Genomic DNA, 142,373 nt, shown 5'->3' on the forward strand with positions numbered 1-142,373 from the left:
CAACCACAGCGTGCATGACAACAAGACAGCGAGCAGGCATCAAGTTGTTGCAGCTGTGTGCGCTGTCTTCTGTGCTGAAACTGAAAAAAAAAGAAAAGGATTTGGGTACGTGAATGGCTGAGGAGACGTGGTCGTTATGGGATGTCCATCCTTCATCAGGAGCTTGAGGTAACGTTAATGTAAACTATATATTGTTTTACTGTAGCTATGATAGTTTTACGCAGAGGTGGGACCAAGTCCTTGTTTTGCAAGTCAAAGTCGAGTCTCAAGTCTTTGCACTCGAGTCCCGAGTCGAGTCCCAAGTCAAGACAGTCGAGTCCCGAGTCGAGTCCAAGTCCTAAACTTTTTCCTCGAGTCCTAAACAAGTCATTAAAAAAAAACAAAAAAACTGGGGAGGCACTGTTAAGGAAACTTTTGACTGAGATATCGATACTCTTTTTGAGAAGCGAGCTTGTAGTTTGGGTATTTTCACCATATCTGTCAAACACAGCATAAAGGTGCTGTGCTCCACCTGCCCCCAATGACCAGTCACCACTGCTTTTGAGAAGTGCTTGAGATGATGACTATAACTGATTTTACTTTTGGTGTGGCTGCCTTCAGATGCTTAGAATTATTTCACATTGTAGGTGATTGTCATGTTTTTAATAAAATCCTCTGGCCTCAAACTTTTATATGAGTTACAAACCCAACAATGCTGAACTTCATGTTGAAATCAGCTACATGTCAGATACATAAGCTACTTGTCAACAGGATTTACAGCTCAGGGACAGCACAGAAACAAACCACTTAACTCTATTCATCACAAATAGGAATAAGGTCAAAGCATTTCCAGAATAAAAGAATAAACCTCGGGAGGACAGTTGGAGTTACATTAGAACACAGGCTGTTACCAGAACATTATATCTGTGACTGGACGAATCTTGGCTTCAAGCCTAACTATCCATTTCCACTCAAATCGAACATTTTACACAAAGCAACTCCAGGAGTAAATGGAAAAATTACAAAAACACAGTTAGGCAGCCCACAACAGAAACACCAATGATCAGTCTGTTTGATGACTCTGTCAACTTTGTCACAAAAACCTGGTGAATCAGCAGAGGAACAACAACATGAAGCCTTATTGTCTTACCTCTGTTGCTGGGAGGCTGGAACCATTTATCATGATCATTATTATTATTATTATTATTATTATTATTATTAGCTTTAATTACTGGAGCAAAACTCTGCCATGAGTGGATATTCCAGGTTATGTTACGACGTCTTCCTCTTCTGCTCTCTGGTGTTTCATGGAAGTTTTAATTTTGCTGTGCTGTGTTTACTGCCTACTGTACAACCTGCGTACGGCCAGTCATTCCGTTTCCTTCTTTCATTTGTAAAATCTGAGGAAAGACCTAATAACAAATCAATATTTCAAAAAGAAAAGCAACCGACATCAGAGGAGGCGGTCTGTTAAACCAAAGAATCACCATTAGATGTCCTCAAATAACTTTAGGCTGATCAAGCTAATGTACCAAACCTACACATACTGACATGTCTCTGCTCTGGTACAGATGATCTGCCACCATTAAAGAAATATGTTAAAATAGTAACTGAACCATCGACACAAGAACAGACATTACTGAACATCCAAGGTGTGTTAGACACAGAGAACCATCAGTCTCAGGAGTGTTTTCCATTATTTTATATGTCCAGGAGCAGAGTTCAACAGAAATAAAAAAGAGCTGCAGAACAGGTGACTGAGAATGAAGAGGTGACGTCTGCACAAAGAAAGAAAGAAACAATAAAATAATAGTCCGGTTATCTCCCAGGTTACAGATTACTAGTTACAATGGAAGTGCAAAGTGTATTTATCTGATCAGGAGACCCTGGTTCTTGCTGGAGGTCCCAGTGGAGACCCTGGTCCGGCTCCTGCTGGTGGTTCAGTGTTCTCTTGTGAAGTGGAGAGCAGCCTCAGTTCTCTGCGTCGTCTGAAAACGAGGCTCTGCTCCACGATGTCCCAGGAGAGGTTCAGCAGTGTGACTGTCTGCAACATCCACAGAGACGAGCTGGGAGGAGGACAAGAAGGACAAATGTAATGTGTTCATGAGCAATTCAGAATGGCAGGACAATGTTTTTGGGCAGTTTTAAACATGATTATGTTACCTTGTAGCCTACATATCTGGACCTGTAGGACTTCCAGTCCTCACAATAGCAGTTCTGTTGGGGACAAAAGACAGTGTCTGAGTATGTTTAGCTGTTTTCTATGTTCAGTGTTAAATGTCCAGTGAGATTTGAACCAAGGGGCAGATTAAAAAAAAAAAGTCTGCACTAAAGTGCGCACATTTAAACCTATCTTAAAATAAATTGTGTTTCCTTAAAGCTCGTGTCCAGAGTTTTGAAAGAGAGAGGTTTTTTTTTTTATCCAATGTCTTGAGGTCCCCCCCTCTGCTTTCATGAGTGAACAAGTCACGCCCCTTTAATTGGCCACGCTATTATCTGTCGGGTGAAAATGAGAGCCTCCGAGTCCTACAGCATCCGAAACGTTTAGCTGTTTACGGTGGATGTTCAGCAGACAGTGGATATATCCGAGGTAAGCGCGGCGGCTGTTGCGGAGCTAACGGCCCGAACGCACTGGACGCGGAAGCGCCGTGCACGGCGCTTCTGATCGCCTCCCATGTTAACCTATCTAACCGACCGCACCGAACGCGCAGTGGAGCGCCGCGCACGCCGCGGCTCGCGCTCTGCAGCGCGCCCACTCCGTTCTATTTTTCGCGCGAGCCGCGAGCACCGGGAGCGCCATATGTCAAGCTGGATCAAGCAGATCGGACCCAACAGGAAGTCGGAAACAGAAAAGGCAAGAAAATCTGGTCAATTTTCAAAATAACATAAATTAAATGACGATTAGTTACGGACGGTGTTGCTCGCCCGTCTATAATTTGTCACTTGGGTCTAATCACAAGACAGATGGACACACAGACATACGCATGTACGCACCCACACACACACACACAGTCTTGTATTTCTATCCTTGTGGGGACCGTCCTTTGACTCCCATTCATGTCTAGCCCCTAACCCTGACCCTTACCCTAACCCTAACCCACACCACAACAAAGCCTAACCCTAAAGAAATGTTTTTGCACTTTTACTTTTTTCAGTAACAACAACATGGTCAAGAAAACACTGTTTCTCCTACTTAGGACCGGAAAAAGGTCCCCACAAGGCACGTCGTTCCACGTTTTGCTAACCTTGTGGGGACATTTGGCCCCGACAAGGATAGAAATACGAGAACACACACACACACACACACACACACACACACACACACACACACACACACACACACACACACACACACACACACACACAGCGACAGACATTCACGTGATGCAGAAAAAAAGAGGACAGGAGGAGAAAAAGTCTCTCCACAGGTCGCCAAAACACACACATCCATACTGGCAGAGCGAGACAGAGGGAACAAACGTGAAAACCGAGAGCTGACAGAGCCACCCGAGTGCAGCCGATGTGTGACCAGCGCAGAGAGCGCAGGCAGCAGATACGCCTCCAGTGCGAACAGCCAAGCGCCGGCGCAAAGACGCGCCTCCGCTACGCTTCCGCGTCCAGTGCGTTCCCGGCTGGGCGAGCGGTGCTCTCTGGCTGCTCCACACTTTGACTGACAACACGAGAATGCGGAAGCTCGAAATCTATTGGCTGAAGCTGACCGGCGCTTTTTCGGATAACACGGGGGTCTATGAGACGAAGGCGGAGCTCATAAATACATTTTTATATTACTTTATGCTAATATTATATTGTAGTATCAAACCAGACTGACACATTTAAGCTCTGTTGAAAAATGATACATACATTGGAAACGAACGGAAACTCCGGACACGAGCTTTAATGAAATAAAGCATCTTTGATGCATTATTCTTCATTACAGTTCAAATATAAAAATATGAAATTCATCCCTATTCACATCTTTCAATAAAACTCGCTTTCTTTTTTAATCAAAAGCAACAGGTCCCCCTGGGACAATAAGTGTATTGATGATGAACATTAGCTGAGACTACAATGAGGCCAAACAGCCTCAAAATGTTGCTGTTAGCATGTTGACAGTAAAGTTCTTCAGGGCATATCCATATTTCAAAAGAGACTACCGCCTCTTGCATAAAGTTAATAATATGGGATAATCACAGGGTTAAACTAGCAACCAAGTTTTCAAACTCACCACAGGTGCTGCAGAAGAAAGAGCTGCTCTGTGTGGAGCTTCCACTGGAACAGACGCACATTTAGAACAGCCGCACTGTTTTGTTTTGTTTTTTTAATCCTCGTGGGTCTGTTTGTGTTACGGGTCCCAGGTTTGGTGACCGCGAGAACAAAAAGAATTGTTGTGTCTGTGAAATGAAGAAAGAAGCATGAGAGAAAGAACCACAGCTCCACTCGTGTCGTTCCCAAAACACGTCTTATTAAATCAATAAACATATATACAATTCACATTAAGTGCCATGTCTTCTGTCCAGATCCAGATAACTATAAAAGTCTCCATAAAATAATCTCACATGAATATACATTCACATTTATCACAAACTCCGATTATTGGTTCAGTTGCTGTGTAAACAAATACAAATTTGGACTTAGCACATAGAAATAGAAATATATAAATTAAATAAACATGTCTTTCTGCAGCAAAATCTTCAAAAAAACAACACAAAACATATCTTAAATCTCAATAAACATATAAATCATTCTTAGTTCTACACAAACAAAGCAATAAGGGTTGATTAAACAAATAAATTCGAGTCAAAGAGTCCTCTTCTGTCAATTTGGAGCTTTAAAGAGCAAGAAAATGCATTTCTGTAGAATAAAACAAACATCTGTTTGAAGCACACAAACTCTCGCGGTAATACAGCCAAATATCGCGAGACTACCGCCAACTCTCGCGAGACTTCCGGCGCAGCGCGGCTCCATAAACTTACACAAAAAGTAACATCAAACTTTCATATAACAACACGAAATTGCTTTTCATTACATGAAGAAGTCATACGAAGCTTAAGGCTTCCATTTACAGTAAGTTTAATTGGTGACTGACCTGTGAAATGAAGAAAGAAGCATGAGAGAAAGAACCACAGCTCCACTCGTGTCGTTCCCAAAACACGTCTGAGGCTGAGACCGGAAGTCCGTCCCCAGAGCGCATCGGGGCGGGCACAGCGGCAAAGGTTCCGCATTCCATCTCTCAATTACTAACCCACAACTTCACGGGAACATCTTTTATAAACATAAAACACTTGTGTTTCATCACACTAGATTTTTAAACTATAAATAATAATACTTTGACACCATAACATTTGGTTATAACATTCATAATAAAACATTATCAAAATGTGGTTGCACATTTGGGTGCACCACATTTGCGTCTCTGATGCTTGCGGATGGTGCGCTCAGGAGCATTGGAATGTTATATACTACTGAAAATAACCGGGGTAAAATGGCTACACGTGCAGTGGAGAAAAAAAACACCCCTGGCATAAAGTCTCCCCTAAACTGACGCCTATGCGCGCATTCCAGGCGGGCAGTGTTGAAACCAGTTTCTTAAAAACAGTCGTGGCCGACCTGTTGTGTTGTTTGGAATGCGCCTGGAATGCGCGGGTGTTGAAAACGAGCGCTCCCGTCCACGCGGAAGTGAACGAACCCCGCCCGTTGCACGCGGTCTAGGTGACGCAAAACAAGTGCTCCCACCGCAGGCGCACCTCGCCACTGCGATCCCATGAAATGAAGCGATAAAAAATAAAAATGATTCATACATCGCACTTTTAAAATGACTATTATGACTTGACGTGACTCGTCGAGTCAAAGGGTTCGAGTCAAGTCCAAGTCTAGAGTCACTGAGCTTAGAGTCCAAGCAAGTCCAAGTCTTTTTCTGATTTCATCAAGTCGAGTCAAAAAGTCATAAAATAGTGACTCGAGTCCGAGTCGAGTCCGAGTCTCGAGTCCAAGTCTCCCATCTCTGGTTTTACGTTAGCATTAGCAATTAGCATTAGCATGGAGCCGCACTGAGCCAGCCAATGTTGCTTTAAAAACTATACTGCCCCGGTGAATTCCTCATCTGTAGCTGATAACGTTATGATGAATATAGTGAGCTCCACCGGCATCTTCTGCGCAGGTGCGAACGTAGAATCGTGACGTAACACCACTCACACTGTACGGGCTCTGGCGAGAATTTCTGACATGCCAGAAGTTTGATCGGGAGGTCGCAGCATTATCGTTAGAACGTAGCAGCAATTAATCTTTCCTCGTGAGTGTTCTCACACTGTACGGCTCACGACCTCCCGACCGGACATCCCGACTCTACGATGTTTCCACGATGATGGTCCGCGACGGCAAAATCGTGGTGAAATCCCCTCGAAATCGCACAGTGTCCGCCCAGCATAAGCTAATCCCGATTGGTTGTTGCTATAGGCCACCCAATGCACCTATAGTCTGTTTAGATCAGATCTGTGGCATGTTGGACAAAGTATGTGATATAAATAATGAGATCTATTTTTTAGGTGACCTAAATATTGATTGGAGCTTGAACAACTGCTCTTTAAAAAATAAGTTGTGGGCTATGACAGATACTTGCAATTTGTCACAAGTCATTACAAAACCAACAAGAGTCACTTATAAGTCTGAGACAAAAACCGCTACATGTATTGATTTGCTTTTCACCAATGCAATAGATTCATGGGTAACACTTTATAATAAGTGCACACTATAAAGCATTAGTAAATCCTTAATAAAGTATTTGTAAGTGATCAACTCACTATTAATTAAACATTTACAAAGCATTCTTTGACATTAGTAAAGCATTTATAAATATGTATAGGCACATATCTAGTCTCTTTATAAACATGAGTTAAGGGTTTTTTAATCCTTAATAATTTATTTAAAATGCATTCATAATTGATGATAAACTATTTATAAGCACAGAATAACATATGTTGTTCATTATTTAGAACACTTTTGCAAACTTACTTTTGGCTCAATAGGATTTGCAAAAGTGTTCTAAATAATGAACACTCCTTGTTGTTTTTTTTTGTTTTGTTTTTTTGTTTGTTTTTTCTTTTTTCTTTGATTTGCATTAACTTTCCTTTTTATCTTTTTTCTTTGACTTTATACATGTTCGAAAAATAAATAAATTCTTTCATTCATCTAATTAATTACTTTTCCCATCGTTGCAACGCCGTTACCGTTACTGAGAATATGAAGTGGCAAGTTACTACAATTAGGTTGAATGAAGCGCGAGTGTCAGCTTCTATACCCACAGATCACCTGCCCAAAGAGAGACAATGGCGTCGAGCTCCAGGCCAGGACATTCAATTCAATTAATTGTTCTGAAACTGAAAGTCTCACTGGAAGACTTTATCCACGTCTGCCTCGAGCAACTCGAACCCTATGAAGCACCTCACAACAACACATGCTAGCATGACTCTTGCTGCTGCTGCTGCTGCTGCTGCTAACCCAACCCTGAAACCAAATGCAGCCAGCGAGGGAGACGGAGTCGCTCTGTTAAGCAACACTTGATGTTTCGAGGCAGCAGGCGACCAGAGCCGAGCTGAACACACTGACTGCAGGTCCACTGGTATACAGTAGGCCTAATGTACAGTTACAGAGATTTGCACTACTCAATGGCCAGAAGTTTACATTTGTGTTTTCGTAAAGTTAGGGTAGGCGATGTTGTCCGAAAGCACTTTTTGTCATACTTAGTGAAATGCTCCTTGCCCTGTGGGAGAAGTCAATACATTATGTGGACGGAAAAAGGTGCGAAAAAAATCTGACAACTGCAGCGGCCAAAGGACAGTAAAAACTCCGACCAATCGTAAGGCGCCGACCACTCTTAAGAAACCAATCAAATCCCTTCGCCGTTCTACCAGCCCCCTGCGCATACATTTCAATGGCGTGCACTGACCCTGGTTCATTGCGCGCGCGCGTTGCCAAGGAGCTCTCGGCTCGCGTGAAAAATAGAACGAAGCAGAGCGGGCGTGCTGCGCTCCTATGTGCGTTGTGTGCGGGCAGTCAGAAAGGTTAATAACATTGGAGGAGATCACAAACTCCGTACGCGTGGCGCTTCAGCGCGTGTCCAGTGTGTTCTGGCCCAACGGGAGCTCCTCCAATGGGTTGGGAGCTGGCGGAGCCTTGGGGAGATGCTACAGTCGTGCTACATGCTAGTTTTCCAAGATCGGTGACCTATAACATGCTGCAATTTAGTTCAAATAAATACCAAATGTTCTAAAATACTTTATAACGTGCTTTTATTCTTCAACCAGTTGATAAAAACATCTTTGATGTTATAGATCTTATAGAAAGCAGTAACGTATAGAGCATGAAAAATAACGAAAGTTACATTGCTGGATAACTAATTAGTCTTACAATGAGGTAACTAAGTTACTAATTCAATTACTTTTTGGGAGAAGTAATTTGTAACTAACTAAATATTTTGGAAAAATTAACTTGCCCAACACTGTTTGCACATCACTATACAGCTATCAAACTTTTTTGATACTTACTGAGCATCTTTTTTCATTTCTCCATTACTATTTTTGTCTCCACATCAGAGGGTTTACTGTACAAAAGGAAATATTGCAATGTACATAAACTGCGGCGAATAAACAGGTACATTAAATGCTTTACATATCTACATAATTATCCATGTTTAATCAGGGATGATTCATTACAAAAAAAGGGTCCATGATTAGCCAATCAATCAATCAATCAATTTATTTTTGTATAGCCCAGTATCACAACAACAGTTGCCTCAGAGGGCTTCAAGATGTTACATTGATTGGTAAAAATTTCAAAGATAGATAATGACTTTGATAATAACAATGAATCACAGTGTAGTGTCCATATAAACAGTCCACAGACAGAACAGAGTGAGAACGTTGACATCAGACCAATAAACATAGTGGCATGAACAGTCCACAATAGCTCGTCAATGACTGATCTAAGTAATGTTATAATGTTAAAACAATAAAAACAGTGAATTCGTGATGGTGCATTTCATATTGAAAAATACAGACAGATCATCACTTTCAGATAACTGCTCCAGTCTATCTGAGGAACACTGCTGGAGGGTTCCAGCAATCATAATGCAAAAAACATAAAACTGTCATTTACATGGTGAAAATCAGATGACCACTGAAGGTGCTGTGGTGATATTGATTATCAAGAATTCTGGCATTCTGCCAAAGACGAACAAACACAATGTCTCCAACCTCTAATAAAAATGTGACACCATTAGAAGATTTCCCAAAACCAGAAACCTGATGGTGCCATGCAATGTATACATTCTGTCCATTCTTGACCAAAGCAGCACCAGAAGCATATGATGAATGTCCAAATGCACCAACATGTATCTCAAAGTGGTAGACTCCTCTCACTGGAGCTGTGAAAAAACCTGCAACACACACATTGAGATATTGACGTCAGCTGGGGTCCGTTGGTGAAAATAATCATCAATAAATCAAGTGGGAGAGATTTTGTGGTTATGTATTTCACATTTACAATATAACATGAAAAATAAATTAACAAACTCCCCTCGCATCCATCTAACTGACTACAGATAAGCTGATTCTGGTTTCCATTCACAGGTAAGGTACTTTATTGGTCATTATACAGTGAATGTACAACGAAATTTTGTTCTCTGCATTTAACCCATCCATCGATGCCACTGCCATTCCGTATGGAGCAGTGGGCAGCTACGGGCAGCTACGGGGAGCGCCCGGGGACCCATCTCCAGATGTGGAGTCAGGTTAATGGTCAGAATCACCTGACTGGAGGATTGACCTATGGTGCATGTTATCGGTTGACGGGGGAAACCGGAGATCCCGGAGGAAACCATCCAGACACGGGGAGGAACATGCAAACTCCACACAGAAAGGCCCGCACGGTCCGGGGATTGAACCTGGGACCTTCTTGCTGTGAGGCAAGAGCGCTAACCACTCAGCCACCGTGCTGCCATCACAGCCACAGTGTAATCCTTCTGGCCTTTCTGGAAAGATGAGGACTGACACTGAGGAACATGGAGCATTTTCTACTAGATCTGTTCCAACAATGACTCAAAAATTAGTTACTCATGTTTTCCATTTCAGTGTGTATACTTGATTACCTGTATTAGGGTTATAGGCATTTCCAATATTTGAAACAACATATCTGAAGACCAGAGGTGTTTGAGTGTTAAATGGTCCCAGAGTCGTTCCAACTGAAGCCACCAGGGAGGCTGAAAACGCCACTTTCTTTACTGTGACAGAGAAAAAAATCCTTCCATTAAAGTATGTAACTTAATAATAGAGACATTGCAGTGAAGATGAGCTTGTTTCTACAAACCTTCCCTCTCTCTCCTCAGAGCCTCCACATGGTTTTCTGTGATGATTGCTCTGGATTTAATGGTCACCAGTTCTCCAGCTTGAGCTAAAAATCAACAGTTAAAAAATGTAGAAAATTTCTTCATTGTAATTTTTACACTTCACAGCAATCTCCCTCAGGCCAGTTTTGGGCCATGAGCTGCATGTTGGACACTGCAGCTATAAAGTCGTATTTGGAAGAAGTAACATACATTGTTTAAATGTACATATATTTATCATTCAAAGTCAAATTCTCTAATTAATAATAAATGTACCTTGCTGATGTGTTTTCAGTTTGTCCAGCTCAGTCAATTTCAACTCCATTTCTCTATCCTTTGCTGCAAGTGCTGTATAAAATAAAAAGAAAACCCATACAGAGAGAAAACAGTCTATTTTGTTAAACGGTACATCAGTGGTTTGAGGTAGTGTCATTACTTCTCTCACTGTTTTACCTTCGTTCTCTCTTTGCAGATCTCTTATTTCATACTTCAGTCCAGCCAGTGTTGCGCTCATCTCCCTCAGCACAGCATGGATGTCAGGTGTGCGGCTTTGTTGGTTGTTGACAGTTTTTACTGGTTCCTCTCCTTTTGATTCAGTTTGCAGCATAATTTCACTGTCAGACTCTGTACTGAGCTGAGCTGCAGAGACGGAGCAAATCAGGAGCAAAAAAGAAAGAAAGGTCTCCATCTCTTCTCTCAGAAGTTGGTCTGTGTCGGTCAGACTGATGGTCCTCGATTTCAGTGCAGCCTTAAATAGTGTCCTGGATGTCAGAAGCTGATCATTAACTGGTTGGTGGTTGTATTTATCACAACATCCGGGAGATAAAACTTCTACTTTGGACTTGACATGAAATTGAAAAAAGTGTGTCACAGGAAACTTTGCATGAAAACATTTACTGTATTTTCTGTACTATAAGGTGCACTGGATTATCAGGCACACCGTCAATCAGTGGCTTATTTAAAAAAAATTTCATATATAGGGCGCACCGCATTATAAGGCGCATAGAATAGACAGTCTCATGGTAAGTCGTGCTATGAGTCACGTAAATTAATCTATTGAATCGTGTCCAAGGGCAGCACTTTGCTCAGTTTTTTTTTGTCCCACGCCTCTCTTTTAAAACTGATACATTTCAATGAGAGTCATGCCCCCCTCACGAGTAAATGATGCATATGCGATTGTTTCTCTTATTCAGACACTCAGATAATCGCCAGTTCTACTATTATTGCCCTGTCCAGACTGAAGGTAACTTTAAAGATGTGGGCACCCACACTGCTGAACAGTAACATTCTTGAAACATCGCGAGAAAAAAAATCATTCACTTTCTGAATGAGCGAAATACATATTGGCCATCTAGGTGATTACATTCTCGATTGAAATGTGTTCAATAGTGAGTAAAGTGACATATCAAAGCGAGTTTGACTGAGGACCGGTCCTCTTCACAGACATGCAATACAGCATGGCCAGGACTGGTCTAACCCGCTTAATCACCGTGGTCCAGCCAGCTGCTGAGGCCGGCTGGTCTCCTGAGTGAAGTCCCCCACCGACAGCTCAGCTGTGGCCGACCAGCCAGGCAGGCCAGCAGGTTGCAGGCCGGCCCAGCATCGCGGTGGGCGGGCTGCCGAACAGCTGCCCGGCCGCCAGCATGGTAGTCAGATCAGCTTCTTGAAAGAGAGCCACTCACCTGGCAGCTACACCGGCCGGCGGCTCATGGAGTCGCGGTGGACAGCTGCTCGTAAAGGAGCTTCTGCTGGCTGGGCTGTGCAGCTGCGCGCCGTGCTCCCCGGGAGACTGGAGAACAAATTGTGTGATTATCATGACTGACAGGTTAGAGATGGATAATGTGCCTGAAGCTTCATGTTTGCCACCGGGTGGTCTTTATTACTGTGTTTTCCGCAAAAAAAGGCACTCAGGTTAAAAGGTGCACTGTTGGCTTTTGAGAAAATTAGAGACTTTTAGCTCTGCCTTATAGTGCGGAAAATACAGTACATTCATACTTTATTACCAAGGAATAAAGTGCAAGACTTTTGGTGTTAATGTGCTGTTTATTAGTTTACATATATGATCTATCACATGATCTACCACATGACAGTTGTAGGATCACCTGAAGGATGTTTGCTTGTGTGGATTGTGCAAGAGTGAACTTTTAAAACCAAATAAATAAAATCTGAACTTAATGTAGAGTTGAGAGTGATCAGCAGCTCACTCCTCATGAGCTCCATGAAACAACTGTTCCTGCAGTCACTCCATTTGTTGGTCATTCTATAAAAGATCCTTTCCACATATCCAGTGGATGCTGGGATGTTCAGGATGTGGCTGATGATAGACAGCATGTTCATCAGCTCAGCTTCTTGAAAGCGAGCCACCCACCTGGCAGCCACACCTTTGGACTTCATTCAGCTTCAGCATCTTCTTAGAGCCTCTTGAGAATGAGTTTTGCTGTGGAGCATTCATCATAAAGTTCATCCATGTTGACTTTATGGATGAGGCTGAGCTTGGTGGTCACCCTCTCAATGTCAAAGAATCAGTCAGATAACTTCTCGAGACAAGCCAACAGTGACTTTACCTCCTGGGTATCATGAACCTGGATTTTCTTCAGCTCTTGGTCAGTACTTCAGATCTCCCCCACCTTGGTTTCTCCACTTTGTAGTTCTCTCTGCCAAAGAAAGTTCGAACCTGTGAACAAGTCTGATGTGATAAGTTGCTGTGCTTTTAGGGTTCTTGAGTCTTTGTCTGGTGGACATTAAATAGACATTGAATAGACACTGTGCATTTGTTTGATGCATTCAATGCGATTTCATGTAAACAAATGGAGGATTCGCTATTGACATATCCAAGTAAAAAGGTTTTGCTGCAGTTCGCCCACTTCCAGCTCTTTCTTGGGCAGGTCACTGGTACTGAGACCATAGTGGACAAAACAACTCTTCAGGTCAGTGGATTTTCTTTATTGTTAAGACTGAAATAAAAATCATCAGAAGCCACACAACACAATCTATCGGGAACTGCTTTCCTCTGCTGCTGTTTTTGTTTTCCAGCAGTTGAAATTGGCTCCACACATTCGCAACCCTTAGAAGGACCAAACAGATTAGATGATGGATGGATGAATGTTTTCATGTGTAATTCACCCACTGCCATGTCCAGGGGCCTCACCTATGAAACTCTGCAGGAAAATCTGACAATAATTGTGTGTGGGAACGCAACGCAAACTTCTGTCCGCAAAAAAAATTCAGGAGTCAAAAAAAAGTCTGCCGCACAGCTGTTCACAATTTCCAAGTCATGGTTTCAAATCCTGCGGAGAACGTGACGTGGCCGACCCCACCCACAATCCCGCTCCAACTCCACCCCTTGGCACCATATATGGGTATGTAAATGAACTCATGAATGAAATTTGGGTATATTAGATGGTGCAGTGCACGTGCAGAGCCTGCAGATAAACGCGGATCAGGCGGATGAAGTGTTGAAAAATTAAGATTTCAATTACATTCTGGCGGGTTGCGGTTGAAGCACTCAAATAAAAAAAAAAAAAGGCAACATTTTAAATCTTATTGCAAACATAATGAAATGAACGAAAACGATAGAAAAACACTTTTTGATGAGCCAAAAGCAAAAGTGTGCATAATCACGGCATTTACAATTTAATCGCTCATTCAGCAGAGTAAGGGCGATCAGCATCTCGCTGCAAGTGCAGAACACAAGTGTCGGCCGGCAGGTGAGACGCTGCATGCAGGTGGTGGTTCTGCCGCTGTGGAGGTTTGAGGTGATGCTGCCCGCCCCTTATTGGTGAGGTGGAGAGTCGGTCTTCTGTCCTTTTTGGAGGACACAGCAGTGGAGGGACAAACAGAGACACGTTGAGTGGGAGCAGGTGCCAGAGCCCTCGGGCCACTACTGCTGAAGTGAAAAAAAGTGGTCCGACTTGAAGGTGAGTTGTCATAATTCATAGTGTCTTAACATTGCAGAAACACCTTAAAAAAACAAACAAAAAAAACAAAAACTTAACATAAAAATGTAGTGGAAATTGGTTGAACAATATGATTGTGCATCCATGCATTATCAGAATTGTTTTGCCTCTGGAGTCAGCAGGATTTAATGCGCTGTAGCACATAGAGGCTGTGAACCCGGGATGATTCGGGGTTCGGAAGTCAGATATGGCCATGGCAAAATAGCAAACATTTTTGGTGTCAATTTACCATTTAACTGAGCAACAATTTGAAGTGTGTATCATAAGAAAAATTATGTCATTACAAGTGACAGTCGGTATTTGTAAGTGCAGAAACAAAGATATTGTGCATGTTTTTATTCCGTGATGTGTTTGATTGCTCCCTTTGAACGATTGATTTAGCGTTTATTTTAGAAGATGTGGAAAGGTGAGGGTACAGGATGGAAACATTCCAAAGCGCACTGAACGTGACTTCCTTAAAGTGTCTCCCCTCATGTGCAATCATCACCACTCACTGTCTGTCTTAAATGTATATTTAAATTATATCGAACTTATGTCTGTTATTTATTTCATTATATCTGTCTTAGATCTTGGGGTAAATTAAGTTTGATTTATATCTGTCGGCTTCTATCTATTATTTAATTATATGTGTCTTCGATTTGTATTTCGTTATATTTAATTTAACTTGAATAATTAGTTGTGTCGGTCAGTATATTCCTGTTATGCAATTACAATTATAATTGAATGGAACATTGTCCAGCCTTCTCTCATCCTCAAGGCTGTGTTTTGTCTGCACTTCTTTACACTCTATATACTAATGACTGTTGTAATAGGGACAAACAGACTGATTATAAAGTATGCTGACGACTCTGTTATTGTCAGCCTGCTCCATGATGAGGAGGTCAGCCACGGCCAGGTACTTGATGATTTTGTATCGTGGTGCAAAGATTTCTACTTGCAGATCAGCGTTCCTAAAACAAAGGAAGTCTGTATTGACTTTAGACGTACGACTCAGGTTCCTCATCGCAGTGTCACAGTCAGTCGAGACGGACTCTGGAGGATTATGGAAAAATTTGGCTGCCCAAGCACCTTCATAGCCATGGTCCGCCAACTCCATGATGGCATGACGGCCCGTGTTCTGGATGACGGTGAACTATCCAATGCCTTCCCGGTGACCAACGGTGTCAAACAGGGCTGTGTTTTGGCCCCGACACTGTTTAGCATGGTGTTCTCGGCAATGCTGACTGACGCCTTCAGAGACTCCAAGCCTGGCATCAACATCAAGTACAGGTCTGACGGGAAGCTATTCAACCTGAGGAGACTGCAGGCTGTCACAAAAGTGAAGGAGACTGCTCTCAGAGAATTCCTCTTCGCCGACGACTGTGCCCTTAATGCCAGTGACGAGCATGAAATGCAAGCTGAGATGGACAGCTTTTCCGCAGCCTGCAGCAACTTTGGCTTTACCATCAGCACCAAGAAAACTGAGGTGATGTTTCAGCCAGCTCCAGGCAACCAATACCACGAACCACAGATTTCTGTGAATGGACAGACTCTCCAGGCGGTTGAAACCTTCACCTACCTCGGCAGCACCCTCTCTCGCACAGCCACCATTGATGCCGAGATTAACAACAGAATCTCCAAGGCAAGCAGTGCTTTTGGGAGACTGAGGGAGAAAGTCTGGGAGAGGAGGGGAATCAGCCTTGAGACCAAACTGAAAGTCTACCGAGCAGTCATCCTCACCACCCTGCTCTACGGCTCGGAAATCTGGACTGCGTACAGGCGACATGAAAAACAGCTTGATCGCTTCCACCTCAGATGCCTCAGAAACCTCCTCCACATCGGCTGGCAGGACAAACTCCCCAACACGGAAGTCCTGAAGCAGGCAAACCTCCCCAGCATCACCACCATCATGCGCAAGGCCCAACTCAGGTGGGCTGGCCACGTCACCCGAATGCCAGACGACCGCATTCCTAAGCAACTCCTCCATGGAGAACTCTGTCTGGGTAAACGCACAGTTGGGGGGCAGAGAAAACGGTATAAGGACAGCCTCAAGGTCTCGCTAAAAGACTTCAACATCAGCACTGAATCCTGGGAATCACTTGCACCCCACAAACCCGGCTGGCGCCAACTTATCAGCAAAGGAGCCAATGCAGCAGAGGAGCGCAGGACCCTCCAAGCCGAGCAGAAGAGAGCAGCACGCAAATCCAAAGACACGAGTACCAACAGCACAGCGCCTACCCACTACTGTCCGACCTGTGGGCGAGGCTTCCTTGCCCGGATCGGCCTCATCAGCCACCTCCGGACACATCGTTAGCAGCTCCACCTCATAACAGATGTCATGGTCATCTTCGACTACGAAGGACGAACATATCATCGCAGTGTCGTTCACAATCAGGGAGTGGAATTGGTGAGCAGCTACAAATATCTGGGCACTATAATAGATAACTCGCTCAAATTTGATGAGAACTGTGACATGCCCTGTAAAAAGGATCAGCAGCACCTATTTTGTTTGAGGAAGCTCACCAAATTCCAGGTAGACAGAAGCCTGATGAAAATGTTTTATTGTGCCTTTATTGAGTCTGTTTTTTCCTTTTGTATCACGTGTTGGTACAGTAACCTTGCTGTCAATGACAAAAACACCCAAGGGAAAACTGTGCACATTGCCTCCAAAGTAGCTGGGGCGAAGTTCGGCAGCCTGGAGGAAATTTATAACATTCAGCTGCTTAAGAAAGCCAAGTCCATTCACAGAGACAAAACGCACCCTCTGCATCAGGAGTATAAGCTTCTTCCCTCTGGCCTCCGCTTTACTGTTCCTCTAGCGACTAGGGCTGCCACGATTGGTCGATTAATCACGATTATGTCAACTATTAAAATCATCGACGACTAATTTAATAGTCGACGAGTCGGTTTTTTTTTTTTTTTTATTGTTTTTGTCTCAAAACTGCTGCGGCACCTTCCACTGCCACGTCTGCCTTTCTGTATTTGACACACATGCGCAGTCCTGTTAGCCGCGACGACACCAGACTGGTGTCGTGGCTACCCGGCAGCAGCGGAGCTCAAAAGTGTGGGAGCATGACAAGAAAACCTCAGAGAAAAGTGTGCAATGCAGCTGTCTGCCAGATAGAACTTGCCTTCCATGGCAGCACAACTGCGATACATGAGCAGCTGAAACAGAAGCACATCGTGGCTCGTGACGATGATTGACCGTCGTCTCGGTAAGCTAATAATATTAGCATAGAGGGCTAACTTTCTATTTACTCATAGCTGTCAACGTTAACATTAGCGGTGACGATTTTATTCATTAGCTGCCTTTAGCACACATATTTCATGTTTTCTGTAACATTATGACAGTGATGTGTTTTAATAAGAAGTGATGTCGCACTAATGTTTTCTAGCGTTATGTTTCAGAGCCTCCACCCCATTGGAACGGATTTTCTCTGCAGCAGAACAATTGCTCCCAAAAGAGAGCAAGCCCGTCTCCAACACATGTAGAAATGCTGACTTTCTTGGCTGTGAACCAGAGCCCTGTGTAGTTTGGGATTATGTAGAGTCAGAGTGTAATAAAGTTGTATACAGTTGAGCACTGAACACAAAATGCACTTTTGTTTTGAGTCAGTGAGACGAAAACTTCAATAATTCCTTGGTTGCTTGATGCCAAACACAAATTAAGTAAAAAATTAACATTAAGGATTAATTTTTGTGTTGTTTAGGCAAGTGCCTTTTCCTTATTTTACTCAAGTATTTGCACTTTATGGTACACAGTTAAACAAGTGTTTGTTGCATATTTCAATAAAGGTTTCATGAACTATCATCTGAATTGTCTTTATTTTTAGTTAGAATATACCTTAAATACCTAAAAGCTGAAATTTAATTGTGGCTATATAAGAGCAGCTTCATGGTGGTGCAATAAACTATGTTTTATTTTAATTTATATATGATGCGAATAGTCGACTAATCTAAAAAATAATCGGTGATTAGTCGACTACCAAAATAATCATTTGTGGCAGCCCTACTAGCTACTAAAAACAGATATAAATTTTCCTTTGTGCCTCTCTCCAGCCGCGCTTTAAACGCCGAGAAGAAGAGGAAGTAATAACACCTTTACCGACTTCTGTGCTTTTTACTATGCAACTGCTGTATATTTGCTGACAGTAGTCTGTCATTTCTTAATTACCGGTCTGGAATGTTTTGCACAGCTTGGTTTGATGGGTCCACCTTGCTGATCTGCTTTTTATTTGTACTGGAACTAGCTATGCACCAAGGTCTGTAATGCTCATGTTGTCATGTATATTTATGTTATGTCTGAATGTGAAGCTACTGCAAACTGAATCGCCCTGAAAGGGACAAATGAATAAAATGAACTGAACTGAATTGAACTGAAATAAAAAAAAAAAGAAGCTTTCTACAGTCCATCCACTTCCAGCATGTCACTGGTACTGATGCCCTGCTGGACACCTTTCTTATAGTTCTGAGCTTAAAGTTAAGTCATTTAGGGGGGGGCGAGGGGGCGTGGCAAGATGGCGCCACTGTGTACCGGCAGCTGTGTACCGGCAGCCGTCTACCCGCTCTTCTTAAACTGCTAGTTGTTGCTGCTTTATTTTGTATTTTGTGCCAGGATATCTCTGCTTTGCTAGTGTATAATCGCCAGGCACTCATTGATCTGAGCCGATCTTATGGGGTCTGGCGAAGCCGCAATTTTGAGGATCAAACGTCCAAACCTCCTCCTCACCTGGCCTTAGTACCAGCTAACCTGCTGCGCTCACCTGTCTCAACGTGGAAAAAGAGGACCAGGAAGCGCGGAAAACGCGGAGGCGTTCTCGTCAGAATCAGGGCATGCTGGAGATCTACTTGGGGATTACCCCTCTCCTCTGTACGCCTGGATGCCCTGCGCTCCAAGGAGCGTACGGATTGCGGTGGCTTCAGCCTGTGGCTCCCGCGCGCCTGGACCCTGGCCTCCGGCACCTGCCGCTAGCAGCGTCACTGCACAAGCGCCTCGCCAAGCACTGCGCCGTGGATTTTGGATCTCTCCGGCCGCTGAGCTGAACCTCTCCACGGGACTGCGAGGATGTGACTCTGCGCCTGGGCCTGCTGAATGCTAGATCGCTAGCCAACAAAACATTTATTCTCAACGATCTCTTCACGTCGCAGAAGTTGGATTTTATGTTGCTCACGGAGACCTGGCTGCAAGTCGGTGAGTCGACCCCGTTCTCCGAACTTTTACCTCCTGATTGCTTTTATCTCAACTCACCCCAGACCACGGGTAGAGGTGGAGGACTGGCAACCGTGTACAGATCCAACTATAACTGTCGGCAGGAACCGGCAGATTCATTCTCCAGCTTTGAGCTTCAGACATTTGTGATAAACTTTGATACCCCAGTCATGTGCGCGTTGGTGTATCGGCCCCCAAAGTTTAACAAAGATTTTATTCAGGATTTTACAGACTTTCTATCAGGCTTGTCCCTGAACTTTGATCAGTTTTTAATCGTTGGGGATTTTAATATTCATGTCTGCTGTGAATCCAGACCTCTGGCCAAAGACTTCTTAAATCTGATCGATTCTTTTAACCTGACACAGTCGGTGTCGGGCTCTACGCACGTCAAAGGGCACACCCTGGACTTGGTGCTGTCCCATGGTCTTAATGTAAGCATGATTGATATTTGTGAAACGCACATTTTGGATCACTCTGTGATACTATTTGCGGTGACGCTGTCTCAGTGCGTGGTCTCTCCGCGCGCTCCAGCTCGTCGGTTGCGCACAATTAATTCCCAGACAGCCTCCTCGTTTGCTGACACTTTCAGTGAAATATATCACTCTGACATGCAAAATCTCTCTTTGGATGAATTTCTTTTACATTTTCATAGCACTTGCACGAACGTTTTAGACGCGGTAGCTCCTTTTAGGCTAAAACGCCATAAGCCCAATGCGCAACCCTGGTTAAATGAAGCGACGCACAACCTCAGACGCGTATGTAGGCACGCTGAACGGCAATGGAAGAAGGACCGTCTACAAGTCTCCATGCAAATACTAAGGGACATGTTCACAAACCCCAGTTGCTTTTCAACACGCTGAAATCTGTTGTAAACCCGTGTGATAAAATCATTCCTGCGCCCTCAGAAACCCTTTGTGAAAATTTCCTGTAATTTTTCACAAACAAAATTTCTGCTCTCAGATTAGCTTCTTCGTCCGTAGAGAACCCACTGGCTCCATCAGTCTGTCATTCCAGCTTTGACTGTTTTGAACCTGTGTCTCTAACTGAACTGACTAAAATAGTTCAGCAGCTGAAACCCTCTTCTTGTCCTCTGGACATCGTTCCAAGTCGCTTGTTTAAGGATGTGTTTGATTGCATTAGTCCTTGTATTCTGCAAATGGTGAATGTCTCTTTAATGTCTGGATGTTTTCCGTCATCACTGAAACATGGTGTTATACAGACACTCATCAAAAAGGTGAACCTGGATCCAAATGTGTTGTCTAACTTTAGACCTATCTCAAAGCTGCCCTTTGTATCCAAAGTTTTGGAGAAAGCCGCCTATAACCAACTGCAGACTTACCTTGATTTAAACAAAATTGGAGAAAAGTTCCAATCAGGGTTCAAACTGCGACACAGCACTGAAACTGCCCTTTTAAAAGTTTTTAACGACCTTCTTTTAACTGTTGATGCAGGAAGATCTGCTGTCCTTCTGCTTTTAGACTTGTCCGCCGCTTTTGATACTGTGGATCACAGCATCCTTCTGTCCCGCCTGAAGACTCATGTAGGCATCAAGGGTACAGCACTAAATTGGTTTCAATCCTATCTCTCTGACCGAAGCTTCTCTGTAAATCTGGGCCAATACTCATCCTCTGTGTCTTCCCTGAATTATGGCGTTCCCCAGGGTTCAATACTAGCACCTGTCCTATTCGCTTTGTACATGCTCCCTTTGGGGTTTATCTTTAAAAAGCATAAAGTCTGCTTTCATTGCTTTGCAGATGACATCCAGGTTTATTTACCTGTTACGGCCAGTGACTGTCAGTCTGCAGTAAGAACACTGCAGGACTGTCTCAGTGATGTCCAGACATGGATGAGTGCTAACTTCCTGAACCTAAACAAGGATAAAACTGAGATTTTGGTGTTTGGGCCCAATAATCCCCTGCAAGGACATGACAGTGTTATTGGTCCTCTGTCCTCCTTCTGCCGTCCTTTTGTGAGAAACTTGGGGGTGATGGTCGACCCTTTGTTTAAATTTGACAAACACATCAGCTCTGTCATCAAGACCAGCTTTTTCCATTTGAGGACTCTGTCCAAAATCAGATCTTATCTTCCCCTGGCTGATTTTGAAAGAGTGATCCATGCTTTTATAACTTCTCGTTTGGATTATTGTAATGCGTTGTATGTTGGGCTGGACCAGGGCGCCCTGCAGCGCCTGCAAAGTGTTCAGAATGCTGCAGCCCGGCTCCTGACTAAAACAAAGAAGCGGGAGCACATCACCCCTGTGCTGTGCACTTTACACTGGCTGCCTGTCCGCTTCGGAGTGGAATTTAAAGTTTTATTAATCACTTTTAAGTGTTTGCACTCCTTGGGCCCCCCATACCTGACTGATATGTTGCAGCCCTACATGCCAACCAGAGACTTGAGGTCAGCCGACCAGCTCCGGTTGGTTGTCCCGAAAGCCAGGCTCAAAACCAGGGGTGACAGAGCCTTCTCTGTAGCTGCGCCCACCCTCTGGAACAGCCTCCCCCTAGATGTCAGGTCCTCCGAGTCTGTGGGACAGTTTAAATCCAGACTGAAAACACACCTCTTCTCGAAGGCTTTTTAAACACTAGCGAAACCGGAGTATATTCTTGGTGTCTTATTTGTCTTATCTGTGTTTTTTAATATCTTTAGGTGAGCCTGTTATTTTATTTAGTTATTTTATCTTTTTCTTTTTACTTCTCTATTGCTGTGCAGCACTTTGGTCAACGGAAGTTGTTTTTTAATAAAATTGAATTGAATTGAATTGAATTGAATTGAATTTCCAAAATGGCACTCACTAAAATATGTGTGAAATGAAAGACTTGACATCAGTGTGATGTTGAAGGATATTTCCATACTTCAAAACTTTAAAGTTATAGAAATGCAACATCAGAATCAGATCATTTTTATTGTCATTACATGAAACAAGAAAATTAAAACATCAATACAAAAACATTTGTGAAAAAAAAAACATATAATCATCCAAAGAGATCCATCAAACGTGAATGATCTGATGTGTCCTGAGTTTAGTGCGTAAGACTAAATAGATATGGAAGTTATCAAATAAGGTCACTTACCCCATAAAATAACTTTCCTGGAAGGGAAACAAAGGGTTAGATCTTGTTCTATGAGTGTAAAACATGACCACATCAGGTGATTTTTATGATTGTTTTTCTGTCATATCAAGATTAGTCTTTAGACTGTTCCTCTGAAGTGTGTTATTGCTGAGGCCAAAATATCATAAACACCTCTTGGTATGAAGCTTAAGGCCTTTACAAGCTTTAAGAATTTAGTTAAAGCCCAAAAGATGTCAATAAAAGCTGTGATCAAAATCAAATCAAATCAAATCAAATCAAATCAAACTTTTCTTGTAGAGCACTTTCACATTCATGAAAAACAACACAAAGTGCTAAACAGTAAAAACAGACCACCCTCTCTCTGTTCCTCTGCCCTGCCCCCCCCATCCCCACCCCCCACCCCCACCCCCTCCAGAAGGCAAACCAAACCAGCCATGGTGACCTTCAAAGCCTAGCCTGAAAATGCTCTCAACTAGGGCTGCACGATTTTGACAAAAAACCCAATTGCGATTTTTCTGACCAATAACGCGATTGTGAGTCGATTTGTGATTTTCACATTTTATTCTTTCAAATGCAGGAAACAGCTAAAATTATGATCGAAAAAAATCCTTGTTACTTTTACATGGTCTTGCTCAAGTTGACAGACAATAACCTAATGTAAACTAAATTGACAAAGCATCCGGCAGCGGCAGCCAAGACACTACCATGCATGTCTGCATCATGTTTGAAAAAAAATTACGAGTGTGTTGTTTTAATGAAATAACAAAATAATCAATACCCAGTGCTGTCCAAATTGTAATTCAGTACTGGTTTTGCTTGCAAAGTAGACAACAGTTTTCAACGTGACATAAATGGAAATTAAAAACCAGAACCGCAAATAGGCACCACTGTGAAACCAACTTCAACTACAAAAAAAAAAAAAAAAAAAAAAAACAACTCGCCAGCCTCTAAAGATAAAGGGTAAAGAAAAGATTTATCCTTATTGCTGTAATATTCTTAGATCACAATCAGTTCAGTAATCCTACCCTGGGCCATCTTCCCTCACATTATTGGGCTTGCGCTTCATGTTTTCCTGGAGAGAGATGAGCGCATCGACATGCGCTGGATGAAGGCGGGAGCGCTGTTGGGCGATCGGGTGAGAGAGAGAATAACCTACGACTTGTCGACGTTTGTGTTAATGCCCTATTGTGTAGTGGTGAGTCTTCAGGTGTTGGTACAAATTAGACGTGTTCCCTCTGGATCTGGCTGCTGCACGGTGACACAATCGACATTTGGCTCGCTTTTGCTCCACGTTTTTTTCAACCCCAAAGTAAGTCTAAACAACTGAACTACAGTTCTTTTTTGATTCCAGCTGCTCGGCACCCTCTTCTGTTGCCATCTCAGCCATTTTCACACTGTGAATGAGTCACACTGAAAACTTTTTGCTCCTCATGACACCGCAAAGCACACGCACAGGGTTTCTTGTTAGCAACCTGACGGTAGTTAGCTGCAGCAGTGCAGTGCATACATACTTGCTTAATATTGTCATTTCTTATTGGCCGGTGGCCCGGAACGCGAGACTTGAACATTTTGATTAGCGGATAGGTCTGTCACTCAAATGCCTTGAAAAACCTCAGCCCTGTGCGGTGAGGTTACCGCAGTAGTTGAAACCTCAGTTTCGATGAGGTGTCAGTTAATCATGCAGCCCTACTCTCAACCAAATGCAAGACTGCTTTGCCTGCACAGAATGGAGCATTTTCAAAGATCAGGACCTGGACACACACACCGAGTCTGTTCTCTTCTACATCAGGACCTGTGCAGAGAATGTCACAGAGGACAGACACATCCGGGTCTTTCCAAACAGAAAACCCTGGATGACAAAGGAAGTCCAGACCCTGATCAGAGCTCGTGACTCAGCCTACAGGACGGGGGACAGAGGTCTCTACAGCACTGCCAGAGGTGACCTGAGGATGGGCATCAAGCCAAGGAGTCCTACAGGAGGAAAATGGAGGGATACCTGACGGACAACAACCAGCGTCAGATGTGGAGGGGCATCCAGGCCCTTACCAACTGCAAAGGCAAACCACCTCCCACATCCTCCAGCAGCATCAGCAGCACACTGACAGAGGAGCTGAACAGTTTCTTTGCCCAGTTCGAGACCACCACTTCCTCTCATGCGCAGTCAGCCCCCACCCCCCCACCGGTTTCAACACCTTTCCTCTCTCTCTCCAGGAGTATGAGGTGAGGAAAATCCTGAGAGCAGTGAACCACAGGAAAGTTGCTGGTCCTGATGGTATCCCAGGGGCAGAGATTAAAGCATGTGCAGACCAACTGACAGGGGTCCTCACCAGACTTTTCAACCTCTCCCTGACACATGTCACTGTTCCCACATGTCTGAAGGCCTCCACCATCGTCCCCATCCCCAGAAAAACAACCATAGACAACCTAAATGATTACAGAACCATCGCTATGATGTCTGTCGTCATGAAGTGCTTTGAGCGATCAGTCTCCCAGCACATCAGAGACTGCCTCTCTCCCTCCCTCGACCCTCACCAGTTTGCCTACAGGCCAAACAGGTCTACAGAGGACGACATCACCATCACACTCCACACAGCGCTGAGCCACCTGGAGAACAAGAACAGCTATGTGAGAATGCTCTTTGTGGAGAACAGCTCAGCGTTCAACACCATCATCCTCACCACCAAACTGCAAGAACTACACATCCTCATCACGGGAGACCCCTCATACCCTGCCCGATTCCCTGTTTGACCTTCTCCCGTCTGGGAGACGCTACAGGTCAATAAAATCACACACTAGCAGACTGACAAACAGCTTCTTCCCCTGGGTCATACGCACTGCAAACACCCACAGATACAGAGACATACACTCACTCATGAACAGTTTCCCATAATTCCCCCCCCCCCCCCCCCAGGCTTTAAACAGCCTGTGCCTTCGTGGGGCATGAGCACCACTCAAATGTTTAAACTGTTATTTATTTATTATTCTTGCATTTTGCGGATGCCATCCATCCATCCATTTTCTACCGCTTATCCGGGGCCGGTTCGCGGGGGCAGCAGTCTCAGCAGTTATGCCCAAACTTCCCTGTCCACAGACACTTCCTCCGGCACCTCTGGGAGGATCCCAAGGCGTTCCCAGGCCAGCCGAGAGACATAGTCTCTCCAGCGTGTTCTAGGTCTTCCCTGGGGTCTCCTCCCAGTGGGACATGCCCTAAACACCTCCCAGGGAGGCATCCAGGAGGCATCCTAAACAGACGCCCGAGCCACCTCAGCTGGCCCCTCTCGATTTGGAGGAGTAGCGGCTTTACTCCGAGCTCCTCCCTGGTGACTGAGCTCCTCACCCTATCTCTAAGTGAGCGCCCAGCCACCTTACGGAGGCAACTCATTTCAGCCGCTTGTATCCGGGATCTTGTCCTTTCGGTCATGACCCAAAGCTCATGAACATAAGTGAGGGTGGGAACGTAGATTGACCAGTAAATCGAGAGCTCCACCTTTCGGCTCAGCTCCTTCTTCACCACGACGGACTGATACAACGACCGCATCACTGCAGCCGCTGCACCGATCCGCCTGTTAATCTCACGCTCCATCTGTCCCCCACTCGTGAACAAGACCCCGAGGTATTTAAATTCCTCCACTTGGGCCAGAGTCTCTCCACCAACCTGGAGGGGGCAAACCACCTTCTTGCGGTCGAGGACCATGGCCTCGGATTTGGAGGTGCTGATAATCATCCCTGTTGCTTCACACTTGGTTGCGAACCACCCCAGTGCATGCTGTAGGTCCGGGTTTGATGAAGCCAACAGGACAACATCATCTGCAAAAAGAAAAGATGAAATCCTGTGGTTCCCGAACCGGACCCCCTCCGGCCCCTGGCTGCACCTAGAAATTCTGTCCATAAAGATTATGAACAGAACCGGTGACAAAGGGCAGTCCTGCCGGAGTCCAACATGCACCGGGAACAGGTCCGACTTACTGCCGGCAATGTGGACCAGACTCCTACTCCGGTCATACAGAGACTGGACGGCCTTTAACAAGGGGCTCCGGACTTTGTATTCCTGTACCACCCCCCACAAGACACCACAAGGGACGCGGTCGAATGCCTTCTCCAAGTCCACAAAACACATGTGGGCTGGTTGGGCGAACTCCCACGAACCCTTGAGCACCCTATGGAGGGTATAGAGCTGGTCCACTGTTCCGCGACCAGGACGAAAACCGCATTGTTCCTCCTGGATCCGAGGTTCGGCTATCGGTCAAATCCTCCTCTCCAGTACCCTGGACAAGACTTTCCCAGGGAGGCTGAGGAGTGTGATCCCCCTATAGTTGGAGCACACCCTCCGGTCCCCCTTTTTAAACAGGGGGACCACCACCCCAGTCTTCCAATCCAGAGGTACCGTCCCCGACCGCCACACGATGTTGCAGAGACGTGTCAACCAAGACAGTCCCTGCACATCCAGAGACTTGAGATACTCAGGGCAAATCTCATCCAACCCCGGTGCCTTGCCACTGAGGAGCTTACCAACCACCTCGGTGACTTCAGCTTGGGTGATGGATGAGTCCACCTCTGAGACCTCAGCCTCTGCTTCCTCCACGGAAGACGGGATTGAGGAGGTCCTCGAAGTATTCCTTCCACCGTCCAACAATATCCCCAGTTGAGGTCAGCAGCTCCCCACCTCCACTGTAAACAGTGTTGGCAGAGACCTGCTTTCCCCTCCTGAGGTGCCAGACGGTTTGCCAGAATTTTTTTCGAGGCCGACCGACAGTCCTCCTCCATGGCCTCCCCGAATTCCTCCCAGACCCGAGTTTTTGCCTCCACAACCACTCGGGCTGCAGTTCGCTTGGCCTGGCGGTACCTGTCAGCTGCTTCGGGAGTCCCATGAGCCAACAAGGCTCGATAGGACTCCTTCTTCAGCTTGACGACAGCCCTTAATTCCGGTGCCCACCACCGGGTTCGGGGGTTGCCGCCACGACAGGCGCCGGAGACCTTACGACCACAGCTCCGAGGAGCTGCTTCGACAATGGAGGTAGAGAACATGGTGGTCCACTCGGACTCAATGTCCCCAGCCTCCCTCGGGACATGAGAGAAGCTCTCCCGGAGGTGGGAGTTGAAAACCATGCTGACAGAGGGTTCCACCAGACATTCCCAGCAGACCCTCACATCACATTTGGGTCTGCCAAGTCTGTCCGGTTTCCTCCTCTGCCAGCGAATCCAACTCATCACCAGGTGGTGATCAGTCGACCGCTCTGCTCCTCTCGTCACCCGAGTGTCCAGAACACGTGACCGGAGGTCAAATGACACGACAACAAAGTCGATCATTGACCTCCGACCTAGGGTGTCCTGGTGCCAAGTTCACTTATGGACACCCCTGTGCTCGAACATGGTGTTTGTTATGGACAAGCTGTGACTAGCACAGAAGTCCAATAACAAAACACCACTCGGGTTCAGATCAGGGAGGCCGTGCGATCCAATCACCCCCTTCCAGGTCTCACTGTCGCTGCCCACGTGGGCGTTGAAGGGTACACATTTGTAAATTATACTTGCCTTTTGTATTGTTTCTGTTTTCATCAAAACACCTGTGTTGTTTTTCTGTTGCCTGAAGCCTGATTAAAAAGGTGTGTTTTTAACCTTCCTTTAAAAATATCGTCAGTCTCTGCAGTCCTGAGGTTCTCTGGCAGGCTGTTCCACAGGCGGGGGCTGTAGTGGCTGAAGGTCACATTACCATGGGTCTAGGTTCTAGCTTTAGGGACACACAATAAGCTACTGCCAGAGGATCTCAGGGCCCACGAGGATCGATACGGTAAAAACACATTCGAAAAACAAGAACAAGCAAAGCCGTTAAGACATTTAAAAACTAATAAGAGACCTTTAAAATCGATTCTGAAGCGGACAGGGAGCCAATGGAGCAACTTTAAAACTGGTAATGTGGGCACGCCCCCTGGTCCTGTCAGTTTTCGTGCGACAGAATTTTGTAACAATTGGAGGTTTGAAAAATTCTTTTTGGGAAGACAAGAGAGCAAGGCATTACAATAATCTAACCGACAGGAGATGAGAGCTGCATTAGAGACTCTGTACTGGCCTGAGAGAGAAACAGGCGACTCTGGCTATATTCTTAAGATGATAAAATCCAATTTTAGTTATATTTTTAATATGTGGAATAAAATTTAGCTCAGAGTCAAAAATCATGCCCAGGTTTTGAGCCAATTGTGCTGGTTTAAAATCTTGTAGTTTTGGAAAAAGTTTCTCTGACTGGCCTTTGTGACCAACAGTTAAAACCTCAGTCTTGTCCTGGTTGAGCTGTAGGAAATTCACTGCCATCCACGACTTGATTTCTGAAATACAGTTAGCAAGGGTTTCTATTGGCCCTGTGTCATCAGGAGACACGGCGATGTTCAGCTGAGTATCATCAGCGTAACTATGGAAACTGATGCCATTTCTCCTGATGACGTCCCCAAGAGGAAGCAAGTAGAGGATAAGGAGAATACGGCCTAAAATTGAACCTTGGGGAACCCCACACCTAATTTAATGGGTTCCTGAAGAACATATATTCATACTTACATAAAAACATTGATATGTTAAATAAGAACTGAAACCGTTAAGAACAGTACCAGAGAGGCCCACCAGGTGTCTCAGTCTATTTATTAAAATGTGATGGTCTACCGTATCAGCTGCACTCAGGTCCAGTAGAACCAACACTGTGAGCTTTTTGTTGTCTAAATAACACCTGATGTCATTTAGAATCTTTAAAACAGCCATCTCGGTACTGTGGTTCACAATAAAACCAGACTGATGTCCTTCTTAAATGTTATTTGTGATTAAAAAGTCATTGACTTTGTTAACTTTCTCAAACTTTACTTAAAAACGGTCAGATGGATGCAGGTCTGTAGTTATTAAGAACATTAGGATCTGGATTGCTCTTCTTCAGAAGGGGCTTCACCACCGCCGTTTTAAAGGCAGCGGGAAAGACACCAGTCTGAGGAGAGCAATTCATGATATTTAAAATCTGTTCCTCAAAGAATCCATGAAATGATTTTAAAAGTGGTGTGGGAATGGGATCTAAAAAGCAGGTTGTTGGTTTTACTTGGGAGAAAACTCGACCAAGAGTCCTCGCATCAACCAGGTCCAAACTCTCCAGCATATTTCCTCAGGCATCAACAACGGTTCAACTGTGTTCACTGATAAAACTTGTTGAGGTAAAAGACTGGACCTGATGTCCATGATTTTAGTTCTGAGGTGGTCTGCAAACTTAGAGGGTCTGTTGTAGCCTTAAAAACTTTTTAAAAAATAGAGCCCTTTTGAAATGTTGAAGTTGGAGAAGAGGAACCGGGGCTTGTCTTTGTTGTCTGTGATAAGTTTGGAGAAATGAGAAGTTCGAGCCTGTTTGACTGTGTCATTATAAATATTGAGTTGTTGCTGTAAGATCTCATAATTGTAAGGGACGGACTGCTTTGGTGGTTGCCATGGGGACATAAAAACTCTGGGCGTGGGTAGCCGATGAGAGGAAGAAGGGGGCGGGTTAGAAAAAGACGGGATGGCGGCAGAGGGAGCGGACGGCGTGAGGAGCCGAGCGCCAGCCACGCTGTTTTGAGGTTCGGAGAGGCGGTTCAGCTTTGTGGCCTGGAGCGCTACAAAACCGTGGGCGCGCCTCGGACGGGCGTGTGGTGGGCTCCTGGCGAAGCTGCTTCGAGAGGACGCCTCGGGCTGACGGCGAAGTGTTTGGAGCTGCGCCATTGAAAGTTTCCGGATGAAGCGCTCATGCGGAAGTGACTGAGCGGGCCCGGAGCGGAGCTCGTCCGGTTACTTGAACGCCGAGCTGAGTGTGGCGTGAACCGAGGACGAGTGGTGCATCTGGCGGAGGATAGGCAGACGCCGAGTCTCCCGCAGTGTAACCTACCGCAACCCGCCCAGAGATCCCGAGTGTGTGTGGCAGAGCTACCAGAGAGGACGGCAGGCTGCAGGGGGCGCCGCGTGCGTGGTTAAAGTGGAATATCATTAAACACAGAGTTATTCCCTGCCATTCGGCTGTCATCTCAGCGACCATCTCTCCTACCTTCTGCACCTTGATTCATGTTTACTGTGGAGTCCAGAGAAATAAGGTACTGTTTTTTGTCTTTCCTATTTGAACCGCTATATCAGGAGCTGACGGAGGAACTATTGCACTGTAAAACAAGCGGGACCAAGTAAAGTCAGCTGTTCTTTCATCAGCCCTGAGGATCTATAAGAGACTTTCTTTAGATTAATTCTTCTGGTTAAGAGGACTGTGTGACTGAAACATCTGAATTAACAGGTTTTGTGGTGAACATTTATGGTTAACTGTTTATCTTCTCCTTTGAGTGGTTTGAATTTATTATTGTGTATTTGAGATTGGTGAAATCTTATTTGTCAATTGTGTGATTCTGTCTGTAAAACCCACTAGCTGGGTAAAAATAACTGGAGTTCAGCCACTTGGCGTTAAAGCAGTACATGGGTCAATACCTCGAGGTATTCTTTTGAGGGTATTTTGTTTTGAAGGTGTTTTTGAGGTAATTTTTTGAAGATATTTTTTTTGGGGATCTTTGGTGTTTCTAAAACCCCTCCACTCATTCATTTTATTTACCTTGTGTTGGTTTTTTATTGATAATATTATCCCTCTTCCTGAGCACTCTAACAAACTGAGGATAATTTATCATTTCACTGGGGTCCTTAAATAAATCCCTAGTTAATGTTCCAGTCATTCAGTTGTCTGAATTCTTGTGCCGCTCTGAAGTGGGGGCACCCCGCCTTTTCTGGTTTGGAGTAAGGTAGAAGAGTATCGTGCCAGTGTATCTTTGGTCCAGAGTGGTCTCCGCTTTAGTCAGGCCCTGACTAAAGATATTAATTTTTCTAGACCAGAGGCCAAACCAAAGAGGTATCCACATACTTATTGCTGTAGGTACAGGGGTTTCTAGTGCTAAGGGGTAAAGACCAGATCTTGCGCTCCTTTAGCCTTTCAGGGTGGCCTTCATCGTTCTCCCCTACCTAGCGGGATTATTCTCTGTTACATAATGAACAGTTAATTTAGATTTCCCTTCATCTCCTCTCATGTAGTTCATATGCCAGGCCTGTAGGTGGCATATGAACTACATAAAATGGTGGTGTGACCCTGTAACTCCACCAGAAATACACCAGAGAAGAAAGGCTGCTGCTGCCATAATGTTTGTTTTGTGTGTGTGTGTGTGTGTGTGTGTGTGTGTGTGTGTGTGTGTGTGTGTGTGTGGGTGTGGGTGTGTCTGTGTGTGTGGGTGTGTCTGTGTGAGTGTGCGCGCACTTGCGCATGTGTGGATGGGGTCTCTCTCTCCCTCTCTCTCTCTCTCTCTCTCTCTCCCCTTCAGGTTGTCCAAGGAGGTGATTATTGGTTAGAGCACCAGACCATCGGGGAGAGCACGGCACCCTAAAATCACAAGCGGCCACGGGAGGAGCCTCCCCTTGAAAAGTCTGGCGGGAGGATCATTCAGGAACGGCTGTGTCTGAGCAGTGACCTGTCGCTCCTCGCTCGTCTGGCTCGGCTGCAGCGATCAATTGATGTGTGTGCCTGAACTGAGTTATAGGATAATAGTCTGTCGTTTTGTGTTATTTCGGTTATTATTTAGGGATCGTCATTCGGAATAGTCTTGTTTCTTCATTATGTGTTGATTTTGACTTTTGGTGTCCCTTAGTTTGTAACGTAATCCTTTTTATATATATAAAACACCTCTGTTCACCCTTTTACATCTGGGTTTTATGTTAGGTTTTTTTGTGTCTGATGTGGGCTTTCCCTGATAATTTACTGTCAGTTGTTACGCCTAGAAATTTCGTCTCCTCAAAAGTGGTGTGGACAGCTATCCTGAAATTCTGAGACCAGCGACTGTTAGTGCCTTTCTGAATGATGTTCATGTGCCAGACCATCCCACCCGCAAATACCAGGAGCAAGCCTGCGTGAGCTCATCCTGCTCACCTGTGCATGGACGTCACTGTTTACAGCTCTCAGAATCGCTCAACTTTCCATCACAGACTTCCCTAAAGATTTCCACGATGTCAGACTTGAAAGCAGAGCTCACAGGGTAATTCAATAATCGTACACATGTGCAGCCAGCTGACCTAGCCAGGTGCAGCATGCTGAAGTCTTCACCAGATTGATTGGCATGGTGGTGAGCCAATAATTGAGATGATTTACTCAGAAAGCCACAGAAGGAAAAACTGTCCATACCACCTTTAACATAGTCAATTTGGACTCCATTTATCGTTTTGGCTTTAAAATTTCTAAACATCTTTACTTTAGTCTTATAAGAAATAAAAAGTGTGGCTTTTAATGATAAGCACTGTCTTTGCGTTATATTTGTTTATTGCGGGATGATAAATACTAAAAGGTAAAATAACCAAATATATTTGTTTGAATCACTGGTGTTCAGAGGGAGAGACTCCCTATGAGGAGAATTAGTGTCTCTAATTGACCATTAATGTGAATGAGTCTGTTTGTTTGTCTCTTTGTTTCCTCTGTGATGGACAGATGACCTGTTCAGGGTCAAACCTGAATTCACTGATTGTTATCTGGGATCCTCCAATGCCTCATGGCTTTCAGTTGAATAAAGTGATACTGAGGATGGATGCAAACAGGAAAACGACACATTAAGGCTTTTTTTAACCCCAGGTTAAGATTTATTATTATGAGTAACATAGAACAAAGACAGTGAAGAGTGACAGAAATAACCATAAAAAGTAAAAAAAAAACAACAACATACGATTGAACTGTATTTTGACTAATTAATGAATCCAGAACAATCACTCTAAATCTCAGAAGCTCCTGAAGTTCCTTTGAATCTAAATATGAAAATATGAAATAAAACTTTGCAAAAGAAATTGCTGGTAATTAAGAGGCAACTTCATTGGGGTGCACATCTACAGAATTCCTTATATTTAATCAATTATGATTTAAAAATCAAAGCAGCTATGATTTTGACAACAAATAAGATATGAAGAAAAAATAATGGACGATTTGTAGTTGAAAAAGATCATCAGTTTCATATAAACTGCTCCAGTCTGTCTGAGGAACACTGCTGGGTGGTTCCAGCTATCATACTGCAAAAAACATAAACCACTGCCTGTAGTTTACATGGTGAAAATCAGATGACCACTGAAGGTGCTGTGGTGATTTTCATTATCAAAAATTCTGGAATTGTGCCAAAGACGCACAAACACAACGTCTCCAACCTCTAATAACAACGTGACTCCGGTAGCAGAACTCCCAAAACCAGAAGGCTGATGTTCATATGCCATGAAAACTTGCTGCCTGTTCTTCATAATATGAGCACCTGAAGGATGTGACGCATGTCCATGTGCACCAACATGTATCTCAAAGTGGTAGACTCCTCTCACTGGTGCTGTGAAAAAACCTGCAACACACACATTAAGATGTTGAGAGCAGGTGGTGTCCTTGAACATTTGGTGAAAATAGTCAACAATAAATCTCATGAAAAAATGATACACTGTGATTATATGTCCCATATGTAGTGTTACATGATTAAAATATAACACTACAAAGAAGTAAGGAAGAATCAAACTCCCCTCACATCCGTTTAACTGACTACAGATAAGCTGATTCTGGTTTCCATTCACATTCCACATTCCATTCTGGCTTTTCTTTCTTGAAAGATGAGGACTGCCACTGAGAAACATTGAGCATTTTGTACTAGATCTGTTTCAGCAATGACTTAAAAAAAATTAGTGTTGCACCGATGCCGATACTAGTATTGGGAGGGGCCCCGATATGACACAAAAACGCTGCCATCGGTATCGGTGAGTACTAACAAATAAGGCATGGATTTTCAAAGCAAAGTTGAGCGCGTGGCTGCAAAGCTTTAAGACATTTACAGTTTTTACCCATTGCTTGAACACTGTAGACACATGCTTAAACCAAAGTAACATAACTTGAAGTTGTTGTGACACATGGATTTTCAAAATAAAATTGAGTGCATGTCTACAACGTCTTAAGACATTTAACTGACAGAGAATAAAAGTTCAGATATATATTTGGTAACACTTTACTTGAAGCACCCCCGTATAACACATTATAAGTATATTAAAGCACTGTATAACTACAGTTATAAACACTCATAAATGATCACAATGCTTTATAATGTCAGGACCTAACCCTAGCCCCAACCCAAACCCAAACCCTATGCTGTATAGTGGGTTATAAAGCATTGTGATCATTTATGAGTGTTTATAACTAATTATAATGTGTCATACTGGGTGATTCAAGTAAAGTGTTACCATATATTTTCATGCCGTATTTTCAGGCTATTTAAAATCGTTTAATTTCACCCAATCAACTGCATCATTAAATATGCGGATGGCACCACCGTGGTTGAACTCATCTAAGGCAAAGACGAGACAACGTACATGGCCGAGGTGGAGGAGCTGTCACGCTGTTGCTCAGCAAAAAATCTGACCCTGAACATCCAGAAAACTAAAGAACTGATCATGGACTTTAGGAGGATCAGACAGAACACACCCCTCCTCATAAATGGAGAACAGGTGTAGACTGTCACCACCTTCAGGTGTCTGAGAACCCACATCTCTGCAGACCACTCCTGGTCTGAGAACATCAGGGCCCTGGTCAAAACAGCTCAGCAGCATCTACACTTCCTACTTGTCCTCAGGAAAAACAACCTGGACACAAAGCTGCTGTTGGCCTTCTATCACTCCTCTGTGGAGAGCATACTAACGTACTGTATGAGTGTGTGGCACGCAGGCTCCACAGCTCAGGACAGGAAGGCGGTGCAGAGGGTCATTAACACTGCCCAAAAGATCAATCGCCTGCCCCCTGCCCAGCCTGGAACACATCTCCACATCCTGTTGCCTCAGGAGGACCAATGCCATCATGGGAGACCCCTTACACCCTGCCCACTCCCTGTTTGACCTTCTCCCCTCTGGAAGACACGACAGGTCAATAAAATCACACACTAACAGACTGACAAACAGCTTCTTCCCCTGGGTCATACACACTGCAAACACCCACGGATACAGAGACAGACATTCGCTTATGAACAGTCTCCCATAACCCCCCCACGGACTAAACCTATCTCCACTCTCCCACGCTCCTCCCTCACTCGCTGCATCTCTGAAATCAAATCCTGGTTCACCTCAAATTTCCTTAAATTGAACAGTGATAAAACAGAATTTCTTCTTTTTGGCACCAACTCCACACTGTCCAAATCTAACAGGTTTTCCCTCACAATCGACAGCTCCACAGTGACCCCCTCCCCTCAGGTTAAGAGTCTGGGTGCCTCGTCACCTTCCGCCTCGACAACTCACTCCTCTCTGGTGTCCCCCACAAATCCCTCCATAAGCTGCTCCATGGGCTCCCTGTCAAAATCAGGATCCTTTTCAAGATACTTCTGTTTACATTTAAAGCCATCCACAATACCCCCCCCCCCCCCCCCCCCCCCCCCCCAGTACTAGTATTAGTATTAGTATGGAGCAAATAGGGAGAAAATCAGCTGGCAGTGCAGCAGCAATGAGAAAAGGCCCATCAAGAGGCCCACCCAAGGAGGAGAGGAAGGGAGGGGGAAGGAGGAAAAATGGCAACACTGCCCCATGGGGTGGCTGAGGTGGAGGATGTGGCAGTTCTTGAGAAAGAATAAAAGAAAAAAAATGCAATTCTATTTTGTCTTTTTTTCAAAAGGCATGGTATCAGTACGGTATCGGCATCAGCCAATTCTGCACAGCTGGGTTGGTATCGAAATCGGTATTGGGGACTAAGAAATGGTATCGGAACAACACTGCAAACACAAGAAATGATGTTCTCCATTTCAATATGTATACTTGGTTACCTGTGTTAGGGTTATAGGCATTTCCAATATTTGTAACAACATATGTGAAGACCAGAGGTGTTTGAGTGTTAAATGGTCCCAGAGTTATTGAGCCTGAAGCCACCAGGGAAGCCGAAAACGCCACTTTCTTCACTGTGAGAGAGAAAAACATCCTTCTGTTAAAGTATGTAACTCAAAAACAGAGACATTGCTGTGAAGATGAGCTTTTTCTGCACATGGTTTTCTGTGATGTTTGCTCTGGATTTAATGGTCAGCAGTTCTCCAGTTTCAGCTTCAAATCAACACAAGAACACAGGTCACATGTTGGAAACTGCTGTTATAAAGTCCCATGTAGAGGAAATACCTTTCAGCGTTGATTTGTACATATATTTGTCATTTAAAATGAAGTTCTCATCAATAATTGTACCTTGCTGTTGTGTTGTTATTTGCAACTCCAGTTGTCTGTCCTTTGCTGCAAGTGCTGAAAAAACAAAAACCCACAAACAGAGAAAACAATCAACGGCCCAGTTTACATGGGTGCTTTTTTCAATCCGATTGAAAACAATAGTATTAAACGCATTTGTGATCCACCTTTAATCCTCATTTACAAGGGCCCCGGGTGAAGTGGATTATATGGCATCCTCCCAAATGGACATCTGTGATATGTGCACAAAGTCTCACAGAATTTTCAGGTTCTGATCTTTAGCTTTGCAGCCAGCAGTCCTCAGCACCGAGCAATTTATTTATTTCTGCTCGACATCTGCTCAAATAGTGTTTCAACATCACCATGATACGTTGCTCAAAGAGTGAGCGCTCAGCAGGCCGGAGTACCAGTGTTGAGCTGATGACACCGGTCGACTGTGAGGCCCCGCGCCGCCTGCCGATGTTTTGATTTAACTTGTTTCCCTGTTAACTTGTGATCAACAGATGTTGAAAACCCAACTGAAACTTGAAGTTGTTCTGGCAAACGTCAATTATCCACAATTACAGTAAATTTATAAGTTTGGTGCCTTTTGTGAGTCTTATTTTAACTTCTGTTGTTACCAGCATGTGTTGCCAGAAATCCGTCACTCTTTAACCTGGGAACCAGTTAATCCAAAACACCGGCCTGGGGGTCCGCTGGTCGTCTACCACAGAGGTCTTTGAACAACTCGCTGTTTCACAATTTCTCCACCGTCGGGTTCTTCTGCTTGTGTTTGACTCTACTGCTTCCTGTTTACTGTGCACATCATCACGTCACTACATGCGAGGGAACACTTGCACAAAACAAATAATATCTATTATATTCCGCTCCGCTGTCAGGCACGGTTTGTATGAGGAACTGCCAGGTTATTAATCGGTGTAGACTAAGTCATACAATCGGATCTGGAATATAATCCGCTAACAGTGTTTATATGACACATTTGCAATCCGCGTCACCTCATAATTACTTTATCGGGGGGGGGGGGGGGGGTGTTTAGGTCCATGTGAACATGCCTTATGTTGTGAAATGGTGCATAAGCGGTTTCAGGTTGTTTTATTACGTCACTCACTTTTCCAGCTTTTGTAGTAAATTAACATTAATTTTTCAGATTTGCAGAAAATTTCTCCTTTGTAATTTTGTGTTCTACTGCAGCATGATCTCTCGGGCTGGTTTTGAGCTATGAGCCACAGGTTGGACACGGCAGCGATCAAGTCATATTTGGAGGAAATCATTTAATTGTTTACATGTATAAATATGTATCACTTAAAATAAATCTCTTGGCTTGATAAATGTACCTTGCTGTTGTGTCTTCAGTTTGTCCAGCTCAGTTTTTTGAAACTCCAGTTCGCTGTCCTTTGCTGCTTGTGCCAAACAAAACAAAAACAACATTAACAAATAGAGAAAACAATCAGTACTTCACCTGGGATACTTCAACTCATAATGCGATTATAGAGAGAGTTTTTGAGTCTGTGTAAACATGCCTAATGTTGGGAAACGGTACATTGGTGGATTGAGGTAGTGTCATTACTTCTCTTACTGTTTTACCTTCGTTCTCTCTTTGTAGATCTCTTATTTCATACTTCAGTCCAGCCAGTGTTGCGCTCATCTCCCTCAGCACAGCATGGATGTCAGGTGTGCAGCTTTGTTGGTTCCTCAACGTTTTTGCTGGTTCCTCTCCTTTTGACTCAGTTTGCAGAATAATTTCACTGTCAGACTCTGTAGTGAGCTGAGCTGCAGAGACAGAGCAAATCAGGAGCAAAAAAAAAAGAAAGGTCTCCATCTCTTCTCTCAGAAGTTGGTCTGTGTCGGTCAGACTGATGGTCCTCGATGTCAGTGCAGCCTTAAATAGTGTCCTGGATGTCAGAAGCTGATCAGTAACTAGCAGGTGGTTGTATTTATCAGAACATCCGGGAGATAAAACTTCTACTTTGGACTTGACATGAAAAATGTGTCACAGGAAACTTTGCATGAAAACATTTACATTCATATTTCATTACAAGGAAAAATGTGCAAGACTTTTTTTGTTAAAGTGCTGTTTATTAGTTTACATATACGATCTATCTTATGATCTACCACATGACAGTTGCAGGATCACCTGAAGGATTTTCGTTTGTGTAGATTGTGCAAGAGCGAACTTTTAAAACACAAAATAAATAAAATGAGAACTTAATGTAGAGTTGAGAGTGATCAGCAGCTCACTCCTCATGAGCTCCATGAAGCAGCTGTTCCTGCAGTCACTCCATTTGTTGGTCATTCAGTAAAATATACTTTCCACACATCCAGTGGATGCTGAGATGTTCAGGATGTGGCTGATGATCGACAGCATATTCGTCAGGTCAGCTTCTTGAAAGAGAGCCACCCACCTGGCAGCCACACCTTTAGACTTCATTCAGCTTCAGCATCTTCTTAGAGCCTCTTCACAATGAGTTTTGTTGTGGAGCATTCATCATAAAGTTCATCCATGTTGATTTTATGGATGAGGCTGAGCTTAGTGGTTGCCCTCTCAATGTCAAAGAATCAATCAGATAACTTCTAGAGACAAGCCAACAGTGACTTTATCTCCTGGTATCATGAACCTGGACTTTCTTCAGCTCTTGGTCAGGACTTCAGATCTCTCCCACCTTGATTTCTCCACTTGGTAGTTCTCTCTGCCAAAGAACGTTTGAACCTGTGAACAAGTTTGATGTGATAATCTGCTGTACTTTGAGGGTTCTTGAGTCTTGGTCTGGTGGATTTTCCTCTGAAGGTGCATTCCTCCATTGCTTAGACTCTGTGCTTTGTTTGATGTTTTCACATGGAACCGTTTGGCTTCATTATCGATGTCCAAGTAAAAAAAGAGGTGTTCTACAGTCCATCCACTTCTACCAGTGACATCCTGTTCCTGAGACCATTATGGACACCTGTTGTATAGTTCTAAGCTTGAAGTTAAGTCATTTAAAAAAAAAAAAATCCTTTTCAGGGTCAAGGGGGGCTGGAGCCAATCCCAGCCTCTTATGGGTGAGGGCGGGGTCCACCCTGGACAGTGAGCCAGTCTCTTGCAGGGCCCTCACATAACCCCGTATTTCCACCGGACATGACGAGATTTTTTCATGCGATGAGATTACATACAAAGCCAATGTCATGACGTGATTGTCGCTCAACCTTGACCGGCGTGGAGCACGCCGCTTCATCGCTTGAGTTGAAATAACTGAACTCTTCAAGCGAATTCGTGCCAGGATAGCCTATCAGCGTGGAGGTCGTCACGGACGTGTCGGATTGGAGTGACATGATGCCGCGGTGAGGGTTTTTTGCAGCGATAAAACTTGCGCGTCTAGTGTGGTGCCATTTCATTTGTCGCGTGAATCCAGTTGCGTTCACCACATCTGGTGGAAACACAGCATAAGACAGACAACCATTCATACTTAGGGGCAATTTAGGGTCACCAATTAACCTGACATGCATATTTTTGAACCCGGGGAGGAAGCCAGAGTACCTGAAGAGAACCCACGCACACACAGGGAGAACATGCAAACTCCACAGAGAAAGGCTGGTATTTTGAAACCAGGACCTTCTTGCTGTGAGGCAAGAGTGCTCATCACAGCACCACCATCCACCAAACACAAATGATTACGTGTGTCTTGAGTTTCGTGCCCAGTGTTGCCAGGTGGGAAATGTAGGATTATCATACCAGAGACATAAAATTATCGTATTTTGAGGAAAATTATCGTACACCCGTCATAATCAAACTAAACAAGTCTATTGATGCGCTATAGTCACTCTAGTGTTGAAAAGTGTCTACCAGGCACTCACGGCTTTGCGCCAATACGGAATGGATGAAAGAACGTCTGAATGGATTCATCAGCAGCCCCACAGTTGCCTTCGGAGGATGTGTCCCCCATAAACAATGACGGGTGGGAATTAATGAGCCAAACCATGAGGCCTGGAGGCCACCCAATGTCAGGAAATAGACATAGCACCAGGTTTAAAAGATAAATAGTTTTCATGATAACTGACAAGGAAATAAAAATCTGGCTTCACGTATTGAAATTTTATTTTCGGTGAAACAACATTGTCTCTGTCCGCACAATGCAAACAGTTGATAAAATAAACAGAAACTGCACTTACGCAAACTTAAAAGTGCCTGTGTCGTGCCAAAACTTGATTTTTCCAGAAAGTGATTTCCAGTCCGCGGAATCAGTTTCTGTCAAGCAAAGTAAGCTGATTTTGACATTGTAATGTCTTCACTCATTTTTCAAGTGGTATAAAGTACTGGTTGTGTTCAAATGTTGTAAATCTGACTCTGCTGTGTCATATTAAATAATTTTGGGGCAAAATATCCCTCTATATACAATACCAGAGGCAAAATAAAATATCACTGTCGCCTTCAAAATAATCTCCATCCGCATTAATGCAGCGCTCCAGCCGTGTCTCCCACTTCACCAATGTGTCGTGACACCCGTGCGTAATTGTGCCATTTTTTGCCGGCTGCGATGTTTCTGTCACCTCCTCCACATCTGCAAACCGCTGTCCCTTCAGCTGCTTCTTCAACTTGGGGAACAAGAACAAGTCACTCGAGGCTTCATCTGGCGAATAAGGCGGATGGGAGAGGAGATTCATCTCATTCTTCTCCAGAAACTGCGTGACGCGCAGCGCCGTGTCCGCTGGCGCTCTGTGGTGGTGGATCAACCGGGCTCCACTCCGCCACTACGCTCTGCTTCCTCCTCACATCCTCACGGAGCCATCTGAGGACTTCGATGTAGTAATCCTGATTTACAGTCTGACCTGGAGGGACAGACTCGCTGTGGACGATACCCTGGACAGCGAAGAAGCAGCTCAGCATTGTTTTCACGGCTGTTTCAGAGGCGTATCTGCTGCCTGCGCTCTCCGCGCTGGTCACACATCGGCTGCACTCGGCTCGCTCCGTCAGCTCTCGGTTTTCACGTTTGTTCCCTGTTCCCTCTGTCTCACTCTGCCAGTATGGATGTGTGTGTTTTGGTGACCTGTGGAGAGACATTTTCTCCTCCTGTCCTCTTTTTTTTTGCATCACGTGAATGTCTGTCGCTGTCTGTGTGTGTGTGTGTGTGTGTGCGTGTGTGTTTGGGTGCGTACATGCGTATGTCTGTTTGTGTGTCCATCTGTCTTGTGATTAGACCCAAGTGACAAATTATAGACGGACGAGCAACACCGTCCGTAACTAATCGTCATTTAATTTGTTATATTTTGAAAATTGACCGGATTCTCTTGCCTTTTCTGTTTCCGACTTCCTGTCCTGTCCGATCTGCTTGATCCCGCTTGACATATGGCGCTCCCGGCGCTCGTGGCTCGCATGAAAAATAGAACGAAGCGGAGCGGGCGCGCTGCAGAGCGCGAGCCGCGGCGTGCGTGGCGCTCCACTGCGCGTTCGGTGCGGCCGGTTAGATAGGTTAACATGGGAGGCGATCAGAAGCGCGCGGCGCTTCCGCGTCCAGTGCGTTCGGGCCGTGAGCCATCAGGCTATAGCTCCATCTACAAAGACTTCCAGAGAGTGAAAAACTCATGGACAGAGAGAGCAGACTCTGTCGGGAGGGATGAGAACGTCTGCCGACAGAAGTGAAAGTATCAAATCACTCGTTCGCTGCCCCGGCCAGTCAGGAACAGAATAAAAAGCTCCCCGAGGATGTGTGAATCAATGTGCCTGCAAGGAATGCACACCGCTGAGCCCAAAATGTAGCATCGGGGAATTAAAGTGCGTGCGCATTGGTGGTGCGGACGCTCCATAGCACATGAGGTAACGCAGACATGTGAAGCATGGACGAGCCTTAAATGACCATAGATGTGAATGAGTGTGTTTGTTTGCCTCTTTGTTTCCTCTGTGAAGGACAGATGACCTTTTCAGGGTGACACCTGCACAGACCCGATGCTCTAATCGTAGCTCCAACGCTTGGTGAATTCTGCTTCACCATGACAGGAAGAGCTGACATCGAAGATCAAAAATGACGTCGCCATGAACGTATGGCCGCCACAAGCCAGTTATCCCTGTGGGAACTTTTCTGACACAGCTCCAATTCCTCATGACTTTCAGTTCTATAAAGTGACATGGAGAGATGGAGAGAAACAGAAAACAACACATTGAGACTTTCTTCTCCTCAGATTAAAATTTATTACCAGGAGAAACACAGAATAATGTGTGTAATATAAGCCATGCCAGTAAAGAAAAAAAAACTTCCATAACATTTGATTAATGGTAACAGACTTGTAATTTTCCTATTGATATAACCACACAAAGCAAAAAAAAAAAACCAAAAAACAACATGACTGTACTATATTATGAATACTTAAATAACTTTGACGAGGCTTAAGACCTTTCTATTCAATAAAGCTTACAGCTAGGGGTCATGTCCTCTCTCTCTCTCTCAACTGTTATGTAACTGTTCTGTAAGGTGATGTTGGGAAAATGAGTCATGGATTTATTGTATAAATCTGTGAACCTGTGTCCACTTCAATGGAAATAAAATGATCTCTCCCCTCTCTCTCTCTTTCCGCTGTGGGAGACCGAAAAGTCAGAACACCGAAACCTTGGACGAAAAGGCTGTCTCTTAGGTGGACTTGAGCCGTGCTTGAGGGATTGCAGACAAAACATCAATCAGCTGATCCATTGAGACAGCCTGGATCCAGTGGGTGCAATTCTAATTGGGCATCAATCAAAACAGCTGCTCCACTAATTAAAGGTGCTGTAGGCAGGATTTTGCTAGTCAGTGCTAATTTTTCTGTGTTTTCTTTGGATTAAATGTTAGAGTATCCATTGATAATCCTTTAGGAGTGTAGTATAATTGCACTACCGCAAGGGCGCAGCGTTTCCATCTGTCTCTGTTCTGAGCTGAGAAGGAATCTCGACAGCTCCAGGTATCTTTGACCAATCAGAAGAGCCCCTGAGGCTCTAACCGTGATTAGTCGAGGGGCCTTCGTCACACGTTCTTGTGGGAGGGGCTTAACTTGCGTAAGTGCGTGATGTCAGAGAAAACAGGACAGGATTGGCTGTGCTGGGTTTCAAATCGCCATCTTGCTTAGGTAAACCTAAGAGACCAGAGATGCCGAATCCTGCCTACAGCACCTTTAATCGAGGTAACCTGGAACCAGTGGGTGTAAGCGTTTACTTAACCCTGGGCTCCTACCATGTGGAACCGGCTCCCAGTTCTGCTCCTTCTCTCGTTTCAATGTAATTTCATTGTATTGCTACATGCTATTGATGATTGTTCCTCTTGTAACCTATGTACCCTGTGTTTATATATGAATTGTATGTAGATACAAGAAGCTGTCTGTCCTATCTCCTTGTCTTTCTGTCTCCTCCCCCCAACCGGAATAGTAGAAAGCCGCCACCTCTGAGCCTGGTTCTGCAAAGGTTTCTTCCTGTTAAAAGGGAGTTTTTCCTTTCCACAGTCGCTTACGCTTGCTCATGTGGATCTGTTGGATTTTCTCTGTAAAAGTGTCTAGAAACGACCATGTTGTAATTGGCACTTCATAAATAAAGCTGAATTGAATTGAATTGAAATTAAATATGAATAATTAATAATTATAATTATGTATCCAGAATGATCAGCATTAATTAACAGTTTGTTCATCTGACTCAACATGTGACACTAACAACACTAATATAAAAATTGAATGTAATATGAATTGGTAAGAATGAAAAGGTTGTTCTATTGGTTTGTATGTCTGCAATCCTCTATATTTAATCCATTATGATTAAAAGCCTCTAACTGTATGTAATTTTGATTAAATATAACATTATTAAACATTTATGGATCTTTTGCAGTTAAAAAAAACATCAGATTTATATCAACTGCTCCAGTCTGTCTGAGGAACACAGCTGGGTGGTTCCAGCTATCATACTGCAAAAAACATAAAACACTGTCTGTAGTTTACATGGTAAACATCAGATGACCACTGAAGGTGCTGTGGCGATTTCCATTATCAAGAATTCTGCTATTCTCAAAAAGACGCCCAAACACAACTTCTCCGACCTCCAATAACAATGCGACACCGTTGGAAGATTTACCAATACCAGAAGTCTGATGTTCATATGCAAGGACAACATTCTGTCCATTCTTCACTAAGTAAGCACCTGAACCTTGTGTTGGATGGCCAATTCCAAAAACGTGTATCTCAAAGTGGTAGACTCCTCTCACTGGTGCTATAAAAAAACCTGCAACACACACATTAGGATGTTAACATCAGGTGGGGTCCATTAAGATTTGATGAAAAAAAATCAACAGCAAATAAAGTGAAAAAAAGGTATTGTGATATGTGTTCCACATGTAGTGTGAAATGATTAAAATATAACATGAAAAAGAAATTAATAATATTAAACTTCCGCTCACATCACTCAAACTGACTACATACAAGCTGATCCACTGGGTCCTTGAACATTTGGTGAAAATAGTCGTCATCATGACAAAAAATACTGTTGTTAAATATTCCACAAGTATTGTAAATAAATATGAATAAACATGAAAAAGAAATGTAAAAGAATGAAACTCCTCTCACATCAATCTAACTGACTACAGATAAGCTGATTCTTTCCATTCACAGTGTAATCCTTCTGGCCTTTCTTTCTGGAGAGATGAGGACTGACACTGAGGAACATGGATCATTTTCTACTAGATCTGTTTTAACAATGACTCAAATAATAATTAATGGTTTAAACGTATAAACTTGGTTACCTGTATTAGGGTTATAGGCATTTCCAATATTTGTAACAACATATCTGAACACCAGAGGTGTTTGAGTGTTAAATGGTCCGATGACTTCGCGCCCTGAAGTCGAAAGGGAAGCTGAAAACGCCACTTTCTTTACTGTGAGAGAGAAAAACATCCTTCTGTCAAAGTATTTAACTTAAAAATAGAGACATTGCAGTGAAGATGAGCTTGTTTCTACAATCACAAACCTTCCCCTTCTCTCCTCAGAGCCTCCACATGGTTTTCTGTGATGTTTGCTCTGGATTTAATGGTCAGCAGTTCTCCAGCAAGAGCTGAAAATTGACACAAGAACACAAGTCTCATGATGGTGAAGTGGATAAAACGGCGTCCTCCCAAATGGACGACATGTGACATGTGCACAAAGTCTCTCACGGAATTTTCAGGTTCTGATCTTTAGCGTTGCAGCCATCAGTCCTCAGCGCTTAGCATTGTGTTTATATGTAAGTAATACCCCTTTTCCCACTGCAACTAGCGTGTCGACCCGTGTCTGCGACCCACTAACGATCGGCTTTTTAGACTCCTTTCACACCGCCTGCAGACCCGGGTCTCACCGGCTGCTGGCGAGCTGCGTCACTGCGTTTTCCCGCGCTGATGGTGTCCCACATTGATAACATCATTAGCGCGACAGAGCACAACGAAAGTAAACAATGCAGCGGAACATAGTCCCCGTTACCTGTAGACGCATCTCCTCTTCCCCATGCATCAGGGGAAGTTCTCTGGTCTCGCTACCCGGTAAATTCCCGGGTCGATTGCAGGGTCGAACGACCCAGTTTGAAATGCCGGTAAAACCCTTTCCCACTGCCATTAGGAGCCGATTGTTAGCAATAACAATAACAATAACAGCAATAACAAATTATAAAGACAGTATAAGTTACTGCCAAGATAGTGCTGCTCAGAGGGACTAGAATGCCATCTTAAACAGAAATGTTTTTAGGTGTTTTTTGAAGGCATCCACTGAGTCCAGCGAGCGGAACTCTGAAGGAAGCTTGTTCCAGAGGCGAGGCGCGGTGGATATGAATGAGCATGTCTGCTAGTTTTAAAGGGAGTCCGGGGAACTCTCAGCAAGTTCTGATCAGAGGACCTCAGGCTTGGAGCCGAGCTGTAGGGCTTTATTGGGTCTCTGATATATATTGGAGCCTGGCCATGTAGGGCCGTACGAGGGAACGCATGCAAGGAATGAATAATCCCCATCATAATTCGCTCTGCTGTCAGGCGTGGTTTATATGAGGCACTGCCAGATTATTGATCGGTGAAGACTACCTCGTACAATCGGATCTGGAATATATTCTGTCCCGAGTGTTTATATGACACATTTACAATCCGTGTAAACATGCCTAATGTTATGAAATGATACATCAGTGGTTTGAGGTTTTTCAGAAATTTTTCAGATTTCCAGAAAAAAATTCCTCTGTAATTTTGTATTCTGCTGCAGCGTCATCTCACGGGCTGGTTTTGGCCCATCAGTCACAGGTCGGACACTGCAGCTATCAGGTCAAATTTGGAGGAAATAATTTAATTGTTTACATGTATATATAAGTTTCACTTAACATAAGTCTCTTGGCTTGATAAATGTACCTTGTTGTTGTGTCTTCAGTTTCACCAGCTCAGTTTTTTGAAGTTCCAGTTCTCTGTCCTTTGCTGCTTGTATCAAATACAAAACAAAAAGATCAACAAACAGAAAAAACAATCAGTGTTGTTAAACAGTACATCAGTGGTTTAGGGTAGTGTCATGACTTGTCTCACTTTTCCAGCTTGTGCAGAAAATGAATATAATTTTCTTAAAGGTATAATGGAGGATCCTTAGAACCAATCAGAATTGTATGGTTCCAACTTATGATTGGGCAGTCATAATGCCAGTCAATGTGGGAACGCGTTTGCGTGATGACGTGTCATGTCGAGTCGCCGCCTCTGTGCGCGCGCTTGTCTCGAGCCGCGCATGCGTAGAACATTTTTTAGGAAGTGACATGCAGCGGGAGCAACCATCGCAGAAGCCGCAGAAGCGGCTTGTTCCCCTCGCGAACACCTCCGAACAGGGGCGGGGTGGCCATCGGGAGGTTCGGGAGGTTTCCCAAACGGCTGGTGTGTTCTGGCCGGTGGGGTCTGTTCCGGGCCGGCGGCTACAAGCCCCCACCCGCTCTTACGTGCGTGTCCGCTCTCGGGTTATTATCGGATAAAACGGGTCTCCAAATGAAGCTCCCGGAGGATAGAAGAAAGGCCATAGAAAAGAAGGGCAAAACGCGTGTTTTACTGGGAGATTCCTTTACGAGGTGGCGGACATTCAGAGCACAAAAGGGATTTAGGACTGATCACGACGTGGGGAAGTTTCTGCTGGACAGGTAACATGCTGATTATCCCATTCTAATGTGTTTCTGTTGCATAAACACGTAAGAAAGTACTTTACGGATCGTATTCTTATGGATGATTGGAAGAAGAGTCCGACATGATTACAAATGTGTTTTAAAATCCTCTGCGGAAAGACGATGCTCCAGCTGCGCGGATGTAAACAAACTGACATGCGGCTGACGTGCGCGGTCCCACAGTCCTCATGCGAGGGAGCCGCGCATGCGCAGTGCTCCAAAAATGGCAAATCGGCCATGTTGTACGAAATCGGCGGAGAATCCTCCAGTATACCTTTAAGTTTTACAGGAAATATCTCCTGTTTAATTTTATATTCTGCTGCAGCATCATCTCACGTATGGAGTCACAGGAGCGACATTATAAAGTATAAACTGTTAAAAAATATGGAAATAAATGTGAAAATACAAAGAGAAACAAATCAAAAGATGCATTTTGTCTATGCTTTCCCCTTTGCCGTTCCGTTTTCGTTTCGTTTGTTTTTTTTTTTTGTCTTTTCCAATTCTTTTTCTATTTTGCTTTTGCTTTCACTGATCGACTGAGCTGTCAATCAAATGCCTTTGGGTGGGGCTTTCTGTCCAGGGCTAGTAGTGATCCCTGCTTAGTTTTAGCGCATGGCTAGTATCACCTGTGAGAGGAGCTACACACCATGCAGTTTGCAAGCGTACTCGTGACACTTTCAGCCGCTCAGACGAGCTGGATTTCTCAGTCTGGACTCTGTAGCGATATGCAGAAGTCTATATCTCAAGTTGCACAGAGAAGAAGTCACAGGCTGGATGAGCAAAGACATCCAAATACCCCGTCACTGACAGTCAAATCAAAGGCTGTTATCGAGGAATCTCACATTATTATATTTTTCAAAATCTGATTGCTCAATGATTCATCAGCAAAATCAATAAAATAAAACAGATAACAGAACACGACTCGGATTCAGATCAGGGAGGTTGTGCGTCCCAATCACCCCCTTCCAGGTCTCATTGTCGCTGCCCATGTGGGCGTTGAAATCCCCCAGTAGAACAATTGAGTTCCTAGATGGAGAACTGTCCAGCACGCCTCCCAGTGACTCCAAGAAGGCCGGGTACTCTGCACTGCGATTTGGCTAATAACTGCTGTTATTAGACTTCTGTGCTAGCCACAGTTTGTCCATAACCAACACCATGTTCGAGCACAGGGGTGTCCATAAGTGCAGTTGGCACCAGGACACCCTAAGTCGGAGGTCGATGAACGACTTTGCTGCCGAGTCATCTGACCTCCGGCCACGTGTTTTGGACACTTGAGTGAAGAGAGGAGCAGAGCTGTCGACCGATCACCACCTGGTAGTGAATTGGATTTGCTGGCGGAGGAGGAAACCGGACAGACTTGGCAGACCCAAACATGTTGTGAGGGTCTGCTGGGAACGTATGGTGGAACTCTCTGTCAGCATGGTTTTCAACTTCCACCTCCGGGAGAGCTTCTCTCATATACCGAGGGAGGCTGGGGACATTGAGTCCGGGTGGACCATGTTCTCCACCTCCATTGTCGAACCAGCTGCTCGGAGCTGTGGCTGTAAGGTCTCCGGTGCCTGTGGTGGTGGCAACCCCTGAACCCGGTGGTGGACACCGGAATTAAGGGATGCCGTCAAGCTAAAGGAGTCCTATCGAGCCTTGTTGGTTTGTGGGACTCCAGCAGCACCTGACAGGTACCGGCAGGCCAAGTGAATTGCAGCCCGAGTGGTTGTGGAGGTGAAAACTCGGGTCTGGGAGGAGTTCGGGGAGCCATGGAGGAGGACTATCGGTCGGCCTCGAAGAAATTCTGGAAAACCGTTCGGCGCCTCAGGAGGGGAAAGCAAGTCTCTACTAACACTGTTTATAGTGGAGGTGGGGAGTTACTGACCTCAACTGGGGATATCATTGGATGGTGGAAGGAATACTTTGAGGACCTCCTCAATCCCCATCGCCACGTATTGGAGGAAGCAGAGGCTGAGGTCCCAGAGGTGGACTCGTCCATCACTCAAACTGAAGGCACCGAGGTGGTTGGTAAGCTCCTCGGTGGCAAGGCACCGAGAGTGGATGAGATTCACCACAAGTACCTTCAGTCTCTGGATGCGCAGGGACTGTCTTGGTTGACACGTCTCTGCAACATTGTGTGGCAATCGGGGACGGTGCCTCTGGATTGGCAGACTGGGGTGGTGGTTCCCCTTTTTAAAAAGGGGGACCAGAGGGTGTGCTCCAACTATAGGGGGATCACACTCCTCAGCCTCCGTGGGAAAGTCTTGTCCAGGGTACTGGAGAGGAGGATCCGACCGATAGTCAAACCTCAGATTCAGGAGGAAGAATGTGGTTTTTGTCCTGATCGTGGAACAGTGGACCAGTGGACCAGCTCTATACCCTCCATAGGGTGCTCGAGGGTTCGTGGGAGTTCGCCCAACCACTTCACATGTGTTTTTTTGGACTTGGAGAAAGCGTTCGACAGCATCCCTCGTGGTGCCTTGTGGGGGGTGCTTCGGGAACACGGAGTCCGGGGCCCCTTGTTAAGGGCCGTCCGGTCTTTGTATGACCGGAGTAGGAGTCTGGTCCACATTACTGGCAGTAAGTCGGACCTGTTCCCGGTGCATGTTGGACTCCGGCAGGGCTGCCCTTTGTCACCGGTTCTGTTCATAATCTTTATGGAAAGAATTTGTAGGTGCAGATAGGGGCCAGAGGGGTTCCGGTTTGGGGACCACAGGATTTCATCTCTGCTTTTTGCAGATGATGTTGTCCTGTTGGCTTCATCAAACCCGGACCTACAGCATGCACTGCGGTGGTTCGCAGCCGAGTGTGAAGCGACAGGGATGAGGATCAGCACCTCAAAATCTGAGGCCATGGTCCACGACCAGAATAGGGTGGCCTGCCCTTTCCAGGTCAGGGGAGAGACTCTGGCCCAAATGGAAGACTTTAAGTATCTTGGGGTCTTGTTCAGTGAGGGACGAATGGAACGTGAAATTGACAGGCGGATCGGTGCAGCGTCTGCGGTGATGCGGTCGTTGTATCGGTCCGTTGTGGTGAAGAAGGAGCTGAGCCGAATCAGAAATCAGAATCAGAAAAGAAGCTCTCAATTTACCGGTCAATCTACGTTCCCACCCTCACCAATGGTGATGAACTTTGGGTCATGACCGAAAGGACAAGATCCCGGACACAAGCGGCTGAAATGAGCTTCCATCATAGTGTGGCTGGGCGCTCCCTTAGAGATAGGGTGAGGAGCTCAGTCAGCAGGGAGGAGCTCGGAGCAGAGCTGCTACTCCTCCGCACCGAGAGGAGCCAGCTGAGGTGGCTCGGGCATCTGTTTAGGATGCCTCCTGGACGCCTCCCTGGGGAGGTGTTCTGGGCATGTCCCACTGGGAGGAGAAACCCTGGGGAAGACCTAGGACACGCTGGAAAGACTATGTCTCTCAGGCCTGGGAACGCCTTGGGATCCTCCCGAAAGAGCTGGAGGAAGTGTCTGGGGACAGGGAAGTCTGGGCATCTCTGCTTATACTGCTGCCCCCGCGACCCGGTCCCGGATAAGCAGAGGAAAATGGATGGATGGAAAACAGATAACGGAGAATGAGAAGTTAGCTGAGCAAGAGCTAAATTTTAAAGATATACAGGTTGAACAATTTATCTTGTACTTGAGTGCATATTGAACTGTGTTCCTGATTGTTTGTGCAAGTTTCCCTCCTTTTAGTGTCACAGTAGTGCACTCTTAGATTGTGTGGTATGTATAGGGTGACCAGATCCCAATTTACCACATGTGGGACAGAGACTATATCTGAGTGGGACAATGTGGGACACCAAGATGTCCTGGTTGTCTTCAATAATTTATTTTAAAAAATGTCCCGGTATTCTGTTCAAGTAAATGATATTTCATTTTAATGCAACTTTCCCAGGTTCATGTAAGATAACAACAAAACCTTCACTCAACTCCAAACACCACAACATTAAAGTGTTTGTTCTGAACAATAATGAACCACATATTCAAGTACAAGATGTGGCTCCTGAAGAAAGCTCCATTCACCTCTAGGCTCAACAAATCAAATCCAACAATCTGAATTTAAAAATGCTGCAAGGAGCTCACCTCATTCATGCAGTTCAGAATAGCAGACTAATTAGACCTCTACCAAATGCATTTTAAATGATGTAGTAACCTGCTATTTACTGTGCATTGCCACATTTCACGCCATGCTCTTTATGTTAATTGTCATTTATTTCAGAGGAACCCCTTGAAAACGAGATGGTGCATCTCAAGAGGCTACTCCTTTATAAATAAAATGTTAAATAAATAAATAAAAATTGTGGTACTGAAGGCACAAAAAGATATAAAATACAAACACCACACTATTAAATTGTTTGTTTTGATAGAACAATACTGAAGCTCATATTCAAATAAGACATACTGTAGCTTACTGCCACAGTGTTCTGACCTGTATGAACGGGAGTATTTTACATCATGTTAGACGCTTGTTAGTTCAGCTGCTGTCACTTTATCTGTGTTCCAGTTGTTTGGGTTTCACCAGGAACGTATTTATGGAATGGGAACTGCTCTTTTGAGCCACACATTTTTTGTGAGTGTCGGACTGTTGTCTCACATCATATTCACCTCCATGTGAAACGGAAATTGCTCTGACGAGCATCACAGAAAACTTTGGTGCAGTCACCCTGCACTGTTCTTACCCAGGAGGAGGAAATGGTGTCCCACTCTTTGCTGCATTTCCCTTTTTTCTTTACGAGTCGTGTCTTTATTTTTTTCCTCCATGTCTGCTGCTGCATGCCGAAGCAACGCTGTTGTTGTTTGTGGCGGGGCAGGGTCGGGCAGCAGGCGCACACCCGCGTCTGGCTTGATTGACAGATCATCCTAGAGCCCACCCCGCCCCCTGAGGACGGCTCTCCTGTGTCCCGACCACAGACACACAGCTGTTTGATCAGCGCCAGATAATAGCCTCGGTGAGACTGCATTTTAAAAAATTCAGGGACATCTGGTCACCCTAGGTGTGTAGCTCCTCTCACAGGTGATATCGCTTCATTTTAGCTGTAAACTAAAACCAAGCAGGGATCCTGCCATCAGGTGTTGATGACTGGCTCTGCATAGAAAACCCTGCCAAAAGCCATTTGATTGACAGCTCAGTTCATCAGAAAAAGCGAAAGCAAAGCGGAAAGAGAAAAGGAAAAAGACAAAGAAATAAAAAAGGAAAAACATAAAAGCAAAGGGAAAAAGGAAATGGCAAAATGGTAAAGCAAAAGGAAAAAACTAAGACAAAATTTCTTTCTTTCTTTTTCTTTAAAGGTGCATTAAGGAGTTTTTCAACTTTAAAAATTCTTATTTTCCACCATAAATATGTTACACATGTTAATGATGTGTACAACGTGCTCTGACATATTCATTGCAAGTACCGCTAACAGCGCTAAATTGCCACTTAAAAGTTGCAGTGCCAGTCCAGCACCAGAATTTTTTTTGGGAGAATTTGAGATGATGTGAGGTAATGCGCGCTCCCACTGACCTGATTTCCTTAAGTTTCGCTTTGTCCACCATTACTCCGCCAGATGCTTAGTGAGCAACAACTGAGCAGGATCTTTCAGAAAGTAAGAAAATACTGGCTTCTAGCACTGCCACAACTCCAACACAGACTCCACCAGGTAAAAGAAACTTAAATTTTACTTGAGCGCCACTAAGAGAGCGAGGAAGGAGTTCCCCTCTTCCAGAGCCAGATTAAGACCCTGACGTGCCCCTGGGCAAGTTCTTTCAAAGTGCCCCCTCTAAGCTAAAATTCTGACACCTACAAAATCCTAAAGCACTTATTGCCCCCCAAAACACACATTTAGTGTTAGAACATGCGCAAGTACGATGGTCTAAGCTGATCTATGAGCGGTTGCATAGAAAGTAACCCACTTTTTGCCTCAAAGAAAGCAGCCACTCTGAAAACTTCAAATACCGTACTTGTAAAAATCTTGAATTTGGGTAAACATATAAAGGAGGCCAAATAACAGGGACAGTGATAATGAAAGCAGTTCAAAACTTTTTGCTTTCATTATTTCATTGCAGTCGCAGTTCATTGACAAAAGAAAAAGATAAAATCTGAAATAATCAGCAGTTTGCCTGAAAATGATCAAAGCATTTTCATTACCAAACATAAAGTCATTCTCACAACAAGAAAAAGGACTAGTTCAGAATTCTAAGAGCGACAGTTATTTTTACATGTCCATGTTTCTTAAGTGCAATTTTGCAGTACATAAAAAAAAAATAATAATAATAATCTAATCACGAGTTAACAAATTTATGGGAAACGCTCATAAGTGCAAACATAAAGCCCATGACATGTGGACCATTATTGTTTACAACCACTTTTTATCGGTTCAACCCGGTTACAAGAGTAACAAGTTCACTTCTTCTCTTTTACTGAAAAAACGGTGCATCGCATCATTGAGCATAATACCATGTCCTGCAGCTTTTTCTCACAACATGCAGAGAGAGCCTGCAGCTCTTCTTCTTCTGTGGTGTCTGTGTAAAATAAGGTTGAACATGCAAACAGCACACCTAGTGGCATGAAGTGCAAATGCAGTCATGGCGTTGTACTATTGAATGCCGAATATTGACTGCATGTAATGCATCACGTTGATGCAAGTCGGGTAGTCGTGGGGCCCCATTAGGTAGGTTCCAGACGTGTCATTGTAAATTATCCGGGGATTTCAAGCTGTGTCGCTGATATTCGCCATCTGTCGGGGCCCTCCTACCAGCAACTAACCGCTGAGCATTCGGAAAGGGCCCCATGAGGGGGATTTTCCACACGCTGTCGTTGCAGCATCTAGTGTATAGTGTAGCACCTTTAATTTGTCATTGAAATTTACTGATGTCAGCCGTCCCTCGGGGCCCCCTTCAGCTCGGGGCCCTAGCCAGTAGCGGCGCCTCTGGCTGGAGAGAAAGCAGCTGCTGCTCATTCCGCCTCGGATTTAAACAAACAAACAAAAATCCTTGGCAGTGGATTTCACCAAAAGAGGGCCCGTGGGTTTTCATGACCCACCGACCCTATGTAAGTTGCGCCTCTGCTCTGGTTATGCGGCTACTGCTGTGTACCCCGTAGGTCTCGGGCCCCTGGGCAATTGCCCAGTTGCCCTAATGATTAATCCGGCCTTGCCCTCTTCTGTGCACGGAAGCCACAGGCTCGAGTGTTTCACTAAGCTGCATTACACCCAAGGCCTGCAGGGGGTGCTGTTTCGCATAAAACGTACAAACTCCTTAATGCACCTTTAAATTGAAACAATTATTTCCTTATTTCTCAACAGGTTTATTTTTACTTATTAATTTCTTTATTTCTCTTTATATTTCAACATTCGCTCCCTTATTTTTTTTACAGCTTTATTTATTCATGTATTTATTCCTGCTTATATTTAAACAGTTATTTCTTATTTTTTAGTAGATTTATATTTTATTTTGGCTCTCCTGTGACTCCAAACTCACGGACTTGCTATTGCCCATGAGCTACAGGTTGGACACTGCAGCTATCAAGTCATATCTATAGGAAATAATTTAATTGTCCTCATGTACATATATGTATCACTTAAATAAATCTCTCAGTTTGATAAATGTACCTTGCTGTTGTGTATTCAGTTTGTCCAGCTCAGTTTTTTGAAACTCCAGTTCGCTGTCCTTTGCTGCTTGTGCCAAACAAAATAAAAACAACAACAACAAAAAGAGAAAACAATTAATGTTGATGAACTGTACATCAGTGGTTTGAGGCAGTGTCATTACTTCTCTTAGTTTTCCAGCTTGAGCAGAAAATTAACATTAATTTTTAAGAAGGAAATATCTCCTTTGTAATTTTGTATTCTGCTGCAGCATCATCTCACGGTACGGTTCTGGCCCATGAGCCACAGGTTGGACACTGCAGCTGTAAAGTCATATTTGTAGGAAACAATTTAATTGTCCACATGTACGTACATGGCTCCAAAAAATTAGAGTAACACTCCGAAAACACATCAGATCTACCAGGGGTGGGGGGGAGGGGGGGGGATCTTTAATATCTTTCATGATAATAAGTAGGTGATGTATTAGCAACAAAATCTTGCCACTTAATTTGATAGAAATGAAAATGATCACCCTATAGAGGGGGGAAATCAAAAACACCCCGACAATGAAAGTGAAAACTTGATGCAGCAGACTGGTCCATCTTGCCAAAATGTCAATGTGGCAACTCAAAATGATTCTCAGTAGTTTGTGTGGCCCCCACGTGCTTGTACACATGTGTGTATTAAAAAACTTTCAGTTGGTTCAAAATGCAGCCGCCAGATTATTAACTGGAACTAGAAGACGTGAACACATTACTCCCGTTCTAAAATCTCTTCACTGGCTTCCAGTCGAGTTTAGAGTTAGATTTAAAATCCTTCTCCTCACTTACAAAATCCTAAATGGGATGGCTCCAACCTATCTCAAAGATGCTTTAACGCCTTATCAACCAATCAGAGCACTTCGCTCTCAAAATGCAGGGTTACTGGTGACTCCTAGAGTCTCTAAATGGACACTAGGTGGAAGAGCCTTTAGCTATCAGGCACCATTTTTATGGAACCAGCTTCCAAGTGGTGTCAAAGAGGCAGACACAGTCTCCACATTTAAGGTTAGGCTCAAGACGTTTCTCTTCGATGCAGCCTATGATCAGGTCAGCTAGGGATTCTAAACTAAACTAAACTAAACTAAACTAAACTAAACTAAACTAAAACAAACCAAACCAAACTAAACTAAACTAAACTAAACTAAACTAAACTAAACTAAACTAAAACAAACCAAACCAAACTACAGTAAACCAAACTAAACTAAACTAAACTAAACTAAACTAAAACAAACCAAACTAAAGTAAACCAAACCAAACTACAGTAAACCAAACTAAACTAAACTAAACTAAACTAAACTAAACTAAACTAAACTAAACTAAATTAAATTAAACTAAATCAAACCAAATTACACTAAACAAAATTAAACTAAACCAAACTAAATTAAACTAAACTAAACTATACTAACTAAATACTAGTTTAAACAGTTAAGTGTCCACAAAGCTGCCCCAGGAGCTAGAATGCTGTGGGAAGTACGGTGCACTGAGCCCTATCCTCTAATGTCTGAATGTTATTCCCTTTAGTCCGTTCATTGCTTTTCACCTGCTGTCCCCCCCTTCGAGGGGGAGTCTTCTCCAGTTTCAGTTGCTGACTCCACTATTACGAAGGCCTATGAACAAGCTCCGTCCGGACCGGGAGGACACCCCTGTCGGTCCTGCCCGTGGACTGGCTTCGGTTCTACTGCTGGGATCCGTGGTTCTTGTGCTGGACCGTCCAACGAACTGTCCTCAACATTGTCCTAGGCTTTACTTCTTATTGTCTCATGCTAGCTGTTGCCAAAGCTGTCCGACCCTGGGAGAGGGATCCCTCCATACTGTGGTTCTCCCCAAGATTTCTTCTTTTCCCACTGGGTTTTTGGAGTTTTTTCTTGCCGGATGTGAGGGTCGAAGGCGGTGGTTGCTTCGTTCTGTCTCGTTACTGTAAATATTGACATATTACCATTATGCTTATTCACTGTTTTTACTTTTACCGACAAATGTAACATCTTGAAGCCCTCTGAGGCAACTGTTGTTGTGATACTGGGCTATACAAAAATAAATTGATTGATTGATTGATTGACATGCCTGCCAACGTCAGGACATTCTCCTAATGAGATGACAGATGGTGTCCTGGGGGATCTCCTCCCAGATCTGGACCAGGGCATCACTGAGGTCCTGGACAGTCTGAGGACCAACCTGGCAGCACTGGATGGGCCTAAACATAATGTCCCAGAGGTGTTCTATTGGGTTTCGGTCAGGTGAACGTGGGGGCCAGTCAATGGTATCAGTTCCTCCATCCTCCAGGAACTGCCTGCATACCCTAGCCACATGAGGTCGGGCGTTGTTGTGGACCAGGAGGAACCCAGGTCCCGCTGCACCAGCGTAGGTTCTGACAAAAGATTCAAGGATTTCATCATGATACCTAATAGCAGTCAGGGTGCCATCATCTAACCTGTAGAAGTCTGTGCGTCCTTCCGGGGATATGCCTCCCCTGACCATCACTGACCCACCATCAAACCAGGCATGCTGAATGATGTCGCAGTCAGCATAACATTCTCCACAGCATCTCCAGAACCTTACACGTCTGTCGCATGTGCTTAGGTGGAATCTGCTCTCATCGGTGAAGAGCCCGGAGCGCCAGTGGCATAGTTGCCAAATCCAATGGTCTATGGCAAATGCCAATCGAGCTCTACGGTGCTGGGCAGTGAGCACAGGGCCACTACAGGACGTCAGGCCACCCTCATGGAGCCTGTTTCTGATTGTTTGGTCAGAAACATTCACACCAGTGACCTGCTGGAGGTCATTTTGTAGGGCTCTGGCAGTGCTCATCCTGTTCCTCCTTGCACAAAGGAGCAGATACCGATCCTGCTGAGGGTTTAAGTACCTTCTATGGCTACTGCTACTTAACTTACCAGATCAATAGTATCCCAGAAGTTTGACTGATAAGTTGCTATACTCTGATCAAAAAGTGTTCCTCTATTTTTTTGAGCAGTGTATATGTATCACTGAAAATAAATCTCTTGACTTGATAAATGTACCTTGCTGCTGTATCTTCAGTTCGTCCAGCTCAATTTTTTGCAACTCCAGTTCGCTGTCCTTTGCTGCTTGTACCAAACAAAACGAAAACAACATAAAGAAACAGAGAAAACAATCCATGCTGTTAAAAGTACATCAGTGGTTTGAGGTAGTGTCATTACTTCTCTCACTGTTTTACCTTCATTCTCTCTTTGTAGATCTCTTATTTCATACTTTAGTTCAGCCAGTGTTGCGCTCATCTCCCTCAGCACAGCATGGATGTCAGGTGTGCAGCTTTGTTGGTTCCTCAAAGTTTTTGCTGGTTCTTCTCCTTTTGTTTCAGTTTGCAGAATAATTTCATTGTCAGACTCTGTAGTGAGCTGAGCTGCAGAGACAGAACAAATCAGGAGCAAAAAAGAAGGAAAGGTCTTCATCTCTTCTCTCAGAAGTTGGTCTGTGTCGGTCAGACTGATGGTCCTAGATGTCAGTGCAGCCTTAAATAGTGTCCTGGATGTCAGAAGCTGATCAGTAACTAGCAGGTGATTGTATTTATCACAACATCCGGGAGATAAAACTTCTACTTTGGACTTGATATGAAATTGACAACGTGTGTCACAGGAAACTTTGCATGCAAACATTTACATTCATACTTTATTAAAAAGGAAGAAAATGCAAGATATCTGGTTTACTGTGCTGTTTATTAGTTTACAAACATAATCTATCTTATGATCTACCACATGACAGTTGCAGGATCACCTGAAGGATTTTCGTTTATGTAGATTGTACAAGAATGAACTTTTAAAACACAAAATAAAATCAGAACTTAATGTAGAGTTGAGAGTGATCAGCAGCTCACTCCTCTCATGAGCTCCATGAAGCAGCTGTTCCTGCAGTCACTCCATTTGTTGGTCATTCTATAAAATATCATTTCCACACATCCAGTGTGTTAGTCAGATCAGTTTCTTAAAAGAGAGCCACCGACCTGGCAGCCACACCTTTGGACTTCATTCAGCTTCAGCATCTTCTTGAAGCCTCTTCAGAATGAGTTTTGCTGTGGAGCATTCATCATAAAGTTCATCGATGTTTGTTTTATGGTTGAGGCTGAGTTAGGTGGTCACCCTCTTGTCGTCAAAGAATCAGTCAGATAACTTCTGGAGACAAGCCAACAGTGACTTTATCTCTTGGTATCATGAACCTGGACTTTCTTCAGCTCTTGGTCAGTACTTTAGATCTCTCCCACCTTGATTTCTCCACTTTGTAGTTCTCTCTGCCAAAGAACGTTTGAACCTGTGATCAAGTCTGATGTGAAAAGCTGCTGTGTTTTGAGGGTTCTTGAGTCTTGGTCTGGTGGATTTTCCTATGAAGGTACATCCCTCCATTGCATAGACTGTGCTCTGTTTGATGTTTTCACATGGAATCTTCTGATTTCATTGTTGATCTGTTCAAATTAAAAAAAGAAGCTTTCAACACTTCCAGCATGTCACTGGTACTGAGGCCATGCTGGACACCTTTCTTATAGTTCTGAGCTTAAAGTTAAGTCATTCAATTTAACTTCTTAAATGGCACTCACTAAAATATGTGTAAAGTTAAAGACTTGACATCAGCATGATGTTGAAGGATATTTCCATACTTCAGAACTTTAAAGTTACAAAAGCACAACATCAGAATCAGAATGTTTTTATTGTCATTACATGAAACAAGAAAATCAAAATTGCAGTTCACCAAAATGCATAAGTTGATAAATAATGTAAAACCACATTCAACATGTGACATCAATACAAAAACATTTGTGCAAAAATAAATAAATAAATAAATAAATAATAATCATCCAACGAGATCCATCAAACTCTAATGATTTCATGTGTACTGAGTTTAGTGTGTAAGACTAAATAGATACGGAAGTTATCAAACAAGGTCACTTACCCCATAAAATAACTTTCCTGGAAGGGAAAGTTCCAAGAACTTCTCTGTGTGTAAAACATGACCAGATCGTATTATATTTATGATTTTATTTCTGTCATATCAAGATTAGTCTTTAGACTGTTCCTCTGAAGTGTGTCATAGCTGACCCCAAAATATCATAAACACCTCTTGGTAAGAAGTTCAAGGCCTTTACAAGCTATCAGAATTTAGTTAAAGCCCAAACCTTTATAAAGATGTCAATTAAAGATGTGATCAAAATCAAATCAAATCAAATCAAACTTTTCTTGTAGAGCACTTTCACGTTCATGAAAAACAACACAAAGTGCTAAACAGTAAAATCAGACCACCTCTCTCTGTTCCTCTTCCCTGCCTATACTCCTCTCAGAAGGCAAACCAAGCCAGCCATGGTGACCATCAAAGCCTGGTCTGAAAATGCTCTCAACCAACTGCAAGACTGCTTTACCTGCACAGAATGGAGGATTTTCAAAGATCAGGACCTGGACACACACACCAAGTCTGTTCTCTTCTACATCAGGTCCTATGCAGAGAACGTCACAGAGGACAGACGCATCCGGGTCTTTCCAAACAGAAAACCCTGGATGACAAAGGAAGTCAAGACCCTGATCAGAGCTCGTGACTCAGCCTACAGGACGGGGGACAGAGGTCTCTACAGCACTGCCAGAGCTGACCTGAGGATGGGCATCAAGCCAAGGAGTCCTACAGGAGGAAAATGGAGGGATACCAGTTGGACAACAACCAGCGTCAGATGTGGAGGGGCATCCAGGCCCTTACCAACTGCAAAGGCAAAGCCCCTCCCACATCCTCCAGCTGCATCAGCAGCACACTGACAGAGGAGCTAAACAGTTTCTTTGCCCGGTTCGAGACCACCACTTCCTCTCATGCGCAGTCACGCCCCCCACCCGGTTTCAACACCTTTCCTCTCTCTCTCCAGGAGCATGAAGTGAGGAAATACCTGAGAGCGGTGAACCCCAGGAAAGTTGCTGGTCCTGATGGTATCCCAGGGGCAGAGATTAAAGCATGTGCAGACCAACTGGCAGGGGTCCTCACCAGACTTTTCAACCTCTCCCTGACACATGTCACTGTCCCCACATGTCTGAAGGCCTCCACCATCGTCCCCATCCCCAGAAAAACAACCATAGCCAACCTAAATGATTACAGACCCATCGCTCTGATGTCTGTAGTCATGAAGTGCTTTGAGCGATCAGTCTCCCAGCACATCAGAGACTGCTTCTCTCCCTCCCTCGACCCTCACCAGTTTGCCTACAGGCCAAACACCGTAATATTAATACATAAAACAGCCATAAATTAATTAATAGTAAGTCACTGCCCGTCTCCACTGCTCTGCTCACTGTGGATGTGTTTTCTTAAGTATTTGTTTCTTTTTTCACTCTCACTTTTTTCTCTCTTCACCCTTTTTCACTGTCACCCTCTCACGCTTCACTGTAGCTGCACCCGTTACCATAGTAACCCGACACGCGGGGCGCACCGGGACATCGGCTTATTGACACACATCACTGTACAGGTTCACGCGCACTCTAAGCATGTTGATAGACAGATTCAGAACGCACACTCAGCTGACATGCACGTGTGCACACCAGTAAACAACGGGCTCCATTCAGACACCAGGTTCAGTGAAATGCATGTAACACTCATAGCTGTCTAGTCATGAACACTCTCAATTTCGTCTCCTGGAATATTTGTGGGGCTGGTACAAGGGAAAAGAGATTAAAAATTACCCATCGGCTTCAGGATTTACAGGCAGACATTGTCTTATTACAGGAAACTCATTTAACAAACTCATCAGTAGATTTTCTTCCATCAGCACAATTTCCACAGGTGTACTCAGCCTGTTATTATTCCAGGCAAAGAGGAGTAGCAACTCTTATCAGTAGAAGGTTACCCTTTTCGGTAACACTTTATAATAACTATCTGCTATAACTACTTAATAGATCATTATGGTGCGTTCACATCGGACGCGAATAGCGCGGCGCGATTCGCCCCTGGTTGGCCGCGTGTGCATTTTGTGACCCAACAGCGGCTGCCGCTGAATTCGCGTCTCTGTCTGCTTAATTGCTTGATAAAGCCCGACAACGTCGTCGTCGCGAGTCCAGGCGACGTGTCTGGATTCATAATATTTTGCAGAGGCGTTCAGAGCATGGTGAATTTCACCATTTACTCCAGGAGCTGCGCCGGGATGAAGGACGCTTTCAGCGGGACTTCCGTCTCTCCCGGTCCAGTTTGACGAGCTGCTGTCCCGCATCGGCGCTCTATTCCACCGGGGACCCGACCTCTCAGTAAACTCACGGTTTAACTAACAGTAAACACTGTTTCACCACAATCTCTTTACTCAGTTTACCCAGGAACCCGACCTCCTTACTAATCTTCCTCCAAGCAAGCTCCTTTTTATTCCTGTCCCTATAAAAATACGACGAAGGGAGCTCAGGGCGAGGCAGACCGCTGTGATCAGTTTCTCATCCATTTCTGGTGTTTCCCGGGGGCTCCGGTACGTCATAAATGACGTCATATAGAGCGGCTCTGTGATTGGTTCGCTGCGCGCGAATTCGCTCGAAAGTTCAACATTCCCAACTTTCAGCGGCGCGAGTACAGCGGTTCGCGCGAGTAGGGCGGCGGAGCGGCCGCCACTCAATTCGCTGAATTCGCGCCGCGTGACCGCTCGCCGCTTCCTGGCCGTGCGAAAACCATATATTTTCTATGTAAATCGGCCGCTCTCGCCGCGCTATTCACGTCCGGTGTGAACGCACCATTAGTAAACTGTTAATTCATGACTTATTAATGATTTGCTAAGTATTGTTAAAAGTCTGTTAAGGATTCTATCTATACCTTATAGTTAGTAGATAGTTAGTTAACTAATAGTTAATGAGTTACAAATGACTTTTTCAATTACAGTTAACAGTTTAATGATTTATAACTGGGCCTTATAAGACGGTCAATACATAACTTACAAGCTGTAAACGAGCTATAAATGACTTGTTAACTGTGTGTTAATGGTTTATAACTATACCTTATAAATTACTGCGTTAGAACATGCTATTCATAAATTACTTACTAATGGGTTGTTAATGATAAGCTAATAGTTAATATATGTTATTGGGACGTTATTCTGAAGTAGCAACAATACCTCATTCATTAACAGTTGTTAAATGTTACTAACAGCTAGTTAATGAGGAATAGTTGCAACTTAAGAATAACGTTCCAATAACGTATATAAGCTAATAACTAATATATTAACTCACACTTTATAGATCAGTTGTTCATGGTTTGTTAACCGTCTGCTAATACAGTGAAACTCTGTAGAACAGCAAATGGGTGAAACAAGTTCAAGGTAAAGAAATTTGAGGTGATACTTAAAATATCAAATCTTTGTACCTCAACCTTGTTCCACCCATAGGCTCTTCTGTGTGCTGTATTTTACCAGAGAAACGCCACAGATGAAATGTTGAACATTGTGTTTATTATAAAGAAACACAAAAATACCATCAGCCATCACATGGAAGAACCTTACAGCAGCATACAGCAAAATACCAACCCATGAGGTTGGGGCACTTTTTGTGATAAACACTGGACGAACAGAATTTTAGAGGGACATTTAATGTCCATACATCACAGAAATGTCATGGATTATTCGTCCTAACGGCCCTTTGCGATGCTTATGGGCAAGCCACTCATGCCATTCGATAACTCGAAGATGATCTACCAGTAACTCCTCTGTACGATTCCCTCTGAGTCTCCACACAGTTTCCTTGACCGTTCCCCAGGCCCTCTCTATATCCTGGGTATGTGCACCTGTTTGAGCATCAACATACGACACACTGTGATTGACAGTGTAGTGGGTGTAACCAAGCTGAGGTAGAGCATTTTGATAAGCCCGCCACTCATCACTTATAATTGTAGATCCCACTTTAACATGGTGAGCTATAAGTGGCACCAGATCTCTCCTCCTTCTTCTCTCGACCAAGCGAAGAACAGGCTTTGCATGTCTTCTCCCTCTCCGGTCCACACTTAGCATTCCAAACACCCACTTCTTCCTCTTCCAGCCACCAGCCATTCGTCCCCGTCCATACTGTTGAAAACATAAAATATTTGAATTCTTCATCTTTAAACGAAATGAGTAATCTGCCATTCAATGTTAATTTGGATTTCTATCTTGATAATAGTGCTTGCTGCTTGCCTTTCTTTTGTGTCTGATGTGGCTCTCATCAACAGTGACAAACTGCTGGCGCCCCCCGATGTATTGGCCTTTTGCTTGTTGGTATCTGTCCATCGCAGTCGTACACACATCTCGCAGCTTGCAGGCCATCTTGGACAAGGTTGCTGAGCTTCCAGAAATGTCATCGTTGATCATGTCCACTTGACGTAGACGCAGGCCTTGTGCAAATCTAATAAAACAAGGCAAATAATTATTATACTACAGTTCTTTTGATCTTTTTGGTTTGATACACAAAGTTTACATCTACTGCACCCCAATATATGAAAACTGTCCACAACTATGTTGGCAAAAACAACAATATCGATGGAAAATATATTTTGTGGGCTTTTCTAGAGTTCTGTCAATACATTTGGGACTAATAATGTGGGACATTTGTGAAATCCTATTGCTAATATTATTTGCCAGACCCCACATATTGAGAGGTCCAATTGCTACTGAGCAGGGGCGGATCTAGGATTCTAGGAGATCAGGGGCTTAGCCCTGAGGGTGCAGATGCCGATTTATTTTTTCCGGCATTTTTTGTGCCACTCACACTACACGATGTTTATTTTATTTATTTATTTATTTTTTTACATCAACTTACCACCAATTCAAAGCTGAGAAAGACACAGAGAACACTTAAAAATCAGACCCTTTAATGATTCAAATGTCTTACCACCAGCAGCCATGAAGTCATTGTTTTATGCCTCATGTCCACTGAAAGAAAAAAATCTAAAATACAAAAGTTATTCAGACTGATCATAAACTAAAGAAATAAAATACCTTATTCCCTTACTGCAGGCTACCTGTGATCCTGGCTGGCACCTCTGCTGTCCTTTACTGCTCTGTTCTTCAATCCTGTCCTCAAGTCCTGTCTTCAATCCTCCTGTCTCTTCTCTCTTGCTTTCTCTGCATATTTTTTTATGATTTCTTGTTCATTTTCCCCCTCACTTTCTCTTTCACTCCTTCCTCTCTTCTGTCTCTGTTACTCTTTAAATACAATATTTCAGAGCTGTTCTCATGTCTTGTCATGCCTTTTTTTGAATGTTAAATGTGGGTCATCTCCTGTCTTTTCCTCTTCACTCACACATGAACCAAAATAAACAAAAATATTTAGAAATAAAACCTATGAAACATACTGATATACTGAGTTTAAATGTTTGAAATGTTTCTTGATGAGATTAGAAAATTTTCCCCCTTCTTCAAATAAACTATTTTAAACTCCCTTGGATTAGCTGAAAAATACATCATTATTAACTGTTGATTGAACCACTCAAAAGTGTACATATTAGCTAAAATAAGGACAAGCTTAAACATCTGCAGTAGTACAGTATAATAAACCAAAAACATCCGATATAATGGCAAAGCACTGACAGGGAGCACTTTTCTGCACAATGAATACTTTAATCATTTTGCTAGTAATACTTTTCATTCATATTTCATAAAGGGTTTTCAATCTTATCCTGGAATGAAACATTGATCTTGCTGTCTTTCATTTTCAGTGCGGTTGTGTTGTTGTTGGTATTAACTGACAGCCAGTGAGCAAAATCAGTCAGAGTTTCACAAACCGGGAATCAATCCGTTTAGCAGCTTCTGCTGCTGCTGCTGGTGGTGGCGACGTTGAGTCGACTCTGGTTAGCAGTAGAATCAAGGAGCAGCAACTAGCATGTATAGACGTGAACGCTTCTTCTTCTGGACAGGCTGCAGACTGCTGGCTGCTCTCCAAGCGCATGCTGCCACTCTCTGGTGAATTCCAGTACTGCACATTATACTCAGATCAGCTCGGATCAGCAATCCGGGGCTCTTGACAAAACATCCGGGGCTTGAGCCCAAGTAGCCACCCCCTAGATCCGCCTATGCTACTGAGCTTCATGAGGCAGAGTCAGACATTCATGTTGCTCCACCAGGGGGCTATTGCACAAAACCAGGATAAGGGATTAAGCCAGCAAACTGTGGTTATCCTGTGGCGATCTTGTGGTTATCCTGGACAAAGTTAGCCTCAAGTCGATTGCACAAAAGCTGGCCAAGTTTATCCCGGGCAAGTCACCATGGTGATTTATTCTCTGCAGCGAACCTGCTCCACAGCAGGCTAACTACCTAGGATAAGATTAAACTGCTGTCAACAATGTGAGAAATGGGCGTGGTTTACAGCATTTCCTGGATTTTTCTACACATTACATCATTTAATCATCCTGCAGCCAAATCTTATAACTGTACTCGTTGCATTTGCTGGGTCTGGTTGACTTTAGTATTATTTTGTTGCACAGATTATATGAAGACCAACATAGACATTTCAGAATCCTTTCTTTATTAACACAAGTCCTACAATAAAAGGTTCACAATTATTGTAAAGACAATGGGAAAAAAAAACTTTAATGAAATTGGTACTAAACCACACTGATGTAAAAAATAAAGAATAAGAAATAAAATGAAACAACCCTGAAGCTACACAATGAGTAAAATGAGAAACAAAGGAAAAATAAATGTATCACACCACTGAAATGGACTACAATATAACAGACAGCATATCATTTTGTCTTAACTGTCTCCTGAAAATAGGAAAATCATCCTATTTCAGGACTCCACCTTTAGGAGTGAAAGGGTCCCACATCATTATGACTCCACTTTTTTAACGGCTAAAATCAAACAGAAATTCATTCTCAGAAGACAACAAATTTATCACTTCATTTGATGACTGCTCTTTGGGTTGCACTTAAGTAACTTACCAGACTGCAGAATATTTTTATGCCTGGTTTTCACCTGCTGCAGGTTCTTTTCTGGCCGGACAGGTTTGTTCTTCATGACAGATGAGGGATGAAACAGAACACAGCATGAGGACAATTGATTCAATAGATAACACGGACACAGAGTTGAAATTTTCTTAAATAAATATCCTAAATATTGGCAAAATGCTGTTTCCCCCGTGTATTTCCTGTATTTTATTATTATTATTTTGTATGATCATAATCATGTATCTTATGCAGAATTAGGCCTTTTTTAGTGGATGATTTGCGCATCACTATTTCACTTTAATAAAGCTGCGGCCTGCATGCAGTACCTGTCCTCGCCATTGAGGCGTGGGGGCGCTGTGCCTTAAATGCCACTTAAAGCAGACGTACAGGCTGTAATATATGGAGTGATATTAATGGATGTGTTTTGTGTAAAGTCCTCGCTCTGGGGCACCCCCCTTTTTAAGTGAGCCCCCCGACAGCCACGGTGTAGTCCGCACACTGCTGCTCATCCCGTGTGAAGTAAGTTGCTCTTCCTTGTTTCATTTTCAATCTGTGATTCTGTGATCGATCTCATGGTCTTCTGAAGAACGCCGTGAACGCGCACTTATCCTGATGCTCCACACCTGGCTTGAGTAAGCCGCGTCTTTTCATCCTGGCTCGGCAAACGTGCAACCGGATTAATCCGGGAAAACACCGACTAGGCTTACTCAAGCCACGCATTTTCATTTATCCTGGATGTATTTATCCTACTTTTGTGCAATACCCCCCAGATCTAATGTTGACCAACACAGCATCCCATACATAACAGCAATTAAACATATTTCCATAATTAATCCACGAAGAATTGAAGCTGTAATATACACTTTTTAGCAAAATAACTCACAAAACTGTTATCATGAGTGGTGATGGCAGATGAGGCCTAATGAACGACTGTCTTGTATCTGGAGACACACTCCAACATAATAATCACAAGCTTTACCACAGAGTCTCCAGTTATTGTCTACGACGGCATAGTTATATACCAATCATCATAGACTGACAGAATAAAATCATATACTCACAACATAGCTTACCTGTACACAAAGCGCATCCAGTTGAAGAGTGTCACCTTTGACCTGCTGAATATCGATTTGTGTCTAATTGACCTCTTTTGTTTCCTCCCTCTGTGGCTGTGGTGTTTGCAAACCCTGAAGATACATACAAATTAATGGCAATAAAAATAAACTCAACATGTATAATTGTCCACACAAACTGATTCTTTCAGTTTCATCTCGTGTTTGCATTTTTGCGCTCTCATCCGTCTTCTCAGAAGCCTTTTCTTCTGCATCCATTTGATCAGTTCTTTGTGTCTTCTTTTAGATTTAGTTCTTCCCTCAATAAGCTCTCTTAGCTCAGTGGCTATACCAGGCATTATTTGACTGTGGTATAACAATATTAGGTTTGAATAGGCCCAACCGATTTTCTAATTTCAGGTTCTTTATTTAACCCAAAAGTTGGGTTATGCCAACTACAATGTTGGGTTATTCAGGGTTTCCCCCCAGAAAATTTGCTAAGCCTGGTGGTTGGACTGCTGGAGAAGCCCACTGTGTTTAAAAAAAAAAAAAAAAAAAAAAAAGTTAAAAGTTGACAGAAATTTGGAAATTATGACTATTTTGTGTTATTGTGAGCATTTATTAACATTACTTAAATGCAGAGTCTTACAAAAAGGCATAATCTTAAATAAAGTTTGAACAAACACAAAAAATATGATTAAAATAAATATCAATGGTTTTCAATTAAGTTAAATCCTTGTAGCGGAGGAATCTCGGTTGGGGTTAGGGCTAGTTCTGAGTTATGAATTATCTTCTGTTCATGTCCAGTGTGTCGGCCAGAACACGACTTGTGGCCACTTCAGGTGAGGAGTAATGAGGAGGGAGGCAGGTTGCAGGTGAATAATGGGCTTTACTCACAGTGTGTGTGTGTTGTTTCTTGTCATTGACGCACACAATCTATCGATCCCTCACCCCGCGCACTGCTGCTGCTCCGTCGTGACGGCACTGAGCTACAGGTGTAGAGGGGGGCGTGGCGGCTAGACGGCGTGACATATACACCTCTGTGACCTATAACCAGTGACGTGCAGTCAGGGTAGGCACTGCCTACCCTGGGCTGATAGGAAAAAATGAAATCATTCCATTTTAATAATTATTTTTTCTAATTTTTTTCAATTGCTTTATTATTTTATATATAATTTTTCAAATTCTAATTTCCGATATAGTACTATACCCACCGAGCATTTTTCGGTCTAAATGACATCTAAATGATGTCTAAATGTTTCTTCGATTTCTCGTCTAAAATTGGTCCACCAGAGGTCTAAAAATTAAAGTTTTTTAGCGGTCTAAGCTAGACGTCTTTCAGACGTCTAAGCAATAGCCGTCTTTTAGCTGTCTATTAGCCGTCTTTTAGCCGTCTACGTCTGTACGTCTCGTCTCATCTTAGACGTTTAAATAACCACTATTATAAGCCTATTTGTAGACGTCTAAACTTAGAGGTTTATTAGACGTTCATTTATATACCAAATTTATACACCTCTTCTGATCTCAGACGTTTAAATAACCGCTAATGAACGTCTATTTATAGACGTATAAATTTAGACGTTTGTTAGACGTTTACTTTTGAACCAAATTTAAACCCCTTACAGAAACCACTAGTCTTGTAGACGTCTATTCAACGTATTTTTAGGATATTCATTCATTCATTCATTCATTCAAGTATTTTTAGGATATTCGAATAAAAATGCAGCCATTGCAATTTTTTTAATTATTCACCACAAACCTGTATTTTAATTTTTTTTTAATCTGATCTCCTTTTTTAACCATTAGTACTGTAATCTAAACCAATACCTTTTAAATAAAATTCAAAAATATGAATGTCCAAAAAATATTTTTAATTTCTTTACACCACTTGAAAAGAGAAGCACAAACTCTAATACAAACTACCTACATAAAATATTAAAATAAGTTTTTTTTAAAAATGTAACCCACTTCAGGGTATGTACACGTCACATACTAGGTTCGTAGGAGCCGAGTGAAACAATAACCACTGGACACAGAGGCAGAATGATATGAAACTCTTTAGTTCCACAAAGATTTTAACAATACAAAACACAATAACATTACAACCTTGGGCCCATAAACTAAGAAAAGAAATAAAATAAATTAACTAAATAAATGTCCAAATGGGAGTGTTCCTCGGTGGTTTGGATCCAAAAGTCAAAGTCAAAAGTCAAGATTCAAGGATATCCAAGGAAGGCTTTCGTTGGTGCCGGTCAGTTGGACTGACACAAATCCTACCACTTAATCTGTTGAGTGGTGTAGCAGAATTAAAAGTTCTGCTTGAAGCACCGAAGGTGGACTGGGAGCTCGCCATCAGTTGGATCGCTCATCAGCTTCGTCAGACATGAAAGCTGAAGCTTCACTCTTTCCAAGCATCACAATAGAACCTGACCTGTATTTAGAAAACAGGTTTACAATCCAATTCAATGCACAGAACCTCTTCAAATGATCACCTAAATGTTCAATTCAAGGTGGTTGTACAACACTGATATATCTCTATCAAACAGGAATCAAAATACTATGGGTTACATGCTGAAAACCATAATTAATCTTAACAATTAAGGGTTTATCATGTCAAAATGTATTTTAATCAATTCAAATCAAAAGGAATAATGCTTTAAAGATTTCATTCAACCAATGAATTCATACATTCATATTCATAATTCATACATGAAGGCATAACATGTGCTTCCTCATGTGTTTCATTTTCTCGTTTTTTTTAACATCAGAGATTTTCACTGAAATACATCAGTTCTGAAGGGTGAAAAATACACTGGTGATACTCTGCACTGTTAAAAGAAGCTTTTGCTTGCTGATGGGTCCTGCTGGGATGGCGGCGCCTGCACGAACCTGGTACAGGTCATTATGACCCCTGCCCAGGCCGCCTTATAAGGGATTTGTTTTGCTTAATGCTGCTCTTCAGAAGATTCTTAGAAACTGATGTAATAGTGACCATGTCTCAGAGAAAGTATAAGACAGTGATGGATGAGAACCGCTTTGGCTTTTTCACTTACAGACTTTGAACTGTGTGAATCTGCCCCGATTGCGCATCTTGTAATAAAAGACATCCTTTCTGCTGGACTTTGACTCCGACTGATTTCATCCTCTCCCAGACAGAGAAAAACCCTTCAGTTCTCATAACCTAAGTAACTTAAATTACAGCTTTGCTGCTTCTGAGCAACTTAAATGAACTTAAAATGACTTCTTGCACTCCTTCTGAACACAATTTAACTTCCCATCACATGTGCAAAAGATGAGGCATTTCACAAAGTAAAACTCTCATAATGTGCTCATTCCAGTAAAATTTCACCATCAATCCATTAATATAAATGCTTTTAAGTGCAAAACATGAATCAAAAACAACTTAAAATGTACAAAACACCCTTAATTGAAACAGCATGGTCACCTCGTGACATCTCCACACACACACACACATTGCAACACCTGGTGACTAGCTTACCAATGGTTTTTTCAGGAGAAACGCGGCCGGAAAGTGCTTCAACGACGGTTTTTCCTCTCTCTGAAACGGAATTTTCGGATCATGGTATCAACAACTACTTCATTTCTCAGTTTCACTGCGAAATTGTACAGTTTTCATACCTTTTTTCCCGTTTTTCTCTCTCACACGGAAGTGAAGACGCGTGCTCCGTCTATGCATTAGTGAGGTTAAGCTGCTTCACTAGCGCGGCCTATTACTTCCGGTCTTCAAAATAAACTTCCGGTTTTTCAAAATAAAATACAAAATACTTATAAACATAAAGAAACAATTAAATAATGACTGCAAATTAATAGATTGTATTTATTAACCCTTCTGGAGGTGCGTTACATAAACGTTGCAGTGAAAAAAACAGAACAAATTGTAAATACAAAATTAAAACCATAACAATAACAACAACAACATTTTTTTTTTTTTTTGTTTTATTGCTGCAAACCAAACCTTTAAAATCAAACTACACCACTGGTGTCCTGGGTCTCCTGTAACCCCCTCCACCAGTCCAAGCTGGGGCCTGTTTGAAATGGAGTCTCATGGCCGAGTGGATTTGGTCATCTGTAGCCTCCTTAAAATTCTTCCAAATTGCTTCTGCAAACAAAGCAATAGAACAAATGAAGAAAAACTGCAAATGTGGCTGCCTATTGTATGGTGAGTAGAAAATGAGGCCAAATCATTTTTTGGGTGGAGTATTCCTTTAAACAATGACTTAATAGCAGTCCCAAGACTCTCCCAATTAACTTTATATCTCATGACCACACAGCACATTCAGGGCCGGCCCGGGCTTCAGAGGCGCCCTAGGCGAGCCCGAGACGAGCGCCCCTTCGCAATGTGTTTTTCGAGCGGTCCCGACATTTGTTGAGCGGGGGGGGGGGGGGGGGGCGCTGAGGAGCGATGCATAACAATACCAATCAGTGCCGGGCAGCGCCGAGGACGAGGAGCGCGGTGCGTCGGACCGCTGCACAGCGGGGCACACGGAACACAGAGCGTCGTGGCGCCCCTTGTACGACCGCGGCGCCCCCCTCGGGACGTGGCGCCCTAGGCGGCCATCTAGTTCGCCTATGCCTAGAGCCGGCCCTGAGCACATTCCTTGTTTGTGATCAAGACGCAAAATGAGTGAGAAAATTACAATTCGGACGCGGAGCTGTCTGCGGTGCTGAAACGTCTCTCTCTACAGGGCCCACACCCCAACACACATTTAATGAAAGAACACCTGAAAGCAACAACCAAAAACAACATGCTCAAAGCTCTACTGCACATATGTGGCGCTCCTCTTGCCCCTAATTCATGCCATTCACACAGTTATCACAGTGAACAGATTTAGCATGAAGTGATTCTCCACTGCCCTCCTCTGCTGAGTGGATTTCACAAGTGAAGTTGGTTCGCAGCTGGGTGAAGCTAGTTCGCAGGTGCGCTAGCCGTTAGCGGCTAACGTGACTTCATTCAGAGAGAAACCACATTTTCAGTAACACTGCTTAAAAACAAATAAACTCACTTACTTGCCTTTATGAAAATGCCGAGACCAAACAACCATATTGGCAGATATGGAGTGGAAAGTGATGCTCTTTCATGTCACTGCTGCGACCCCCGCCGTCTGACGCCTCTTCCTTATTTCCTCAGTCTGCTCCCCACAATTTCTTTTCCACGTGGGAAACTGGAAAAAGTGGAGCCTGCCTTCTGTCCTGCTCCCATTCCATCGATGCGACTTATATGGCAGCCTATCACGCAACACAATCGTCCCATTTCTGAGAAATAATGCCGCACTCAAAGACGTGAATCACAGAGTGAGACCGTGGCCTGCGAAATGGCGTTTCAATCCCACAATGCAACAGAGTGACGTCACCTGAAAAGGACCGATTCACTAATTCTCCGTGAACGTACGTAGAGCATTGGCAAAGCAGAGTAACGTAAAAAAGGCAGCGTAGCGATCTGCCCTTTTGCGTACATGATTTTTAGATGGAGAAACCGACTGCGCCTGCGCGAGCACAGATCATTGCGACGACATGACAGATAAAGGCAGAGCAGCGCTGTGCCTTCAGGAGAGGGCGTGGCCTTCACTGTAATACAGCGCAAGGGTAAGTTACTTGTGCAGCTTCTCTGCTTGGCCAGGAGGAGTCTGTGTTGAATCATTTTTACTGGGCTGTGAAAAGCACTAAATGCTGTCACTTTCAAACCGAAAGGTACTATATACAGTACTACATCGGAAATTAAAATTTGAAAAATTATATATAAAATAATGTGGTGTTCGAGCAGCGACTTGCAGGCAAGAAGACGAGGTCTACTCTATTGCTCAACCAAAGCTTTATTGTTAAAACAACCAAGCAAGGGAACATGACACACTAAAACTGAGACAACATCATGGCGGCCCGGAGGCCCCAGGTCACTCTCCAAGCAACCCCTCTGGCCCACGGTCTGACACATGATGAAAATAAAAGGACACAAACAGCACATACCAATAAGCAAAACACAACCATAGTGAAAGGAAACACAAATAAACCACAAAACACACACAAATGGCCCGGAACGGCCCCCGAACTCTGTCCCGTGTCCCAGGGTGCCTTGTGGCACAACACAGTCCACAGGGCAGCGTCCCTCTAGCGCCCCTAGCGACCCCCGCGGTCGCTACACAAATAATAATAATAATAAAGAAATTGAAAAAAATTAGAAAAACTAATTATTAAAATGGAATGATTTCATTTTTCCAATCAGCCCAGGGTAGGCAGTGCCTACCCTGCCTACCCTGACTGCACGTCACTGTCTATAGTTTAATTCAACGTTACCGAAATAGAAGAATTGTCCCAAAAAGTCTTCTTACGTGGGTCAAATGGATACTAAACCGTGTTTTGTAGCTGCCTAACCGCCTCTAAGAAGAACAATCAGGCATATAATGAGAAATATTAATGTTCATGTCGTTTTGATCAATAAAAGGCAGTAGTTATGACAATGACCATTCATTTATTCATTCGTTTATTTATTCATTCATAACTAAAAACAACATTGATCAACCACAAAATCTGCATGGAAAACATATTTACATATTTACAATATATATATGCCTAAAGCAGCATACGATGAATTGTAATGTTACCAATGTAATACAATCCTCAAGGGAATACACAATATGCTATTCCTCACTATCTGTATCAGGACAGTTGTCATCTTCCCTCTCCTCGATTTCCTTAGTGTTTGTACAGTTGCAACACCTGCACAAATCTGTGCAACTGAGTCCTGAAGAGACACATGAACATCTGCCTGTCTCACAGGCACTCTCTTTGTATGGGGCGCCAAAATGAAGGTGAAGGTATCATCACCCTGTAAAAAAAAAAAAAAAAAAAAAAAAAGATGTTAAGTGTAAAACAATTCACCCACAGCCATCCTGATTGGCACACAACCTATCAACCTATTCTCATTTCCAGTGTGTCCTACATCACGTTATTTGGCCACATATGACAGCTTTACTTACTGATCTCAATGACGTGGTGGTAGTGGCAAAGCTTGATACATGTGAGGGCCCCGCCAGAGGCATCTGTGGTGTGGAAACCTGAAACAAAGGGCCATATTTCAAATGCCACGTGAGTTGGAAGAGCCCCTGTTCCTAACACAAAGTAGGCAGACTGGGCCAAAGTAATTATCCAATTTCAAGTAGTTAATCACTTGCGAACCTATAAAACACTGTTTCAGTTGACATCTCTTTCTATACTCTGCTTCAAATCACTACAAGTAATAACTACAGTAAATGACCACTTATCAATAAAAGAATCAACTCCAAGACAACTTGGAGAAGTGGATCATATGGAAATGAAGATTAGTCACTAAAGGTTTTATTGTAAATATATACACATCATGTTAAGAGACATTTATATTATGGGTTCAGTCTCAAATAAAGGTGCTGTACAGGCTGTCAGATTTCTCTGAGTTCAGCACAGGTGACACTGTGGATCTCAACACATCAACATATTTGAGATTTTACCATATGTAGCTTAAGTCCTGGACCTGCAGCCACCTATGGAGGATATAGAATGTGAATTTTGTAAAGATCTTTACCAGGCAAACCTTTGCTTGCAATCAAGCTAAAGTCAGCTGCTTGGAGATTATTTTTTAACAGCAATGACAGCACAGCATGGTCACTGTTGCTACTGATACCCGCTAAACGAGCGTCAACTTGATCCAGGCTGCGTGAGGTGGCTAACAGCTAAGCTAACAGCTGACGAGACGCTGGTAACTAAGCTATCAGCTTGCTGCCAGCACGCAGAGGTTTTCAAACGGGCAATTGAGGCAGTTTAGGAGGACCTGGATACAAGTTAGTGGACGATGTTACTGCCTACGCGAAACAGGTGCCTCAGATTTTCAAAATCGTCTGGCGCCTCAGATGTCATTTGGCGAGCAGGCTGCCATGTTGCCAAACACTGCACTATTATGGCGAAACGGGGTTACGTTTATCATATATAGCAATAAAAAAATCTTTGCTGTGAATCACTTACCGTTTGTGGTTTAGAAGGAACCAGTGGAGCAACACTCGCAAGAGCAGCCCGTACGCCAGCCATAACCGCCCTCTCTTCGCCAGATAGGAGCTCGTCTATGGCGTCATTTTAGCGCCAAAATTCCGCGGCAAAAAAATCAAAATCGCGCACAGTTAACCCACTCTCTGTGCGCTCGCGATGCCTCTCCGCGCGCGCGTGGACACTTTCTGCGCGCGCGCGGTCACTTTCTACGTGCGCGACATCACTTTCTGTGCGCGCGCGATCTCTTTCTGCGCGCGCGGTGACATGTCTGAGCTGTCTGCTCGCGCGGTGGTGTTGAGTTTTGGCACTCAGGGGGCGGGCTTTGAGTTGACGCCACTCAACCCCCCTCTCCTTTGTGATTGGTTGCTCTAAACGTCTACTGACTTCCGGTCAGAGCCAATCAGAGGTTAAGTAGGGCGGGTAGTCATCGTTTGGCGGCAGAATTGGAAAATTGAGGCGTAAAATTCACATAACATAACCTCCATACAGTGATTTGATTACTGTGGAGGAGACCTGGCTGTTTCCTGGGAGGAGAAATAATGAATAAAAACGTTTTCATGGAGCCATCAAGGCTATCTGTCTCAAATGTATATGTAAATTATATTTGATTTATAACTGTTAGTGTATATCTGTTATTCATCTAATTATAAATCTGTCTTAGATTTTTTTAATTACATTTAATTTGTATCTGCTCGTGTATATCTGTTATTTATTTAAGTATATCTGTCTTAGATTTATATGTAAATTATCTAATTCATATCTGTTAGTTTATATTTGTTATTTGATTATATCTGTCTTAAAATAATATTTAAAACTCTAATTATGTTATTTAGTTTATATCTGTTATTCAATTATACCTATCCTACATTTATAGTTAATTTTTTCTCCTTTTTTTCTGTCTTTTTCCCTCTCTCTCAGATTTAATTTGATTTTATGCCAGGATCAGTGAAGTACTTTTGCTTTTTTTTTTCCTTTGTTTTGAGCAGGTGATATGTTGATAAGTTTCATAAGTCACAAAAGTAATAGACCCATTTGAAGACAGTAGACGTTTAGAGCAACCAATCACAAAGGAGAGGGGGGTTGAGTGGCGTCAACTCAAAGCCCGCCCACCGAGTGCCAAAACTCAACACCACCGCGCGAGCAGACAGCTCAGACATGTCACCGCGCGCGCAGAAAGAGATCGCGCGCGCACAGAAAGTGATGTCGCGCACGTAGAAAGTGACCGCGCGCGCGCAGAAAGTGTCCACGCGCGCGCGGAGAGGCATCGCGAGCGCACAGAGAGTGGGTTAACTGTGCGCGATTTTGATTTTTTTGCGCGCGGAATTTTGGCACTAAAATGACGCCATACTCGTCTGCCATGTTTCTGCCTCTTCCCCGCTGCTGCTGTGGGCGGGGCTTCGTGATCAGAGGCTCGTGCGAGAGGCGTGGAAGACCTGCCTACTTTGCATATTTTCTAAACATTTAGATTTAACATTTAGATTTAACATTTAGATTTAACATTTAGATTTAGATTTAGATTTAACATTTAGATTTAACATTTAGATTTAGATTTAGATTTAACATTTAGATTTAGACTTAGATTTAACATTTAGATTTAGATTGAGCATTTAGATTTAACTTTTACATTTAGATTTAGATTTAACATTTAGATTTAGATTTAGCATTTATATTTAGATTTAACATTTAGATTTAACATTTAGATTTAACATTTAGATTTATATTTAGATGTAACATTTAGATTTAGATTTAGCATTTAGATTTAGATTTGACATTTAGATTTAACATTTAGATTTAGATTTAGATTTAACATTTAGATTTAACATTTAGATATAGATTTATTCTTTATTTTTACACAGTTTTAACAAATCTCTCTCAAATGAAAGAAAAATTAGCTAAATGTGAGAAAAGTGACCTAAATGTGAGAAAAGTGTCACCTATTACACAGTAAGTGAAATTTTACATTTGGCGCCCCATACCTCTTTGCACTCTCTTTGCAACTGCAGTGTATCAAATGCAAAACACTGTGAGGTGCTGGATTCCTTGTCATCCATGTGACTCGTAGGTCTCCATCTCCCTGCCTTGACTGTGTATTTTTCCTTCTTCTTACATATAATGCACAGGACAGGAAGGACGGGCCCAGAGCTTGAGACAGGCAGGCCTGAGCTTGATCGCAGTTTCTTCGTCGGATTTGTTGGACTCGGTGTCATTCTGCTCGATGTTGATGGGATGGCCTCGCCTATTGAGGAGCTTTCCGTATCATCTCCTTACTCTCTCTCACGGAGGAGACGTCTTTCCGCTTTGGCAATTGCGCTCTTGTCAATAAACCTCCGATAACATGTGGGGTGGAAGGTAGCGTCCTCGGGAATGTTTGCAAACTCCAAATCAAGGCAGTGTTTGTAGTTTTCAGCTACGTTTCGGCACTCACCCTGAACTCCAGCCACTGTCGTAGGCTGTTCTTATATGTATTCCACCGTGCAAGTGTGAAATCCTGCCTTTTCTCATGCTTCACTGACGCAATGTGCATATAGCACCGTTTATGCCCCAAAGATTTCAGCTTTTTATCACTTTCTGGTGAGTTTTCCTCTCCTTCCGTACTAGTAGATACAAGTATGCTCGCTGCCATCTTGGCTTTGTGTTTACCAAATCCAGCTATCCGATTGGTCTAGAACGATCACGTGTCAACCGTGGCACCTCTCGCGAACTAAAATCTTATTACACCCTGGAGACTCTAGTTCTGTATAAAATGCCTCGTAATAAATAATCAGCAGGATTTTTTGCGACGAACTTTTTGCTGTAAGCTTAACATAACTCCTTCTTTTTTATGAACAAAAGATTGTGTAGTTCGCCGACGTCGGAGTGGAATACAATTTATAAACTAAACAACATAATTAAATAGAGTTTAAATATTATTTTAAGACAGAAATAATCAAATACAAATATAGACTAACAGATATGAATTAGATATAATTTACATATAAATCTAAGACACATATACTTAAATAAATAACAGATATACACTAGCAGATACAAATTAAATGTAATTTTTAAAAAAATCTAAGACAGATTTATAATTAGATGAATAACAGATATACACTAACAGATATAAATCAAATATAATTTACATATACATTTGAGACAGATAGCCTTGATGGCTCCATGAAAACGTTTTTATTCGTTCTTTCTCCTCCCAGGAAACAGCCAGGTCTCCTCCACAGTAATCAAATCACTGTATGGAGGTCATGTTATGTGAATTTTACTCCTCAATTTTCCAATTCTGCCGCCAAACGATGACTACCCTATGGCGTCATTTTAGTGCCAAAATTCCGTGCTCAAAAAAATCATAATCGCGCACAGTTACACCACTCTCTGTGCGCTCGCGATGCCTCTCCGCGAGCGCGTGGTCTCTTTCTGCGCGCGCGGTCACTTTTTACGCGCGCGACATCACTTTTTGTGCGCGCGATCTCTTTCTACACGCGCGGTGACATGTCTGAGCTGTCTGCTCGCGCGGTGATGTTGAGTTTTGGCACTCAGGGGGCGGGCTTTGAGTTGACGCCACTCAACCCCCCTCTCCTTTGTGATTGGTTGCTCTATAAAATCAAATGAAATCTGAGAGAGAGGGAAAAAGACAGAAAAAAGGAGAAAATATTTACTATAAATTTAGGATAGGTATAATTGAATAACAGATATAAACTAAACATAATTAAATAGAGTTTAAATATTATTTTAAGACAGAAATAATCAAATACAAATATAGACTAACAGATATGAATTAGATATAATTTACATATAAATCTAAGACACATATACTTAAATAAATAACAGATATACACTAGCAGATACAAATTAAATGTAATTTTTAAAAAAATCTAAGACAGATTTATAATTAGATGAATAACAGATATACACTAACAGATATAAATCAAATATAATTTACATATACATTTCAGACAGATAGCCTTGATGGCTCCATGAAAACGTTTTTATTCATTCTTTCTCCTCCCAGGAAACAGCCAGGTCTCCTTCACAGTAATCAAATCACTGTTGATATGGAATAATGCTTTGTTTTCAAAGTATGATTGGTAATTGATTAGTAACAATTGGGTTGTAATAATAATTTAATTCTAACTTGGAACTGTGGCTGAGAGAGCTTTGGAAGAGTTTCTAGACTTGGAGTCTGGACGGCCCTGGGGGCCACTGGCGTGGAAGGGCTGAGTCCCTGAAGCGACTTTGTTTTCACTCGGATTGGATCCGATCCGAGATTGACGCACCGCAGAGCTTGGGGGGTATCTTAATATAGCCTCTTCACCAGGGCGGGCCTGGTGCATGTAACAGAAGGGTTGATGATTTCCCTAACGGGCTGACCTGCACTGTTGCAACTGTGGGTGGCGTCGCGTGTGGAAGTTTCTACTGGTGAAACTTTTTGAAAACTGGGTGAGTGTGATTCTGCAGGTCACACCTCACGACTCTGACTCTCTCTTTCACGTTAAAAGAAAAGGGGGTAAATAAAGAAGAAGGTCATAATGCTGGGAGGTTGTTTAGGTTTGTAGAGGACATGTGTTGCTGTTTGTTTTGCTGTTTTGTTTGCAGTTATTGTTTGTGCTAAACGTTTGGTAAACACCAAAGTGTTAAACATAGGAAAAGAAGAGACAGGAAGTAGAACAGCACGGCGTGGTCTGATCCCGTTGAAAGTTTTCAGCAACTATTCGATAAGTTCACACCGGTCGGGGTGGTCGGCAGGACCAAGATATTGGAATGTTTAGAAGAGTCACAATCTACGGCCCGAGCAATGATTTCTGGCTGGTTACGCAGACCACCGAGTGATCTGAGAACACCGAGAGAATTAAAGTTTACTTTAATGCATGGTGGTTTTGATTTGCTGGTTCTGTGTAAAACACGGATTGCGACTCCTCACTGGTGCCACAAAACCGGTTGTTGAAGAGAAGTGTGAGGATAGAAATGCTGAAGAGAGAGAGACAGGCAGAGAGAGAGAGAAAGAGGTAGAGAGAGAGAGTGAGAGAGACAGGCAGAGAGAGAGAGAAAGAGGTAGAGAGAGAGAGAGGGAGAGAGGCAGAGCAGGTAGAGAGAGACAGAACAGAGAGACAGGCAGGGTGAGAGAGACAGAGAGAGAGAGAGAGACAGAACAGAGAGACAGAGAGAGAGAGAGAGACAGAACAGAGAGACAGAGAGAGAGAGAGAGAGGCAGAGCAGGTAGAGAGAGACAGAGAGAAAGACAGAGAGGGAGAGAGGCAGAGCAGGTAGAGAGAGACAGAACAGAGAGACAGGCAGGGTGAGAGAGAGAGAGACAGAGAGAGAGACAGGGCAGAGAGAAAGACAGGCAGAGAGAGAGAGAGAGGCAGAGAGAGAGCGGCAGAGTGAAGTGAAGAGATGAAGGGTTTGATGAACAGGGAGGAAGAACAGGAAGTTAAGAAAAATAAGCAGGGTTTTAACCAAAGGGAAAGGTTTTCAACCTGTTTGTTTTGTTTCCTGTTTTTTACATGTTTAAGATAAGGAATCCATCAACGAGTCAACAAAGTTGCTTGTTGAACATGTAATCTACTCCACTATTTTTAACCTGAAGTCTACTGAGGACACCCAAAATTTGAATTTATATTCAAATCATTGAATCTAATAGCCTGTCTGATCACGACGGGGTTGATTAATCTATGATGTGATTGATGATTGGTTCTCTGAGAGAGATTCACTCTGCAATCTTAAAAATTGATTTATCTAAAAATCGAATTCAACTGCAGATTAAACCAAAATAAAGGAAAAACAGTAACCTTTTCCTAAAGAGAGGGAATACAATAGAAATAGATTCCTGCTTATATCTACATTTGGTCACAAGACAAGCTGTCTTGGCATAGTTTTTCATTATTCCTCTGAGGAACAAACTTTGAATGCAGTATTTTATCAGAAGAATCAAATAAGATGTCTGCTGCTGACAACACAAAACATCCATTGGTTAAAAGTAACAATACTTTGAGCAGTTTGTCTAGAGACATGCTTTGCACTCATAAGTATTTTCTGATACTGGTACTTTTACGGGTCATTGAGCATTAATCAATGTAGCAGTATTTGTACTTCAGTGCTAAATTTTCAGAAACCTCTGCCTCTGGAAGTTTGTCAAAATAAGTTTCTTTTCTTTTCCATCTTCAGTAGGTGGGCAGAGGCCAGGAGAGCCACCTGTGAACCGTTTCCTGGATAATGCTGTAGAGCATGTGATTCAGGCCTGTTTGAGAGAAAACTGATTTCTCCAAGACTGCCAGCTGCATGCAGGGTCAGAGGTCACTGCTTGGGTCATTGACAGGTTTGAGGATGGTTCCCTGAGGACAAACTCTCAGGATGATTATTCATGATTGTGTTAAAGAGAAAAGACAACCTGAATTTGCTGAATTTGAGAGGCAGTCTATTTTCTTTGACAAAATTTCCACACTATTTTAAACCCTCCAAAGTGAACTGACAAGAAGCAGTTCTTTCAGTGGTTCCTCCTTATCAGACTGCTGAGGAGCCAAGGACCCTGAACAGAAAACAATCCAGAGAAAATATCAGCACTAGTGAGAGAATGAGGACGAAGGTCCACCAGTCACACTGTTTGATAGACAAATATGATAATATACTAATATGTTTTTCTCTCTTGAGTGTTTGTTTTGTTATAAAGTCCTGTACAGGCACTCGCCGCTCCGATCCACAGCCCCGATCCTCACGGCCAGCTGCACTGCACCAGCCAACCGGGAGGGAGAAGCTCGGTCAGCAGCGGGAAGTACAGACATACACACGCACACACACAGGAGTGATGAAACTCAGATTTTAGCGAGAAAATTGGTTTTTCTATGATGATGACATGTGTGGTGATTCTCTGTTCTTCTGTTCTGCTGAGACTTTCCATACAGGAGGGGAGATGTTGTGACTGCGAAAGCAGTGGACACATTCTTGGAGACGGCTGCTCCTGGTGGCTGGGTGGCTGGCTGGGAGGAGGCTGTGGAGGCGGTGGGTTTGATTACGATGTGAAAACATCGGACGTGATAACGGCGTACCGCAACGTGATGGAAAATATGAGGCAGCATGACCGCGACAAGGTCAGGCCATGAACACACACACTGGGGGGAAGAGAGATTAGACTTTAAAAAGTTTTAAATTCCTTACTTTTTTAGCTTTTGAATGAATTATGTGTTTTGTTTGTTTTATAAGTCACTAGGAAGATATCAGTGGGTCGACGGGCTGAACCGTCCTGATCAGACTGAACCAGAGGCAGCAGGAAGCCTCCATGATGGTCACTTCTTCCCCACATCACTGTAACCTGAACACAGGGTGTGGGGCTTTAGTGAAATGGTTTTAATTATCGACCAATTGCTCAGTTGGGTGAAGAATTAAAGTGAATTAATTAAATGAATTTGTTTCAATACAGTTTCAATGAAATGACTTGGAGGTCACATTCCGGGTTTTCAAACTGAGGGAAGGGGGAGACAGAAGCAACAGGTTTATCTCGACCTTCCCCTTCGACATAACAAAACTAGCATGACAATGTTTTTACATGACTGTGCTACAAGAATTTGTTACTGTCTATGAATCTACATTCTTAACTCAGAAATCTACTGAAATGAATTACATTTGCACCTTTATTTGATTTAGTTGGAGAATTTGTGGACTAACTATAAAGAGATTACTCAGATTTAGCATCGACTAAACCTCACAGAATCACACGGGAGCTAAATGTCTAACTGATACAGATAGACAATAGAATGTTTGTCCAGAAGTCATGGGAGGTATTGAATGTTTTATGAAGTCATTGAATGATTCAGTGATGTTTAGTACCGACTCTTTCTACACCAAGAAGAGGAGGACCTGATGGGTGGACATTTTTCCAAGATTTTATAGAAATCAACTGAACTGTACTATCTGCTACTTCAAAATCTACTGATTTTAAAATCATTTTGTCTTTTGGACCTCTGACTCATGCTACTATCCAGTCGTTGACCTGTCTGACCTGTCTGCTGCATTATTTTCACTCAGATTGGATCCTGAAAGGCAATATTTGCCTGCATTCACCTAAAAGGTAAATAATGCTTCACATTTGGCCCAGGACTTTGTCTCTAGTCTGGGAGTTCGTGCATCGGCAGTGAGGGGATCTGGATCTGGACCTGTCAGGTGGAACTCTGATACAGTATGAGGTTGATGTTTTCGCACCAAAAGGTTGAAGGAAGCTTGAAGAGCCTGACACTGTTCTACTCCTGAACCGTCTTCCTGAGGGAGGCCGCCGAGCATCCTGAGCCCAGCTGCAGCTAAAAGTGACGTTCCTTGGACCCGTTCTGGAGGAGAGGATCTGGAGGAGAAGAATCGGTCCTGGTCTTCGGGAAGACCTGAACTGTGGTCTAATCTGCCGCTACAGACTAAAAGAAGAGACGTTGTCTTTTCTAGGTCTGGCAGAATGCTGTCGTCACTGGATTTTTGGTTTGCAGCTGTAGACTCTGTGTTCGAAACAACCACACAAGGATGTTTCTGCAGGACTGGAGTGAACAGAGACAATGTCACGTGAGGGTTAACATCTGGAAGAAGACTAAGCATCAGCCTCTGGTCTGGGATTACCTGGCTACGGACCGCCCTGTCATCTCTATTCCAAGAGAAAGGACGGTTCTCTACAGGTATTCCGGTTCGGACACATGGATCACGGTTTCACCCTGATGCTTATTTCTCTTGCAGACTCCTGACTGTGATCCTGGGCTCCTAAATAGTCTGAGAGCAGCTGATGCTCCAGCAGAGATTATCACTGCAGCAGGTTTTGGTTCGGGGCGACGGATGTGTAGTACATGCATCACATTCTGCTGCTGGTGAATAAAGCACAGAGTGCCTGTCAGCAGGGGGGTCGGGGTGTGAAGCCATGTTCTGTGGTTTTACTTTTACCTTTGAAATATCTGCTCAATTGAATATGTGTGAATGTGACTATGACTGTGTTACGGCTGACAAACTAACTTACTAACAAACTAACATTGACATTGATGACTGACTTTGAGAACGACCAGATGTTCAGTGTTTTATTGTTGTTCAATGTGTTTGCTAATTTTAAGGGTTTTAAGGGCATGAAGGTATTTGCAGCTGTCACTGTCCCATGGTATGCTGGTTTGTTTAAATTGTGCATCCATGACTGAGTGCTGCTTGGTGTTTTTTTGTGACAGTGGATCAGTTGGAAATGGTCGTTGAAACATAGGTAACTTAGGACATATAAAATAAAAATGACAATGCACTTGGAGGAACTGATCTTATTGATGTTTATGGAGAACATTAATATTGACGTGTGATGCAAATGAAAAGTGGTTTTACTTTGTCTGGCTTTACTGTCTCCGATAGTGAGTTAGATTATTGTTAAAATTCGAATTTATTTTGTGTCTGGTTTTGTTTAAATTGAAATTTAACAACAGGAGGGATTGATATGGAATAATGCTTTGTTTTCAAAGTTCTCAGGAACACAGTGTGAAGGCCGCTCTGTTTTGTCTGAAGTCACTTGGAAACAGCGTCTGCTAGTCTCGTGAGATCTAGCTATATGACCTGGCATGGCCGGAAGTCATGCCAGAGTCGGGTTGGATTCTCCTCGGAGCAACAGCCTTGCTCTCAATCAGCTGATTTGTGTGTGCTTCCTCTGCAATCCTCAATAAATCCTCCTTGTGCAGCGTCAACACCTTGACTCGTCATCTTTGGCTCTGATTCACCAAAAATTCCACAACAACTGTATGGAGGTCATGTTATGTGAATTTTACTCCTCAATTTTCCAATTCTGCCGCCAAACGATGACTACCCGCCCTACTTAACCTCTGATTGGCTCTGATCGGAAGACAGTAGATGTTTAGAGCAACCAATCACAAAGGAGAGGGGGGTTGAGTGGCGTCAACTCAAAGCCCGCCCCCTGAGTGCCAAAAGGCAACACCACTGCGCGAGCAGACAGCTCAGACATGTCACCTATGGGTGGCCGTTTGTGCCATACATCGCCTGGTACAAAACGCCGTTAAGAACGGCGCTTTTAACGCCGAACGCCGCCAGGCGCTTTTATTTTGAAACGCCTTCCGGCGTCTCAAACGCCGAGCGCCGCCAGGCGCTTTTAAAGCGCCACCAGGCGCTTGAAAACTGAGTGAGGAACTTTTTTCTATAAATGTTTTCTTGTCCACATGACGTTTGATATATTAAATGTATTAAAATATATTTTTTCCTTTCTAATAAATTTTTCAAAACTGAAATGTTTAAAAACAAAAAAATAAATACTTTTGATCAGGGGTGAGCTTAATGAGGAGACTTACAGGGTTATAGGGTGGAAAATGTTCAAAAAATTACTTATCGGACATGTTTTCAGAGCAGCTAAAGTTTGCGAATAGTCAGAACAGGACAAAGGATTGTAAATGTTCCCACAGGGAATTTTTTACCTTTGAAAAAGTTAGATCACATTTTCAAAATTTATGTAGAATCAAATTCCTTCACCGAAAATGTTTTAACTCTAATAAATACAATAAATAAATCCCACCTTGTGATAGAAAAAAACCCCCACAAAGGAGTCTTGTGTAAACAAAGAAATCTTGAATAGTGGAGCCTATATTTCTTTCCTTCTCTCCTTCTATTTTGTAATAACAGATTGTAATAATACCTACACATTGTGCAATAAATTATCTTTTTGACCCCAGGCTTGTGACTTAGGAATTGAGAGGAATACATGAAGCCAAATGGTGTGACGATCCAGGAAAAGCAGTGTTCCTCTCTGACAGCAGCCTGCTTGGTGGCTCCCCAGATGTCATGGTGTCCAATGACTGCATCGTTGAGATAAAATGTCCCTATGCAGCCAGAAATAACATGTTTATAAGTGAAATAATTATCTGTGCCTTCGTACCAGTTAAACTGTTGTTTTATATTGTGTGATTTATTATTAAAAATATAAGCAGTAACAAAATAAAACAAATTATGTCATAATAAATTAAGCGGGAGCCACATAACCAGTGTGAAGATTTGTGTTTAAGTAGTTCAGCATCCCTGACACTTACTACCAAACAAATATTCAAATACTTCTTCTAATCATGCATTCAGATATTATTTGAAAAAACTGAATTGTACTGAGAATGTAATGTAACAGACAAACATAGACCCTAAGAGAGAATCTCAGATTTATTTTTAAACATTTGAGTTTTGAAAAATTGATTAGAAAGGAAAAAATATATTTTAATACATTTAATATATCAAACGTTATGTGGACAATAAAACATATTTGGAAAAAAGTTCCTCTAAAAAGAAGACCGATACCTTTTACTGGCTGGTGAAACTTCAGGGGAGGAGAATATTAGCATGTTAGGGAGCGCGTGGCGGCGCTAGACGTCCAAAAGCGCCTGGCGGCGCTCGGCGTTTGAGATGCCGGGAGGCGTTTCAAAATAAAAGCGCCTGGCGGCGCTCGGTGTTAAAAGCGCCGTTCTTAATGGCGTTTTGTACCAGGCGATGTATGGCACAAACGGCCACCCATAAGGAGGAGCTGTGCACAGCACCTCCAGCAACTAACCAGATAAGACTCCCACTGTGAAGGACCCCCTCTCAGGAAACACTGGAGCTCAGCAACTAAAGACTTAAAAAGATGTGATACAAAGTTGATGTAAAATTAGTAAGATAAAATAAGGAAGTAAAGGTACATAATATAATAAAATTAAAATTAAATAAATAATTATGGAAATAAGAGGAATTTAAATGGTCAGCTAAAAGCCTGATTATAAAGGTGTGTTTTTAACTTTCCTTGAAAACTATGGACAGTCTCTGCAGTCCTGAGGTTCTCCGGCAGGCTGTTCCACAGGCGGGGGCCATACTGGCAGAAGGCCACCTTACCATGGGTCTTGGTTCTGGCTTTTAGGACGCACAATAGGCCACTGCCAGAGGACTTCAGGGCCCGAGAGGGTCCTTACGGTAAAAACAGATCAACCAAATAAGACTAAAAACTAATAAGAGGACTTTAAAATCGATTCTGGAGCTGGATTCTGGATTGGGAGCCAATGGAGCGACTGTAAAACCAGTGTAATGTGGGCCCGCCCCCTGGTCCTCGTCAGCACATGTGGGGCTGAATTTTGTAACAATTGGAGGTTTGAAATATTGTTTTTGGGAAGACCAGAGAGCAAGGCATTACAATAATCTAACCGACAGGAGATAAGAGCTGCATTAGAGACTCTGTACTGGCCTGAGAGAGAAACAGGCGACTGTGGCTATATTCTTAAGATGATAAAATCCAGTCTTAGTTATATTTTTAATATGTGGAGTAAATATAGCTCAGTGTCAAAAATCATGTGCTGCCTTGGGGAACCCCACACCTAATTTCATGGGTTCCTGAGGAACATGTATCAATACTTACATAAAAACATCAATGTGCAATTCGACAATTCTACAATTTCATTTAGCAGATACTTTTGTCCAAAGCGACGTAAAGAATTCAGATGTAAGAAAGAAAGCTTTAGTAAGTGCTTCAACTGCTTCAAGTGCGAATGGTCAAAGGAGTTGCCATCAAGTTGCAGAAGAAGTGCTAACTATGCCCCCACCATTTTTTTTTTGTCAATTTAGTCTGTGCTAAGTAAGTGCTGGGTTTTGGACCACCTGACCTATTCTACCCCTAAGGTGGAGTCGGATTAAATGCCGAGGTGTTCTCTGAACAATTTAGTCTTCAATTATCTCTTGAAAGTCGAAAGGGACTCAGCAGAATGCACAGAGTTTGGTAGTTTGTTCCACCATTTGGGAACAACAGAGGAGAAAAGGCTGGAAGCACCAGGCGTCTCTCACATGCAGACAGTGGCGGCACCAGAGTATTTTTTCTGGTTCAACTAAGGTGGGGCTGGCCCATATTGTGGCAGGGCTCCAAAAAATGCCAGAACTTAAATGTGAACGTATATTTAATAAAACAACACTCTCACACCATAGCTAGAAATAGGTACAGAGAGACGCTTTGTGTTAATAGTACAACAGGTGATTCGGAGTGAGAATACAGCATAGATAAGAGGTGATGAGACCATCAGAGGGCAATCAGAGGGTTCATAAGGTCAACTTTAACACACACAGATCACCCGATTCAACACCACACATTTTCTAGTTGACCTATAAAACCGTATACTGTATTCCATAGAACACCCAAGAATCTAAACACAGCTCCAACAAATTAAGAATGCAGACTGCAAGAGCGCATCGAGGAGGCAAACCACACGCAGCAGTCAGGAAAATAATATACAATATTAAACTCACCAGGCTAATTTTCACAGAAGTACAATCCTCCGGTTTTTCTGACTGGAGGCCTAAAACCACAGGTGCACAGGTCCACTGCTCTGTCCCGAATCTCACTCCACGACTCTTCTGCACGTTTGTCTGATAATGTCGGTATGACTGACTAAGACTAAGACTATTATGGATGAAAGCATGCTGGATGAGTGGTTAGCACTCTTGCCTCACAGCAACAATGTCATGGGTTCGACCCCCGGCCCGTGCGGGCCTTTCTGTGTGAAGTTTGCATGTTCCTCCGGGATCTCTGGTTTCCCCCATCAACTGATAACATGCACTCCATTCAATCCTCCAGTCAGGTGATCTGACCATTAGCCTGGCTCTCCATCTGGAGATGGGTCCCTGGGTGCTCCCTGCAGCTGCCCACTGCTCCTACGGAATGCTTCAGCAGCATCGATGGATGGGTTAAATGCAGAGGACAAATTTTGTTGTACATGCACTGTATAATGACCAATAAAGTACCTTACCTAAGAGTGGGAGACTGGAGCTGGTCAGACATGAATTTTGTGACCCGGAAAAGCTCCTTGAAAAGTGCGAGAAGCAGGACAAACTGTTCATCAATAAGACGGACTGTCCGGCGATGTTTAAAAACAAATTTGTCCATGTTTTGATCAGCTTCCTACCGTGAACTTAATCATGAGTGACTATGAGCCGCCAACACAAATAACAGCCAGGTTAACTAAAGCACACTCACATGAGTGATGTACTACGTAGCAGGACTCCATTCATCCCATGACCCTGATGAGCTCAGCTGTCATCACAGATGCCTGTCTGAATGCCGCTACATGTGCCGCAGTGGCGCTGTTGGATTTAAAACTTTTATTTTTTCTTGGTTGGCTTATGCTTGGGCTAATACAATTCTTGGTGGGGCTTTAGCCAACTAATCCCCACCCTGACGCCGCCTATGCATGCAGAGCGAAGTGGGTGTGAAGGAGAGTAGACCTGGATCAGGGAATCCAGGGAGGCCAGAGTCGTTCTTGTAAATGTTTTGTAAGCCAGGAGGAGAGTTTTGAATTTGATTCTGGCTGCAACTGGAAGCCAATAAAGGGAGATGAACAGGGGAGTGACATGAGCTCTTTTGGGCTGGTTGAAGACCAGACATGCTGCTGCATTCTGGATCATCTGTAGAGGTTTGACTGTACATGCAGGGAGACCCGTCAGAAGAGAGTTGCAGTAGCTAATGCGTGATATCACAAGAGCCTGAACCAGAAGCTGTGTGGCCTGTTGGGTCAGGAAGGGTTTGATCTTCCTGATGTTGTAGAGGTCATAGAAACTGAGGCCACATGAACCTTAAAGGTCAGCTGGTCATCAATCATGACACCCAGGTTTCTGGCTGAGTTTGTGGGCACAAGAAGGCTCGAGTGAAGTTGGACACTGATCTGAGGCTGGACGGATGGACTTTCCAGCTTGGAAAGACCATGAGTTCAGTCTTAGACAGATTTAGCTGAAGGTTGTTGTTCCTTCATCCATGTGGAGATATCAGCCAGATATGCTGATGTCCGAGCTGAGACTGTCGTGTCGTCAGGTGGAACAGAGAGGAAGAGCTGAGTGTCGGCAGCATAACAGTGGTATAAGAAGCCATGGGAGCGAATCACGTCACCAAGTGAGGTGGTGTACAGAGAGAAGAGTAAGGGGCCAAGCACCGACCCCTGAGGGACCCCTGTTGATAGGCCATGTGAGCTTGACACCTCCCCTCGCCATGACACTCTGAAGGATCTGCCAGTGAGGTAGGACTTGAACCACAACAGGACAGAACCTGAGATGCCGAGGTCAGAGAGTGTGGAGAAGAGGATTTGATGGTTCACGGTGTCAAAGGCAGCAGACAAGTCCAGCAGCAGTGGGACAGAGGGCTGACCAGCAGCTCTCGCCAGCCGCAGAGATTCTGTGACTGATAGGAGTGCAGTCTCGGTGGAGGGGTTGCAGCTGAAGCCTGACTGTAAAGAGTCCAGTAGGTTGTTGTTCTGCAGATGTTCAGAGACTTGGTTAGATACTGAGCGCTCCAGTATTTTCGACAACAATGATAGAAGTGAGACTGGCCTGTAGTTTTCAACCTGGGCTGGGTTCAGATGAGGCTTTTTGAGCAGTGGGGTGATGCAGGTTTGTTTAAAAGTAGTAGGAAAAATGCCAGTTTCCAGGGAGGAATTGACAATGTGCGTGACTGCAGGTTTGATTGTGTTCAAGATGGTCTGCAGGATGCTGATGGGTATTGGATCGAGAGGACATGTTGTAGGTTTTGAGCTCAGAAGAAGTCTGGAGACCTCATCTTTGCTCAGAGGAGCAAAAGAGCTGAGTGAAGGAGCAGTCGTGGGTTTGAGGTGACTGGACTGGTCAGGCTCAGAGAAATGGTTGCTCAGTGGATGGCTGAGCAGCTGGAGGAGAAGGCAAGGAGTTGAACACCATAAACAGTTTTCTGGAATCAGAAGTTGCACAGATCTTGCTCTGATAAAAAGTTTTCTTTGCGGACTGCAAACTTTTTAATTTAAAAAAATTTATCTCATTCAAATCGCCAACCCTAACTTTAACTTTTGGAAGAATCCTTTATAATTTCTGGTCAAAACCTTTGTGGATGAATAAATGTAACTAAATTAGCCTGAAATGTGAATAATTTTTGGTGTGTCTGCATCCACAGGACTTCATGTAAACAACTCAAAAAGATGTAGTTCATATGCCAGGCCTTTAGATGGCGTATGAACCACATCATACGGTGGTGTAACTCTGTAACTCTACCAGAAATACACCACAGCAGACGACAATGAGCACTGTGCTCCGTAAACAACCACAAAGCAAGAAGATGTCACCTTTTAAACAACATCAACAACAACAACAAAAAAGCCCCTCGAAGCCCCCCACATTTACTATGGGGAAGAGGTATGTGGACGACATCCTGGAGAAAATAAAAAAAGGACACACACAAGAATTAACAAAACATCTCAACAATCGACACCACCAGAAAAATTCAGTTCACACATGAGGAAGAAGAGAATCATGCAATAAATTTTCTGGACATGAACATTTCCCACAAAGTTGATGGCAGCATAAAAATAAACATTTACAGAAAACCAACTCACACTGATCAATATCTTTTATGGGCATGTGAACACCCCACAGCACACAAACTCTCTGTAATAAGAACACTTTTTGACCGGGCAAACATAATCACAGACGAAGAGGACAGGAGAAAAGAAGAACAACACATCTTTCAAGCGCTCAAACAATGTGAATACCCCAACTGGGCAATACAAAAGGGAAGAAAACAGGTCCAGGAGAAGAAAAAGAAACCTAAACCAAAGGAAAACAACAGAGAGAGAGGACAGAGAGCACCACAATGGTAACCCTACCATACATCAGGGGCATCACAGAAAAAGTACAAAAAAGTAATGAAAAAACATAACATCAACACTCCAGTGAAACCATATAGAAAACTCACACAAATACTTGTACACCCCAAAGACAGAATACAAGTGGAACAAAAATGCAATGTAATCTACGAAATTCCATGTAAGCTGTGCAACAAAACATACATTGGAGAGACAGGGAGGACTTTCAGCACACAAAAACACGAGCAACAAAAAGAAAAGCTGAACAGGAACAACTCAAGTCGGCCATTTCGGATCATTGCAACAGAGAAAATCACATTATGGATTGGGACGGAGCGAGAGTCATCGGAACAGAGGAGAATAAACACCGACGCTGGATAAAAGAGGCTATTGAAATTCGGAAACGTGCCCCCAGGACAGTTAACCGGGACGAGGGGGCTTTTTTGCTTTCACACACCTGGGATGCTGTACTGAAGAAGTCGGACGGCAGATGGCGCTGTTCTCCCGCTTCCACTAGTGGAAAAGTAGCGCCAAAACCTGTATACATCAGCTGACAAGACACGTCACAGCAACATTATGTGACCAACACTCTGAGGAAGATGCTGACATCCTTCGAACTGTCAGGTAAACAAACAAATACCACACTGATCTGTTAAAAAGACCTTTCCTTTTGGATTATAACATCAGGAGCTTCTGCACTGCACTGTGAAGATGGACTTGAAAAACTGACGTACTGTGGAGGTCGCGGAAGGGGGAGACAGACGAGGGATCTGAATCAAGTGAGGTTTATTGCTCCCACACAGAGTGACAGCTGTCATCCAGGAAGCCCCGCTCAACAGAACACTTCTGCCTATTCAACCCCACCACCCGTGCAACACACCTCCAAATGTCACCAAACCCTGCCCCTTCTAATGTGAGGAGACTCCCTCTCACCAGACACCACAGTACTTTGGTATTTTGGTCATTTTATTGTCCGCTTGGACTAGGATTTGCAATAATAATCTGTGGTTGTAACAAAATCCCATGGCACACACTCAGGGGCGGATCCAGATTAATTTTGGTTGGGGGGCACAGGGGGGTACAACAGCTATTTTGGGGGGGGGGGGGGCATCGAAAAGTTATAAGAACAAATGAAAGCTGCTACTGACCTCTCGGTATTACAAAGTATTTTTATTGGTTCTGTAACCCAAAAAGAAACAATAACAATCTTTACCCTTGATCTGTAATAAAATAATCTTAAATGTTCTGTGCGGTAAGTTTTAAAATAGCAAAAATAAAATACAATAAGCAGCACTATACATTTTATAGTAAATCTGACATAACATACTGATGTCTTGAAGCTTCAAATGTTGCTAAATGGTGCATTAATTACATTTTGTGTGAAATAATCGCCCTGGGGATCTTTAGGTATAGCAAAAATAGGCAGGACTGGTGCAGCTGCCCTCTCATTCTGTACAGTCATCAGAAGAGTCCGGCTCCTCCACTGGTGCATCTAAACATATGGATTGAAACAGGGTTAATACATCTTTAACCAATATTATATATTAAAAAAAGAACATTTTACAACTTGTCATAAATTGTAGACATTTAACAACGGCACAATTAAAATTGCACAGCATTATCTAAAAACACTCAGAGGCCAACTAGATGAACTCTTAACATTTAAGGCAGAAGGTTCCCTACGTTTTACAGGCCAGAAATACTACGAAATGGGTAATAGAGCTAGTCGCTTATTAGCATTTCAAATTAGAAAGGCCCAAATAAACAGGATAGTATCAAAAATACGACATCCCACATCCAAGCAAACTGTCATGCATCCTAAAGAAATTGCAGATCCTTTGCGGAGTATTATAAAAGCCTGTATGATGACTCTGACTCTGACTACAAGGATAATGACACAAAAGCTTTTCTTAAAAAATTAAACCTGCCAAATTTGTCAACGAAGAAGAAGCATCTGAAATAATTCGGCCAGTTTCTACACAGGAAACCTGACGCGCCAACATCTGGCCCTTCTCAAACCCCCGGACCACTCATGGACCCGATTCTTCCCCAGAGCATCATCCTTGTAGGCTTGCTGCAACAAGGTGAGTGTTTCTGCTGCTGTTTTTCCCACCAAAAAGCAGAATTTAATGTTTGCGCGCTGCTCTAGCAATGTCGCCATTTTGGAAAAATCGCAGAGCGCAGCTGCACTGTGTTACTATAAATAGCGCCTGACAGACGTCAGTGTAACTCTGGGAGCTCGGACTTTTCACAGATTTCCATGAGGCTTACCTGTAGCACATCTGAAGGCCAGAAGTCGAAACTCATTATTATTATTATTTTCTGACCAAATTCTGGTTTCTTTTGGGTACGCCCTCGTACGATCAGTTTAGTCATGTAGAGTAGGTAATTTAGTCATTCAATTCACCCAACTATGACAGAAAAACAAATAAATAATATCAGGGCCAGAGCGAGTCTGATTTTCAGTCCTGGAGTTTCAGACCTCAGACTGGCCCACTTTAGATCCCCTCCTACTGAAATCATGTCATAATCTTACTTCAATCTACAATACCAATGTTCTGGCCACTTCAACATAAAAGCACATACACAGTCATTCACAACTTGAAGAATTCTATATAGTCTTCTTATCGCAAAGGTGCAACGCTGCTCATCTTCTCCTCAGTCAAATGCAGGAACCATTAGGAAACTTCAACGAAGTTGCGTTCATGAGCGTCGACAATCGGCATTTTGGGAAAATAAGTTCTCAACGAAAATATGGGCGGGTTGGGGGGGGGGGGGGGGGGGGGGGGGGGGGGTCACACAGGGTGGCCAATCAGGGTGGCCAATCACGGGGGGGCCACTGCCCCCCCCGCCCCCGTGCCCCCACAGAAGATCCGCCACTACACACACGCAGTTGCCTTACAGCACACTGTTCGGGAACCACTGTTGTAAAGTAATCCTTAAAACCAGTCTCTTTTTTGGAGAAAGGAACTGTATTCAGAATACACCAAATTAAAACTGTAACTGTGATGGAATACAGTTACTCTTATTTTGTTTTCTAAATATGATACGTAATGTAATCCGTTACTTCCCGACCCTGATTATGAATCATCTACACTGCTCATTCCTGTAGTATGACTGAAGGATTGATTGGGAATTGGTAGCTGTTACCCCACACTTCAACACAATATGTGAAGTTTGTAAGTATGAGGGAACAGTATAATGTACGTAGTGCATTTCCATCAAGGTATGATCTTACTTTATTTCGAATTGAAAAGCTTTCAGTGATTCTTGTTTTCATGTGTCTGACGTGGGCTGTCTCTGATTATTTACTGTCAGTTGTTACGCCTAGAAATTTCTTCTCCTCAAAAGTGGTGTGGACGACAATCTAGGGGTGGGCGATATGACAAAAATGTCATATCACGATTTTTTAAAATTAATATCACGATCACGATTTTATCACGATTCTTTTTTATATTGATTTTGCTGGACTAATTTGCAAGTTTGACTTTTGCCCCCAATGTTAAGCATACAAAATGTATAAAATGTATTTAAACATATAAAACCCTAAAAGAAAAAAAGACAATTTAAGCTAAAGAAACTAGCTTTAATTTAAATAGTACAGGTTTTTTTCTAATCAAAATGTGCAATGAACACAAACCTAGAAAGTAATGAACAGCAATAGAGTGCACTTTTGTAACACAAAAACTAATCACACCAAACAGATTATTAAAAAGGGTCAATAAAAATGCAAACTTAGCTGGTTACCTCTTAAAGGGCAACAATTTAGAACAAAAACAATATCAATTTAACTTGAATATCTATAACCTCAGTGAATAATACAGCTGCTTGAGAACAATTTTTTTGTTCAGAGATCTAAGCTTTTTATCTCCCTTTAAAAATTAGGTAAAAGATGATGAACAATAAAGTACACTTTTGTAACACAAAAAACTAAACATATCAAATAGCTTTTTAGCATTTTTAATAGGATATAGTTTTAATAGTTGCACTATATGACCACTAGAGGGCTCTGTCTCCATTGAAATACAGCCCCTCATAATCCCATTGAATCAAAGACGTTCCACTAGTTATCAGACAAAAGGGCCGTTTCAGCTGTTAACTTGATGGTATGTTCAATCAGTGTCTTTTCACATTTCTGTGATTTGTTGTACGTAAAATCCCTCATGCTAGCTTGTGAACTGCGAGTGGTAGCTCGCTAGCCAGCATTAGCATCAGTGCTAGCTTCAGCGTCTCTCTCTCTCCAGCTTGTTCGGGTGTTTCTATGGCGGCTGATCTTGTGTAGATCCTGTACTGCTGCTGTAAAGCAGCTTTGCCTGACACAGCCTCCACCCAGCAGGAGCTCCAGTCAGAAAAGCTCCACAGCGCTCTGCTCGTTGTTAGCTGCCTTTGCGTCCCCGAAGCAGCCCTGGCTGTGGCTGCGTGTTTTTTTTTTTTTTTGGTTGTTTTTTTTTTTAATCATCGTTAATGTTGCTCCGCATGTATCTATTATGTATGTGGATAACTGCACGACAGGGAATATTTAGTTGATATTATCTGAAGCTTTCAGGTAACATCATCACTCCAAAAAATATTATATATAGGTGAAAAAACAACGAGGAGAACGTGCCCAATAGACGGTTTAACGATCTTTCTGATTTGAGAGATTGTCCCGACGTTATAATCCTTAACGATCTTATATCGTCATATCGCACACCCCTACAACAATCCCGAAATTTTGAGACCAGTGAGACCAGGCTATTCTGCTCACCTGTGCGTGCACGTCACTGTTTACAGCTCTCAGCATCGCTCAAACTTTCCATCGCAGGCTTCCCTAAAGGTTTCTACAATGTCAGACTTGAAAGAGGAGCTCACGGGGTAATTCAATATTGGTACACATGTGCAGCCAGCTGACCTAGCCAGGTGCAGCACACTGAATGCCTTCACCAGATTGATTGACCGGAAAGCCACAGAAGGAAAAACTCTCCATGCCACCTTTAACATCGTCAATTTGGACTCTGTTTATTGTTATCTGTGGTTCTGAGTTGTCTTCAACATTTCCAAACATCTTTGCTTTAGTCTTATAAGAAATAAAAAGGTGTGGCTTTGATGATAAGCACAGTCTTTCTTTTTCTTTCTTTTAGAATTGTTTATTGTGGGATGATAAATACTAAAAGGCAAAATATCCAAATATATTTGTCTGAATCAGTGGTGTTCAAAGGGAGGGATTACCTATGAGGAGACTTAGTGTCTCTAAATGACCATAAATGTGACCGATTGTGTTTGTTTGTCTCTTTGTTTCCTCTGTGATGGACAGATGACCTGTTCAGGGTCAAACCTGACTTCACTGATTGTGATCTGTGATGATCTCCAATGCCTCATGACTTTCAGTTGAATACAGTGAAACTGAGGATGGATGAAAACAGGAAAACAATACATAAAGGCTTTTTTTAACACAAGATTAAAGGATAAGTATGGTTAAAAGGAACCCCGACTATAATGATAAATTTGCTCTATGTGGTTCAGCTTGCTGTCAGTAACATATCTATGAATAATTTAAAAAAATATATATATTCAGTTAACTATATTTTAACAAAGTTTATTTCGCATGGAGGCCGCCATTGTTGTGCACGTTGCAAAGCATTCTGGGTAGTGACGTCACAAAGTTGTTTCACCTCTCAGCAGTGTTTTTAGGAGTGATCTGTTCACAGCTTTATAAGCATGAGTGTTCAACCCTTTCAATTCAAACCAACACGAAACCAAATACAGAGCGAGGACGAAAATGAAAGTAACAGAGGAGATGACGATAAAAATGGTAGCTATCAAGAGGAAGAGAGAGTCGGTCACAGCCGCTGGTGCCTTTGTGGATGCTGCCTCTCAGTGGCGACCGAGAGAGAGCGTCTGCTGCAAAGAGCTCAATTTTCTTTCTGTCGCTGTTCATGGTACTTATTTACTTTACATCGTCACGATTAACATAATTAACACAAAAATGACAAACGGAGATGGTTGCTCTCTCTACTTTACCATAGATCTCCCCTGTATCACAGCGCATCCAAACTTTCAGGCTGTCTGCATAAACCCGGACGTCTTGTGGGCCCCGGCCAGCAGGGCCGGGGTGGGGCTGAAATTCAGCCCGGGAGCGTCGTGTGGAGACGCGTTTTATCTGAGGAGCGGGCGGGGGGGGGGGGGGGGGGGGGGGGGGGGGGGGGGGGGGGGGGGGGGGGGTGGTAGGTGCGGTCATACTTCGGTTTGCGGAGCGGGAGCAAATATATAACATACCGGAGAGCGGCCACGCACACGGCCGGGAGAGCACACACAAATCTTGTGTTATCATTTAAAATCTGGCACGGCGGCCTAATAACAGACAGTGTTCTTACCATATTTAACAGTCCAAAACACTCCACATCACGGCCATGTCCGGATTCTCCTCCTCCTCCCTGCTTCAGCTGAGCGTCACTTGCTGGTGTTATTCGGACTCGTTTTGAGTCATCATCGCGTTCCCCTTCCTTCTTTTTAAAAAATGACAGTAAATTTAACTGTCTTTTAGACATGTTTGATTCGCCCTTTGCTTACTCTCTTCATGAATAATCTCAGATGCAACAACTTTCTGTCAGAGGCGGGTTTGATTCACTGCGTCAGCAGATCTGCGGCTCTTTTAAATGACTTTTTTTTTTAACCTTTAATTGTATTAAACAATCTGAAATTAGTAACAGTTGTTCTGTGAATTAATGTTAGAATATTATTATTTTATGCAGTTAACGTGATTTCTGAGCACAGGTATGGGGAGCTGAACTCTCCCACAGGCATCTTCCCACTCTTTTCTTAATTTTCTCTCCTTAGGAAAGCTGTGGATGCTCACCACACTTCTTTTAATTCCCTTGTTTTCCAAATTACATCCAAAAGTGACGCAATGTGGCATTTTGTTCAGTTGTAGCTGACGAGAGAAGTACTTTGTGAGTAATTTGTGGCTTTGCTCGGTGAACAGACAACTACCTGACGTCATCACTCCCAGAATGCATTGCGCGGCCAAAACATGGCCGCCACCATGTAAGCAATAATCCTATAAACGAGTGGCATTTTATAACTTATGCATTATGTTTATACTTTTCTAACAGCGTATTTTAAGTGTAGACATCAGCGACAACATTTGTAGAGCTAATAGACATTTTAATCGGGGTTCGCTTTAATACAGTTTTCACATTGTTTATAGAATGAAGTACAACAATATACTCACCCAGAAGGCTTTTCTGATCCGAACAGTGCTGGGGAGGCTGTGGTTTAGTGAGGACAGCAGTTGTCTTGCAATTGAGAGGTTCTTAGTTCGATTCCTGTCTCTGCATGCCAAAGTGTCCTTAGGCAAAACACTGAACCCCAAATTGCCCCCAGTGGATGGACTGAGCGCCTTGCATGGCAGCCGCCTCCACTGGTGTGTGAATGTGTGTGTGAATGGGTGAATGTGATAATGCAGTGTAAAGCGCTTTGGCCTCTGTCAATGCAGTGTAAAAGTGCTATATAAGTGTAGACCATTTACCATTTCTGGAGAAATTTAGATCCAAAATGGAGCGGCGCACATCCGTATACTGTTAGCAGATGAGGCGCCGCAGCCAGAACGGCTTTAATCGTCCAAAAACTCATTAGTTTCACCAATATTTCATCATGGTTCGTTCACACCTCTCCTCCACGACAGCCTGGTGTCGTGAGATATGTCATATATGCAGATATATGTTCGATTTGAATTTACTACTTGGCGTGCACGCGTATCTAGACACCTACATCTAGATATCTACGTCTATATGTCTGGGCGTTAATGTGACGTCAGCGGGAGCTACGGAAGCCGCGGTGTTGTTGTGTGTGTTATTTTGACTGCCAATGCTAATGATGTAACTTGAGGCTACACACGGTGCTTTTGCGAAAGAGAAAATCATTCAAAGTTCTCGTCCACAACATCTTCATCCGACAGATATTCGCCCATTTTACACTTCACTGGAAAAAAAGCACCGTGTGTAGCCTCAGGTTGCCCCGGACACAATGAGCCGTACTGCGCATGCGTGCAGCAGCCGTAAACAAAGCTTTCAGGTCAGAGGTCAACAAAACAACCAAAACATTTATCTCTGTAATATGCTTGAAAGAAGTCCAGAGGCATTTGGCAGCGTGAGGATGTTTATTCCAAGAGTAGGTATCAGAAACATGTGTTAATTTTGACTAATTAATGAATCCAGAACAATCAGTCTCAATCAAAAATTCACGAAGTTCCTCTGAATCTAAATATGAAAATATGAAACAAAACATTGCAATAGAAACTGCTGATGATTAAGAGGCAACTTCATTGGGTTCCATATCTATAGAACTTTCAATATTTAATCAATTATGATTTAAAAAGCAAAGTACCTGTGAATTTTGACAACAAATAAGACATGAGGAAAAAATAGTGGACGATTTCTAGTTGAAAAAGATCATCAGTTTCATATAAACTGCTCCAGTCTGTCTGAGAAACACTGCTGGGTGGTTCCAGCTATCATACGGCAAAGAACATAAACCCATGTCTGTAGTTTACATGGTGAAAATCAGATGACCACTGAAGGTGTTGTGGTGATTTTCATTATCAAAAATTCTGGAATTCTGCCAAAGACGCACAAACACAACGTCTCCGACCTCTAATAACAACGTGACTCCGGTAGCAGAACTCCCATAACCAGAAGGCTGAAGTTCGTACGCCATGAAAACTTGCTGCCCGTTCTTCATAATATGAGCAGCTGAAGCATGTGATGCATGTCCAAATGCACCAACATGTATCTCAAAGTGGTAGACTCCTCTCACTGGTGCTGTGAAAAAACCTGCAAAACACATTTAGATGTTGACAACACGTGGGGTCTTTGAACATTTGGTGAAAATAATCAAGAAATGATACATTCAGATAATATTTCTCATATGCAGTGTTACATAATTAAATCTATAACATTAAAAAGAAATGAATAAGAATCAAACTCACATCTATCTAATTGACTACAGATAAGCTGATTCTGGTTTTCATTCACAGTCTAATTCTTCCGGCCTTTCTTTTCTGAAAGATGAGGACTGACACTGAGGAACATGGAGCATTTTCTGCTAGATCTGTTTCAACAATGACTTCAAAAAGTTAGTGTTGCACTGATGCTGATACTAGTATTGGGAGGGGCCCCGATATGACACTAAAGCGCTGGCATCAGTATCGGTGATTATGAACAAATAACGCATGGATTTCAAAAAAACTCTTGAGCTTTTCTACAATGTAGAATAGAATAGAATAGAATGTCTTTATTGTCGTTGTAACAAGTTTTTAGACATTTAACTGACAGAGAAATAAAAGTTCATATATATATTTTCATACCGTATTTTTCAGGATATAAAACTTACTTAAAGGGGCTGTATCATGCTTTTTTAGCTAGTCCAAACCCTAGAAATGGCATTAACATGGTAATAGTTTATTTTTGGCACTAAGGAAAAGTCATTTTGTGTGAAATAAAAGATTTTCTGGGGCTAATTCTGAAACCAGGAAGAGAAAACGCTCCATTTCACTGAAAATCCCGCCTCTCCCCCTGTGGACTTTGACTGACAGGTACTTCAACCAATCAGCGCTTCAAAACAAATACGCTGGCTAGCTTTAGCTCTTTAGCTCTAGCTTCTCCACACGCAAAAACGTCTTTTCCTGTGAGAAACTCACCAAGCGCAGACCCTTCAGACCCTTTAGACTCTAGCTCTTGCTTGACTGTTGCTTTCAGACGATGGTCAAAGTTTATCCTCGAAATCGGAGTTACAAAAAGCAGCAACGCTGATTGCCGAGGGCCTGCGGGAGGGGGGCTCAGGGGAGCCATCTTCACCGTGTGACGTCAACGTGGGAAAACAGAGCGTTTTCACGGGTGCAGGAGGGGCTGCCTCTCTGAGCAGCACAAACACTGGGAAAGCTTAAACACGCGGGCACGGAGGAAAAAAACGCTTTGGGGGTGTTTTAGGTGAGTACATAACTATATAACAAGGTTAAAACATACAAAAAGTGAATTTTGCATGATACAGCCCCTTTAAAATCCTATATTTTCTCAACAATTGACAGCGTGCCTTATAATCCGGTGCGCTTCATGCATGAAACGCGCTGCCACCGTAGTCAGGAACCTCTCAGTGTGGTGTGTACTGGTTGACGGTGACACCAGGTGAGGTGGTGGTAGTACAACCATTAGGAAGAAGATGCTGAAGCTGCAGAACTTGTAAGTGTGTGTGGGAGAAGTGGAGAGAGAGCAGCCTCTCAGCTGTTTTTTGTTTTTTTTATGTTTTTTTTTGGCTAGACCAATATTTGCTATAGTGTTGCCATGGTTACATCCACAGTAAGTTCTGAAGCTTAATAAACCAGCATTATGACATCCAAGTGTCTTCCTTTCAGCCGGACAGCTGGACGTTACATTATTATTGCCCAGTGCGCCTTATAGTCTGATACGTCAATTCTATGAACACAGAGCCAATATTGACACGTTCATTGGTATTACGCCTGATAATCCGGTGAACCTTATGGCCCCAAAAACATGGTATTTAGCAAATAGGGAGGAAATCAGCTGGTAGTGCAGCAGCAATGAGTAAAGGCACATCAAGAGGCCCCCATGTGGTGGCCAAGATGGAGGATGTGACAGTTCTTAAGAAAGAAAGAAAGAGAAAAAAAATACTCTTTTATTTTGTTTTTTTCAAGCGGCGTGGTATCGGTACGGTATCAACATTGGCCGATACTGCAGAGCTGGGTATTGGAATCAGTATCGGGGACTAAAACGGTATTGGAACACACAACACAACATAGTTATTGGAGTTCTCTGTTTCAGTGTGTAAACTTGGTTACCTGTATTATGGTTGTAGGCATTTCCAATATTTGTAACAACATATCTGAAGACCAGAGTTGTTTGAGTGTTAAATGGTCCGATGTATTTTTCTCCTGAAGCCACCACGGAGGCTGAAAACGCCACTTTCTTTACTATGAGAGAGAAAAAAAATCCTTCCGTTAAAGTATGTAACTTAAAAGTAGAGACATTGCAGTGAAGATGAGCTTGTTTCTACAGTCACAAACCTTCCCCGTCTCTCCTCAGAGCCTCCACATGGTTTTCTGTGATGTTTGCTCTGGATTTAATGGTCACCAGTTCTCCAGTTAGAGCTGAAAGTCAACACAAGAACACAGGTCGCATGTTGGAAACTGCAGCTATAAAGTCCCATTTGGAGGAAATACCTTTCAGTGTCTATTTGTACATATATTCCTCATTTAAAATAAAATTCTGATTAATAATTGTAACTTGCTGTTGCTATTTGCAACTCCAGTTGTCTGTCCTTTGCTGCAAGTGCTAAAAAAAAAAATCAAAAACTCACTAACGCAGAAAACAATCAATGGCCCAGTTTACATGGGTATTTTTTCAATCCAAATTCCAGTGTTGAGCCCCGGTCGGCTGCGAGGCTCCACTCCGCCTGCCGATGTTTTGGAATAACTGGTTTCCCTGTTAACTTGTGACCAACAGATGATGAAAACCCAAATGAAAGTTGTAGTCGTTCCAGCAAATGTCGGCTATCAACAGTTCCAGTAAATTTATAAGTTTAGTTCCTTTTGTGAGTCTTATTTTAACATCTGCTGTTTCCAGAATGTGTTCACAGAAATCCGTCACTCGTTAACAAAGGAACTGTTGTGGAATTTTTGGTGAATCAAAGCCAAAGATGACGAGTCAAGGTGTTGACGCTGCACAAGGAGGATTTATTGATGTTTATGGTAAACAGTGATATTGAAGTGTGACAAAAATGAAAAGGGGTTTTACTTTGTCTGGCTTTACTGTCTCCGACAGTGAGTTAGATTGTTGTTAAAATTCAAATTTATTTTGTGTCTGGTTTTCTTTAAATTGAAATTCCACAACAGTTTGGCAGCTTGTCCGGGATCTAAATACAACATAAACAAGGTAAGTGCAAATGTTTCCTCTGTTAAATATTTAACTCAGGAAGTAATGCCTTACCTGTGGGAATGTTTGACTAGATAATAGAACTATTTCAGAGTTGATTGGAATTGTAAAAGCAAATTGCAAAACAAAAGAGCCAAGGATGTCCCCAAATTTTTGATTGATTCTTATCAATCAATTGCTAATCATTGATTAGTAACATTTGGTTTGTAATAATAATTTTATTATATTTGGAACTGTGACAGAGAGTTTTGGAAGAGTTTTCTAGACTTGGAGTCTCGACGGCCCTCAGGGCCATTGGCACTGAGGGTTCAGCCCTGAAGCGACCTGGTTTTCACTCGGATTGGATCCGAGATTGACACACCGGAGAGCTTGGGGGGTATCTTCATATAGCCTCTTCACCAGGACGGGCCTGGTGCCTGTGACAGAAGCAGTGGCGTATTTACTTAGCACTGGGCCCTCATGCAGAATTCTTATATGTGCCCCCAATGCCAGAAATTTTACATTTTTCAGACAAAAAAAAAAAAAAAAACACTGTGACGGTCCCCATCCTGTGGTCCTCCTCCTCCTGTCTGGGTCCCGCCTCGCTCCTCCTCCTCCTTCAGCTATTTAAGCTGACGAGTCTCACCTGTGGACGCTGCCTGCACTGCCACTTCTCCTCGGCTCCCTCGTCTCTCTGCAGCCTCCTCGTCCAAGGCCTTTTTATTTTGCATTAATAAATTGGCGTTAAATCATTCATCGGCGTTTCCTCGTCCTTTTCCTGTTGGGGCTCCAGAGCAAAGCCCTGACAACACACTCTCAGATCAAGGTAAAAAAAAAAAAAAAAAAAAAAAAAAAAAAACCACCCATGAAAGTCAAATATCTGTCAGTCATTAGAAATGCTCTTGTGTGGAAAAAAAAAGAAGAAAAAGAAAAGAGGATGAGCATTACAGCTCAGCTTCCTAACACAATCTGGTGACGGCGCACCAGAACAACAGATGAAAAGCTCTTGATCATTTAAATACACAACAGCTCTGCCTGTCTCTGCTTACCTTACAGCTGCACCTTCCTGGCTTTTCTCTCTGCAAATTCGTCTATCAGGTCCTTGATCTCTTCCTCATCTTCTTGTACCCCCGTGGCCCCCGCGGCCCCCTCAGCAGCGTTGAAACTGTTAGCGTCTTTCTTTATAAAGAAACCAGTTATTTTGGGGAGCTTTGTTCTTTTTTCTTGTTTGGCGTCACTTATTTTTCACTTCTGAAAGCCACTTTTCTGTCTCTGCTTCTCCATTGTTTTGTCTGTGACCTGTCTTTCTTCCTGTATCCTTGCCCACTCAGGGCACACCGGGAGGTACCTGCTCCCACCGCCCCCCCCATAAAATTAGCACAGGATAATTGATCACAGAAAATTTAAAATATTTTGTTGTGACAAAAAATCAACCTTGGTTAACCATACATTTGCCCCACTGGCAACAATTGTTGCCAAAGTTTATCACTGTTATTTCTGACTCGCAATAAAAAATCTCAAAGGTACTAATGCAACTTTTCCCACTTAAATGCTTGTAGACCACTTAGACAAAGGTTTTCATTTTTAAAAAATCATTTCCAAGTGCTTCCTATCGCATGACATCATCTGCTTCCCACTCCTTCCGGCTGAAGACAAGGCGGACGCAAATCTTCCTGGAAAGAGGTAATTTTCAAACATTTCTTATGATTTTCCAACAACCATATTTATAATTATTTAATCATTCGAGTCTCTAGAGTAATCCTGAACCCAAAAATTGTACCTAGGATAAATATTTTTTTGTTCATGGGCTTATTATTCTGAGCGGCAACAAAAGTTGCCAGTGGGCACATAGCTTGTCACTAACTAAAGGGAAACACTGTCTGCAGGATTGCTCCTAATTTACTTATTTAAATTTGTAGAATGATGTACAGTGTCTCATTTTAGTCCTCTTAGAATACCCTTCATAGCTAAATAAGTTCACAGGTTTTCAAGGCCTGTGTGTTTAGAATTTTTATATGCTATCATATATCATTTTATTGCTAGCTAACATTAGCTTGTGTTTCACTGAAGTAAAAAATGTTGCTGTGCAATTGGAGGTGTACTTCTCTTTGCACACAAGTACTTTTCATAACCAATGGAAAGTGTGACATTCCACCACATGTGGTGTGCTTCGAGAAGTACCACAATGAGTAGAACATGCATGAAAGATGATGGAATTTAGGGGAAGAAATGTTATGTAGTATGTGTTTTTAGACGTTCTAAGAAAAAACTGTTTGCTGAGGTTTTGAGTATAAAAAAATGAGAATAAAAAACATTTCAAATTGTTTGTTGTTTTGAAATTTATTCAGGGAGAACCTGTAGCTCCATGTTTTTGTTATTGTTTATTCTGACTATATTATTATTTTGTTATTATTGTCATTCCTGTGATATAGGTGACATTTGACCTATGTGCCCACTGGCAACAATTGTTGCCAGTCATAAAAATGCAATTTTTTCCAAAAAAAAGTACAAAATGGAAATAAAAAATGCATAACTTGATTCAACTGGACTCAACTGATAAAATGACATGCCTTACAACTCTGAAAAAAATTTGGGCACAAATGGGTTAAGGGCCCATTCGCACTTTTTTTTCCTTCCCTCTTTTTTTAATTTTTTCTCTTTTTTTTTTTCACGACCTGGGAGTGCCCCTCGACGTCATGTGCCCCCATGCAACTGCGTGCCATGCGTCATGCGAGTGACGCGTCTGGACAGAAGGGTTGATGATCTCCCTAACGGGCTGACCTATACTGTCACAGCTGTGGGTGGCGTCGCGTGTGAAAGTTTCTACTGGTGAAACTTGTTGAAAACCCTGTGAGTATGATTCTGCAGGTCAACTCACGACTCTGACTCTCTCTTTCACGATAAAAAAGGGGTAAATAAAGAAGAAGATCATGATGCTGGGAGGTTGTTTAGGTTTGTAGAGGACATGTGTTGCTGTTTTGTGTGCAGTTATTGTTTGTGCTAATCTGTTTGGTAAACACCAAAGTGTTAAACATAGGAAATGAAGCGACAAGTAGAACAGAGCGGTGTGGTCTGATCCTGTTGAAAGTTTTCAGAAACTATTCAATGAGTTCACACCGGTCGGGGTGGTTGACAGGACCAAGATATTGGAGTGTTTAGAAGAGTCACCATCGAGCGATGATTTTTGGCCGGTTACACAGTTACAACCGAGTGATCCGAGAACTCCGAGAGAATTAAAGTTTACTTTAATGCATGCTGGTTTTGCATTTGCTGGTTCTGTGTTAAACGCTGATTGTTACTCCTCACTTGTGCCACAAAACTGGTTGTGAAAGGGAGGCAGAGAGAGAGACAGGCAGAGAGAGAGAGAAAGAGAGCGAGAGACAGAACAGAGAGACAGAGAGAGGTGGAGTGAAGGGTTTGATGATGCGGAGGAAGAACACGGAGTTAACAAAAATAAGCAGGGTTTTTAACTAAAGGAAAGGTTTTCAACCTGTTTGTTTTTTCCATGTTTTTTTCCATGTTTAAAATAAAGAATCCATCAATGAGTCAACAAAGTTGCTTGTTGAGCGGGAAATGTGCAGGGATGGAAGTAACAAATTATAAATACTCATGTGAATGTTATGAAGTGAGTTTTGGCTACTTGTACCTTTATTTTTACAAGTTCGTGATTTTACTCACACTTGCATACAATTTATGTTTGCATACAAACATACTTTGCACTCCTAATTATTTTTCTGACACTGGTACTTTTACGTGTAATTGAGCATTAATCAGTGTAGCAGTATTTGTACATGAGTACTAAATTTTCAAAAACCTCCACCTCTGGAAAGCCCCGCCCAAAGCCATTTGATCAACAGCTCAGTCCATCATGAAAAGCAAAACCAAAATTGAAAGAGACAAGGAAAAAACACAGAGATAGAAAAGGAAAAACATCAAAGCAAAAGGGAAAAAAACCAGGGAAAAAACAAAGACAAAAATACTTTCTTTCTCTTTATATTTACACATTTATTTCCTTATTTCTAAACAGGTTTATTTGTACTTATTAATTTCTTCATTTCTCTTTATATTGAAAGATTCATTCCCTTATTTTTAAGAGCTTGATTTGTTTATGAATTTATTCCTACTTATATTTAAACAATTATTTCTTATTTTTTAGTAGATTTATATTTTATTTTGGCACTCCTGTGACTCCAAACTCACGGGCTGGTTTTGGCCCATGAGCCACAGGTTGGACACTGCAGCTATCAAGTCATACTTGTAGAAAATAATTGAATTGTCCACACGTACATATATGTTTCACTTAAAATAAATCTCTCAGCTTGATAAATTTACCTTGCTGCTTTGTCTTCAGTTTGTCCAGCTCAATTTTTTGCAACTCCAGTTCGCTGTCCTTTGCTGCTTGTACCCAAAAAAACAAAAAAAAAAAACACAATAAACAGAGAAAACAATCCATGTTGTTAAACGGTACATCAGTGGTTTAAGGTAGTGTCATTACTTCTCTCACTGTTTTACCTTCGTTCTCTCTTTGGAGATCTCTTATTTCATACTTCAGTACAGCCAGTGTTGCGCTCATCTCCCTCAGCACAGCATGGATGTCAGGTGTGCAGCTTTGTTGGTTGTTTGAAGTTTTTGCTGTTTCCTCTCCTTTTGTTTCAGTTTTCAGCAAATGTGCCTTAATGTCACTGTCAGGCTCTGTAGTGAGCTGAGCTGCAGAGACAGAGCAAATCAGGAGCAAAAAAGAAAGAAAGGTCTCCATCTCTTCTCTCAGAAGTTGGTCTGTGTCGGTCAGACTGAAGGTCCTCGATGTCAGTGCAGCCTTAAATAGTGTCCTGGGGTCTGTTTGACTCGAATCTGGTAGGAAGCAGGTTTTTCTCAGTCAAGCCTGAAGTTTCTCTCTGGCTCCGCCCCCTTTCAGCAACAAGGCTGTTCCATTTCCTCATTCATTCCGTCAGCTGGCGAGTTTTTGTGTAGCTGAAATTGGAAATTGAGATACTGCAGCACAAGTTGCAGGTGGGTTCATGGTCACAGGTGAATTATGTTCACCATTGGAACATGAACCCGTTTTTTTTTTTTTTGCAGGAAATAAAGAAGACAAAATGAAATGTGCATCATGTCTGTAAATAATTTCCCGACGAATATTCAAATCACGCTGCAGTAATGCCGCTCCTTTATCTGCAGGATCGCTGATAAAAGGACATGACATTTTGACAGCTACACAAAAACTCGCCAGCTGACTGAAAGAATGAGGAAATGGAACAGCCTTGTTGCTGAAAGGGGGCGGAGCCAGAGAGAAACTTCAGGGTTGACTGAGAAAAACCTGCTTCCGACCAGGTTAGAGTCACGGAGTGTGTTACTGCGGTAAGTGAGCGACAGTTTAAGTTACCTCTCCTACTGGAACAGGCTGGAGTTACTCCTCTGTCTCTGGTTTGAGTTCTCTCCCTTTGTGTAATGGAAATCTGAGTGTCCCTCATTTCCGGATTATTGAAAACAGAGTTTTCTTAAAACCTGTTTGGTGAAATAGACCTCAGGGGGGTATTGCACAAAACCAGGATAAGGGAGTAAGCTGGCAAACTGTTGTTATCCTGTGGCGATCTTGTGGTTATCCTGGACGAAGTTGGCCTCAAGTCGATTGCACAAAAGCTGGCCAAGTTTATCCCGGGCAAGTCGCCATGGTGATTTATTCTCTGCAGCTCGCTGCTCCACAGCAGGCTAACTACCAGGATAAGATTAAACTGCTGTCAACAATGTGAGAAATGTGCGCGGTTTACAGCATTTCCTTGATTTTTACACACATTACATCATTTAATCATCCTGCAGCCAAGTCTTACAGCTGTAGTCATTGCATTTGCAGAGTCTGGTTGACTTTAGTATTATTTTGTTGCACAGATTATATGAAGACCAAAATAACTTTCAACACAGACATTTCAGAATCCTGTCCTTATTCATGCAAGTCCTACAATAAAAGGTTCACAATTATTGTAAAGACAATGGAAAAGAAAAACTTAATGAAATTGGTACTAAATCACACTGATTAAAAAAAAAGAGTAAGAAATAAAATAAAACAACCCTGAAGCCACACAATGAGTAAAATGAAAAACAAAGGAAAAATAAATGTGTCACACCACTGAAATGGACTACACAATAACAGACAGCATATCATTTTGTCTTAACTGTCTCCTGAAAATAGGAAAATCGTCCTATTTCAGGGCTCCACCTTTGGGAGTGAAAGGGTCCCCCATCATTCTGACTCCACTTTTTTAACAGCTAAAATCATACAGAAATTCATTCTCAGAAGACAACAAATTTATCACTTCATTTGATAATTACTCTTTGGGTTACACTTAAGTAACTTACCAGAATGCAGAATATTTTTATGTTTGGTTTTCACCTGCTGCAGGTTCTTTTCTGGCCGGACAGGTTTGTTCTTCCTGACAGATGAGGGATGAAGCAGAGCACAGCATGAGGACAATTGATTCAATAGATAACACGGACACAGAGTTGAAATTTTCTTTGAAATTAATTATACTTCACGTAACCTGAGTAACAGGGGTGAAAGTAAGATAAGATTCTTGCAGGAACTGTGCAACTCAAAAACATGTTTTAGTTTGTGCGCAAAGCGTGCGAGCGTCGTACATAACAGATATTGATAAAGCCTGCTTTTTTTGACATCCTTCAAAGCAAAATGGTTTTTTTGAATTGGTTTAATTTTATTGTTGAATGTGTAAATATAATACATACTTTGACGGCGGCCTTCAGGACTGCCACCCTGTTGCTCAACACTTTTGTTGTTGTAACAACAAACATATACAGGTAGCATGTTACTCACACCAAACAATGTCCGCACAGAGGCCAGGTCACTCTCACACCGACCCTTCTCACTGTTGGTCCAACATAACATAAATGAAACTAAACATAAAAAGACCGGAAAAACTGCATCACCACATATAAAAACAATAACTTAACACACCTACAACAAACGAAGTACATTTTAACAAATTTCAACACAAAATACATCTTGAAACGGCCCGAACAATCCCCTCCCATGATGCTTTGCGGCACCAAACAGTATGGCGGCCCCCAGCGGCGCCTGCCGCTGCAACAATATATATATAATATATATATATATATATATATATATATATATATATATATATATATATATATATATATATATATATATTTGTATATATATATATATATACATATATATATACCTACATATATATTCCCGGTGTGTGTGTATATATATATATATATATATATATATATATATATATATATATATATATATATATATATATATATATATGTTGTTTTTAGTTATTTTTTTTTTCTTTGCATTTTTGACCTGTCCTGGCTGTCTCTTGAGATGGGGACGGGGGGGAGTGTCCTTACATTACCAAGGCAACCAGCCATCCAATGAAAAGAACGCATTGAGTTTACCTCACTTCCACGTTTGCTTGTTTGCGGAAGTAGTGATGCTGCTCGCATGACAGAGAGACGACGCGTGAACCCTCACAATTTATTACTTGTGGATTTATGTTTTTTTTTATTTTGCAAAAATGACTACCCTGTTGTCTGCAAAAAACACACAACAGTGGACATTGGATTAACGTTACGCTACAGCGAGAGACTGCCACTACAAGCTGCAACCTGTCACGGTAAGCGAGTGCTCCAGTGCTCGTCAGGTGCATTAACCTTGTTCAACACGTCACAGAAGATGTAGTCTGGAGATGAGTTTTATGTATTCATCAATTTTACACTTATTTCGGTAAAATTTGCTTGGAAAAAAAAGGGCTCGCTTTGTATGCATGAGGGAAAGTTGCTTTTCAGAGGCGTTCCGGGGCGTTCCTGTAGAAGAGGCCAGAGTATTTCTTACCGGCACGGCGTTCCGGTGCGTTCCAGCGCGTTCCGGCTTACTTTCACCTATGTACATGAGTGCTGTTGAAATGCCAGGCCAATAATACCAGCTTATAAAGGCTTGTGACTGTCTGCCTGCACTCCATGTCAAGATGTGACCGAGGTGTGGCCCCGCCCCTTCGGTGACGTCACGGGATCCCGAAGCTAGCTAGTTTCGCAGCTAAAAACAATGCTCACACTGCTCAGTAATCAAGCGACTGCCAATAGATATGAGTCACAGCGATGTTTATTGAAAGAATCAGTACGTACATGAGTGCTGTTGAAATGCCAGGCCAATAATACCAGCTTATAAAGGCTTGTGACCGTCTGTCTGCACCCTTCATGTCAAGATGTGACCGAGGTGTGGCCCCGCCCCCTCGGTGACGTGTCAGGACCCCGATGCTACCGTTTCAATCATGCTAATATGAGCGCACGCAGCAGCAGAAGCAGCTGGGTGACAGTCACGACCTGAAACAAGTTCATCAAACAAGGATAAACAGTCACAAAAGGTAATGCGCTTTGGAACTTCATTGTACATTTTGTGGAAAGGCGTTCACCAGGACAGCTATAGGCTTCAGTCGGGTCTCTCCGCATCTGCTGTTGCTAGCAGTAACAACGGACGCCAGAGGCGTTCGTTCACCAGTTAAAATGGTCACAGGTTGATATGGAACACCGGTAACAGTTGACTGACTTTTGTGGCTTGCCTTTCTTCTACTTGGACACGTGATGCACCGTGCTTGGCTGCACACTGGCGGTACTGTTCTGGATGTCCTTTGTGTTGTTAGCTGCTGTTTCCATGGCCTGAGCGATATCCAGCGCCTTTTTGAAACTCAGTGAGGTTTCTCCCAATAAGCGGCGCTGCATGGCGTCGTCATTAATGCCGCAGATCAGCCTGTCACGCAGCATATCATCCAGCACATTCCCAAACTCACAGTGCTCGGATAATAGTCTGAGCTCAGCCACGAAAGCAGCCACTGAAACTCCCATCTTCCTTGAATGAGTGTGGAATTTAAAACGCTGAACAATCACGGAGGGCTTCGGGCAGTGATGATTCTGAACCAACGTTACCAGTTCTTTGAAACTCAGATCTACGGGCTTCCGAGGCGTCGCCAAGTTGCGTATTAGCTTGTACGTCTTTGCTCCGCACACACTGAGGAGAATGGACCTCTTCTTCCCCTCGTCATCAATGTCATTCGCCAGGAAAAAAAGTGCTCCAGCCTTTCGACATATTCAATCCAGTCGCCTTCTCTGTCGGTGAATTCCGTGAGCGAGCCGACTGTAGCCATGATGCTAGCCACGCAGGACCTTCTTCTGCGACCTAACTACGCAGAAAAAGGAAAAAAGAAAAACTTCCAGTCTTTAATCCTCGTCGCCAAAAAGGTGTTGTAACCACGGGTGAAATTAAGATAAGATTCTTGCAGGAACTGTGCAACTCAAAAACATGTTTTAGTTTGTGCGCAAAGCGTGCGAGTGTCGTACATAACAGATATTGATAAAGCCTGCTTTTTTTAACAACCTTCAAAGCATAATATTTTTTTCATTTGCTTTAGTTTTATTGTTGAATGTGTAAATATAATACATACTGTGACAGCAGCCTTCAGGACTGCCACCCTGTTACTCAACACTTTTGTTGTTGTAACAACAAATATATATGGATAGCATGTAACTCACACCAAACTATGTCCGCACAGAGGCCACGTCACTCTCACACCGACCCTTCTCACTGTTGGTCCAACATAACATAAATGAAACTTAACATAAAAAGACCGGAAAAACTGCATCACCACATATAAAAACAATAACTTAACACACCTACAACAAAACGAAGTACATTTTAACAAATTTCAACACAAAATACATCTTGAAACGGCCCGAACAATCCCCTCCCATGATGCTTTGCGGCACCAAACAGTATGGCGGCCCCCAGCGGCGCCTGCCGCTGCAACAATATATATATAATATATATATATATATATGTTGTTTTTAGTTATTTTTTTTTTCTTTGCATTTTTGACCTGTCCTGGCTGTCTCTTGAGATGGGGACGGGGGGGAGTGTCCTTACATTACCAAGGCAACCAGCCATCCAATGAAAAGAACGCATTGAGTTTGCCTCACTTCCACGTTTGCTTGTTTGCGGAAGTAGTGATGCTGCTCGCATGACAGAGAGACGACGCGTGAACCCTCACAATTTATTACTTGTGGATTTATGTTTTTTTTTATTTTGCAAAAATGACTACCCTGTTGTCTGCAAAAAACACACAACAGTGGACATTGGATTAACGTTACGCTACAGCGAGAGACTGCCACTACAAGCTGCAACCTGTCACGGTAAGCGAGTGCTCCAGTGCTCGTCAGGCGCATTAACCTTGTTCAACCAACCCAGTCTCACGGCAATTCGTGCTATAAGTCACGTAAATTAATCTATTGCATCGTGTCCGGGAGCACGATTTGCACTTTTTTTTCGTGTCCCACGTCACTCTTTTTAAACTAATACATTTCAATGAGAGTCGCCTGGCCACGCCCCCCTCACGATTAAACGAGGCATAAACTATTGTTTCTTTTATCCAGACACTCAAATAATATCCAGTATTACTGTTATTGCCCTGTCCACGCTGAAGGTAATTTTAAAGATGTGTGCACCCACATAGCTGAACAGGAAAATGGTGGAAACATCGCGATAGTATCCATTCAAATATAAAAGGGGAGAAAAAAATTATCCACTCTCTGTATGGTCGAAATACATATTGGCGATCTACGTGGTTACATTCTCAGTTCAAATGTGTTCAATAGTGAGCAAAGCGACATAACAAAGCGACTTTGACCGGGGAGTGGCAGTCTCTCGCTGTCGCGTAACGTTAATCCAATGTCCACTGTTGTGTGTTTTTTGCAGACAACAGGGTAGTCATTTTTGCAAAATAAAAAAAAACATAAATCCACAAGTAATAAATTGTGAGGGTTCACGCGTCGTCTCTCTGTCATGCGAGCAGCATCACTACTTCCGCAAACAAGCAAACGTGGAAGTGAGGCAAACTCAATGCGTTCTTTTCATTGGATGGCTGGTTGCCTTGGTAATGTAAGGACACTCCCCCCCGTCCCCATCTCAAGAGACAGCCAGGACAGGTCAAAAATGCAAAGAAAAAAAAAATAACTAAAAACAACATATATATATATATATATATATATATATATATATATATATATATATATACCGGGAATATATATGTAGGTATATATATATGTATATATATATATATACAAATATATATATATATATATATATATATATATATATATATATATATATATATATATATATATATATATATATATATATAATATATATATTGTTGCAGCGGCAGGCGCCGCTGGGGGCCGCCATACTGTTTGGTGCCGCAAAGCATCATGGGAGGGGATTGTTCGGGCCGTTTCAAGATGTATTTTGTGTTGAAATTTGTTAAAATGTACTTCGTTTTGTTGTAGGTGTGTTAAGTTATTGTTTTTATATGTGGTGATGCAGTTTTTCCGGTCTTTTTATGTTTAGTTTCATTTATGTTATGTTGGACCAACAGTGAGAAGGGTCGGTGTGAGAGTGACCTGGCCTCTGTGCGGACATTGTTTGGTGTGAGTAACATGCTACCTGTATATGTTTGTTGTTACAACAACAAAAGTGTTGAGCAACAGGGTGGCAGTCCTGAAGGCCGCCGTCACAGTATGTATTATATTTACACATTCAACAATAAAATTAAACCAATTCAAAAAAACCATTTTGCTTTGAAGGATGTCAAAAAAAGCAGGCTTTATCAATATCTGTTATGTACAACGCTCGCATGCTTTGCGCACAAACTAAAACATGTTTTTGAGTTGCACAGTTCCTGCAAGAATCTTATCTTACTTTCACCCCTGTTACTCAGGTTACGTGAAGTATAATTAATTTCAAAGAAAATTTCAACTCTGTGTCCGTGTTATCTATTGAATCAATTGTCCTCATGCTGTGCTCTGCTTCATCCCTCATCTGTCAGGAAGAACAAACCTGTCCGGCCAGAAAAGAACCTGCAGCAGGTGAAAACCAAACATAAAAATATTCTGCATTCTGGTAAGTTACTTAAGTGTAACCCAAAGAGTAATTATCAAATGAAGTGATAAATTTGTTGTCTTCTGAGAATGAATTTCTGTATGATTTTAGCTGTTAAAAAAGTGGAGTCAGAATGATGGGGGACCCTTTCACTCCCAAAGGTGGAGCCCTGAAATAGGACGATTTTCCTATTTTCAGGAGACAGTTAAGACAAAATGATATGCTGTCTGTTATTGTGTAGTCCATTTCAGTGGTGTGACACATTTATTTTTCCTTTGTTTTTCATTTTACTCATTGTGTGGCTTCAGGGTTGTTTTACAACATATATATATACAACATATATATATATATATATATATATATATATATATATATATATATATATATATATATATATATATATATATATATATATATATATATATACATATATATATATGTATATGTTGTTGCAGCGGCAGGCGCCGCTGGGGGCCGCCATACTGTTTGGTGCCGCAAAGCATCATGGGAGGGGATTGTTCGGGCCGTTTCAAGATGTATTTTGTGTTGAAATTTGTTAAAATGTACTTCGTTTTGTTGTAGGTGTGTTAAGTTATTGTTTTTATATGTGGTGATGCAGTTTTTCCGGTCTTTTTATGTTTAGTTTCATTTATGTTATGTTGGACTAACAGTGAGAAGGGTCGGTGTGAGAGTGACCTGGCCTCTGTGCAGACATTGTTTGGTGTGAGTAACATGCTACCTGTATATGTTTGTTGTTACAACAACAAAAGCGTTGAGCAACAGGATAGCAGTCTTGAAGGCCGCCTTCACAGTTTGTATTATATTTACACCTCCAACAATAAAATTAAAGCAATTCAAAAAAAACATTTTCCTTTGAAGGATATCAAACAAAAGCAGGCTTTATCATTATCTGTTATGTATGACGCTCGCACGCTTTGAGCACAAACTAAAACATATGTCTGAGTTGCACAGTTCCTGCAAGAATCTTATTTTACTTTCACCCCTGCGAGTAGTACTTTTACAAATAGAGACTGAGATGTTCCGCCTGCCACCGTCGCTGCTCTGTATCTGACATGAGGAAGTCAGCTCCGGCTGCTGCCGAGGCGCCGGCATCGCTTCAGGCTGCCTGCTGCCCTCCAGAGGCGGTCTGAGCTCGGTGAGTTCCACCGTCTTCTGCAGGAGCTGCGTTTGGACGGCCGGTTCCAGCGCTGCTTCAGGATGACGCTGTGTTTCCATCAGAAGCGGTGAACAAGTGAGATCGCGCACGCCGCTCGCCTTGGCATCATGCCAACTGTTCTGCGTGGTCGGAGCTCTGCTGCCTTCCGTCAGCACGTCTGTGAAGACCTCCACGCTGATAGGCTGTCCTGGCGCAAATTCGCTTGAAAGGTTCAATTATTTCAACTCGAGCGACGAGCGATTGGCAGTGCAAGTCGACGGGCGCGCGGATTTTTCCCTTGAAACGCTCGCCGCTGGCCGCTCACCGTCCACCGCTCAATGTTGAGCGACAATCGCGTCATTACATTGACTTTGTGAAACACACACTCAAACTTACTGGAGAATAAACACACACAGTGAGCTCGGTGCAGCGCACTCACTTGCGCTCTCTGTTCACCAGACGAGGTGCCACTCCTCTTTATTTTTCAGTGACAAACCGGCAACCACAACAAAACAACACATCCCTCGAAGATTGTCTATTACAACACAATGACAGATATCGCACTCTCACAGGGCTGCGTGCGTCCGCTCGAGGGCCCGGGGTAATGAGTGCGTTAATGCGTTTGTGCGCGCGCGTGTTGGGATCCTCTCGCGGGCCAGATTGGACGGTCCGGCGGGCCACATTTGGCCCGCGGGCCGCTAATTGCCGACCCCTGCTGTATGTAATTCGGTTCACAGCACTCATTAAACATATTATGTCGTGGATTTTTATTTAAAAAGTATCCTAGGCCAGTCACGGTGCAAAAACCCACAAACATATTCTCCTGAAAAATCTCAAAATCTTCAAGTATATCCATTCTTGGTTCTTGAAGTCCTCAATCGTGGTTTTTCTCGGAGAAATCAGAGAGTCGGAGTCAGAATGCAAAGTAGAGAGCTTTATTACTAAAACCCCTGGCAGTCAGGTAGACCAAAAAAAAAACTGACGCGCGGACCGCTCTCCGCTCCATCTATTTATACCAGGGGTCGGCAAGCACGCGTGGCACTAACACTGGGCACGTTTACATGCCACCCATATAATGGCTTATAAGGCAGAGCGGATGTGTCATGTAGACGTCCGAGTGGATCTGCTTCACTCTGAGCGGATTGTATTTCGGAGCCGATTGTACGAGGTGGTGTAGACCGATCGATCACCCGCTCCGTGTCTCATATAAAAGCTGCCTGACAGCGGAGCGAAAAAAACGGGGGATTATTTGTTCCGCATGCGCGCCCCCATACGTAGTGACGTGACAACGTGCGCAGTAAACGGGAAACAGGACTGTCAAAAACAAGCAGAAAAACATTTATTTAATAAAAACCCCGAGAGAAAAAACACTGGAGAGAAGAAATGGAAGCAAATCGCGCTCAGCGAGTTGTTTAGAGCTCCATAGCAAAAAACGAGCGAGCGCCCCACCGGTGTTATGGATTAACTGGTTCCCGTGTTAACGAGTGACGGCGGACTTCTGTGTAAACACATGCTGATAACAGCAGCTGTTAAAGTAAGACTCATAAAAGACTTTAAACTTATACATTCACTGTAACTGTAGAAAACCGACGTTCGCTAGATCAGCTTCAAGTCTCATTCATCTATTGGTCACAAGTTAATACGGGCACCAGTTAATTCGAAACATGAGCATGCAGAGCACAAAACACAAAGTTTATGAAAGCACTTTTTGGAGTAACAGAAAAAATATCTTTAAAGATATGTTTGTATCTGCTTTATCTGAAAGGAATACATTTCCAGGTATGTTGGAAATCTTTTTGTATTTTGTGTTAACTTGCGTTTTAGTTGATAATGGCACACACATTGATGAGAAAATTTTAAACTGGCACTCCATGACAAAAAGGTTGCCGACCCCTGATTTATACTATTTTCTGGGAGTACATTGCATCTCATATGACTTTTCGTCAAGACTACACAAATGCTATAAACCATTCTGTAACCCTCCATGGTGGCTGTACACATCTAAAAGCACAATTGTGAACCTGTCATTTGCCTCTCTTCCCCCCTCCCTACAAAGGTGAATGTCCGTGACCCCTTCTGAGGCCTTATCAGCCTCCATCAATTCTCCATCAATTCTCCATCCATCCTTTTCAAATGCCAGATGTTGTTCAACAATTCACATAGTGTCACATTCCTTGTCAAATGAGCCCCATTTGCGTAAGAAGGAAACAGAGAGGCAAATGACCTGTAGTCTTAAAGGTCTAATACAGGATTTTCTCGAAAAGAGGAAGCCCCACGTCTGTTACTCACTTTTTGAACAACGCGCATGCACCAGACCATCCGCCCGGCTCTCCTGCTTCTCCCAGGAAACGCGGAAGCATGCGAGCGCGATCTCCTCTTCTCCGGGCGTGCACGGCTCTGTACAGTTTCTGCGATCCGCCTCGCTCATACATAAAGTTTGTTTTCCGAAACAGTTACAGTTTCATTATGTCAGACTCGCCATCGGTAAGTACTAGCTCAGAAGCTCACCGGCTACATAAACACTCTGAATGCGCATGCGCAAAAGGGAGAAGCTGATTGGGCGGAAGCACGTAGAACCGCCTTACGAAACCAGCTCGTCAGAATGATTGACAAACAGACGCACCAATTATTTAGGTGATCCACCCGGAACTCAAAATCCTGTATTACACCTTTAACTTTAGAAAAAAGCAGACTGTCCAGCTGCCATGAAAATGAAAAATGGCAGGCAGGCAAACATAAAAAGGATACATGTCTTTTCCACGCCTGTGTCCACTAGCACACTATTTCTAACAGAAACATGCATAATGTGAATAATACTAAATAACATAATATAATAAGCATGATGTGAAGAATATTATAAAATTACTCAACAATTCCCACACATTGCCACATCGTGGTAACTTTAAGCTAACAGCTAATATGAGAAAAACACGAGACACGAATTATGCACAAACTCTGTAATCCGACAATTATTCTGCACACCAGCGAAACCAACAGTACTTCAAGACTATAACAAACTTGTCAACTTAAGGTTAAGTGATCAAACATCACGTATAACATACCTGTGGAGCAGTAAGACGAGACACGATTATACGTGTGTGAGCGCAGGAAGCGGAATTTTAATTCTGCCACTTCCGGGACAGTGCACCTCAGCAGCGTTTTCCTTACTGATCCATGGTAGTTGAGTGACACCTACTGTCAAAAAATGGTAACAACAGTGACATTTGGAATATGATATGTTTTCTGAAACCATCAACCTAACAACTTATTGTGTTTTATTGTTCGGGTTTCTTTTTTAAATGTGGGTGGGTGTCAGTCTTTCTCTTTACTTTTTATTTAAGGCTTTTTCCCATCCTCTACATAATCAGTGATCAGTGTTTGGAAGAACATGTGTTCCTTGCTCTTTGGACAAGATGTTCGTCCTTGAAGAGCAACATAACACTTTCTCAAAACATTCAGAGAGAAGCTTCAGCAGCCACTACAGCAAGTGGAGTTCCTCTCAGCACTAACGGAGAGATTTGACACTTTCTGAACCTGGTTGCTCCTCAACACACTGCAGTCAAGATTATTTACTGTTGGTGAATTATTGTATGTAATACCTGATAGCCACAGAACTATTTTCATCTTTTCTTCTCCATCTTGATTTAACAGACTTTAACAGACTCTCATTTCTTGGGTCCAATAAATCACAATCCCACATCTATCTTATAGCTTGGAGCTTCAAAACATTTCATTTAACTCTCCAGAGTCTTGGGGTAAAATTGCCATTTTTGGCTGTTTTTCATTTTACGATTGTGTTATGTTTAGCTTGTCTTTCTTGTTGTTTTTTATTAGCACAACCTCACCTTTGTGATTCCGACTGGCAAGCATGTCCAAGTCTCTCGCTTGTCTGTTGTAGTAGGCACTCTGACGTTGCTGCCTGTTCTTCAGCTCCTGTCCGACACGAACAACCTGTGGCTTTAGGAGGCTTGCTTTTGTTGGCAGCAGTGTTTTGGTACGACGGCTGAGCAATTGCTGTACTGGACTGGTGTCCAGGCCCTGCGTCGGTGTGTTGCGGTGGTCAAGAAGAGCAAGATAAGGATCCTGCCCCTGCTGCTTTGGATTTGAGCAACAGTCTTTTTGCAGTCTTAACAGCCGATTCTGCTTTGCCATTGCTTTGTGGGTAGCCCGGGGATGAGGTCACATGCTAAAATGTTGGCTGAATTTTTGGAATTCTTGGGATGCATATTGTGGGCCATTGTCAGAGATGACTGTGTCCGGAATACCTTTGCGGGCAAAATGAGGTTTCAATTTCTTTATCACTGTGGTAGATTTGGTATTTGCCAGGTAGTCTGTTTCCCAAAAGTTGAAGAAATAATCCACAGTAATGAGGTAGTCTTTATTGTCAAACACAAACAGATCCGTGCCCACCTTTGCCCACGGCCTGCTTGGCACTTCATGTGATATCATTGTTTCTTTTTGTTGTTTCTTGTCCATTGATCTGCAGATGTCACACTTGGCGATATACTTCTTAATCTGGTCGTTCATGCCTAGCCAGTAGACACACTCTCTAGCCCTCCGTAGGCATCCTTCTACACCCAGATGTGATGAGTGTAGCCGGACAGTGATGTCTGTTCTCAGTGGATCAGGAATGACAGCACGTTCACCCCTGAAGACTAGTCCATCTTGGTGGCTCAACTCCCCCTGAAATGAGAAGTAAGGGCTGATTTCACTCGCTACATGTGACTTGTCCTTAGGTCATCCCTGGCTCATTGTTTTGATGAGAAGCTGCAACGTTTTGTTGTTTTCTGTGGCAGACCTTATGTGCAGTCTGTCTGCTGAGATCGGTAAGTGTTGCACCATGTTGACAGTCTCTAATTCAGCCTCCACAGGTGTAGTCTCGGGAAAATAGGCTCTGCTCAGGGTGTCGGCTAGTAACATGTCACATAGGTGCACATAGGTGACGTTTATGTCATATTTCTGTATGCGTAGCATCATGCCCTGCAGCCTTTTGGGAGCACTCAGTAGGGGTTGTCTCACAATGGTTTCTAATGGCTTATGATCACTTTGCACCGTGACTTTGCGGCCATACTGGTGGAATTTTTCCATGCTGAAAACCATTGCTAAAAACTCCTTTTCTATTTGTGCATCGCCACGCTCTGTTTGCATCAGTGCTCTCCTTGCAAAAGCAACTGGCTTCCCCATCTGCATGAGCGCTGCGCCCAAACCTGTGTCTGAAGCGTCACACTGTACTCTGAGCTCTTCGTCAGGGTTGTAATATTTCAGAACTGGAGCATTTGCTATGGTCTCTTTCAATTTCAGGAACACCTCCTCATGCTCTGTCGTCCAGTTCCACCTACTGTCTTTGTGTGTCAGGCCCCTTAACACCTTGCATTGGTCTGAGAGGTGAGTGCAAAACTTGGTCAGGTAATTCACCATACCTATCAGCCTCAACACTGGTTTTACATCTGTTGGTGCCGCACTTTCTCAGGATCCGCTTTGAGTCCATCTGCCGTCAAGCGGTGTCCGATGTATGTGGTCTCGTTTTGTCTCAGTCTGAATTTTCTGCATTCAGTTTTATGGTTTTTTTTGTCTGCATCTGTCCAGAAACTGTTTCAGTTTTTCATCGTGATCCCGCTCCACTTCCTCTTGTGTCTCCCCTTGTCCTGAGATTAAGATGTCGTCTGCAACGATGTACAGACCAGGTATATTGTCCAATGCTTGTGTGAGCTTTCGCTGGAAGATTTCTGGGGCAGAACTTATCCCCATGGGCATCCTCAGCCATCTGTAACATCCAAAAGGAGTGGTGTAACTGACTCGTAAAAAAGGACCTGTGAGATATCATTTATTTTTTGCATGTCTTTATATTGTCATTTTGTCGTTCCCTCCATGCTTTTATTTTGAAGGTGTATTTTATGTTTGCGCTTTTATTTTGACACTTCCGGTGGCACCAGAATTGTAGCGTTATAGAAACGTCTGCCTGAATCAAAAGGAAAGGTCTCAAAACTCCAGAGAATCAAAGAAAGAAAAGGAAAACGGACAGACAACATTGATTTAATAAGACCAGAAGACGGACAAACTTTAATAGCGCCTGGCTAGATGGGGAACAAGGTATTTTGTCATGTTTAAAGATGATTCTATAAAATGTGTATTTGATTGAGCAGTTCAGCACGTTGGATTATATATATATTCATAACTGTTTTGTGTGTGTGTTTGCATGTTTACTCTGTCTAGCTCTTACGGTGTTTCCAGAAGGAAGGTTAAAGGAATGGAAATAAATACTTTTGGCAAACATCAGTACGCTTCACCATTGTCTGGCTGGGTTCGCTACAAGTAGCAAATGTTGTCAAATAGCTGGACTCCTCTTCCTTCTGTACATGCCAGAACCCGCTCTTAACGTCACACACTGTGAACACTTTTGCTTTGGACAAGTCCGGTAGATGTCTTCGATGGTTGGAAGTGGGAAGTGACTGCGCTTTCGTGCTGCGTTCAAGGGTTTGGGATCAATACATTCTCTTGGCTTGCCGTTCTGTTTCTGCACTACCACCATAGCACTAATCCAGTCTGTGCTGCATTTCACAGGCGTGATTATTTCTCTGGGTTGCAGGTCTTGTAGCTCGTTCTTCAGCGGTTTCATCAGGGCCACCGGGACCTGTCTCTTTGGCAGCTGCACCGGCTTCACAGTACTGTCCACCTCCATTTTATATTTTCCTTCAAGACAACCATCTCCACTGAACACATCAGCATAGCTTGCTTTGATTAGTTCCATTGTCCACTGTCCTGTTGCAGGTTTTTCTGTTGTGACTATACTGTCTATAGCCATGATGTTTTCATAGTGCACTTTAATTAGTTTCATTGCCTCACTGGCTCTCCTACCCAGCAGAGGCACTGCACCATCTGCATTCACCACTTGAAACTCCAAGCGATACAGCTTGTGATTTCTTGGATTTCTTATTTTTACTTTGCATTTTCCCGTTGGCTTCAGCTGACTTTTGTTGTACATCACTAGTACACTTTTAGTGTGTTCAAGCTTGATGTCTGGGTTCAGCAGGTTAATGGGGATGATGTTGCAACTAGCACCACAGTCTATCTGGAATTTGACCATGTTGTTGTCTAGCAGCATAGAGAAGCTGAGTGTCCCCTTTAACTTTGTCAGTCACTTTAACATCTCCTCTCTCTGGGTCTACATCCTTGCCTGAGTCTGTCTCCATTGCATCCACAATCTCAGTCTCTGTTACAGTGATACAGGAAATATCTTCATATTCATCACTCACACTTTGTTATTATTGTACTCACATTTTTCGTTCTCTTTTGCTCCAGTTTTGCGTTGCATTTTGCTGCGAAGTGGTTCTCTCTGCCACACTTTGCACACTTCTTTCCGAACGCTGGACATTTCTGTTTACTTTTCTCATGATTTCTCCCGCAGAATTTACAATCCGCTGTGTTGTTTCCTTTCTTCTGGTACTGTGCTCCTTGCACAGCATGCACCTCTTCTACCATCCGTCCGGTGATCATTTTAACTTTCTCCTTTGAGAGCTCCGCGGCTCTGCACAGCTGCAAGCATGTGTCCAGTGTCAAGTCTTTCTCCTGAAGCAGTCTTTGTCTCATGATTGTGTTGTTGCCTCCACACACAATCCTATCACGAATGAGCGAATCTCTCAAAGTCCCAAAATTGCATGTTTTAGCCAGCAGTCTCAGCTCTGTGACGTAATTGTCTATATCTTCACTGGTGCCCTGGTTTCTTGTAAAGAAACAATATCGTTCAACAGTCTTGTTCATGCTGAGATTGCAGTGATCATCAAACTTTTTGATAATATCCTCTATTTTCCATGCATCCTTAGCTGTATCGCCCATCAGTGTATCCAAAAGTTCTCTGCCGCTCTGGCGGCACAAGATAGCTGAACAGTTTTACCTTCTGTTTGTCATCTGCTTCCGCCATTGCCAGGTCCACATAAAGAGCAAACTCATCCCTCCAGTTCTTCCATGTTTTAGAAAGGTTGCTGGAGTCCAGACACAGCGTCTGTGGCGGCTTCAATCCGTCCATGACGTCACACGGCAGTGGCACACTAGAGGCTAAAGATAACAATAATAAGCATACTCTCTGGCCGGGAGAAAACTTTCACGCAGCTACACTTCAGACCGAGTCCTCTACCGCTGCCACCATGTTATAATCTGTTCTGTCGTCCCAAGAAGCATAGACACTGAGTACTGGTTCAACCCAACCGGGTTAGAGACTTTAATAAAACTTCAGCGTGTCAGGTACATTCTGCTCGGTTTGATAACTCAGGTGGTGTTGCACTAAAACAGGTTCGTGTGTCAACTCGTAACCAAACAATAGTTCCTATTGTTACAGTGCCGGCCCAAGCCTCTGAGGGGCCCTGTGCCTTCAATCACAGCTTGATTTGGGGACCCCCCTCGGACCACCTCAATGTCATCTGAGCTGGATCATGAACAATGATCACACACAAATGTTGCACTCATTATCCGCTGTGGTGTTTTTTATATCAAACTTCCTTTGTTAAACTTTTCATACTCAAAGCACCAGGTTGGCACAGGCTGACTGAACTTCTTCAGGAAAAGTGACAAATACAACAGCAGACTTTGCTCTCGGTGAACCAGTCATCCTGTTTTATGACTTTTACTTTGGAAGTCAACAAAATGATGGCAAAGAGCAAATGTGCCATAAATGAGCAAACATCAACCACAAAATCAAATCAAAAGCTCGAACTCATCATCCTCTGACCCATGATTTACTCGATAGATAAACAGACAAATATAATTCTGATTTCTTTAAACAAAGAAAATAATTATTTTCAAAAAGTTTTCACACTAAATAAATAAAAGCTCCTATCAGCAGAAGCAGCTGATGCAGGCAGAGTGCAAGAAATACTGCTGCAGCATTAAAGGACATTTCCTTCTCTTCATGGCATTCTCTATGGGTTCATCTGCAGCCTCATCGGTCACCCGCCTTTATGTGGACTGCAGTCTCTTCTCCCTCTGTGTTCATCTGCTCACGTCTTTTACAGACACCTGGGAATCAGCACGACCTGTGGGTCTGGGAATGACTCTCTTGGGGGCCCTCTGGTGGCCATCAGGGCCATTTGCACCCACATGTTGTATGTGTTGCAGAGTCTGGGTGATCATCAAATAAAACTAATCATACCTTATTGAACCCCTTGGGGAAATTCTTTTGTTCTTGATTTACCCATCTGATTTTCTGAGTTCCTGCGTTCTGACAATGTTTACATTTTTTCCTGTTTTTTTTCTTTTTTTTTTTTCCTTAAGAAAAGATTTTGTGAAACCTAACCCACTTCACAAATCTAACCCGAACCATAAAGGGTAAATGCAAATGTAAATGCAGCCTCACAGAAGCACATTTCATTTCAATTTCTGAAACGAATGATTTTTTTTTTTTTTGTTTTGTTTTTTGTTTTTTGGGTGTTTGGAAAAATGGGGTTTTAAAAATCTTGTTAGAAAAGATGTGAACTTTGAGAAAAGCAAATAAAAATGTTGTCAGTCTGGGTTTGTTATTCAGTGTGTGTTATATTCAGCATGAATAGGTTGCAATCAAACCTTCCAATTTTTTTACACTATGTAGGAAAAATGCTTTTTGCTTATATGTAACACATGTCTGCTGAAATACAGTGTCTGAAACCTTTGTTGAAAATATACACAAAAAACTATTTTTGATTTTAGGGTTAAATTGGAAAACATGAAAAAATATATCTCATGAAAGTAACCTTATATGAAAAGAGGACATTTAGGTTGAAGCTTCCAGAGGAGATTTCCCCATATCAAACAATTCATTAAAACAAAAACCAACAACAGTGGAGGGCACGATGTCCCCATGCAGACACCATAGTTGCTTTTGAAAGACAACAAATGTTAGTTGCTAAAATGAGAAAGAAATGAGACAGATATGTTGGCGTTCTATTCAGAATGGCGACTTTACTCTCAGCCAATTGACTTGTGTTTGTTCATGTTGCAGTCCAAAATTAACCTCCTGTGTGTCGAAACCCCGACTCTCCATCTGAGGCTCTGTCCCACAAAACTTCAACAAAGGTTCAACAAAGCTCTCAATTATATGTCTGCTGAGGCATCAAACTCTTCTTGAAACACGGCTCTCAGGTCACTCAGTCAGGTTCTGGATATGAAGCTGTGAGCCTCTACACGGCCTCTCAGGTGGTCCCAGAGGTCTTCTGTGGTATTTAGGTCTTCAGTCTGGTTCTGCAGAAAGTCTCCTCCGAGTCTGGTTCTGCAGGTTTCTTCCAGCCATACAGGATTCTCTCCTCTCATCATCCTGATGCTTGTTTGTGTGGAATATTGTCGTTTCTCTGGACCAGAGCCTGGAGATGACTGTTGTAATAATAGATGTTTTGTTAAAAACTGGACTGAAAAGCTGATTTCCGTGTCATTCTTCCCACTGGCGCCTGTCTGCGCTGTGGCCCTTTATAGGCCATAAGGTGAACCGTGTTATCGTTTCAGCTCGCTCCGACGTCGGGGAACTACACACTCTTTAGCTCATAAAAAAAGAAAGACTTCTGATAAGCTTACAGCAAAAAGTTCATCTCAAAAAATCCTGCCGATTATTCACGGCGAGACATTTAATGTAGAACTAGATTCTTCAGTGCGTAAAAACACTTTGGTTCGCGAGTGGTGGTACGAGTCCTCACGTGATCGTGCTAGACCAATCGCGTAGCTGTATTATGTCAACATTCCGGAAACATGGCAGCGTCTATAGTCAGGCACGTGCCGTGAGCTCCAGGGTTAGGTAGGCAGACAGTCGCAAATTGCGACGGACAATTTACATGTGTAGGCAGGTAAGTGCCAGCTTACTCTAACAAAATCAAGATCGCATAACACCATTAAAAAAAAAAGCTGAAACAATGACTTAATGGCAGTCCCAAAACTCTCCCAATTAACTTTATATCTCATGGCCACACAGCGCATTCCTTGTTTGTGATCGAGACGCAAAATGAGTGAGAAAATGACAATTCGGACACGGAGCTGTCTGCGGTGCTGAAACGTCTCTCTCTACAGGGCCCACACCCCAACACACATTTAATGAAAGAACACCTGAAAGCAACAACCAAAAACAACAAATAGGTTTATGCGCAAACCTCTACTGCACATATGTGGCGCTCCTCTTGCCCCTAATTCATACCATTCACACAGTTATCACAGTTAACAGATGTAGCATGAAGTGATTCTCCACTGCCCTCCTCTGCTGACTGGATTTCACAAGTGAAGTTGGTTCGCAGCTGGGTGAAGCTAGTTCGCAGGTGCGCTAGCCGTTAGCGGCTAACGTGACTTCATTCAGAGAGAAACCACATTTTCAGTAACACTGCTTAAAAACAAATAAACTCGCTTACTTGCCTTTATGAAAATGTCAAGAGCAAACAACCATGTTGGCAGATATGGAGTGGAAAGTGATGCTCTTTCATGTCACTCTGCGACCCCCGCCGTCTGACGCCTCTTCCTTATTTCCTCAGTCTGCTCCCCACAATTTCTTTTCCACGTGGGAAACTGGAAAAAGCGGAGCCTGCCTTCTGTCCTGCTCCCATTCCGTCGATGCGACTTATATGGCAGCCTATCACGCAACACGATCGTCCCATTTCTGAGAAATAATGCCGCACTCAAAGACGTGAATCACAGAGTGAGACCGTGGCCTGCGAAATGGCGATTCAATCCCACAATGCAACAGAGTGACGTCACCTGAAAAGGACCGATTCACTAATTCTCCGTGAACGTACGTAGAGCATTGGCAAAGCAGAGTAACGTAAAAAAGGCAGCGTAGCGATCTGCCTTTTTACGTACATGAGTTTTAGATGGTGAAAGTGACTGCGCCTGCACGAACCCACATCATTGCGACGATATGACAGATAAAGGCAGAGCAGCGCTGTGCCTTCAGGAGAGGGCGTGGCCTTCACTGTAATACAGCGCAAGGGTAAGTTACTTGTGCAGCTTCTCTGCTTGGCCAGGAGGAGTCTGTGTTGAGTCATTTTTACTGGGCTGTGAAAAGCACTAAATGCTGTCACTTTCAAACCGAAAGGTACTATATATAGTACTATATCGGAAATTAAAATTTGAAAAATTATATATAAAATAATAATAATAATAATAAAGCAATTGAAAAAAATTAGAAAAACTAATTATTAAAATGGAATGATTTCATTTTTCCAATCAGCCCAGGGTAGGCAGTGCCTACCCTGCCTACCCTGACTGCACGTCACTGTCTATAGTTTAATTCAACGTTACCGAAATAGAAGAATTGTCCCAAAAAGTCTTCTTACGTGGGCCAAATGGATACTAAACCGTGTTTTGTAACTTCCTAACCGCCTCTAAGAAGAACAATCAAGCAAATAATGTGAAATATTAATGTTCATGTCGTTTTGATCAATAAAAGGTAGTAGTTATGACAATGACCATTCATTTATTCATTCGTTTATTTATTCATTCATAACTAAAAACAACACTGATCAACCACAAAATCTGCATGGAAAAAATATTTACATATTTACAGTATATAGGCCTAAAGCAGCACACGATGAATTGCAATGTTACCAATGTCATACAATCCTCAGGCAATACACAATATGCTATTCCTCACTATCTGTATCAGGACAGTTGTCATCTTCCCTCTCCTCGATTTCCTTAGTGTTTGTACAGTTGCAACACCTGCACAAATCTGTGCAACAGAGTCCTGCAGAGACACATGAACATCTGCCTGTCTCACAGGCACTCTCTTTGCAACTGCAGTGTATCACATGCAAAACATTGTGAGGTGCTGGATTCCTTGTTATCCATGTGACTCGTAGGTCTCCATCTCCCTGCCTTGACTGTGTATTTTACCTTCTTCTTACATATAATGCATAGGACAGGAAGGACGGGCCCAGAGCTTGAGATGGGCAGGCCTGAGCTTGATCGCAGTTTCTTCGTCGGATTTGTTGGACTCGGTGTCATTCTGCTCGATGTTGATGGGATGGCCTCGCCTATTGAGGAGCTTTCCGTATCATCTCCTTTCTCTCTCTCTCTCACGGCGGAGACGTCTTTCCACTTTGGCAATTGCGCTCTTGTCAATAAACCTCCGATAACATGTGGGGTGGAAGGTAGCGTCCTCGGGAATGTTTGCAAACTCCAAATCAAGGCAGTGTTTGTAGTTTTCAGCTACGTTTCGGCACTCACCCTGAAATCGAGCCACTGTCGTAGGCTGTTCTTATATGTATTCCACCGTGCAACTGTGAAATCCTGCCTTTTCTCATGCTTCACTGATGCAATGTGCATATAGCACCGTTTATGCCCCAAAGATTTCAGCTTTTTATAATTTTCTGGCGAGTTTTCCTCTCCTTCCGTACTAGTAGATACATGTATGCTCGCTGCCATCTTGGCTTTGTGTTTACCGAATCCAGCTATCCGATTGGTCTAGAACGATCACGTGTCGACCGCCTCTCGCGAACTAAAATCTTATTACACCCTGGAGACTCTAGTTCTGTATAAAATGCCTCGTAATGAATAATCAGCAGGATTTTTTGTGACGAACTTTTTGCTGTAAGCTTAACATAACTCCCTCTTTTTTATGAACAAAAGATTGTGTAGTTCGCCGACGTCGGACCGGAATACAATTTCTTAATGACTTTTCGTGGTTCACATTGTGGCTTATTAAGAGGACAGGACTGGAACAGGGGGCAGCGGGAGGGACTACTTCCTCTTCACCCTCACTATCAAAACACTGTCGGTGCTCGATGGGAGCGTCTGGCTTCACAGGAGGACGTTTTCCCATCTGACGGCCCCCCGCAGCGCCTCTCCTCCGCCATGCTCCAGCTCAACGACACCGTGGAGCCGGAGAGCCCGGGCGCCGCGGTGCTCCACCCGGCCGAGGCCGAGGAGGGGGTGGAGGTCGCCTTCACGCCGCCGGAGGCCGAGCGCAGCCTCGGACACGGAGCCTCGGTGGCGTGCTGCCCGCCGCTCCAGACGCTGACGCCCTTCCACGTGCACAACCCCACCATGCAGGCCAAAGTCAAGGACTACTTCGTGTTCAGGGTGAGTGTGCGTGCGTGCGTGCATGTGTGTGTGTGTGTGTGCGCACACGAGATTATGGTGAAAGTGTCGCTATGTTTTGATTTTTATGTTTTTACTGATTTTTGTTTTTAACATTGTAAAGCACTTTGTTTTGTCTTTCAATATAAAAAGTGCTTAGATTTGATTTGAAAGGTAAAAACACTTCTTTGAACAAAACCCTGCTCCTCCCCATTCCCCCGCGACTCCTCTGCCCCGTGCACAGTTTTTCTCAGCAAAACAACTAAAAGCCAAATGCATAAAAAATAATTTCATTAAAAGGTAACTCACATACAGAAACACTGAAGTTTGAGATTAAAAACTAGATTGTGATGAAAAAACTGACTGTGATGAATTGATTGCGATTAACGTGATAATTTGACACCCCTATGGGAACCATACATTTTTTCTCCACTGATTAAAGTTTATTATGAGGAGCACAGAATCATGTGGCAAAGGAGAAATGAGACATTAAAGGTGCTGTAGGCAGGATTTTGCTAGTCAATGCTAATTTTTCTGTGTTTTCTTTGGATTAAATGTCAGAGTATCCACTGATAATCCTTTAGGAGTGTAGCATAACTGCACTACCGCGAGGGCGCAGCGTTTCCATCTGTCTCTGTTCTGAGCTGAAAAGGAATCTTGACAGCTCCAGGTATCTTTGACCAATCAGAAGAGCCCCTGAGGCTCTAACCGTTATTGGTTGAGGGGCGTTCGTCGCACGTTCTTGTGGGAGGGGCTTAACTTGCATAAGGGCGTGATGTCAGAGAAAACAGGACAGGATTGGCTGTGCTGGGTTTCAAATCGTCATCTTGCTTAGGTAACCCTAAACAAGATGGCGGAGATGCGGAATCCTGCCTACAGCACCTTTAATACAACTTATTGGTAGATTTAAAAAAAAAAGTTTTGACTACCAATGAAAATAGTCTCCATTATTTGTCCCAGTGCTAGAAATTATCACACAAAGTAAAAAAGGAAAAAAAAACATGAAAAAAAAACAGAATACCTTGAATCATGAATGTATCCAGAAGAATCTGTATAAATCAAGAGTTTCTAAAGTTCCTCTGAGTCTAAATATGTGATGCTAATAATACAAATAAAAACATAAAATTGTAGTTTGAATTGCTGTGAATGAAGAGGCATTTTTATTGCTTTGCGTATTTACAGAAATCTCTTGATTTAGTTCATTATAATAAAAAAAGATCTGAAAGTGAATGTAAAACTTCTATTAAACTTCACAAATGAGGAAACATTCATGGAAGTTTGCATGTTGAAAAAGATCATCAGTTCCATATAAACTGCTCCAGTCTGTCTGAGGAACACTGCTGGGTGGTTCCAGCTGTCATACTGCGAAAAGCATAAAGCACTGTCTGTAGTTTACATGGTGAAAACCAGATGACCACTGAAGGTGCTCTGGTGACTTTCACTGTCATAAATTCTGGCATTGGGCCAAAGACGCACAAACACAACGTCTCCAACCTCCAATAACAATGTGACGCCATTAGCAGAACTCCCATAATAAGAATTCTGATGTTCAAATGCAATGAAAATATGCTGTCCATTCTTCACCAAGACAGCACCTGAAGCATGTGATGCATGTCCATGTGCACCAATGTAAATCTCAAAGTGGTAGGCTCCTCTCACCGGTGCAATGAAAAATCCTGCAACACACACATTTAGATGCTGATCAGGTGGAGTCCTTGAACACGTGGTGAAAATAATCAACAAAAAAACAATAAATCATGTGAAAAAAATATGGTGATACATTTTCCACATGTAGTGTGAAATAATTAAAATATGACCAGAAAAAGAAATGAATGAGGATCAAACTCCCCTCACATCCATCTAACTGACTACAGATTAGCTGATTCTGGTTTCCATTCACAGTGTAATCCTTCTGGCCTTTATTTCTAGACTGACAGTGACGAACATAAGGACAACAAAGACCAGCTTCAACAAACAATAGGAACAAAACAAACAAAAAGCATCGTCTCACTCTTGTCTCCTCTCTTAGGGGGAGTTGGAGCTTAGAGGCCGGTCCAGGCAGGGGGCTGCCTCCTTGGCTCTGACTCCCTTGTGCTGTTAATCTGACCTCTGTACCCTCTGTCCCTCTCTCTCGCTCTCTATCTCTAAGAACACATCTTAACCAGCAATTATTCTAAGCTAAGCATTAGTCTTAATCCTTATTCGAAGCTGAATATAATTCTTTATCCTAAACTTAACCTCAGCGTCCTGCCATGTGGAACCAGTTTCAGTTAGGGAGGCTGTCTTCTCTCCTTTCTCATTCCACATGTTTCATTGATACATGTCATTAACCACTGACTCTGTCCTTCCTGTTCTCTCTCTCTCTCTCTCTCTCTCTCTCTCTCTCTCTCTCTCTCTCTCTCTCTCTCTCTCTGTCTTTGTCTCTCTCTCCTCAGGATTCCCAAGGTTTCTCATCTGAGGACTCCTGTTTTGAGCCACCTGCATCAAGCAGAGCAAAACTGACAATGCTTGAAAATCCATCTGCCTGTCCTTTCCTTTTCTCTTTTTCTATCCCCTCACCCCAACTGGAATATGTAGCAGAGAGCTGCCAGTTCTGAGCCTGGTTCTGCAAAGGTTTCTTCCTTTTAAAAAGGAAGTTTTTCCTTTCCACGTGGATCTGCAGTGTTTCCTCTGGGAATGAGCCAGAAATGACTGTTGTACTCGGCACTATGTATTTAAATATATACATATATATGGTGGCACTAGAGTGGCAACTTGCGATAGAGGCAAGACACGACACACCTATTACTCATTTGCTCAACCAAAGCTTTTACTGTTGCAACAACTAATGCATACAGGGAGCATTTCACACTCACACCCACAACAGTAGCAGACAGGCAGATCTATATATATATATATATATATATATATATAGCCGAATTGAATTGAAAAAATTAACATGGAGCATTTTCTACTAGATCTGTTTCAACAATGACTCAAAAGTAATTGATGATGTTCTCCATCTCAATGTGTATAAACTCGGTTACCTGTGTTAGGGTTGTAGGCATTTCCAATATTTGTAACAACATATCTGAAGACCAGAGGTGTTTGAGTGTTAAATGGTCCGATGTATCCTGAACCTGAAGCCAACAGGGAGGCTGAAAATGCCACTTTCTTTACTGTGAGAGAGAAAAACATCCTTCTGTTAAAGTTTGTAACTTAAAAACAGAGACATTGCAGTGAAGATGAGCTTGTTTCTACAATCACAAACCTTCCCCCTCTCTCCTCAGAGCCTCCACATGGTTTTCAGTGATGTTCGCTCTGGATTTAATGGTCACCAGTTCTCCAGCAAGAGCTGAAAATCAAATCAACACCAGCAGTTTTTGCAAAGCCTCTAATAAAGTAATTCAGTATTTATTCCGTTACTTTTTGTTCAGCTTCATAACGTTGATTCATGTCAAGTTTCAATGTGATCATTTTTTCACCAAAAGTCCTTCCTGTAACAGCCAGGAATTGAAGCATAGCCCCCTATATTTGAACCTGATGCACCACAACAGTGCAGAAAGCCTCCACCTCTGAGCCTGGCTCAGCAGGTTTCTTCCTTTTAAAGGGATTTTTTTCCTTTCCACAGTCACTTATGCTTGCTCATACAGAACTGTTGGGTTTTGTCTGTAAAAAAGCCTTGACGTGATGGTGTTGTACTTGGTGCTATATACTTAAATAAAGCTGAAGCTGAAAACAGTCTGGACAATCAGAATTGAATTTCCTTTGTCTTGGTGTCATTTCTGCAGCATGACTGTTTTCACCTGTTCACTCAAACAGTGTAGAGTCATAATAATGGTGCCTCTCCAGCAAAAACATCAAAAGTCTTCAGGTTGAAATTTTTAAAAATTAAACAAGACATCCTCTTTTTACTTCATACAATACACAACATCTTCTCACAGGCCGGTTTTGGCCCACGAGCCACATGTTGGACACGGAGCTATAAAGTCATATTTACATACCTTCCCCCTCTCTCCTCAGAGCCTCCACATGGTTTTCTGTGTTGCTTGCTCTGGATTTAAGGGTCACCAGTTCTCCAGCTTGAGCTGAAAATAAACACTAATTTAGAAAAAAAATGCAGAAAACACATCCATTGTAATTTTACACTTTCTAACATCACCATGCAGGCTGGTCCTGAGCCACGAGCCACATTTTGGACCCTGCAGATATGATTCATATTTCAAGGAAATAACTTTCAGTGTGTCAGTGTACATATATTTATCCTTTCAAAGAAAACTAAAATTGGCAAATTAATCTTGCTGCCATTTGTTCAGTTTGACCAGCTCAGTCATTGCAACTCCAGTTCTCGAACATGATTCTTTTGGGACTGAAAAAACAAAACTCACATGTGGTACATCAGTGGTTTGAGGAAGTGTCATTATTTCTCTCACTGTTTTACCTTCGTTCTCTCTTTGTAGATCTCTCATTTCATACTTCAGTCCAGCCAGTGTTGCGCTCATCTCCCTCAGCACAGCATGGATGTCAGGTGTGCAGCTTTGTTGGTTGTTCGAAGTTTTTGCTGGTGCCTCTCCTTTTGATTCAGTTTTCAGTAAATGTGCCATAATTTCACTGTCAGACTCTGTAGTGAGCTGAGCTGCAGAGACAGAGCAAATCAGGAGCAAATAAGAAAGAAAGGTCTCCATCTCTTCTCTCAGAAGTTGGTCTGTGTCGGTCAGACTGATGGTCCTAGATGTCAGTGCAGCCTTAAATAGTGTCCTGGATGTCAGAAACTGATCAGTAACTAGCAGGTGGTTGTAAGTATCACAACATCCGGGAGATAAAACTTCTACTTTGGACTTGGCAAGAAATTGACAACATGTGACACAAGAGACTTTGCACAAAAACTTTTACATTCATACTTTATTACCAATACATTTGGTATTAAAGTGCTGTTTATTAGTTTACATATATGATCTATCTTATGACCTACCACATTACAATTGTAGGAGCAGCTGAGGGAATTTTGTTTTTGTGGATTGTGCAAGAATGAACTTTTAAAACACAATATAAATAAAATCAGAACTTAATGTAGAGCCAAGGGGTGAACATCTTCCTGCTGCTGCGTGGGGACTGAGCGGACACTACAAGTAATTCCACTAATCACCATACATACATACACAGCAATATTCTTGCAGACGGAGTCACGTCATAGGTCATGTGACCGCCCATAGCAACCGTCCGCCATTTAGCTCAAGGGGGAAAACAACAGCCTCACGCAGTTCATTGTGCCTTGTGCGTTGTGGTTTTAGGTGTTATTGTAGTGTAATTTTACATTTGTTCAGTGCGTGGAAGGTCTTGTCGGCTATAGATGGCCTGCACATACTACGACGAGCTTTCTGGGGATAGTTTGGCCCAATATAGGACAAAATTGGACATTGTGGGTGTAAAAGTGTGCCCCTTCAGACTCCCTGCTGACGAGTATGACGGTATGTGGGGTTTTTTTTAGCAATTCATCTGTGAAGCGGCACTGTCTGAACAGCCCTGTCTGCTGCGCTCCGTCTGCGTGCATATAATTACCTCGTGCAACAAAGTAGTATCATAGTATTGTGTACAAAGCGCCACTCAATTTACTTTCACGTGTAATTGTGCTATAAAAAATAGTGAACACCGGACATTTTCCTGAATTTATAAAACCCGCCTTGACGCCCCGGACAGGACATAAAGAGTGGACATGTCTGGGAAAAAGAGGACGCTCGGTCACCGTCTCTATACAGCCCAGATTAGAGGAGGAGACAGTGCAGGAGGAAGAGGAGGACAGGATGGAAAAGACAAAAAACACTGAAAAGGTATCAGGAGTAATAAATGCATACCTGAAATAAAATGAGCTGAGCTCACATATGCGTAATGAGATCTAGGGTGCCATAAGTTGTTGCGGAGAAGAGTCAGACTATTTTCTGAATTCGATATCGACTTTCTATTTATGGCTTGCAGCCACAGTCGGCACCTTTCTGGTTCCGCACACTCACTTGGTATCATATAAAATGACAGAGTAGGGTTTTTTCTTTTATTGTTGGTGCAGCCGACCACACAACAACTTTTAACCATCTTAGAACTTCCCTCGTATTGTACGTCTTTACTCTGTCTAAGCGAGCGGAGACGATGGCGTTCCCCTTTTCACTGGTTGCTGTGGGCAACGGACCCAGATGTTGGCCAAGTGCCTGGATGTCCGTCTGTATAAATATGAATGGGATATTACATGCGTTGCCCGGACTGCCGTCAACATCCAGTCGCCCTTGGGTGGGCAGAGCATGCCCAGGCATGCCCCCCCCATTAACGCCCCTGTTAGAGTCTCTTCAGAATGAGTTTTACTGTGGAGCATTCATCATAAAGTTAATCTATGTTGACTTTATGGATGAGGGACCCTCGTGGTGGTCACCCTCTCAATGTCAAAGAATCCATTAAAGAGTCCTTTATATTAGTCCTTTATATTAGAATATTATTGAATATTAAATATTATTACAGGGAAACTGTTTGAATGGTCACCAGTGAAGGTATTTCATTTAGGTGTAATCCTGCGGGGGAGAAGCGCACATGGCAGCAGCTAAAGATGAAATGTAAAAACATTGTTCAAAAGACCTTGTCATAATCTCATTGAGGTTCATCTTTTTAAGCATGTTTAACATTGTAAAGTAGCATAAATACTAAGTGGCTGATGGACTGTGCAGTTGTTTTATGTCACACATCTATACCATGTTATGTTAAATAATTAATCCTATTTAATCTAATATTATGATCTATTATTTGAGTAGAATATTTTAAAAATGTTATTGATACAAATATGTATTTTGTCTTTCATATCCTTTTCTTTTTTTGGCCCAGATTGTGAAGGTTCTATCTGCCTGCTGGAGCCCCTTCATGCTACAACCAACCTGAAACTGTCAGGAGGAAATACTCAGAATATTTCTGCCAAATGTTAGTTTGGAAAAATATACGCAAATATACTGAAAGATGTCATTTATCCAGGATGAGGAGGATGAAACCGTGTCTGCTGCCTTCACAGAGGATCCAGAGAGTCATATAGAGATATGTTACTGATTGTTCTCTTCCCATTAAAATTCTGAATACCCCCGTGGAACATAGAGCTTGACATTTAGCCGACACTGAAATATTCAACATTGTCATCCTTTTTAACAGATCATGGCTGGTCAGCAGCAGGATGGTTCCTCAACTTCCACATCACAGATCAACACTGTGAGATGGATGTTCAGTAAACACCAGAGGTTCATTTCATTCAATTCATGTGCAGCTGTATAATTCAACATCCTCTATGTATTCCCAGTTACCAGTCACAGAAATTTACAAAATCCACTTACTTAACAAGATAGAGAAATCCCTTAAAGAACAGCAGTATCTGGACCTCCAGATGAAGAAGACGAAATTGGAAATTGAGATACTGGAGCACAAGTTGCAGGTGGGTTCATGGTCACAGGTGAATTATGTTCACTATTGGAACATGAACTAAACCCTTTATTTTTATTATTATTATTTTTTGTAGGAAATAAAGAAGACAAAATGAAATGTGTGTCATGTCTTTTATTTGCTGTGGTGGTAATGATGGTGGTGATTTAAACTCCTCAGTGCTCTGCATATCCAGTGTTATATAAAAAACTCCCATTTGCGAAGAACCGCAGTGCAACACACAATATCTGCTGGGATGTGAGTGCTCGACTACGTTTGGTTATGTTGCAAATGTATGGACGGAAAAGATTGTGAATGTAGCGGATTGAGACATGAAGCGGTACCGTCCGGAAACGCCAAAACATCTATGCGCGGTCTGTAAATAATCTCCTGACGAATATTGAAATCACGCTGCAGTAATGCCGCTCCTTCATCTACAGGATCGCTGATAAAAGGACATGATATTTTGACAGCTACACAAAAACTCGCCAGCTGACTGAAAAAAATGAGGAAGCGGAGCAGCGCGTGTGGCTGAAAGGGGGCGGAGCCAGAGAGAAACTTCAGGGTTGACTGAGAAAAACCTGCTTCTGACCAGGTTAGAGTCACGGAGTGTGTTACTGCGGTAACTGAGCGACAGTTTAAGTTACCTCTCCTAGTGGAACAGGCTGGAGTTACTCCTCTGTCTCTGGTTTGAGTTATCTCCCTTTGTGTAATGGAAATCTCAGAGTTTCCCTCATTTCCGGGTTATTGAACACAGAGTTTTCTTAAAACCTGCTTGGTGAAATAGACCCCTGCTCTCGCCACTGAACCTCAGCCACCCCTGTTGACAAGCAAACATTGAGTTTATCTCCTGGGTATCATGAACCTGGACTTTCTTCAGCTCTTGGTCAGTACTTCAGATCTCTCCCACCTTGATATCTTCACCTGGTAGTTCTTAATCCATGTGTTTGTATCATCATGGGGCCACACAGTGGTGCAGTGGTTAGCACTCGCACCTCACAGCAGCAATGTCCTAGGTTCAAATACCGGCCAGGGCTCAGGGCCTTTCTGTGTGGAGTTTGCACATTCTCCCTGTGTGTGTATGGGTTCTGTCCAGGTACTCTGGCTTCCTCCAATGGTCCAAAAACATGCATGTGAGGTTAATTGGTCACCCTAAATTGCCCCTAGGTATGAATGTGTGAGTGAATGGTTGTATGTCTGTATATGTCAGCCCTGCGACAGACTGGCGACCTGTCCAGGGTATACCCTGCCTTCGCCCACAGCAGCTGGGATCGACTCCAGCCACCCGCGACCCCGAAAGGGAGAAGTGGTAGAAAATGAATGAATGAATTACAACTTGGTTTTTACCTGTCTCAGCAAAGCGTCTCTGGATCACCTGCAAGTGGTCCAAAATGCCACTGCCAGACTGCTGGACCCCCAGGAGGTCCCATGTGACTCCAGTCTTACATGCTCTTCACTGGCTCCAATACAATTTAAAGTCCTTGTGGACGCTTACAGAGCTCTCCATGGTCAGGCACCAGCCTACATGAGAGATCTGCTACAGCCTTATGTCACCAGCAGGTCACTGAGGTCCTCTGATCAGGGCCTGCTGGTAGTTCCTCCTTCAAGGCTGAAAACTAAAGGAGCCCGCGCGTTTGAGGTTGTGGCACATGGAACTCCCTCCCACTAAATCTAAGATCAGCGGACACTGTCGACTCCTTAAAAAGCAGCTTAACACCAATCTTTTAGACTTGCTTTTGTGTGATTTGTTGTGTCTTTACCTGTTTTTGTTTTGTGTTGATTTCTGCTCGGTGTTTTAATCCCTTTTTGTGTTATGCTTTTGTCAAAGTGCGAGGATGGAAGGACCCACGCGCAGGCAGAGTTGAGCTTGTTTATTAGCAGGAATGCAGGGACACAGGAACACAAGGTAAGCTGAGCTGAGATGTAGGCAGAGACACAGAAGCACACAGACAACCCACAATGTGAGGGAAGCAGGCTTAAATAGGGTAGAGACAGGTGAGGCACAATAGGACAATAATGACGCGGGTGACCAGGCATGAGAACATGAGGAACAGACAAGCAGGTGAGACAGGGCATTCAAAAATGGGCAAACAAAACCAAAACTGGCCCAGAGCACCCCCACATGGCCGGAGGGGCACAGGGCGTAACAGCTTTTGATGCTCCAGAAAGGTGCTTTATAAATAAAGTTTATTATTATTATTATTATTATTATTATTATTATTATCATTATTTTGTTTGATGTTTTCACATGGAATCTTCTGGCTTCATTATGGATAAGTCCAATTGAAAAAAGAGGTTCTCCATGGTTTATCCACTTCCAGCATGTCACTGGTACTGAGGCCATGCTGGAGGGACACCTTTATTGTAGTTCTAAGCTTAAAGTTAAGTTATTCAATTTAGTTGCCTAAATGGCACTCACTAAAATATCTGTGAAATCAATGACTTGACATCAATGTGTTGTTGGAGGATACAACCATACTTCAAAACTTTAAGGTTATTAAAAATACATCAGAATCAGATTGTTTTAATTGTCATTACAACGTATTTGACATTATTGAAAAGTGCACTCCAGCAAAGTGCATAATAATAATGGATTTTATTTATAATGCACATTATATTTGCAGGCAAATCTCAATGTCCACAATCGAGAAGACAATAAAAATAATGATAAAGACAATAAAAAACAGTAAGACAATATAAATTGCAGATACAGTAAAAGCAAGCAGCAGTAAAATCAATCAGGGAAGGCAGTAGGAAATAAAAAAGTTTCCAGCCCTTTTTTGAAAGAACCCACTGTCTTTACGTAAGCGCCTTCACCAGATTGATTGACATGATGGACAATAGTTGAGATGATCCACCCGAAAAGCCACAGAA

At 42.8% G+C, this 142,373-nt stretch overlaps 1 protein-coding gene and 2 long non-coding RNA genes across 3 annotated transcripts; all 3 read right to left on the reverse strand.

Annotated features, from left to right (window-relative positions):
* Window positions 1–12,780: 12,780 nt before the first annotated feature.
* LOC115408119 (uncharacterized) lies at window positions 12,781–21,025 on the reverse strand. The gene is made up of 3 exons (XR_003933736.1): window positions 20,890–21,025; window positions 18,096–18,110; window positions 12,781–12,791 (listed from the first exon to the last, which is right to left on the reverse strand). It is a non-coding gene; the product is annotated as an uncharacterized LOC115408119 (long non-coding RNA).
* Window positions 21,026–30,185: 9,160 nt separating this feature from the next.
* Window positions 30,186–109,771, reverse strand: LOC115408427 (uncharacterized). Its single transcript, XM_030119183.1, has 6 exons — window positions 109,450–109,771; window positions 109,270–109,332; window positions 104,091–104,174; window positions 103,866–103,997; window positions 33,881–33,947; window positions 30,186–30,282 (listed from the first exon to the last, which is right to left on the reverse strand). The coding sequence occupies exons 1-6, from the start codon at window positions 109,691–109,693 to the stop codon at window positions 30,186–30,188; spliced, it is 687 nt and encodes a 228-aa protein (XP_029975043.1). The 5' UTR covers window positions 109,694–109,771.
* LOC115408118 (uncharacterized) lies at window positions 70,528–72,783 on the reverse strand. Its single transcript, XR_003933735.1, has 3 exons — window positions 72,060–72,783; window positions 71,920–71,979; window positions 70,528–70,851 (listed from the first exon to the last, which is right to left on the reverse strand). It is a non-coding gene; the product is annotated as an uncharacterized LOC115408118 (long non-coding RNA).
* Window positions 109,772–142,373: the final 32,602 nt, after the last annotated feature.

The sequence above is a fragment of the Salarias fasciatus genome, chromosome 20 (genome assembly GCF_902148845.1).
Source record: "Salarias fasciatus chromosome 20, fSalaFa1.1, whole genome shotgun sequence".
NCBI classification, from domain to species: domain Eukaryota; kingdom Metazoa; phylum Chordata; class Actinopteri; order Blenniiformes; family Blenniidae; genus Salarias; species Salarias fasciatus.

Bases quoted from the DNA above. Each gene is read 5' to 3' on its own strand.
- LOC115408427 (XM_030119183.1), bottom strand. From the start codon at position 109,693: ATGGAGACCTTTCTTTCTTTTTTGCTCCTGATTTGCTCTGTCTCTGCA. The intron at 104,175-109,269 runs GTAAATTTATCA...GTTGACTTTCAG, and splicing joins ACTGAAGACAAAGCAGCAAG to CTCTAACTGGAGAACTGGTG. The intron at 30,283-33,880 runs GTCACATCCTTC...TCAATGGCGCAG, and splicing joins GTTGGTGCACATGGACATGC to CTCCAAACACTTCGCCGTCA.